Consider the following 144179-nt stretch of genomic DNA (forward strand, 5'->3'; position numbering starts at 1 on the left):
CTAGGTGACAGCACAGGGTGCATGTGAATGTGTTGCAGTTTGCACCTCCCTCCTTTCGCTTGTGTGCATTAGCAAAACTCACAATTACTTGATCATTAGAATAACAGAAATATTAAAAGAGCAAAGAAGACTGGGTCAGTCAGGCGCAGGACTAATTATTGGATTGGTAATGGATATTAATGTGTCTCCAACAATGAGCTGCTGCTTGTTTTAGACCTTAGTTCTATTGGCATGAAAATAATCAACTTGTTCTTTGTTCCAAAACCCTGCTTGATACCTACATCCACAATTTACCTCTGATAGAGTAGAGGGAGGAAATGGAAGCAATGAAAGCTATTTCATCGACCCTGCTGGGAAACCCCAGAGCTTCCTGAAGTGTTATCAAGTAAAAGCTGTGTTTTTCAGACTTATTTACCCACATTTATTGTGTTTTTTTTAAAAAATAAATAACTCAAGGTGGCGAACATACCTAATATTGCTTCCTCCTCCTATTTTCCCCATAACAACAACTCTGTGAGGTTGGTTGGACTAAGAGAAAGTGACTGGTCCAAATCACCCAACAGGGTTTCATGCCTAAGGCAGCATTAGAACTCAAGTAATTTAATAATAATTTTAATATTTAAATTTATATACCTCCTGGCACCTTAACCAAAGTAGCTCCTTCTGAATTTTTTCTCCTAACAAGACCTTCTGAGTTTTAAGAAGGGAGCCAGGATTTGCATTTAATAGTCTTTTTCCCTGTTTTTTTTTTTTCCTCATTGTGAGTCATATTTTTCATGTTACAGGATTAAAAGAAGGGTTTGCTATGCTGTACACTAGCTCTGGAATCCTCTGACTAAAGAGAGGATGATGATGATGATGATGATGATGATGATGATGATGATGATGATGATGATGATGATATGATGGTGATGACCACGTGGAAAATCTTTTTATCTTAGGATAAAATTGTGTCAGGAAAAACAATGGACTGTAAATTGAAAACAAATCTGGCCATCCAACAGAAGTGTGGTCAGATCAGTAATGATCTGGAAAACAGTGCAGAAATGTTCCGGAAGTACAAAATAAGATACTTAATGAGAAATTATTGCTGGACAAGATGATCACACCAAGCATGAACTGAATCATGTTCCATGGCTTTCAGTTTATTTTGGAGTCCAGTTCAAGTGCAGATAACAGTATCTGATGCCTCTTTTATATTTCTACCCGAGTCTTGTGGTCATCAACAGAAACCCAACTTAAATGTTGAAGTGGGCCAGGAGTGAGCCTTTTCAGTTCTGATCCAATTGCTGTGCAATGCACATTCATTCTCCAGACTTTACATTGTGCTGCATGTGATGTTTTAAGTCAGTTTTCTGGCTTTAGCTGCTCTTTTATTCATAGTTTTGTTATGTTTGGTATTATTTACTTTTGCAGCATAACACCCTGACAATAATTCCTATGCAGTGGCGAACACATTTTGGGAGGGGAAAATAATTACAGAATCTACTTCACAGAACATGTTGCGTATCCATAGCAAAGCAAAACATGTTCTGATCTTCTTAGATATAACTGTGGGTTTAATAATGGATCATGTCTGTTTTCAGACCAGTTCAAAATAAGTGTCATAGAATTCAGCTCTGTCTGACTGAAGGGGAAGCAGCCAAGTTATGAAAAGGGAAACAGAGAAAACTGTGCTCCTTAAGAGTTGATACTAGCTTGATGGCATATAGTCAATGAAACTGATGAAATGTGTGGGATCTTTCAAGATGCTCCTTTTTCTTGCAACCCCTCTCTGTGCTTGCAGCCTGATAGATGGGCTACACATTTGCTGCTTTTATAGCAATAGCACTTAGACTTATATACCGCTTCACAGTGTTTTACAGCCCTCTCTAAGCAGTTTACAGAGTCAGCATATTGCTGCCAACAATCTCGGTCCTCATTTTACTGATCTCGGAAGGATGGAAGGCTGAGTCAACGCTGAGCTCTGTCAGGATCAAACTCCTGGAGTGAGCAGTGAATTAGATTGCAGTGCTGCATTCTAACCATGGTGCCATCATGGCGTAGAATGCTACACCAAATTTCAAAACCAGAATAATAGATCATAGGCATGGAGCACTTCTGTGCCAGCAAAGAGCCTTGATGGTACAGTGGTTTAATGCACCCTGTTATTAACACAGCTGCCTGAAATTTCTGCTGGTTCGAATCTCTCCAAGGCTCAAGGTTGACTCAGCCTTCCATCCTTTCTAAGGTAGGTGAAATGAGGACCCAGTTTGTGGGGGCAATAAGCTGACTTTGTATAAAAAATATACAAAAGAATGAAGGCTATTGCTTAACGCATTGTAAGCCGCCCTGAGTCTCCGGAGAAGGGCGGCATATAAATCAAATTAAAAAAAAAAAAAGTAGCTTAACCCATTTACAGTATATAAGCACCTAACCCCACACTAAATATTAAGAAAAGGGGTGCTGGCATGGGATGCTTGGTGGGATGAATAATGCCAAAGAGAACCATCAGCTGCTTAACTTGTCCCATATTAAATTAACTTGTCCCATATTAAATTAACTTGTCCCATATTAAATTTACAAAGATAGGCACCAGTCAGAAATGGCCTCATTTCTGTGTCAGAATAGAGATTAGCAGCAATAAGGGCAGCACAGTTTATGCTGGCATACTTTTCTGCCAGCTCATCGACTGGAGGATAGCAATTTAATATTGTCACCTGGCTGTGCCCTAAAACACTTCTTCCTCCGTGATGCTCTTGTAATTTTGCAATCTGGATCAGCTTGAGCTGGTTGCCATGGTTCTAACTTGACAACAATGAGAGCAGACTCAGGAGTTGGCCCAGTATATCAACTGCAAGCCCATCTTCACCTTGGGATATGCAAAGCCAGGCAGATTCTTAAAGGCTTTACAGAGATTTGCTAGGGTTTGCTTCCAGTCTCCTGTATGTACAGTGGGATAAGTTCAATCGTTATGAGATCTGCAATCTCTGCATCTCTCAGGATACATATAGCTGTAGATTAATGGTTTTTTTAAAAAAAAGAAATCTGGCAAGGATAGGAAAAACGAAGATGTGATTGTATCGGCGTGATTTCTAACCTGCTAATTTAAAAACAGCAAGATTTTCTTTCTGCAAGATTTGGTGGGACCCAATATTTACCCAGGGAGTTTTGAAAAGCTTTCTGAAAAAAGCTCTCAACCCTAACTTTCATATCCATGGCTCCAATGCCACAAATAGTTGACAGGAAAACCTTCTTTCCATTTGCAGTTGTTGGAAAGATGGACTTTAAACTCAAAGCACTTGTTGTGTTGATCGACACGGAACGAAGGAGGGACACAAATTCCATCTATAATAGGCATAACCCGAGAGGCTTTTTGCAGAGTTCTTTGTGAGCCACAGAGCAGAGGAGTCATTGTTGTTTGGAGTTTCCTTATGAGAACCTGTTCTGTGGTTACGCCTTCATTTTTAATTCCAGCACAACAGCTTATAATTATTAGGAAGCACATTCTGTAAGGAACTGAGTTATCTGTTAAAAGGATTTTTTTTTTGGGGGGTGTCAGTACCAGATGATCAGAAGTTTTTCAGCCACGTTATAATTCTTCAAGAAAGACTTGACAAACTGACTGCATAGTGAAGTAGTATGGGAATAGTATGACAGCACAAGAAATTTGTTCAAGAGAATGTTCTACCATTAGCATTGTTCAAATAACTAAGAAGAAAATTGTAGATTTTAAAGAAGAGTTTTCGATCAAGAAAATACTCACTTGGACTGTACCCTGTTTCATTGGTTTTGGATCCTGGTTTCATCAACCAGGGTTTCTTGCTGGAACGAAATTCTTCAGGATTCTTTTCAACTTCCATTGATTTTCTTGCCTTACATTGGAAAAGAAGGTGTCATTGTTGAAACACAGATGCCAAGAAACTTTTGCAGATCAAAAATATGATGGTTTCCAAGATGGGCTGTTCTGGAAGAAAAGGAACAGTTGTTGCTTTGATCAGTGCTGTGGTAGTGATTTCTGGCTGCATCGTTCTCTTAGTGTGGCTCGCAGTCAGAAAACAATTTCTAGAAGGTATGAACGCCAAGCCAAGTCAAGCGATTTTGAGCTGGGAGCCGGTGTTTTCCGCGAGCGTGCGATTGCAGGTTTAGGATTTCATATGATTATTCATATTTGGATTATGTTGATAATTGACAGCTGTGCTAGAGCTAGTTTGGCTTATTTTAAACATAACCTGACTTTTACTTTAATTCTTTATGTTCTTTATTACTGTACGCCCAGTGTTTTTTTTATTATTGCAAACTGCCAGAGTCAATGGTTGATTCAGCAGGTTACAAAGAGCATTTTAAAAATTACATTTTTATAACATGTCAGCCCTCCAAAAACAATGTGAGGGAACCATTCCAAATCTTTTCCTGACAAAATCTTGGCACATAAGAATCAGTTGTGCTAATAAAGACCAATGAAATACATACGTGTAATACTTTTACATTCTTAATTCTGTTACAAATTATATGGAGATATGGATACCGATAAAATAACTGTACAATATTAACTTTGGCATGGTATATCATTTGTTTTCAAGAACTCAGTTGGGGTGTTGGGGATTTCCTCTCCCCCCCCCATCCATTTAATCTCTTACATGTTTCATTTATTTTTTTCTAGTGCTGATACTACAGATTTATGCTTTTATTTTGAATCCCATCATTTTAATTAACTGTTGAATTGTTTTAATTTGCATCTTCTTTAGAGCCTATGCGTTAAGTTTCTTATTTCACAGAATATTTTGGCTAGCAGAGGACTATAAGAAAGAATTCTGTAGGATACGAATGCTCGCCCATTGTGTATTGGAGTGCGATGTTATAATGAAAGATACCATTTAACTTTAGATCTGCAGTAAAATATTCCTACAAGGTGATGGTTTAAAAGTATGTCCCATTGAGAGAAAAAAAAGGCTTATTTCAGTTTAATGCAGTGGTGAAATGTAAAATTTGTTACTATCAGTTCTGTGGGTGTGGCTTGGTTGGGGGGGGTTAATGTGACTGGGTGGGCGTGGCCAACTTTTTTTTTTTTTACTTTTAAAAGCATTTTTTCTACAACCTCTTCAGCAGAAGAGGTTGCAGAAAAAAATGCTTTTAAAAGCCTCTGACGATCAGGCAACTCAGCTGGGATCGTCAGAGGCTTTTAAAAGCATTTTTTTCTACATCTTCGGCTGAAGAGATTGTAGAAAAAATACTTTTAAAAGCATCTGACAATCCCAGCTGAGCCGCGCGATCATCAGAGGCTTTTTTTTTTACTTTTAAAAGCATTTTGGCTGAAGAGGTTGTAGAAAAAATGCTTTTAAAAGTAAAAAAACCAGCCTCTGATGATCGCGTGGCTCATCTGGGCATGGGTGTGTGTGTGCAGAGATTTTTGCTACTGGTTCTCCAAACCACCCGCCACCATTGCTACCAGATTGGGCGATCTGGTCTGAACCGGGAGCATTTCACCCCTCGTTTAATGGTATAGCCTCATAGAATCTCTCCTAGAGCTGAATTCATGAAGAAAATGACCTGAAACTATAGAAAGTGCCTGTTGGTAGAATATACAGACAAACTCAGCTACCAACCATGGAGAAAGATACACAATATGAAAGTGATTCCAGATGGAAGGGTCCCTTCAGAAGATACCTGAACAATTTCATCATTTTTTCCTTAAAATATTTTTATCTGGAAACAAAAATAAGGAGAAAAGAATGACATAATCATCTGTATCCAATAAGCTTTTGCAAATAAAGCAAAGTGATTGCACGCAAACATCTTACTAACCTACAATGCTCCATCTGAGTTCCTGAGTTTCTTTCTCAGTCAATCCAGTTTGCATAGCACTTTGGGATACATAGCACTTTGGCTCTGAATCTTTGCAATCTGAGTACAGAAAAAACTATGGTAAATCCAAGTTTTATGAAGCCAACATTAGAATTCAAACATAGGTCCACTTAAGCCAGGTAATATTCTCATTATTAGCCCAGTTTTATAATTTCTTCATGCATTTGAAATACACAAGACTAAATGTAGGCTTGTTTCCAGAAATATACCTTACACAGGAAGAAAAAGTTATTCTTTCCTTCACTGAAGATAATTAAACGTGTTCCTATAACAAAGTTAAGAAACTAGAGGTAGTCCTCAACTCACAACTGAGCCCAAAATTTCTATTGCTAAGTGAAACTGTTGTTAAGTGAGTTTTACCCCATTTTACAACCTTGCTCGCCATAGTTATTAAGCGAATCACTGCAGTTGTTAAAGTAGTAACACTACTGTTAAGATGTTAAGTACATCTGGCTTCCCTATTGATTTTGCTTGTCAGAAGTTTATAAAAAGTGATCACATGACCTCAGGACACTGCAACCGTCATAAATATGAGCCACTTGCTAAGAGTCCAAATTTTGATCACGAGACCATGGGGTTGCTACAAATGGTCATAAGTGTGAAAAACAGTCATAAGTCACCATCTTCAGTGCCGTTGTAACTTTGAATGGTCACTAAATGAAAAGTTGTAAGTCAAGGACTACTTATATGTGTTACTAGGTCCCAAATATTGACGATACCCCAGAGGTGGTAATGTTCCTTAAATGTTCCTTATCTTCGTCTAGATATTAGTGTGAATTGAGCATATTTATTTTTTGTACAATGTCCTGATTGAATCTTTCAGACATGGTGCCAAGGCCCTCCTTTTATTCAGGAGGAGACGTATTAGATTATTTGCTTAATCTGAAGAAAATAGACAGAAAAGATGGATTGCTGGTCACCTGGTATCATGCTGCAAATAGTAAGAATGACATGGAAGAGGCCTTAAAAGGTAAGATTGTTTTTTCTTTCTAATTTGGACACATGTAGCAAACAACGAAGGGATGTGGTGGCTCAGTGGCTAAGATGCTGAGCTTGTCGATCAGAAGGTCAGCAGTTCGGTGGTTCAAATCCCTAGCGCCGCGTAATGGTGTGAGCTCCCATTACTTGTCCCAGCTTCTGCCAACCTAGCAGTTCGAAAGCATATAAAAATGCAAGTAGAAAAATAGAGACCACCTTGGTCGGAAGATATCAGTGTTCCGTGCGCCTTTGGCATTTAGTCATGCCGGTCACATAACCATGGAGACATCTTCGGACAGCGCTGGCTTTTCGGCTTAGAACGGAGATGAGCACCGCCCCCTAGAGCCGGAAACGACCAGCACGCATGTGCGGGGGAACCTTTACCTTTACCTTAGCAAACATGATGACCAAAAGTAATTCCCACTAAACCCAGTGAGATCTCTTCCTAAATACATACTACAGTATATCAGAGGTAGGTTTCAGCAGGTTCTGACCAGTTCTGGAGAACCGGTAGTGGAAATTTTGAGTAGTTCGGAGAACCGGTAGTAAAAATTCTGACTAGCCCAGCCCCCATCTATTCTCTGCCTCCTGAGTCCCAGCTGATCGGGAGGAAATGGGGATTTTGCAGTAACCTTCCCCTGGAGCGGGGTGAGAATGGAGATTTTATAGTATCCTTTCCTGCCATGCCCACCAAGCCATGTCATGCCCACCAAGCCACACCCACAGAACCGGTAGTAAAAAATTTTGAAACCCACCACTGCAGTATATGTATATAAATTTGCAGCCTAGATGTACCAGAGTAAAAGAGAGCATCAGACTTTCTATTTTGGGACTAAAAACATTCTGAACCCTGAACTTGTTTTCAAAACAAGCATCATCACACAAAAAAGTCTCGCTACAGAAAAATATATCTTGTGACCAGAATAAATCCTGCAAATTTTGCTCATATTTTTTTTTTTCATTTTACATTATAATTGGCCAGGTTTTGTTCATGGCTGTTTTCACTGCATTTAAAGTGACTGCTATGCCAACAGTGCTGCCAGAGCTGAGCAGACAAGATGCCACAATTAGAAACTCCCTGATGCTCCTCAAATTTCTTTCTCTGATGTGCTGTCTATCTATTTCCCAGTCACTCCACTGCACATTTCTCCCCAAACACAATGATCTTTCCAACCTTCCATTAGTTCTATACACCAGTGGTGAGTAAAACTGGCAGGAGGCTCCACCCACTGACCTGGACGTCATCAGAAGTGATATGCGCTGGGGTGGGTTCTACTTACCTTTACTACCGGTTCGCAACAGGGCCACTCGCGTGCACTTGCTTTGCTTGCGTGCACAGAAGTGTTCTGATGACATCGGAGTCGGTCAGTGGAGCCTCCCTCCGGTTTTACTACCGGTTCTATAGAACCGGTCCGAACCGGGAGCAGCCCACCATTGATATGCCCATGCGCAGAAGCTTCTGTGCATGCGCAAAAGAGCGTGCGCGCACGGGCACAATGTGAACCAGTAGTAAAGGTAAGTAGAACCCACCCCTGCTACACACCTAACATTTTCTTAGCAATTCCATCTTTTCCCATAGCTATTCCAGTTCTTGTTTTTGTTCCCTTTATCCTTAACTACTTTTTCCCAGCTACTCCCAATGTAGCATTTCCTTCTGCCTAGCAACCAACCTGCCATTTGGTGTCTCCTCTCTAATCTGTTCTTGGTTGGGTTCTAACAGAAGTGAGGAGGCACTTATGTACACAGTAACTGTACTGGAATACATTCCAAGTTGCAGTGTCGCATTTAAAGTGCTAGGAGCTGGAAACCTAGGTTCTAGTCCTCTCTTAGGTAAACAGATAGGTAACCTTGGGTGAATTTAACTTTTTTTAGCTTTAATCAGTGTCGGGTTCTGTGTCAAGTACCAAGCCAACAGATAAACAAACCTTCTTAGTGCATCATTCATTGATAAATTTCATTGCAAGAATTGATGAGGGTGATGCAAAAATAAGTACTGTAGAGGCTCAATCATTGGATTAAATGCTAAGAAAAACAATAGCAGCAACAACTTATTGTAAATCAAAGGATAGACTGAGCTGGCAGTCTTCCTTGTCCCACTCTTCCTGTCCAATTTTGTTTCCCCCCTAAAAGTGAAGTGGTACATGGTCAGTTATTTCTGCATAATAATTTTTTTTGCAAAATTGCTCCAGGGATGAGGAGAAGGCTAGCAAGTGATGTCACGTACACTTAAAACATCTCCAAAAATTACAGCACTTTTTATAGGAGAGAAGGTAGATGTACAATTAGGATTGTGATGTTGCTAAACTTGTCCCATTGCTCTGCAGTTAGATATTTGTCTTTGTCCTTCCTGATTTACAGAGCTGCTGAATGTAGCTCAAACTATCACTTCTATACTGAATCCTTGCTTTTCAATTTATATTAATGAATCAAAATGAAGAAGCCCACGGAAAATGTAAAGAGACATTGTCCCGAAGCCTCTATTACTCTTAGCATGAAAGAGCAATAACATATTAGCTATAATTGCTTCTGATTGTAGTGGAAATAGTTTATAAAAGAACTGGGAGTGCCTCACTCACCATTAAATAACATGCCTGTGTGAACAGGTTAGCAGCACTAAGTAAGCAAGTTGTTGTAACTGGTTCTACTTGCTTCCTGAAAAACAAATGCCATTTCTTTTCTCTATTTGAAAAAAGAATCCAACACTTTGAATTCTTAGACCCTGGCAGTCTTCGGTAACACAAATAAAGTTTATTTAATAGGCAAAATGCTTGCAATATTTTGTAAATTTATTTCAATGAGAAACAAACCATTTAAAAAAAACTTTCTGGTCTAATTTTAGTTTTATAGATAAAAACTGAACATTAAATCACCAAGAAGTGGATTATAAATTATAAATTCTGCTAAACTTTAACACATGAACCACATCATTCTTTGTGATTAGTCAAGGCCTTGAAATCTTGAAGTAATGATGAAAAAAGATGGCTTATACTGGAATGATAATGATAAGTGGTTTTAGTTGTACTTTACAAATATCTAGCATGCCAAACACTGCATTTTGTATGGAATTGCCTGAAATGATTTACCACCTTGTCATAGTTATATGAGGAGAATGGACAGGAGGGTAGAATCCTATGCCTTGTTTATCAAATTTATGTAGAAGCCTTTTGAAGCACATCAAACATTTATTTGGGTAGGAGGAAAATCACATATTTCATGAAGAATGGACGAATTTATGGGGGACAGGAACAATTGAAATTTCCTATTCGTATAATAGACATGGTACAAATTGTTATTCAGATGATGATTACTTAACAAGATTACAGAGATGCCCAATTAGAGGAATCAAAAATGCAAGCAAAAAATTAACATAATTTTACCTACTTAGGAAATTACTGGAGTTTAAAACTGCACTATGTACTTTTTAGAATGGATTTAGAATGAAAAAAATTCTCAAAGCATGTGTCTGCTATATAATTTTTAAACAGTCATGCCTCCATAATTTGGCTACCCCTCCCCCAAATCTTTGGGTAGCAGATGGGAAAGTGTTAGAAATTCTGTTTTATATAAAGCACCACAGAGCAATACACAGAGACTGTGTCAGGTTTCGATGTCGTCTCAAACCCTCTTCTCCTTCTAATGTCAACACTAGAGTAAATGCAGGTTGAAGTGCTGACAGACTGCACAAAAAGTACAGTCACCATGTGCTTTACCTATATTACTGTAACAGGAAAACAGGAAACTTTACTTAGAACAAAAGAACATAGAGTATATATACCATTGATCCAAACTTGTAAATACTGCCATCTATTGGCTGAATACTACTGTAATTGTTGCATAGAAATACATGAATTCCAACAAAAAGTTATATAAGACTAGCCAAACATGTCTCCCAGAAGGACTATAATTCCAAATATTTCTAATCATTGACTACTTTGGTTGAAGATGGTATTTATTATTAGTTCACCTAGGAGCACTGAAAAATTACATATTGGTTTTAAAAAGTAGGAAGTTATCCAATCTGGGGAATAAGGAGCTGTAATAAATGATAATATTATTGGAAGAGATCATGATAATTTGTTTAAAAATAGTGACCAGATCTCAGAATGGTGGGTTGTGTAGCAAAAGCAGCCAAGAGGCATGCCTATCTTCACAGCTTGTTCATTCTATGCATCCAAAAATCTGCCAGTCACTTTACTTTAGAAAATTATGCCATCTTATTGCCTCGTGTGCTGAATTTTTTAATTTTAAAAATAGCCAAAAATAAAAGTTGAAAGAGAAGCACAGACTTTATACAGTATCTATGGACACGTAAGAAGTCACCTTACATTGAATTGGTCATTGACCTATCTAACTCATTAATGGATAGATGTTCTCAATAGTTTTTCCAGCCTTGTGTGGTGATGCTAATAACTGAACATGAGATTTGATATGCCAAAATCTGCTTGCAATTTCTCAAAAGCCCCTCACAAAAAAAAGTTTACTGTCTCTCTCTCACTCGCTCAATGTTTGAGAATATCCTTTGAATTTCTCTTGGTAATGTATCGGAGCTTGTTTATTGTTGGAAGTGGCTGAGAATTAGCCCACATTTCCAATATGAAAAAGACTATTGCAAAATTGTTGTTATTGTGATATCGCTTGGATTTCAATTGGGTATGGAAGCCAGGAACGCTACAGATTGTTGGAGAGATGATGGTAGAATGTGATGACTTATTGGACAAAATTGTAACTTAAGTAAGTATAAAATTAGCAGACATCATTTATGAGAATTTGAGTTTGTTTTCCTCCCTTGAAAATTTTTTTTCAAAGCAAATACTCTTTCAGGGAATCCTATAAAAGTTCTGAGCTGCATGTTAACAAAAATTATAGATGATTTTCTGCACAGCACTACTTTAATCCTTGTTCCCATTCCTTCCCAGCTCCTCAAATTTAAAATACGTCCTTGATAATTTTTATGCATATAAATTGCTCCACTCCACAGGCCGCCCTTCATTTTTCAATGTTCTCTCTTTCTCCTTCTCTCTGAGAACAGCTGATGTCATGGCGCTAGAATCTGATGTCACCCTTGAAGGATACAATACACCCAATGAGACAGAGAAACCGATTATGGCCCACCCCCCTGTCATCTACAGTGACAATACACTTCAGGATTGGCTGACGACAGTGCTCAGGTTATCTGATAAAGGTATAACACTGCAATTAAAAAAGAGACATCCATTGTAATGAATGGGGAAGAGAAATAAATATTTCTCAAGAATTTCTTGTTCTTGCCAATAGTGATCAAGCTGGATTTCAAAAACATCAAGACAGTGGGCCCATCTCTGGATATCTTACTAAAAACATCTTCTGAGTTGAATATTGACAGACCTGTTTGGCTAAATGCAGATATTCTGAAAGGCCCAAATGTTCCTATTGATATTGCAGTTAATGCAAGCCAGTGAGTAAAATGAACTACTTCTCTTATATTTATATAAAATGTTGCAATATTTTCAGGATCAGACTCAATAAAATTAGTGAGAGTTAAAGGTTTAAATATACTTCCTTTTATTTACAATAGGCATTCTATATTCACTGAATATTCACAGATAGAAGCAAGGAAAAGGGTGTAGGTGGCTCCTTATATATACAATGGGTGGAGCTATAAATGGGAGTGGTGAATTATGAATACATTAAGAAGTGAAGAATAAGTTAACCCCTGATACCCCATTCATATACTATTTACACATTAGAGAATAAGGCATTTACATCTGACAAATCCCCCTCTAAATGCCGATTCGTTATACGACACCAATTACATTCTGATTCAGGACAATACAAGACATACAATTTAGATGTTAAATATTTGTGTTGCTTAGAAGGTAAAGGCTTTGTCAATATGTCAGCTAATTGTTCTGAAGTATCACAATGCACTGCTTTAATAAATCCATCCTGAGATAATTGCCTCACATGTTTAAATTTTATATCTATATGCCTGGACCTTTGTCCAATGGCATCAGATCTAGATATTTCAATGGCCGCTTTATTGTCTTCATGCATAACAAAAGGCAAAGCAGGTTTTTTCCAAACATCTGAAATTAAATCATTAAACCATACAAGGTTATTTGCAGCTTTGGATAAACAAACATATTCCGCTTCTGTCGTTGAAGTGGCTACTAGTTCTTGTTTACCAGTATACCAGTAAACTGGACAGTCATTTAAGAGAAAAATATAACCAGATGTACTTTTTCTGCATGATGTGTCTCCAGCCCAGTCCGCATCTGCATAACATGCAAGCTTTGGTTCTTTATTATCACTAGGTTCTAATACTAAGCAAAAATCTAGTGTACTTTTCAGATATCTTAAAATTCTTTTAACAGCTTCCCAGTGATACATTGTTGGTTTGCTGACGTGTCTGGATAATAAATTGAGTGGTAAGGCGATATCTGGTCTAGTCCAATTAGATATATAAAGAAGTGAACCTATGATTGATCTATAAAACGTGTTATCCTTGAATTCAGGGGAAGATTCATCAGTATTTCTAAGAAAATCAGTTTGCATAGGAGTATCACAGGGTTTGGCATTGTTTAAATTGCATTTATTTAAAAGTTCTATAATCTTATCTCTCTGAGTAAGTTTGAATCCCCTTCTAGTCTTATTAATTTGAACACCAAGATATTTGTTCACTTTACCTAGAGATTTCAACGAGAAATGTTCATTTAACTTATTTACAAAAGTTTCTCTTCTCTCTTTGTGTTTTCCTATATATAAAATGTCATCTACATAAATCAACACAAATTCAATGTGATCATCACCCTTTTTTACAAAGAAACAGTTATCAGCAGTGGTAGCGTTGAAATCCATGGTCTTAAGTACTTTTACTAAACAATCATACCATCTTTTACCAGATTGTTTTAATCCGTATAAACTCTTGTTCAACAGCCAAATTTCATTTTTGTTGGTGTATTGACTGTGAGGTGCTCTTACGTATATTTCCTTATCTAGTTTTGCGTGTAGATACGCAGTCTGTATGTCATATTGAAATACATCAAGATTGAGTGCTGATGCTACCACTAGAGCTGTTTTGACACTCTCTGTTCTTACAGTGGGGGAATACGTGTCAGTATAGTCCTCCGGATATTTCTGTGCATAACCTTGTGCAACTAATCTAGCTTTATATAGAGTATTGCCTCCTTCTAAGTTCTTAATTTTATATATCCACCTGGTACCAATAATTGTTTTATCTTTAGGTGCAATTGCAGGTGTAAATACATTTAATCCTTGTAAACTTTCCATCTCTTTTTTCATAGCTAATTCCCATTTTTCTTTTTCTTCACGAGGGAGTTTTAACACTTCCTCATAAGTATTAGGTGTTATTGGCTCACCATCCATATGCATTATGTAATCTTTGTATTTATTTGGCATTTGATTTCTGTTGTTTCTAATGACTCTTTCAGGTTTGCTATTGTTATCATGCAAATATCTTGCTTCTTTTTTTGTTAGTGTGTCTGTCTTTATTTTGTGTTGGCTATTTGTCCAAGTTTTGGTTTTGCTTTTATATTTGTTGATATCCTGTTTTTCTATGGTCCCTTTCTCATGAGATTTTGTATCTTTACATTTATTTGGAAATATTTCATTAAGATGTAATTTAGACCAGTTGGCCTGTTCATGGAACACAGCTGTTCTGGAAACTATAAATTTGTTATTATTATCAATGAATCTGTACCCTTTGGTGCCAGTTTCATATCCCATAAATCTGAGTCTTCTGGATACGTTTTCTCCCTTTCTTCTCAACTGCTTAGGTATGTGTACGTCTGCAGTGACTCCAAATATGTGCATGTGTGCTAATTTTGGTTTCCTATTATACATTACTTCATATGGTGTCTTATTTACAATACTGGACCATGTTCTATTTTGTGTGTAATTTGAATAATGTAAGGCTTCTGACCAAAATTGTTTGCTTAAGCCAGCATCCTCCAATGTGCATCTAATCATGGTTTGTAATGTGGAATTCTTTCTCTCTGCAATCCCGTTCTGAAACGCAGAAAATGGACTAGACGTGTAATGTAGCATTCCTCTATCCTTTAACCATTGGGAGAATTCTTTAGACATGAATTCACATCCCCTATCTGTCATAATTTGTTTTATTCTGATATTGTGTTGTGTTTCTATGCGTTTGTAAAATTCCTTAAATTTTTGAAAGGTTTCATCTTTGTGTTTTAATGTATAAACAAACCCATAACGGCTATAATCGTCTACTATTGTCAGGAAGTAACGTTTTCTATAGGTGATTGATGGAGTTAATGGGCCAACTAAGTCCATGTGTACTAAGTCAAAAATTTTGTTAGTTGATCTAGTAGATTTTCTTGGCCTGGGACTAGTTTTTAGTTTTGTAGATTTACATACTGAGCATTCCAAATAGTTTTCACAATTTTTTATTTTGACACCTTCTGCGTGTTCAGTCATTTTTTGTACTACAGGAAAACTGGCATGTCCTAACTTCCTATGTAAGATGTGAGCACACTCATCATGAATTGGTTTACCTATTTTTGGTTTTTTTTCATTGTGTGCATCTGCGTGATCATGAGATATTTTACATTCATCATTGTCACTGTTACTAATATTTTCATCATCTGCTTCAATACAATCTTCCATATTTGAATCAATGTTATGCAACCATTTTTCCTTCGTTATCAGATAAGGTAGGCCTCCTTTAATCATCACAGTGCCTATATTTATTTTATTCTTCTCCAAAGTCGCTTTTCCCTTTGAGAAAACTATATTAATGTCAGAATCTCTACTTAGTTTTATGGCACTTAGTATGTTATGAGGTATTTCAGGTATTAACAATACCCCCTCTATTTTTCCTAGACCAGGCAAGGTTACATTTCCTCTGCCTAATACTTGAACCTTTTCTTGGTTAGCTACCTTTATTACAAATTTATCTTCTGTAAATGAAGACAATATATTTTTGTTATTAGTGGTGTGATTAGTTGCTCCAGAATCAATAAGCCAATTATTGTTCTCATTTTGCTGTATTTTAGTGTTGTCTTGTTTATTTAATCCATTCAGTGAACCAGATTTTCTATCCTTTGAATTATCTCTGCCCCCTCTATTCTCTTTGTAATTTGGTGGGCTTCTATATCTATGTCTATCTATGGAAGACTGTCTATAATTGTATTTGTTCCTATATTCTGACCTATGTCTTTCCTTTGAAATTTTGGGACAATCTCTTCTATTGTGTTCCCTGGATCCACAATTGTGACATTTGAATGTTTCATTATATTTTTCTTGGAAAGCTACTTTCCTATAAGGTTTGTGTTCTGTGTGATTGCTAGAACGATTTCTTCTTGAATTGTCTTCTGCTATCAATTTATTGGATAGACTTTCTATGGATAAATATCCTAGATTGATAGTGTCTAAATGTGACATAAAACTGTCCCATGATGAATCAAGTGAGTTGATAATAACACTTTTCATTGTTTGGTCTGAAATCACCTCCCCCCTCAAATGCAGCTCAGCTCTTATTTTGTTTAAAGATATTAAATGCTCACTTATGGAAACCCCTGGTTTCACTCTAGATGAAAAGAAATCCTTAGACATTCTTGTGGTGGTAGCCACACTATCGCTGTGAAACAAATTAAACATGCATTGAATAATTTCTGAAACAGTCAGATTAGGTTTGATGCTATGATACATTGCAGGAGACACACTAGATATTATTAAGAAAAATGCTCTATGGTGTAAACAATCTATTTTTAAAGTCCAAGGTCTTTTTGGGGGACTAGTGATAAAAAATAGTAAATTTTCCTTCATAAAGACAACCTGGAGCTGTTGATACCATTCTTGCAAATTAATGCCATCAACCCTTAGTTTTGGGAAGTCACTGGGTAAATTTCCGACATTATTTTGTCCATTACTTACGACCTGAGGTAGTCCGTGGTCTCGCAAGTGTAGAAAATTGCAAAACGGCATGGGGATGCTCGCAACGAGTCTGCGTGGTTCTCTCGCCAGTTCATGTCTTCCCGGACCGTCTGCGTAGTTTTGCGCATGCGCGTTGTCCATTTCTTCTTTGGAGTCGTCGTGGAAGGTTCTCTCCATTGCGGCTCGCTCGCTCTGCTCTGCTTCAGACGAGTCGGTCTCTGGTTCGACCTTGGGAGTTCTGACGACGGCGGCTGCTTTTCTTTTTCTTTTGGGGGCGTTGGCACTTGCTTCGGTCTGTGGTGTAGGGCGGAATCGACAAGGCTCTCTGGGTTCGGGCGTCGTCGCTTTCGAAGTCAGGATGGGAGCGGGCAGGTCTTGAGGTATCGGCTTGCTCGCTCGCTTCTTCGGTGGCTCTTTGGTAATTTTTAGTTTTGGCCCAAATGCAGCAAAAAGTGTTTTCATTGCTGATTTTATTTGGGATTTTGTTGAGTCATCTTCACTTTCTGATTCTGATTCTTCTGAGGAATTCGAATCTTCTTTTTCATTTTCGTTGTCTGATAACGTTTTTCGCGCCAGAAATTTTGAATTGAGCATTTTGATTGGCTCTGCTTCGCTCACCTTGGAGGCCTGTTGAAACCAAGATGGCTGCCATTCAAAATTTCGCGCGGGATCACTGTTTTTCTTCTTCGTAATGACTTTCTCTGCAGTCATATCACTCACTATTTCTGGGTCTTTAGACTTCTCATTAGTGATGTTTTTCTCTCTCGCTGCTCCGCTGTTCTTCAGCATTTCTTGGAGGTTCGCGATGAGGCTTTCATCATTCTTCTGGCTTTTTAATAGTTTTAATATCTCTGACCTGAGTTCGTTATTCTCTATTTCGATTTCCTCCTGGTCATCATTTTCGTCTATTATTTCTTCGTCTTCAGAGGTGTATTCTTCGGATTCTCTCGAAATTGCGTTTGTGGATTCGTTGATTATTTCTTGTTCTGTTTCCATTTCTTTGCTGTAGACCCTGGTGTTGGGCCTATCTTTCTTAGACATTTTTAAGTTTTTATTGAGTCAATTAACCATCCTCTGCTACCAGCTTGTTGCAATATTTTCAGGATCAGACTCAATAAAATTAGTGAGAGTTAAAGGTTTAAATATACTTCCTTTTATTTACAATAGGCATTCTATATTCACTGAATATTCACAGATAGAAGCAAGGAAAAGGGTGTAGGTGGCTCCTTATATATACAATGGGTGGAGCTATAAATGGGAGTGGTGAATTATGAATACATTAAGAAGTGAAGAATAAGTTAACCCCTGATACCCCATTCATATACTATTTACACATTAGAGAATAAGGCATTTACATCTGACATAAAAGTATGTATTACACTACTTATTTCCAAGGACCATAGAAAGCCACTTTAAGCCAAGAGAAACTATTGGTTCATTGACTTCAATTCTGTCTACAGTAGCCTTTTTTTACTCTGGTGCCTTTAGAATCTTTAGCCAGAGTTAAGAGGCATAACCCAAATATTTGATAGCATGTTTTTAAAAAAAGTTGGCTAATATAGGTTTGAATGGCAGTAATCTATGATGATAAACCATGACTGAATCTATGATTTTTCATCCCTGACCTATGACACCTCCTTTCCTGATGCTATATATTAAAGAAAATATTCTTTTATAAGAGGCGTTAACTTTTATTGTTGTAGCCTTTAGCTAAGATAAGAAGCAGATTACTGTGTTTATATCTGATGAGTAACAAGATAACAAACCTAATCTGTAATGAAGTTTTACTAAGGATCTGAGATAGCAGATTAGCAGATTTGATTGGAAGTTTACATGTGCCGGCATGTACCAGACACTTTGGCTGCCACGGTCAGAAAGTCATGTGAGATTCCCACAAAGCACATGCCACTTCTGTCTTCCCCAAATGAAATTGTGGATTTATCATGCGAGTAAGGTGCCCTTGCATACTGATAAACTTCCTATAGTGCTTTCTAGATTTTGGCTAGGAAAATGTCAATTCAAGTCCACACCTTGCCAATAGAAACTCACTTGGAACCAGACTGAGTCTCTGATATCAAATGTTATTTCTAAATCAAATTGCCCAAGGGACATACATAAAATCATACCTAGTCCAGTATGGAAAAGACTAATAATGGCTTTCTTTTTTTAATGCGTATGGAACTCAGGGGTGGGTTGTACTTACCTTTACTACCGGTTTGCAACGGGGCCACGCGCGCGGGGTCTTCTGCGCATGCACAGAAGCTTCTGTGCATGCAGAGAAGCATTCTGATGACATCGAGGTTGGTGGGCGGAGCCTCCCTCCGGTTTTACTACCGGTTCTATGGAACCGGTCCGAACCGGGGGCAACCCACCACTGATGGAACTGCAACTACATGATTGTTACTGATTGCTTCTTAGATTCCTGACTCTCATTCAGGAGAAGTTTCCAAATTGCACTCTTTCTCCGGGATGGACAACCCTCTATTTATCTCACTTTCCAAACAAAACCTACACGCAGAGTATGGTAGAGGAAATGCATTCCCTTGTGGGAAACCTGCCTCAGCAAATCACCTTCCCTGTAAGAGCTGTCATGGTAAAACCAGGCTGGACTCATCTGAATTGGCTTCTGAGTCAATCCAAAAGGTGAGAGTTTGATAGCATGGCTGTATCTTGATGTATTCAAACCAGCCTCCCTCACTCATGTCTGTGCTTTATGAGTAATGAAAGAATGGTTCCAAGAACTCTTAGCCAAATGACCAGATTGGGTGAGAGTTATGGAATTGGTGATCCCATCACATCTGGTTTGAAAGGGCTCATTCAGAATTGAGTGAGTATCTCTGGATACTTGGAGAAGAATAAAGAATAAATCAGAATTGGCAGAACAAACCATTATTGCTTTCTCATCTGCAAGACTGACTATAGTTTGTTCAACAAATCATAATTAAATCAAAGTCTGTGTGTGTGTGTGTATGAGAGAAAGAGAGAGAGAAGGAGGGAGGGAGGGAGAGAGAGAGAAAGAAAGAAAGAGAGGGCAGCAAGTATGTAAGTTCTGCCTTTGGTATCACAGTCTGAAAATATTTGTCAAGGCCCAAATATCTTCTGTTTCTAGATACAGTCTGACTTTGTGGCAAGGGAAGAATGATCCGGTTACTGTGGAAGATCTCCTGTTTATTCGAAACAACAGCAAACCTGAACAAATCTATTATGACCTTTATGAACCTATTTTGTCTCAATTCAAAAAATTGGCATGTGAGTACAACAATTGTACTTCTTTGAATAGCAAGCTTCAATGTTTCCAACAAGATAAGAGCATCTAATTAGACAGCATGAATTTATTTGCATTTCAGATAATTGAACAGTATTACTCATTTTCCCTTTTCCAGGCAGTTGATAAAAAAAGCTTTGCACTAATATATATATTCCAGGAATCGAATAAGAGAAGTGTTTAAAAATATTATTTTTTAACTTTAAGTAATAAGTGATGAAATCAGAATATTTGGGATGACTTCAGTGGGCTAATGATTCAGTCACAAAACTGTACATTAGAGAAATCATACTTTAACAGGTACGGTTAATTTATTTTGATTTATTTTGATGTGGTTGATTTATTTTTCTTTCTTTCTTTTCTTTTTCTTTTTTACTATAACTTCAAAGTCTCTCAACTAGAGTCAAATGCAAAAAGAGGATGGAGAAACTAAGTGAAAAATTTTGGGAAGAAGAATGGAGCCAGTTAATGTACTGCCAATTTACAATATAGAGAATGTTTGACAATTTAAAATGGACTTTTTGGATTTTGGAAGATACTGGAAGACAATTTTATTACATGGATTCAATTGATATATACTTCACAAATGGTACAAATAAATATGAAGGGGGATTGATCAAGCCTTGCCAAATACAAAAAGGATTGAGGCAGAAAAGCTCACTTTATTATTCATTCTGGGTCTTGATGTTTCAAATAGAGCCAAAAGACAAGATGACAGAATTATTAGAGTGAAAGTTTTAAAAAAAGGAGTTTATAAATTAAGGAGTTTATAAATTAAGGATGATTTGACTTTAATTTTGGGGAACCACCTAAAAGGGACAGATGTATTAATGAAAAAATCTTGGAATTTGGTGCATTGACTGGATTTAAAATTGAGGAAAAAAATAAAGTTGTTGACAAAGAACATAAAGATGGAAGAGCAAAAAGAATTAACTATAAAAACTAGATTTCGGATTGGAGAAAAAGGGAAATATTTTGGTATTACTATTACTACATGACTTGTAAGTTATTTCAAAATAAAATATGGAATGAAATTAAATAGGATTTATTAATGTGAGAAAAATGACATATATCACTGTTGGAAGAACTTCTTTGTTAGCTAGAATGTTATTCTTATTTCAGATAATACCTGTTTTGAGAACTGATGTACCATTTGAACAGTGCAAAAGACATATCCAGGTTTAGAAGGCAGGAGAACCCCGCCCCCCAAATTAAATATAAGATTCTCCAACATGCAAAGGAATCAGGAGGATTGAATTACCTGATTTTAAATGGTACTTTCCTGTCTGCAGTTTGGTTTGGATGAAGGAATGACTGGTGTTAAGAAATAAAGAGACTTTTAGATTTAGAAGATCATGGTCTGAGGTTTAGATGGCATTGTTACTTATGGTATGATAAAGTAAATGTAGATTTTAAAAATCATTATATTAGGAATATAATACTAGGAATATGAAATAGATACAAACCTGGGCTACGCCAGAAAATACCTTTGTAGGCCTCAACTCAAGAAGTGTTTTATAGACAAGAAACACCAGGCACAGATAAATGGTTAACATATAAAGACTTCCTAGCACAGGAGAATGGTGAGCTTAAGTTGAAACCAAGAGAACAATTGACTGCAGAGAGGTTTAGTTTTCAATGGTTCTCATATGCAAATTAAGGAAAAGATGTAATATAGATAAAAAAAAACATACCAGGAATAGAATATGATACAATGAAATTTGAAAATTTGAATTACATACAAAGGATGAACATGTGATTGCTAAAATGTATGACTTTTGTTGAGATTTGAAAAAAGGGGAAGAGCAAATTAAAAGAATGTATCTTAAAAATGACCCAAGAATTTTGGTGATAATATTCAGATGGATCAATGGAATAGAATGTGGTTAAAAGCAATAGCAATAGCCTTTAGACTTATATACCACTTTATAGTGTTTTACAGCCCGCTCTAAGCGGTTTACAGTGTCGGCCTATTGCCCCCAACAATCTGGGTCCTCATTTTACCCACCTTGGAAAGATGGAAAGCTGAGTCAACCTTGAGTCTGGTGAGATCTGAACTGTCAAATTTCAGGCAACCGACAGTCAGCAGAAGTAGCCTGCAATACTGCACTCTAACCACTGCGCCAGCGAGGCCTAAAAATCACATTGTCTTACAATTTGGATAACACTTTTAAAAAATGGTATACTGTTGGTGTATGACATCAGAGAAATTGCCTAAGATGTATAAAAGTACATCTAATCATAATTGGAAATATGAAAAACATGAAGGGATATTTTATCATATATGATGGACTTGTGAAAAAGCAAAAAAAAAATGTTTTATATACGTATGATAATGCAGGGAGTTCTAAAAATTAAATTTCAGATAAAAGAACTTTTCTGATTAGGATTTATGGACAGTCAACTAAAAAAATCTCATGAACAATTAGTTTTATATATAACTGCAGTGAGGCTATTATAGGCATAAAGATAGAAAACTATGGAAACATCAGTAGGGGAGGAATAGATTGTGAAGATAGCTGAGTTTGCAGAAATTGCTAAATTGATTTGTTTTGATTAAGTAGGGAATTAGAACCACTTTTATAAAAAAAAATTGGAAACCCTTTATGGATTTTTGGCTGAAAATGAATAAAAATCTAGTGGTGATTTGGGGATTTACTGATTAAAAAGTATTAAAAAGATTTGTGTTTCTAACTGCTGCAAAGATCATCGAAGTTGCTATTTTAAATGCCTTTTTCTTTCTTTTGTTTTCCTTCACTTTTTCCATTACCCTTTCTTTTCTTTTCTTTTCTTTTCTTTTTTCTACTTTGTCTTTTATGTTTGTGCAATTTTAAAAATCGTTGTAAGATATTCTTTCAATAAAGGTATTTTTTAAAAAAGGAAAAAAAAACACAAGGAATGGGAAGTTGTATAGATGTGCATTTTATTTACCAAAGATTAGAAGACTATACCACTGCTTTAAACCTGGTTGGCAGAATTACACAGAAGACACAATGAAAGGTAATACAGCAGCTTTGCCATCTGGGTAACATAGTGCAAAGTCTATCAATAGACCGCAGTTTATTTTTTGACTATGAGTTTTACATGAGCATCCTGCTAGTTTCCATTTGTAAGTAGGATAACACTACATGTAAAGAGGACATAATGGACCTAAGCAGTCCTGGTGAATGTTTAAACTTCCCATTAAGTGTTCTTATGACCATGAGGAATTTTAGGAGAGTTCATTTTTCACCTCATCAACATCAGAAGGGAAAGCCCATCTGTCTTTTGTTTAGAAAGTCATTCATTTCCCTACTGACTCTTGAAATAGCCAGATCTGTTTGAAATTACACAGGCTGATGTAATCTGATAGTTAAGAGAAGAGCCTCAAAACTCCACTTCAAGACATCACTTAACTATAAGCTTATTATACAGCCATAAGCCAAGGAGTCATAAGACCAGTACTCATTTACAAGATGGAGAAAACACCAGCACTATTTCTGAGTCTCCCCTAATGTCACTTATGCAAACACTGTAATGGGTTTTATAAAAAGTATTAACAGTGCATCTTGGAAAAGGGGAGGATAATTTTGTGCATGCTGATTCAGAGGTTCCAAGATTATTGAACCAAACTGTATGAAGGCTGAGTCATCCAACTGACCAGCAAGGTGAAGATAAAGTTCAGATTCTAAAGCCTCAGAGACCGTTTCTTGTTTTCAACCTCTTGTAATATCAGAGCAAGTGAGCTAATGGCAAGCAAAGGGATTTGGGAGCATTTCGAAAGCTTGGGCATTCTCAAACATGAACTGGATTTTCAGAGCCCACTCCTATCCAATTTGCCTTTTATTTGAGGTAACTTTAGAGAGTCACAAGAAACCCATCCTGTAAGCAGTTGGGTTGTGTATTTATATATGTAAATATGAGTTGTTACAGAAGGCAGCAGTTCACCCAACCTGAGCGGATTCACCCAATTGTATTGGTTGTTGGTAGGTTTCTCAGTACAGGAATAAGTGCTGCTATTAAACTTTACAGTCATATGTGGCATGAGCCTCTTTGGGGGAGATGGGCAATCCAGAAATATGAAATATAAATAAACAAACAAAAATAAATAATACACTTCCTCTAAAGAGACAAACACTATCTTGTTTGTGCTGCTTTGAAGGGGATATCATAAGTCTTCCATCTTTGAAAGTTTAAGAGAATGGAAGACCAGAAGCAGAATAGCAATAGCAATAGTGCTTGTATATATCACTCCACAGTGCTTTACAGCACTCTGAGCATTTTACAATGTCAGTATATTGCCCCCAATAAAGTGGGCTCCCATTTTAGTGACCTCAGAAGGATTGAAGGCTGAGTCAACCCTGAACCATTCAGGATCAAACTCCTGACCATGGGCAGAGTTTGCCTACAATGCTGCATTCTAACCACAGTGTCACCTTAAAGGATGGTCCTAGCCCTTTGGAATAATTGTATACACAAGATAGCCCCTGATTTGTTAGCATTTCTGAATGTGGTGACGCATTGAGCGGCTTTTCAAGCTTGAACTATCTGGAGCATAAAGTTATTTTAAGGTTAGTATTTAAACTATGAGTTGGTTTATGTTTTTTAGACAGTAATATAATGTGAGAGACAGAGCTTGTTAAGTGATAGAAATGAATAAATAAAAATTGTAAATAATTACCAGATTTTAGTTAAATGTAATAAAAGCCAGCCAATTATCTGCCCAAATTATCTATAATAATTATATTACTTTACAGCTCCAAAGATGTGAAAAAAGCAGAGAAAATAGTGTCTGTCCTTGCACGCAGCCCTAACAGTAACAATTTTTCTTGTCTATCACTCAACTCTCAATGGCTCCATGGATGCTCCAGATTAATTAGCCATTTTATTAATTACCCAGTTCATTAATCAAATAACTGCATAAATTAAATGTAAAATAAACTGTTGCAAAATTCCATTGTTTTAGGGCAGACAATTCCCCCCCTCCTTTTTACACACCCACAAACCCAGCCCCACAGAGTAGGGTTGTAAAACACTATTTCTAAGAGGTGCTTTGAAGCACACAGAAGCATGAATGTAACACCTCTTTGTAACACCTTCATCACATCAAGCAAATTTTTTCATACTTTCCATTAGGGCAACTCCACACTTCCCTGTGGCTGTCTGCAATGATTCTTCTCGCTGTATTTCAAAATGCTTCCATATCTTCTTTCTTTACATCCACTTTGCATTAATTATCTTGGAAGATTAATTTATCCTGCAGTGCTTTTTCATACATGGCTTCTATTTCCATTTTAGTTTCTTTCACATCTTTTTTTCTTTCATACTCACTTTTTCCCACAGAACTACCCTGAGTTCCTGGAACTATCCGGTTATAATTTCTCTGACATTCAGAACTTATTGTACTCTTAAGCACTGATTCTTTTACTGTTTCATTATAGATAAGGAATCAAGTATGCCTTTTGATTAATTCCTTCTTCAGGTGTATATATGAAAAGAATGTACTTAGGCTTAAGCCATGTTTTAGAAATGGAAATTCAAATAGTCACATTCTTCACATTCTTCAATCTTCAAATAACTGAATTGTTTCTTCTCAACAAGTTCCTCTTCATTCCACCTAACAGAATGATGTTGTTCCTGTTAATTCAGAATGTTGCATTTTTTCCAACATTCATCCTTAATTCTTCCATTATGTTCTCTGTGGGGCAAAACATAACTTTCACCAATTTGTGGATTCCTACTTTCATACATGCTCCCAGCCACCTAGATGATACAATTTCATACATACATTTAAGTCCTTTCTTTTAAAATTAAACCTTCATTTCTTTACATGTATTTACTTTGTAAGATTAGGCTAGTATCATTCACATCTATACTTATTTTCCTTTCACTTACTTTCAGACACTAAGCCCCTTTCCCCACTTTCCTTTTCTCATGCCATTATTCCTCTTATGTTTGAAATTGCAGTCTTCCATATGCCATGGTCATTGTGGCTTTGTTTAATCCAGTAAGGCACAAAAGCACGAAGCAACCCACTTCTTTTCCCCACCATGCTCATATTATTCTATGCAAGATAGAATCTCTAATTTATACAATTACTTGCAAGACAACATATTATTGTCCATATCCCACTAATTAGCCAGTGCATGCAGTTTACAAACACGGACATGGGATGCATTTATTTATTAAAGTATGTTTTGAATCACTTTAAAGTTACCTTAAATTAGGGGTGCCAAACTCATGTCGTCATGGTGGCATCATGTGACATATCGAGACTTCCCCCCTTTCGCTAAACTGGGCGTGGGCATGGACAGCATGTGACACATCCGGCCCATGGGCCGGGAGTTTGACAGCCCTGCTTTAGATCCCTTTCTCTGTTGTTGGCTGACTTAATTATATAGAGAAAGAAAATTAGGAGTAGGTTTAGCCATTTAGCCTCCTGACTTATATGGACACTGATCTTTGGTTTTTATCTCGACTGATACTTATTACAACTTAACCTGAATCTAGTCTTCAATAGTTTTTCTCCATCAATGTATGCTTTCAGACTGACTCTTTAAAATGTTTCTTTGAAACTCTGAAGATAAAAACTTGATACATGGAATTCATAGCATAGCAAAAAAAAATGTTGGCAAAGGAGCCAGAATTCACTCTTAATACTCATCCATTCTGTTGTTCACAAATAACACCAAACGGTAATTTAGCAAACCATAGTAGTGGGATTTGCACATGATTTTGAGCCTTAATACTAAGTAAAAACAACCTACATGGTTACCTTAATTTAATACTAGTGCTAAGTCAATAGGTTATATGAACATCATAGATCCAGCCCAATAGATCTTCCACTGTAGTAATAGGTATGTCCTCATCAAAATTATTAGCTACCTTTATTGATATACCACTGTTAATGGGACCAGAATCCAAGAATATATGCATGAATATAAGCCAGGGATGAGGAATTCTTAAGAGGTTGTTGGACTTTGACAGGCTAAAAAGTCAAGGTCCATTGTCCAGGGATGAAATTCAAAATTTTTCCCTACCAGTTTTGTTTAATCCAGTAAGGCACAAAAGCACGAAGCAACCCACTTCTTTTCCCCACCATGCTCATATTATTCTATGCAAGATAGAATCTCTAATTTATGGCTTAGTGGGCGTGGCAGGGGAAGGATATTGCAAAATCTCCATTCCCACACCACTCTGGGGCCAGCCAGAGGTGGTATTTGCCGGTTCTCCGAACTACTCAAAATTTCCGCTACCGGTTCTCTAAAACCTGTTAGAACCTGCTGGATTTCATCCCTGCCATTGTCCCTTTCTGATCAATCTGTATTTATTCCGGTATTTCTTAATCTGGGAACTTTAAGTGGTTGGAGAATTCTGGGAGTTGAAATCCATGCATCTTAAAATTGGCTGGGAAATTCTGAAAGTTGAAGTCCACACATCTTAAAGTTCCCAAGATTGAAAAACACTGATTTATACTAAGAAAGGGAACATATGAATACTTGCTACATTTTCAAACAAAAACAGGAGATATAAGATTCTTCTTTCTTTCACATAACTTTTATTGTCATTGATTTCAATAACCTTCCACAGCTGTAGAAGCCCTTAAAAATTTACACAAAATTTGTGCAAAACCTTAGGGGAAAAGAACCATCTACCAAAATAGATAATCAGGCATTCTCTAATCAAAGAAGAAAATTTCTTCCAAAATACCAAAGATAAATCTGAGAGACATTTTCATACAGGAATAATTCCTTGATGACAAAATAATCAAACGTTTGATAAAACATACCGGAATTTCCTAACATTCAGGAGAAACTATGCACAAATAATGTTTAAATTTTTCATTTACATGTGACATTTCGGTAATTTGCTGTGTATGTACAAAGTGCTTTGAAGTTTTATACATATTTCATCATATAACCCACCACCATCCCCAATGTTATGTTGTAGATTCTCCTGTTAAAAAAATTCTTCCTATGATTTTTCACACTTTCGAATCTGATTCCCTTGATTAAAAGGCACTTTAAAATACATTTCACATTTATAGCTTGCTTAAGATGAATTTAATACAAAATTGCAATCTGTGCTTTAATTCCTAGTGTCCTGAACAAGGCAAAAATGGTGACAGAAGACTCTCACCAAAAAGTATCAAGTTTGAAGTTCTATTCTTCATCAGATTTTTCTGACCATCATAAATTTAGGACTTTTAACAGAAGCCAATGCGGAGGCAAGTAAAGTCTTGCAAAATCCTGGAAGAATCTTCCTATTTTGCTCATTTATACCCTGATTACTAAAACTTGCTTGACCTGGATAGAAAATTCTAATTCACCTCAGAAGCCACCATAAATGGGTTTTCTCCTAAGACTGGCTATATAAATTGATGCATCTGAACAGGTCTGTTTTCAATTCTTCTCTGTTCTTCATATACCCAAAGGAGTAATTTCTGATAGTATTTACAACAAAGTTGATCATGGGTCAGTTTTTTAAAAAGACGGAGGAAGGATTGTGCAGCTAAGGGTTCTGAACGGGTATTTTGTCTTTGTTCTTCTGGAGGAATTGCTCACAGTCTTGAAATGTGCGATAGAAATTTGAAGACAGACCAGCGACATTCGTTGTGATATAGGAGAGCAGACCCAATGTAGCCTGATGATAGTATGACACCTAGAAACAAACAAAGTTTATCAGCCGATTCTTTGGAAACCCTGGGACCGAATAAATTCTATTAATTTCCTCTTTCAACATAAGCATCAAATGGAAATTGCAAATGTATAGCTTAGCTCAAGGGTGAGCCATTATATTGGCAATGTGGTAATCAAGAAAACAACTCATGTAAACATCCTGGTGAAACACAGGATGTTTAATCTACTTTAGCTATATATCCTAAATGAACTCTTGCAGTTAAGGATTTCATAGTGGATGCTATGTCATAATGAGGCTGAAATATTTTTGACTGGATGCAATATCAACATGAGACCAATGAATAAATCATGGCATGTTTAAAACAATCATAATTTGTTGTTGGCTTCTCCAACCCTTAATAGTGTCACTACAGCTTACTAATAGTCATTATTGTTGGTTAAAAATATTTGTAAAGCCGCATGTTGCTCATCTATAACTTGCAATGACATATACCCATACAAACGATTTATCGACATCAGGGGTGGGATTCTACCAGTTCGCATCTATTCGCTAGAACCTGTTGTTAACTTTCTAAGCAGTTCAGAGAACTGGTTGTTGGAAGAAATATTTTGTTTCCCCCCCCCACTTTACAGGGTTAATTCTGCAAGGAAGGCATTCTGCTGTTGTTTCTAGTCTAATCTTTATTGCCCTGCTTACAGAAACTGCCTCTCAGTTAACCCTCTTATTAAAAGGTAAAGGTTCCCCTCGCACATATGTGCTAGTCGTTCCTGACTCTAGACGGTGGCGCTCATCTCTGTTTCAAAGCCGAAAAGCCAGTGCTGTCCAAAGATGTCTCCGTGGTCATGTGGCCGGCATGATTAAACGCCAAAGGAGCACGGAACGCTATTACCTTCCTACCAAAGGTGGTCCCTATTTTTCTACTTGCATTTTTTTACATGCTTTCAAACTGCTAGGTTAGCAGAAGCTGGGACAAGTAATGGGAGCTCACCCCATTAGGTGGCACTAGGGATTCGAACCGCTGAACTGCCGACCTTTCGATCGACAAGCTCAGTGTCTTAGCCACTGAGCCACCATGGCCCTTATTACATCTAGCTAAAGGTTCTTGGCAGTACGCCCAGACTTACCGACTCAGGAGTTTGTTTGTTTTTTTCCCCTTTGCTGGTACTTTACTGGGGCTTGACTTTCTTAAAAGGGAAGGGTTGTTTTAAGCTTTTTACACTGCTGTTGGGAGAAAATACTCCCCTGTTGGAGTTCTTCCATCTGGGATGCAACGATCAGCACTTTGAAGAAATAATTTAATAACGAAGCAGAGCTGCCAGAAAGAAGCTTTTAATCACAAGGAACCAAGATGAGTGACATTCAGCAAGGCTTCGTGGCTAGCTAGAAAGATTGACATTCAAATGTGAGTTTACATACCCTTTCTAAAACTGGTTTTTGGTGACGTTTAATCCTGTGTTTATTGATGGGATAATTTTCCCTATTCAGCTTTGTTTGGAAGGAAAAAGGTTAATCAATCTTCCTGAAAAGAAGCAGGACTCATAAATCTGGTTAGTTCCTGTGTCTATTTGTTCTGGTAATAGGTTTAACAAGCAATAGTTACTATGTTTGCTCCTTTGCTACATTCTAGCGCTAATTGCTTTCTTTGTTGTTAGACTTATCTCAAGTATTTACACTTGAGCTTGCCTGGGGTGTGACCTCTGGCAATGAGCTTGTGTTTTAAAAGGATTTAAATGGTTGTGATTTAATTATTTGTATTGTGTTTGAATTTTTTCCTTCCTCATGGTTTCTTTTTCTATCTGGGGAGGGGGTCTTCCTTCCCTGTTTTAGTGGTTCTGGCACTGTCCTTTTGGGGTGTACTTTCAAGAGGCAGGATGCAAGCGTGGCACTGATTTTTTTTTACTGCCTTTTTGGGGGGCATGTGATCTTTCCTTAAATCTGGATGGTTTCCTTAGATATCTTATGAGGTGAGTGAGGCCAGCTGGTATCTTTAAGTGGTGGAAATGGATCTAAGGATTGTTTTTCCTGGGTGTGCTCTTTTTGGAGAGCTGAAATGACCTCTCTGCTAAAGGGTTTCACTTTATGAGCAAGAGCTGGCCGCTGATAGTTATAACTGCATTTTAACTATTTTAATTCCTCAAAGTGCTCTGGCACCCTGCCTGATTTGTAACTCCACCTTGCAGGTATTTCTAATCTAATGATTGGTATTTAAGGACAGCTTTTTGCAAGCAAAGAAGCGATTTGCATTTTTGTACAGGTAATCCTTGATTTACAACTGTTCGGAGAAAGGCGGCATACAAGTTGAACAAATAAACAAATAAATAAATAAATTTAGTGACCATTCAAAGTTACAATGGCACTGAAAAAAGTGACATGACTGTTTTTCACACTTACGACCATTGTAGCATCCCTATAGTCACAAGAGGCCAGGAGACGTGAAACGCCTCTCGATGTGAGTGACGTCGAGTTGGCCACACCCACCCAGTCACATGACCACCCAGCCATGGCTACCCAATTAGTCATTAGGGCAGAGAACCAGTTGTTAAATTATTTGAATCCCACCACTGATTGACATTATGTATTTTCTACATAGCTTACAGAGAAAAACATTAACTAGTGGCATGCAAATTACTTTTAAGAACAATAGATCCTAACAGTGTCCACATTAAGAATTCATCCCATTAAGAGTGCTCAGAAAGTGTCATGGAATCTGAAGAGATATTTTCCTTATTAATACAAATACAGAAGGATAATATCCAGCCAATCTTATACTGTGTAGCAGAAGAATAAAAATAAAAAGCGGTAAAATTCATGAATAGACAGGAAATCCCAAGGTAGTTCATTATTTAAGGGAGTTCACTCTGTGAAGAATATGCTAGGGAATTGAACTGAAATCCTTACACAAGTTGCGATCCAGAGCCAAGACATGAGTTCAGAGATTTGTTGGCTCAGAGCCTCCATCCACTCCTCCCTATATGTTACAACCATGCTATAAATAACAAAAAGTTATGATTTCCAAACAACAGTTTGGAGGCTAGCAGAAACTGTAGTTGGTGTGAATTTGATGCTGTAGAATGCCAGAATTAGACCAACTGGGAGTGTGAAAGGAAACTCTTTTGCAACTATGAACAATTTCAGGATGCTACTGTTGTCTGCTTCTAAGGCAAATGCTTACCTTGGTAAGTTCAGCTGTTTCCTGCCAAAAACAGAAGCCAGAACATAAAGTCTCCCCTCGGGTATACGCTGGCATTACAGGGTATGTTGGCAATGTGACTGATCTGAATGCTAAAACATAGGGATCTCTGGAAGGAAAAGAAAAAAAGAAAAGAAAATGTGACCAGAGCAAGCAAGGACAATCAATGTATCCTTATTCCACTTATCAAGTACTCTGGAACCTTTTCACTTAAAAAAAAAAAAAGGGTTTCCAGCAGATGTTAAAACTTCAGCTTAGAATTAGCATAATTTCTATAGATATGCAGGCACAAAACTTTGATTTGGAGAATTCAGGACACTTCAACTGAATTTCAGAATTGAATCAACTTTTCCAAAAAACATTTGACAGTATTTGAGCAGAATCAAATTTGGATGGAATTTTTCACATGAGCAGCTGTCTCTGTTTTCCTACGCCTAAAAATGAAAGGAACCGTTCAAACTGCAGTGTCCATGAATTAAACAGATTTTCCATTGGTTTTTAAAAATTTAAATCAGCCTGGAGCTGATCAATAGACTTTGATGTATACAATATTGAAGCCAAAGGTAACCCCAACTTTCCCAATCTCGTGCCCCCAGATGAATTTGGAACAACACCCAATTGCAAATTCTGAAAGCTTTAGTCCAAATTCATTTAAAAGAATGTCATAAAAACAGGACTTGTGAGAAATGCCTAGCTGACATACCCAGGGCTGCAAGGTTTTCTTTGTGATACCAGGACAACAAAGTCCAGAGGCTTGTTTTCCTCACTGATAGTATGGCTAATTACATGATAAATCATGTCTTCTTTGTCAACTTGCTGGACAAGTTTACAGCTCCTGCAAAAAAAAAAATGCAAACATGAAATGTAAATGTACATGTTAACTGCAGCTACAACATTTCTACTTTTCATTCCTTTGAAGGTTGAAAAATATAGATGTTAATTAAGCTGTAACCATCACCAGGGAGAAAGCTACAATTTTTATTCTTGCCTTATAATGACTAAAAAGACTCACTCAAAAGGGAAAAGTTGCCCATCTCTGTTTTAGAATTACTGGTACAATAATCATCAACTTAGATCTGCATCCTGAATTATCCCATTAAACATTAAGCACAAAACATTAAATCAGAAATTAATTAAACGTGTTCACACAACATGCCCACTTACAATAAACCAATGTTTCAGCTAAACAAACTTGACAAGTTGTATAAATGCAACCAGTAGTTTCGTAATTGGCTTAATGTAGTGTGTTGTATGAACATAGTCAATCAGACGTGACCTGTTTTAGGATTCTGCCAAATGCAAAAAACAAATAGAACTACTGTGGAATTCTTTTTTTTAGCCAAGTGTGATTGGACAGACACAAGGAATTTGTCCCCGGTGCATAAGCTCTCAGTGTGCATAAAAGCAACAAGGGATAAATTATGATCATAATCATAAAATATAATCATCATAAAACATAAGATACAGCATTCAGTGACAGTCATAGGATATTAAATAAGCAATCAACATAAATCAAAACAGGGTACTAAATAAAAGCAATCAACATAAATCAGGAGATACAAACAAGAAAGCCATTGTCATAAAAAGCTAAGGAAATAGGTAATATAACAGATCAGAGGGATAATAAGTAATATCTGGGATTATGAGAAACTCAAGATTTTTGCTGCTAATTGTTATTGCTATGCATCTGTGCTGAAATTTCCAAAATTAAAAAAAATGAAGTCACAAGCTCCAATAAAAAAAAAAGAAAAAAGATTTTCCAAAGTACTTACGCACAATGTCTATCCCACTGGGGTCTGTTCCGTAGATCGGACAGCAACAAGAAAGCATGCAGTACATTAAAGCAGATGGTCATCTCAATTCGGACAGAGAGAAACCTGTCCTCCTCCAGAATGAACATCTTGAACTTAAAAAGATCAAATTCAACAGGTTACCACAGAGTTTATTGTGAGTGTGAAAACATGCAATTGTTTTATTATCCATGAAATGGATAAAATATAAGTGACAAAACAAAAGCATCATCTGAATTCAATGAGGACCAGCATTACTTCTCAAATAAGGTCCCCTCTAAGGAATTCATCTCATCAGTATGAGATTCATTATTTATTTATTTATTTATTTAGATTTGATTTTTATACCGCCCTTCTCCAACAGGACTCAGGGCCGTGAACAGCCGAGATAAAACATAACATATAAAATTTAAAAAACAGTTTAAAAGACATTAAATAACTTCAGCCCTCAATTTAAAACAACCCAGTTAAAACCAATTCAAATTGAAAGGATGTGATCAAGCCAGCCCGGCTAGATGAAATAAATGAGTTTTCAGGGCCCGACGAAAAGTCCGGAGGTCTGGTATCGTGCATATCTCTGGGGGTAGTTCGTTCCAGAGGGCAGGTGCCACCACAGAGAAGGCTCTCCCCCTGGGGGTCGCCAGCTGACATTGTCTGGCCGACGGCACCCTAAGGAGGCCCTCTCTGTGCGAGCGAACTGGCCGGTGGGAGGCTATTGGCGGCAGAAGGTGGTCTCGTAGATACCTCGGCCCTAAGCCATGGAGCGCTTTAAAGGTGGTCACCAACACCTTGAAGCGCACCTGGAAGACCACTGGAAGCCAGTGCAACTCGCGGAGAGGTGTCACATGGGAGGGCCCCGTCGCTCCCATAATCCCCCGCGCGGCCGCATTCTGGACCAACTGGAGCCTCTTAGAGGAAGAGCATTTGAGAAATATTAGAATATCCTCAACAGCTATATATTGCCATGATGATTAATTAATAGCAATAGCACTAACATTTAAGAGACTTATACACTGCTTCATAGTGCTTTATGGCACTCTCTAAGCGGTTTACACTGTCAGCATATTGTCCCCAATGATCTGGATCCTTCATTTTACCAATCTCAGAAGGATGGATGGCTGAGTCAAACCTTGAGCTGGTCAGGATCGAATTCCTGGCTATGGGCAGAATTAGCCTGTAATACTGCATTCTAACCACTGTGTCACTACAGCACAGCCTTAAAGAACTACTTTAAACAGTCAGCCTTAAAGCACTACTGTCCAACCAGTTACTATCAGGGCACTTCCATAGCATCACCCCCATCCACCAGCATTTGTCCTTTTCCCTCTATCACTATTTAAATCAGAATATACAGACACAGGGATTTGCATCATTGCCTGAGTCCAGTCCTGAAGTAGAATGCAGTCAGAAATGTTACCAGTTACTGCTAGAAATGCGTAGCTAACTTTTCTCTACCTTATTAAAAATTAACGATTTCTATTGTTAAGGACATCACTTCTACTCAACATGAATTTGATTTTTATTAATGGAAAGAGGACTGGCTATAAATACCCTGATGCATCTTACACATGCAAGGATCACTCCGGACCTTTTAGAGACAAAGATGTTCTTGTCTCTTTGGAAAAGTAAGTTCATTTGGGGCCTTTCCTTATAGCTGTGCTGAAGTGCGATCCACCCATCTGCCACTTGGCAGAGAAGCGTTATACAACTAAGATGGGGAATAATCCAGGGGTGGGTTCTAAAGTTTTTTAATACTGATTCTGTGGGTGCGGCTTATTTTGTGGGCGTGGCTTGATGGTCATGTGACAATTCTTTAGGATTTAGCAGAGGTACTGGTCTACCAGGCTTTTAACTGCTTGCAGAGCTGTACCGGCCTACTCATTTGTTTTTGGAGGCACCGGTCTACCCATTTGTTTTTGGAGGCCCTGGTCTACTCATTTGTTTTTGGAGGCACCGATCTACCCATTTGTTTTTGGAGGCACCGGTCTACTCATTTGTTTTTGGAGGCACCGGTCTACTCATTTGTTTTTGGAGGCACTGGTCTACTCATTTGTTTTTGGAGGCACCGGTCTACCCATTTGTTTTTGGAGGCACCGGTCTACTCATTTGTTTTGGGAGGCACCGGTCTACTCATTTATTTTTGGAGGCACCGGTCTACTCATTTGTTTTTGGAGGCACAGATCTACCCATTTGTTTTTGGAGGCACTGGTCTACTCATTTGTTTTTGGAGGCACAGGTCTACCACCACACTGCCTTTTAATACTGATCAGCCATAGGGCAGCCCTTTGAAGCCCTGTGGCAAGAGTTTAAACAGTTTTTTTCCTTCTAGATGATCAGATGGGACTCAGAAGGCAGCAATAGATTTGGGGTGGGGCCAAATAAAAGGTAAGAATAATGCAGGGGGGACAGGGGACGGGGGGGAGAACCGGTTCGGTGATGTCATATCGTCACCGCTACCGGCTCGGCATAACCGGACTGAACCGGGAGGAACCCATCACTGGAATAATCTCAAAGGAGTGGCCAATAGTCTTTAAAATCTAAAGATTTTTTAGTTTCTCTTCTGCCATTCAGCAATCCCTATGCATTAGCTACATGAAGTGGTAACCACAACAATGAAAAGGAAAGACGATGATTTTACTGATGAAAATAATCCTACGTTCTGATTAATTATCAGGAGATATTAAAGCAAAGCCAATTTCCAGTCTATATAGTGGGAGATGAGAATGAAAAATCAGCCCGAAATACCCAAAACAATACACAGAAAAATTACAATATTAGAATGTTTCATAAGGTTACCCAGGAGAATCAATAATGTTAACACTCTACTACTTTTAACTAAATAAAGATCACAGTATACCAGTTAACTCAATTTAGCAATCAAATTTTTTAGAAGTCATGATCTCCCACAGTGGTTTTGTCATCTGGGCAATTGTCAACTAGGGTGAGAAGGAGACAAGGAACTCACTACTATATAGGTGTTTTGAGTTTAATTCCCATCAGTTCTAGCCAATACAGTCCCTAGCAAGAGTGGGTGGAAATGGTGGTTCGAACAATCTAGAGCTTCGGTCGGTCCGCAACCTTTGTGATTTGGCGGCCCAGCTGGAGGGGGAGAAGGGAACTGGAGTGTACAATCCATGACCTATTCAGAATTGGGCTGCATGGGTGGCTGGCCAGTGCACATGCACGCAGCTTGACTTGCACAAGCTGGCCTGCCGCTTACACAAATTGAGCTGCATGTGTGTGCGCATGCACACCGACCAGCCACTTGCACAGCCAAATTCCAAACAGGTCCGGTAGTGGGCCGCAGCCCAGAGGTTGGGGACCCCTGATCTAGAGGGATCAGATTGCCTTTTCTCAAAGATGGACAATTGTTCCTCAGCCTGATATCTCCAATCCCCGGTGCCATTGTAACTTTGAACAGTCACTAAATGAATTGTTGTAAGTCAAAGACTAACCATACAATCAAAATGGAGAATTCAGTTGGTTGTAATTTCAAGGCACTTGGAAGACACCCAGTTGGGGAAAAGTGATCCATGATGATATTCCGTGCAGGGGAATTGCTACCTGGAGAGACTCTGAGAACCTGAAGACTTGATCATAAATTGTGCCACTGGGGCTGAACAGAGCTGCTTGAAGATGGGTTAGTTACCTTGTCTCTTTCAGATGCAAGTGCCCAGTTGCCTTTCATTACCAATGTCTTCAGTGCAGAAACGTTGTTATAACTCAAATAAACCTGCATTGGGTATATATTTAAAAAATACAATGAACGTCAAGTCTTCTTCTGGCATATATATATATATATATATATATATATATATATATATATATATATATATATATATATATATATAGAGAGAGAGAGAGAGAGAGAGAGAGAGAGAGAGAGAGAGCAATACTATCACCTTCTCCGATGTTTTCCCCTCATCAGTGCTTTGACCTGTATGAAATCAGTGGACCATGGGCTTAACTGTGCAGCTTAATGAAAGCACTAAATACCTGTCAAGTGCTCTAGAAATAAGATAGGACTGCATTTTTTAGAACAGTTGAAGCCGGGAGTGGGGTTGGGGGAGGATTGTGGTTCTAAAAATCCCAGAAAACATCAGTGAAATTTGCCAGTGTTCTAAGTTTCTAAAACCAGGGTGTAAAACTAAAATTATCTCTGCAATGATAAACCAGCGGGAAATAAGTAAACTCTTTACTTCTGAATGTTTGGTTTTTCAGACATATGAACAAAGTTGTGGCTGAAGAGATGCTCCGGTCAGTTTGCATTCTGGATACTAGGTAGTGCCATTTCCAAGATAGCAGATAAGACACACTATCTTGGTTGATAAATGGTTGTATGGAGCTCATACTGCTAGACTTGAAACATTTTGTCGAGAACAGGCACCATAGTGCAAGACTTATCTTGAGACCCCCTACAAAAACTTGCTGTCTAAAGTGTGTTTTGAAATGTGTCATCCCATCAGCTCCAAGTCCCATCAGCTTCTGCCTACAAAAGAGGCTAAGCAGCAAAATACTCATAAGAATTTGAAGTTGAGGCTACAAAGGGAGAAGAAGAGATGTTTGGATCTCTGTGGTGTTTGAAAGGAATGAAAGGGAATCCCCAAGTCTAAAACTTTTAAAAACAAAGTAAACAAAATCAATTGGCAGGTCAGAGAGGCAGATGGAAGCTTACCTTGTTACTCTGGTCCCAAGGCACAGATAAAGGTACTTCAGTATACTTGCAGCAAACAACATATCGTCTGTAGAAAGCAAATATAACATATTAATCTAACATGAGTATGACAAAATGTATTAAAAACAGTTTCTCTTACACATGGAAAATAACGAACATTCTTTGAATATCACTTTCTCCAAAAGAATATGTAAGTAATGACATATTTCCTATAGAATAGAATAGAATAGAATAGAATAGAATAGAATAGAATAGAATAGAATAGAATAGAATAGAATAGAATAGAATTCTTTATTGGCCAAGTATAATTGGACACACAAGGAATTTGTCTTTGGTGCATATGCTCTCAGTATACATAAAAAGACAAGATACATTCATCAAGAATCATAAGGTACAACACTTAATGATAGTTATAGGGTACAAATAAGCAATCAAATCATACTAGGAAACAATCAATATAAATCGTAAGGATACAAGCAACAAAGTTACAGTCATGCAGTCATAAGTGGGAGATGGGTGATAGGTACGATGAGAAAATTAATGGTAGTAGTTATGCAAACTTAGTGAATAGTTTGACGGTGTTGAGGGAATTATTTGTTAAGCAGAGAAGTTCGGGGGAAAATTGTTCTTGTATCTAGTTGTTTTGGTGTGCAGTGCTCTATAGCGTCAGTTTTGAGGGTAGGAGTTGAAACAATTTGTTCAGGACGCGAGGGGTCTGTAAATATTTCACAGCCCTCTTTTTCACTCATGCAGTATACAGGTCCTCAATGGAAGACAGGTTGGTAGTAATTATTTTTTCTGCAGTTCTAATTATCCTCTGAAGGAACATAAGGCAAGTTGATCAAGCCACACTGGTATAATGTTAAAGAAACCAAGCTAGAAACTGCGAGACCATGAGTTCTAGTTTTGCCTTGGGGGCAAAGGTAACCTTGGGCCAGTCACTTTCTCTCAGCCCTAGGAAGGAGGCAACTGCAAACCACTTTTGAAGACTTTGCCAAGAAAACTGAAGAACTTGTCTAGGTAGTCTACAGGAGTCAAGACCGACTCAAAGGAACACAAACACAAATATATCGATCAACACACATATTTACTGGTTTTTATTGAATTTTTGTTAATTTTAACTTGGATTTTTGCTTTAATGGTTTGTTTGCTTTGTTTTAATTGTTGTGAGCCACCCTGAGTCCATTGGAGATAGGGTGGCATACAAGTTCCATTAATAAATAAATAAAATAAATACGTTAAGACCTCATATGGCAAAAAGATACCCACTTTTAACTCTAACACAGAGCTTCAATGCTGAAGGGAAATAGTGTGTTGTCTAATTAAATATACTCCTTCACTGTGGTGGAATGCATATGGTCTATAAAGTTTTGGTAGATTCTTCAAGGCAGTTAAGATATAGGCTCTTGGTAGATCCAAGAGTCACTTTGGTTCAGTCTTACTCTAGCCCAGGGGTCTCCAACCTTGGTAACTTTAAGACTTGTGGACTTCAGCTCTCAGAATTCTGGGAGTTGAAGTCCACAAGTCTTAAAGTTGCCAAGGTTGGAGACCCCTACTCTAGCCTATTGCCATGTATTCTATTGCCTTTTCTCATGAATTAGCAAAAGACCCACACTTGCACGAGGGATTTTAGGTCCTGTCATCTCTCCCCAGTCTGCTGCATATTTTGGCACTGAAAATACATCACTGTAGAATCCTGTCCAAGAAGCAATATTGCGGTTTATATGCTGGTTTCCAAAGAAAGTTGAGACCAGTTTAAAGACTTTACTAATTTTGTCCATTGGGAGAGCAATCCTGGAGATTTTCCAGCCTTCTCGGCCACTTCTGAGCCACTGCGCTCATAGATATATGCAAATACATGAGAGGCCAGGTGCCAAACAAATGTGAGGCTGGGAGAAAAAGTTGAATTAGTAAATGATAACTACTAATTAAATAAAACAAGGCACCTATTTGTAGAATTCATGGCTGTCCCTTCTGTATACATGTACACAAACTATTATCTTATAGAGAAATGCATAAGTAGAGATAAGTACAGACATATTCACGGAGAGAAAGAGAAACCGGAAATCTAGGCTCAGCAAGAATAAACATATGAACGCTTATTTTATAGAAACTCCCCTAGTATTTAGTTACTCTTATTCTCAGTTAAGAATACATAAGCTGCTTCTATGCTGCAAATAAATCTATTTACACAAGTTTCAACATAATGTATGTTTGGGAATGTGGAGTGGCAAACGGATAAGAGATCTTGAGCATATCAAGCTATGTTTTCTTTTTGTTTGCAGAAAGAAAATAAATAAATAAATAAATCCCTTTATACAGGTAGTCCTTGACGTATGACTTACAATTGAACCCAAAATTTCTGTTGCTAAGTGAAACATTTGTTAAGTGAGTTTTGCCCCATTTTACGACTTTTCTGGACACATTGGTTAAGCGAGCCACTGCAGTTGTTAAGTTTGTGACATGGATGTTAAGTGAATCTCCCTTTCCCAGTGACTTTGTATGTCAGAAGGTTGCAAAAGGTGATCACATGACCTAGGGACACAGCAAGAATCATAAATAAGAACCAATTGCAGAGCATCTGAATTTTGATCACATGATCATGGGACTGCTACAAAAATGTGAAAAATGGTCATTAGTCACTTCTTTCAGTGCTGTTGTAACTTTGAGCGGGCACTAAAGAAACTGTTGTAAATCAAAGACTACCTTTATCGGGCTGCAAACAAAAGGATGCTTACTCGGTAACCAGTCCCACTTCTAGATGTTTAGAAGTCCTGTTCAGTACCCTTTCTGCAGGTATGTTTGTCCTACCAAATGTTTGAGGATCCTAGTTTTCTACAATCTTCCCTACAGTAATTCTACCCCAAAGGTAGGTTCTCACCTGGAAACTCACACTTTCTATGCATGGAGGATGGCAAGAGAAATGCACAAGCTAAATTGCAAAGACAGCAGCTCCTGTTTTTTCTTTTAGCCACTGACTGCACCTCACAATCTCCATCTTCTTCCTAATACCTTCCTTCAAATTCTTAGCCAATGTACGGTGACTCCTCCCTCTCCAACATTTACAGATTTGGATGAAATGTTTCATTTTCCTTTCAGATAAATAAAAGCCCTCATTTGGGGTTACTTCTAGAAAACATTTACTCCATGCAAATGTTAATGAGAGTCCATTTTGGGAATCAGAAGCAAAAGGAAACAGGCTGCCTGCTATATGACTCAGTCCAAGAGCCCAGCAAAAACCTTGGACTCCAGGAACACAAAGTTGCACAGTCACAATAGCCTCCTATGAACTGCTCAACTATCGAGCCTTTACAATCTCTCATTCTCAGGGTCTTAGATAAAGAAATGTGGATAAGGAGAGATCTGGCAGATAACAGGTATCTATCACCTTCAAAAAGAGCAATGGTAAACAACCAAGTTCAACTTTGCCAAGCACAACAACTAGACACTTTTTAAACAAAAGATCTTAAGAAGAGGGGAAGAGATAGGACAAAGCTCACAGGCAACCTGAACAAAGAGAGAGATTGAGGTATGCGTGCAAGTTGCAAGCATCTCTCCCGGGATACTGGTTCTTAAGAAATAATTATGTATTACTTTCTGTTCCAATAGAGAAAGCATTATTTAAAGATAAAAAGACCTCAAAGTTATAGAACATATGCTTATATATATGTGTGTGTGGCTCATAGCAACTACAGGTATGGATGACACAGGCCCTAATACACTATCACACATTCAGCAAACCGTACTGTGTCTCCCCCAAGGGCTTTCAACTTTAAAGCACTATTGTTCTCACCCCCACATGGTAGCTATGGCAGTGGCCCCCAACCTTTTGGGCACCAGGGACTGGTTCTGTGGAGAGAGGCTTTTCCGCAGACTGGATGGAGCATGGTTTCGCATGCTGCCTGGATCCTGCAGATGGGGCTTTCTTGTTTGTGTGGCCCGGTTTCTGGCATGTCACGGCCCAGTGCCAGTTCATGGACTGGGGATTGGAGATCCCTGGGCTACAGGACAAACACTAGGAGAACCTTCATAAAGATCATATACTGTATCTAAGTCCATTTACTGAATACTTCTTAAGGCTTCTTATGGTGATTTATTTTATCAGGGGAATCACTTTTGGGAATTGAAGCAGGGGTGAAATGCTACCAGTTTGGGCCGGTTCACCCGAACTGGTAGGAAAAAATGCTACCAGTTTGCCGGAACGGGTAGTAAAAAAAATGCTAAAAAAAGTTTTTAAAAAGTTCCAACAATCGCATGGCACAGATGATTTTCAGAACTTTTTTTTAAAAAAAATTTAAGCATTTTTTTACTACCAGTTCTGGTAAACTAAAAAAAGTAAAAACAAAAGTTTCAACGATCAGCTTTGTGACAATTAGCTGTGCCACGCGATTTATATTCGCTAGAAAGCAGGAAATCCTGCTTTCTAGCGAATCTAAATCGCATGGCACAGCTGTTCCCCCCTCACTGTTCTATTTACCTTTGCAGACTCAGAAAAGGCTTAACCCCTGCGCTGCGTGTGTGCGTATTTGGTGTGCATGCACGCACGGAGCAAACCAGTAGCAGACTTCAGAGCATTTCACCCCTGAATTGAAGTTTACTGTTTATTGTTGAAAAACCCTGCTTTAGAGTATGGTGGTTTGCCTCTGTGAAATAGGTTTTGGGGACTAGCCATTTAGTTGGCCAGTGCCCCCAAGACTGTGATGTGACAGTGAAGACATTGAACTTAGGAGACCCCAAGTTCTAGGTCATCTTCCATCATGGAAGCCCACTGAGTGACTTTGGACCAGTTACTCTTTCGCAGTCCAACATATTACATGGAGTTTTTTCTTGTGGAAGAAAAGGTGAGGAGGAAAGGCTATGTATGACCATTTATATTCCTGAAGGAAATCAGAATTTACCTCCATAAGGAATAAATAAATCTCATGAGAATGCCCATGATATTATCTCATGATTCCATCTGTAGATCCTTAGCAACCCCCAAAGACGGCAGATCCTCTGATTTCCTTCATTTAAATGTTGCCTATCTCGACCTCTGACTCCTCCTAACAAATATATATTTCAGTCTAAGTGAAATATTAACAGCCTCCTTCCTTATCTAGACACTCCGGATATTCAGGCAAACAATTAAGATAAAGGCTTCTTTAGATTATTTTTACGGTTCAGCTGTAGCAGTTTCCAGATAGGCTGAATATACCTGGAATTCACAAGCTGGCGAGTGACAGAGACAAATGATTAAGCCAGAGAGATGTCAAAAGAGAGAGAATTCTCAAGCTGAAGAATGCTGTGAACCCTTAAGTTAGAGCATCCTATTTAATATAGCGGTGCCTCTTATGTTCTCCCTGTGTACTGTATATGTTCTCCAGCCTGCCTTTTCTCTAGCCTGATCCCATGAAGATGCACTAATCAGGTATTAATGCCTCAAGAACAGTGGCCTCTAGGATAATGCAGGCTGTCTCCATCCATGTTCCCGGATAAATTATATATGAGAGATAACAAACAGTAAGGCTATAAATACACAATGAGAGCTCTGTGACATAACAAGAGGCACATGGGAGAGGATTGTGAAGTAACCATAAAGCAGAACTGGAAGCAAGCAGAAATAAAAAGCCTAGGAAGAGGAATCCGTTTTATAAGTTATGTTACAGCAGAATAAATATCTTAAACAGAGAGAGATAAGCAAAGAGGAGAAAAACGCTGATTATCTGTGTTCTTCAGGCTTCTTTAGTTTCCTGCCTTTTGCTATCAGAATAATATAGGTTAGAGAAAATCCAATACACATATATACTGAAACCTTTGCCTGCAATTCTCTTCCTGCTTTTCTGACCGTTCTGGTTCAGTGGAATTTTTTTGTACTGGAACATAGTACTGTAATTAGCAATAGCACTTAGACTTATATACCGCTTCGCAGTGCTTTACAACCCTCTCTAAGCGGTTTACAGAGTCAGCCTATTGCCCCCAACAATCTGGATCCTCATTTTACCCACTTCGGAAGGATGGAAGGCTGAGTCCACCCTGAGCCTGGTGAGATTCGAACTGCCAAATTGCTGGCAGCTGGCAGTCAGCAGAAGTAGCATGCAGTAGTGCATTGTAACCACTGCATCACCATGGTGCAGTGTTCAATACAGTTTCTCAGGTGTTTTACATATAAATATGTTTACATGACTATTTAAAGAAAACATGGACCTTATTCCTTATAAAAACATATTGGCAAGCACGCAAGCTGTGTTGACAAAAAAGCTGCAACAGCACAAAATCTGAAGCATGCTTTGAGATGGGCAACAGACTGGCCCCTTCCAAGGAAGTAGGGAAGAAAAACCATAGCAAATCCTCAATTTAGCAGATGATCGGGTGAGAACTGGTATGCTAAATCTTGCAGATGCTTTTTCTGCTCACCATTAAAACTCTGAAGCCACAGTAGCAGCACAGAAGCCAACTCACTAACAAGTGGAAACAGCACTATGCTAAGAATACCAATGTAAGTGCGGAAGACAGAGCTCCACTGCATGCCCAGAAGAAATGATACTAATACATACAACAAAGCAAAAACTAACTGGATTATTTTGGAAGTAATGAACAAACATTAATTGCAGGCAGCATCCAAGTGAGCCTGGATAGCTCAACAGACAGAGCTCTGTAATTTAACACCAGCTATCTGCAATTAAAGTAAGATCGAATCTCGCCAGGCTCAAGGTTGACTCAGCCTTCCATCCTTTCTAAGGTAGGTAAATTGAGGACCCAGTTTGTGGGGGCAATAAGCTGACTTTGTATAAATATACAAAAGTATGAAGGCTATTGCTTAACGCATTGTAAACTGCCCTGAGTCTCCAGAGAAGGGCGGCATATAAATCATTTTTTTTTTTAAAAAAGTGAAATTCCAGCTAATGCAGAAAAGCAAAAACACAAAAATCTCTGTCTCCTGTGGAATGCTCACAAAGCCAGGCTGCTACTTACTCATTAAAGCAGCCCCCAATTCTTTTCAGGAGAATGGGTGATCTTGTAAAAAAAAACAACTTGCCCTTGTTTTAAAGAATCCATTCAGATGACCCTTAAAGCAGCAACCCCTTTTTGTCAGGTTCAGCCAAAGTCTGGGGAAAAAAACCCAGACTTCCTGTTTCCTTTAATGAAGAGCAGCCAAGACCTGTGTTTGAACTAGGTCTCAAGCACTTCTTCCAAATCATTTGCGAAGTGTGCACAGCTTTAACATTCAGCCTCCACTTCCCTGGGGGTTGGTGGGTGGAGATGGGGGTTTAACACACTGGCAAGTCTGAGTATGAAACCTATAGATTGGAAGATTTAGTTACACATAAACCATTTCATCCTCCTAAATATGCACATACTGTAATTCTATCCTACGAATGTGCAACAGGAAAAAAAAAAAACACCATACGTGCAGTAATTAAAATTCTACACTCCCCCTTTCACTTAACAGGCGTAGAGCTGTAGGGAAGGAAAAGAGTGCTGAAAGAGTAAGAAAACGTTTTACCAACCTGTCTAGTCTAATTTTTTGCCTTGCGCTAGCTTCTTTAAACCGTCTTTCTCCATCCTGTTAAAGGGAAATAAAATGAACGCATTACATTATGCACGCTTCCTCGTCAGGTCTCCCGATGGTAAACTTTTTGCCTCTGTAATCAAGTCCGTCCAGCTTGCTGCTGGTTGTCTCCGCTTCCTTTTCTTCTCTTTCACCTTCCCCAGCATTATGGATTTCGCAAGGAAGCTGGATCTGTGCACAACATGCCCTCTTCACTTGACCCTTTTGTTTAATTAAAGCCTCACTATGTTCTTGTCTATTCAAAACTACAGCAGTAGCCAAGTGAGAGAACCTAGAGAGGCTTTGTGGATGGCTATTATCCGTCACTCACTGTGATTGGCACTGTTTTACTAAGAACCCAATTCAGTAAATATTGGCGGGATCTGCAATCAAATGTTAAAGGGAGAAGGTTCGTATTCAGGGTCTGTGGTTCCCTCTTTTAAAATACTTCAATCTATTTCCCTTTCAATCTGTGGGGTCCTTGGTGCTCTCTGAGCTTGGTAGCTTTTTTGCAGACCTTCCATTACCAAACTAGGTAACATCATCAGAGCCCTGAAAACCACCAAGCTCAGAGAGCACTAAGGGACCCCACAGTTCAGCCCTAAGCTACAATTATTCTCTTCTATTGGTCCCTTTCAGTCTGTTTATGTATTTTATGAGTAAATTCTTCCCAATTGGTCTTCCCAATTTTGCAAATACCTTGCAACACTGCTCCCAAGGGAACACAGCAAATACAGCCATCCTACTGGAGGCAGACTAGAAGCATCTTTGCCTTGGGGAAAGACACTTCTTGAAGGATGATAAGTACAATCAACAGAAGAAGACTCCAAGGGAAAAAACACAGCCATACATTAAAAAAAAAAATCCTACTAGCTAATTAAGGCTGCTTCTATATGGGACACTTATTGTGGTGAGGTACAAACAGAATTGCTATATTTTCCTCATTAGTTTGGTTAGATTCGTCTCACTGTGTCCCACCAACTCTATACCAGTGGTGGGTTCCTCCCGATTCGGCCGAGCCAGTAGCGGTGACGATATGATGTCACCGAACCGGTTCTCTTTGTTCTGGAGCTGGGCCCTCCTGCCCCCCATTATTCTTACCATTTATTTGGCCCCGCCCCCAATCTATTCGCTGCCTCCCGAGTCCCAGCTGATCAGCTAGAAGGAAAAAAACTGTTTAAACTCTTGCCCTGGGGCTTCAAAGGGCCGCCCTACAGCTGATCAGTGTTAAAAGGCAGTGTGGTGGTAAATCAGAGCACTTGAAAAACAAATGGATAGACCGGTGCCTCCAAAAACAAATGAGTAGACCGGTGCCTCCAAAAACAAATGGGTAGACCGGTTCCTCCAAAAACAAATGAGTAGACCGGTGCCTCCAAAAACAAATGGGTAGACCAGTACAGCTCTGCAAGCAGTTAAAAGCCTGGTAGATCAGTACCTCTGCTAAATCCTAAAGAATTGTCACATGACCATCAAGCCACACCCACAAAATAAGCCACGCCCACAGAACCGGTAGTAAAAAATTTTAGAACCCACCCCTGCTCTATACGTATATTGACTGTTGTTCAAAGCAAAATAATAAAGGAAAAACAAAGGAAATCCAATGACATATAGGCTGTGCTTGTGTAGCATATCGATTCAGCTTAATTTAGCTATGGGTTCCTGAATTAACTCAGCTGCCTGGATTTGCACACCAAGTGAGCAAAAGTACCAGCCAACCACATTTAGGACTAACATACTGAAACAACAGCATGTTTTAAATCTAAAGTTAGAAATGTAAGACGACCTAGGAATTTTCTAAGTCTACAATGCAACTGAAAATTTAGCTTAGTAGTACTTGAAACTTCTTAGGGCACAAGCTACTCTTAGTCTTCAAGTGCCATGGCAAGCACTACATTTCACCAAGCAGAACCAAAATAAGTGGGACAAAAATAATTAAATATAGTTAATTACTTCATATATATAGGTAGTTCTAGACTTATGACCACAATTGAGCTCAACACTTCTATTGCTAAGTGAGACATTTGTTGAGTTTTGCCCTATTTACAACCTTTCTTGCCACAGTTGTTAAGTGAATCACTGCAGTTGTTAGGTTAGTGACATGGTCGTTAAGCTTCCCCATTGATTTGGCTTGTCAGAAGGTTGCAAAAGCTGATCACATGACCCCGGGACACTGCAACCGTCATAAATATGAGACAGTTGCCACACATCCAAATTCACTATGGGAATGCTAAAGGCGTCATAAGTGTGAAAAATGGTCATAAGTCACTTTTTTTCAGTGCCATTGTAACTTTGAGTAGTCAGTAAATGAACTGTTGTAAGTTGAAGACTACCTGTATTGAATAGTTTTCCTTGCTATCGTATTAAAAGTGACAGTTCAATGGCAACTTTTATTTTAAGAGAATTCTGTGGCTCCACCCAAAACTTGGGGTAGAGCAGGGGTGTCAAACTCGATTTCATTTAGGGCCACATCAGGGTTGTGGTTGACCTTGGGGGGGCGTGGGGACATGGCCAGCTCGATGTCACTCACTGTGATGCACGTGGCCCTCCCGAGCTCTGTTTTCACTGGCAAAGAGCTACAGGAGGCTGTCGTGGCCGAAAACAGAGCCCGGGAGGCCTGCATGTGGCCCTCCCGAGCTCCGTTTTTGCTGGCGAGGCACTGTGGGCCGGTCCTTCACTGTTTCCAGGGTGGGCCCACGGGCCGGATCTAAACACCCTGTGGGCTGTGGGTTTGACACTTGTGGGGTAGTGAGTGTAAGGTTTCAAATGTGCATTCCTACTTTAAGTCACAATTCTCATTCATTTTTCTCCAGGTGAATCATGTTTTTTAAGGCGGTTCCCAAACAGGAAATTGGATTTGCACTGCAAATATCCTTCAGTCATTCACCATTCTGGGCTACCAGTGTAATTTCAAAGCCGTGCGACACCATTTTCATTTTCTTACCCCTGGTTCTGGCTTCAGCATTGGAAGTATACGTGGCTGATTATCTTTATTCAAGACCACAAAAATCATGAAAGCACTATTTATATGTCTTCGGCTGACTTCCATTTCATGTAGATAGGCCTCGACGCACACACCAACCTCCATGCTGTAATTAAGAACATTTTCAAATGAGCAAACAAGTAGAGGAATGCACAAAATCTGCTGAGATCACACTGTGTGCGATATTATGACTCTTTGGAATGAACTCTAGCCCATTTTGATTAACTATTTCTTTGAATTAATTTCAAAACGTTTTCTAAAAAAGACACAATGTGTTATTGTATCTTTAATGTGCTTAGATCTACCTTTCTATTTTAATGATGTTGACAAATTTTAGAAGTTATCCATGAAATAATGGCTTGCGGCTTTCCAGACATTGGCAAAATACAATCAGTGGTGAAATCCAATTTTTTGGAGTGGCTTGGTGGGCGTGGTATGGATTGGTGGGCATGGCAGGGGAAGGATACTGCAAAATCCCCATTCCCTCCCCACTCCTGGGGGAAGGATATTGCAAAATCTCCATTCCCACACACTCTGGGGCCAGCCAGAGGTGGTATTTGCCAGTTCTCTGAACTACTCAAAATATCCACTACCGGTTCTCCAAACTGCTCAAAATTTCCGCTACCGGTTCTCCAGAACCTGTCAGAACCTGCTGGATTTCACCCTTGAATACAATGTTCTATATTGGGATTGTTTGGACTTGTAGCTAATATAAGAATAAGCGAGGGGAATAAATGACCCATTTCTTACTATCCTCTTTCAACTTTCCTCTTCAATGCATTTTCATTTATTAGAGTAGATCTTGAAATGGTTTAATTTATACAACTCCATAAAATTTCTCCTGACTTCTGGACCAAGTCCACTTAGCTCTAGAATGATGGCAGGAAGACATACCTGTTCTTAAATGTATTGTTAACAATGGCTTTGAACTGAAGGCGATCCCCAATCTGGGATGGTTCCCTGAACTGGAACATTTCAATGGTCTTCAGGGTGGGATAGGCATTGCACAATCGGCTGGAAGAACATAGAAAAATAAAATCGGGTTTGATCACATTAAAAATACCATCCATTTACTTGTAATGCATGTGCTGCCAAACAAGCTATCTAAACACTGTTTGCGAGTCAGCAACAGATCAGATGAAAGTTATGAAATAACCCAAGTTTACTGTGATATTACAACTGTCAATCCATGCCCAAGCTGGATTTATCAACTGGGCTGTTGAGAGAAAAGCTATCTGCCAGTTGAAAAGGGCCTCCGGATGCCTCAGCAATGAGAGAGAGAGATAATGTGGGAAAGCAGCAAAGGACAGATTGAATTCCCCTTTTCCTTCTTTTCCACATAATGATCATCCAAATTCTCAGAATTAATAGAGACACATCGCCACCTAAAGGAAAACAGCTAGTTCGTCACTAATAAAAACGAAAGACAATCTAGCCGTTTCAAAGCTTCAGGAAAAAGGGAGTGAAGAAGAATGCATGCTAAGAGACGAGTCAGTATGGAAGGGAGTGAATTTCTATAGCAGCTGGGCTAAGGTAGCTTCTGTTTTCCTTCACAAGGAGGACAGAATTTAGCTTTGGAAGTAGAAAAAATCAGCATCTCTTGAGAAGGAATGTTTCCTGCTGTCCCAATGAAATTCCAATGTGTCTCTAGCAGGATCGCACTTAAAAGTATCTCTGCCTTGATCTGATAATAACTAAGGAAAATTTATTAGCCAAATCATAAAGGTGCATCACCATTATCCTTGGAAATTAACCTCTTGACTTCATCAGCTTTACAGAAATTGCAGAAAGAGAGGAGAGCACAACTGCAATTCCAGCTGCAAACAAATGGAGGGTATGTGAAAACCACTCAAATAAATTCAAGTTACACTAGGATTGGGGCATATTAGTACTGTTATCACAATAGTTAAAAGTAAACCAAGTGCAGTGGGAAATGCTGAACAATTACACCAGATCAACTGCAGGTAAACCCAAGGTAACACATACTTGCAAATGTGACCTTAAATGTGGATTTATTTGAATGGTATAAGGAATTATAATTCCAAACCTTACAAAGGATCATATCATCCATTTTTCAAACACGCACAGAGGCTGCTTTTGCCTTGCCTCCTACCCTTTTTCCAATGATTGGACAATAAATTTCCTTCAAGACTATAAGTTTTTTGGGTTTTTTTTTACAAATTATACAGAATATATACTTCCTCCCAATTCTTGTTTTTATCCAATGGGGGGGAGAGGGGGAGAGAACTATTACTGCTGAAGCAAGAATGGAAGATGTACAGGATCAGGAAACTGAGATAAAGAATGTATAAAATAATGATAATAAATAGGCCAATCAAAAATTGATTTAGGTCCAATACTTTCCCCTCATTTTCATGCCTCCTGACAAATCTAGAAATGGAGAAAAATTATTCTAATACTACCTATTGATTTTAGGAAATCTTTACAATATTAAGTCACAGTCCAAAAATCCAATGATACCATTTATTATCTCAACAATCAGACTGTGGTGGACACAGAATTTTTCCAAATAAAAGTTATGTGTCATAATCCTGAAATCTGTCCCAGATTTCTCTGATGGCGTATGGACCTCTCTGTGATCACAATAGCCTAATCTCATCCAGATTATAGTCCATCTGCCTTCTTAAACCCTGCGCCAATTCTCTCATTTCTGCTTACACATTTACTCAGCCTGACAGTCAGCGAGATATCAAGCCTAGCAAACTGACACAGATCATTTATCAAATGTTTCCACATTTCTATCATTGGGATAAGTGCTATCAACCTTCAGTGGACTTCAATATGCAGTGCTTGTATCTAAATCAGAGGTCTTCAACTCCCAGAATTCTGGGTGTTGAAGTCCACAAGTCTTAAAGCTGCCAAGTTTGAAGACCTCTGATCTAAGGTAAAAGGAAAATTATGAATGTTTAAGATTGGAATGCTTAATTTCTATAGGTTGCTCCCAATTTTCATAAAGCACGAAGGAAACCAGTAGTTGGATAACCTCAATATTGTTCTACTCTCAAAAAAAACCCCAATATTCTTTCTCCTGACAAAATCTGATAGCTGTGGCTAGGGGGACCTTTGCACAGGTTCGCCTGGTGCACCAATTGCAACCCTACTTGAATCGGGAGGTTCTCCTCACGGTCACTGATGCCCTTGTCACCTGACAGTTAGATTATTGCAACATGCTCTACATGGGGCTACCCTTGAAAAGTGTTCGGAGATTACAGTTGGTCCAGAACGCAGCTGCGTGAGCTGTTGTGGGTGCACCTAGGTACACCCACATTACACCAATTCTCCGCGAGCTGTACTGGCTCCCTATTGGTCTCCGGTCACAATTCAAGTTGTTGGTTATTACCTTTAAAGCCCTACATGGCTCAGGGCCAGGGTATCTTCGAGACCGCCTTCTACCGCATAACTCCCAACGACTGGTAAGATCCCACAGAGGTGGTCTCCTCCGGGTCCCGTCAGCTAAACAATGCCAGCTGGCGGGCCTGCGGGGGAGGGCCTTCTCTGTGGCTGCCCCAGCTCTCCCCAGTTACCTCCTGAGGTCCAGACCATCCCCACCCTATAGGCCTTCCGAAAAGCAGTGAAGACCTGGCTTTTCTGGCAGGCCTGGGGCCGTTGATCTCGCTCTTGCGATCTGGCGAGATCCGGCCATGAATGGTGTGAATGAGTTTTAATGTTTTTAATTCTTAAATGTTTTTTATAATGATTTTAAATGCATTGTGAGCCTCCCTGAGTCTTCGGAGAGGGGCGGCATACAAATTGAATTAATAAATAAATAAATAATAAATAAATATTAATGACTCCAGTTGCCCTTCTTTGTCTTGTATTAGAAAAACCTACAGTGCATGTAGACAGGCTTATTCTACAACTTTCCTATGAAAAGGTTTATTGATCAGAAAACAATGACCACGACAACCCCTAGTTCACTGCTGAGTTTTGCAGATAGTCTTCACTTGGCAACCAGTTGTCCCAGATTACCATGGATCAAAAAAAGGTACTTACGGCTCAGATTCAAAGTTCTGACATTGCGGTCATGTGATCACATTTTGGGGGCTCAACAACCAGCCTGTATTTACAGCTGTTTGCAAAGTCCTATAGTCATGTGACTGTGATTTATGTCTTTTCTTACTGAAAACTGGAGTCTATTTCCAGTTACTAGCAAGAAATGCCTATTGTGAACAATGGGTTTGCTCAACAAGGGAATTCACTTAACAACTGTGGTGTTCACTTTACAACTGCTGCATTCCCTTAATGACTGTAGCAAAAAAAAAAAAAAAGTCATAAAATTGGGACTGATCACGTGATGACCCGCTTAACAACTGGTATGTCTTACAACTGTAATTTCAGACTCAATTATGGTCTCAGGTTGAAGACTACCTATATATGTATTTGGGTTTCTAATGTTAAAAATAGCAAGTTCCAGGAGGCAATGTGTCCCATACTTCCTGTATAATAATTTTGAAAGTGTGCCATATGAAAATATCTTTATTATCAATGTATGATGGAATGGGAATCCCCCAGTGACGAAAAGCAGGCAGGAAATTCATCCATTTAACTATAACTCAGTCCTAAATACATAAAAAGCCAGAATTAAGATTTTAAGCAACTACCTTCATTCCATTTTCCCCTCAACAAGATGCGAGCACCTACCTTGCAGCTATTGTGGCCACGTTTTCCATCCATGCCATGATCTGTCCACCAAACGTGTTTCCCTGATGGTTAGCATGTGGAGGTAAAATGAGTTCCACACTTTCCACTCTGGTCTTTTCAGCAGGTATGGTCACGTTGCAGTCTCTACTCTCAGGATCTATTAGGGGAAAAAGATACATTCCATCAGAGGCATATCTGCACAGGAGCAACCTTTTCAGAGTTAAACTACCAGGTAGGCACTTAAAGGAATGCCCAGGTCTCTTCCTTCATCTTCCATCTCCAATTTGTGTAAACTTTACCTGGTGGAGAGGAAGACACAAACTGCTGTCAATCTGTTGTCATGCATAGCAAGGGGTCAGTAGCATCTAACGCTGCAGGATCCAATCTGGATCGGTCACCGGGACCAGAGGTTTTGTCTTCCGAGGTTTCGGACTTTTGTTGGAGCCCATCTTCAGGGGACTTCTCTCTAGCCTAGAGAGAAGACTAGGCTAGAAAGAAGTTTTTTTTTATTTTTTTTATTTTTTTTTTAATATTTATTTATATGCCGCCCTTCTCCAGAGACTCAGGGCGGCTTACAATGCGCTAAGCAAAAAAGAAGTTCCCTGAAGATGAACTCCAGCATGAGTCCAAAAACTCGGAAGACAAAAACCTCTGGTCCCAGTGATAATCCTGCAGCATTATTCTGAGAAAAGTATATTTGCCTTCATTGCCTTTGCATCTATAGCATCCAATTTAGAGATTGTGTACTTTCTATTTACTTAAGGGTTCATTGAAGCAAACAATTGGACTAATGGTACCTACATTTTTGCATGTGACTATATGTAAGTGTATCTGCCTACTCTCAGGTTTAAATTACAATCTGGATTCAACTTGTCAAATTTTGAGGCTTCATGTTGCTTCAAGCTGCACATCTCCGAACTAAATGAAGCAAGCAAGAAGCAAGGAAGTACCCAAAATATAAAAGGGAGCTGTGACTATTTCCTCTTCCTTTCCTTCTTCCTTTCCAAGCAGTCTCTCTCTTGCATGTCAACAGTTTGATCAATTTCTCTTTTGGACTAAAATTATCTCTGCTTCTTATTGCTGTTTAGTGCTTTATGATTATGCTTGTGCCATTAATTCCACCCCTTGCAGCACAACAGGTGGAATTAATGGAACCAATAACTTCTTGTACTGGTGAATTAACATTACTGGCAATTAAAATCAGCTCTGCAGCTCAGCTGATCCAAGGCATCTAGCAGAGCTGGTGGGATCATTGCTGGTGGGATCATTGCTCACTTTCCTGAAATAGCTTGTCAACATCAGTGAATGAATTCCAGGCCAGAGATGAACATCCTGTCTATTATAACTGTGACCCTTTGTGGATTCAATAACTATAGGCAGAGGTAACTTTTTAGTAGCACTTTCTACTATCACAACCACATGGATGAGCTGTATGGAATTCTTAACTACCATGTTTACTAGGAGTTGCCACCAGAAGTACTGTTTTTTGATATAAACAAGATGCAATAAGGTCAAAAGATTATCTCTACAATGCAATTCAACCATTCTTTTCTTTCTAGCAACAAACATACAATCATAGTTTCATGTCATTTACTACTATAGGAAAACTGAGTGTACATCGTGTACATATCATTTAAAAAACAGCTGGTAGGAAGATCCATTGGCCTTACAAGCATGCATTTTGTAAAAAAAATACATGTTTTCAAATGCCCTTTCTTATAAACCCAAAGTTTCAAACACCAAATGATGTTTAGTTATTTAAGAAAAATTCCCTTCATATCATGCTGGGGTTCCTAGGCCCGTTGGCAGAACTATGCCTCCAGGGCCTTGCAAAAGGGTGTCAAAATGAGGGCCAATCTCATCTGCAGGGGTGATGCTCCAAAGGGAAGGAGCCACTTTAGACAAGGTCCTTCTTCTTGGTCCTGGAACTGTTTTAGGAAAGGGACTTGTAGCATTCCCTGCCTTCCTGCTCTGGTGAAGCAAGTAGATCTGACTGGGAAAAGATGATCCTTCAAATAACCTGGTCCCAAGCACATAGCTTTGAAGGCGACAACCACCACTTTGAACTGGACTCAAAAGCAAATGAGTCAACGCAGCTCCTGCAGGAGAGGTGACACATGTGCAAATTTAGGCTTCCACAAAACCATGTAGACCACCACACTTTGAACCAATTAAAGCTTCTGGATACTTTTCAAGGGCATCTAACAGTAATGCTGTTTTCAAAGGATGAGTGCCTTTGAGTCAGTATTGGCTCCTGACAAATGCCTGGACTAATTCCTGCAGTTTTCGTGGCAAGGTTTTCAGAAGTGGCTTGCCATTGCCTGCTTCCTAGGGCTGAGAGAGAGAGAGGGAGGGAGGGAGGGAGGGAGGGAGGGAGGGAGGGAGAAAGAGAGAGGGAGAGAGAGAGGGAAAGAGGGGAGGAGAGAGAGAGAGAGAGAGAGAGAGAGAGAGAGAGAGAGAGAGAGAGAGAGAGAGAGAGAGAGAGAGAGAGAGAGAGATCAACTGGTCCAAAGTCACCCAGCTAGCTTTGTGCCCAAGGCAGGATTAGAACTCTGTGTCTCCCAGTTTCTAGCCGATGCCTTGACCACTACACCAAATTGGCTGAATATAATTACCACCAGTACAAACTAGGAACACTAGTTTAATATATTGAAATGAACTTACATAAACCCTGAATTCCCCATGCATCTATGGGTGATCTCCAATTATCAGTGAATGCCATGCTTCCCAAATGGCCAACAATGGTAAGCTCATCTTTCTGCATTCTGAATGGTTGAGTTCTATTTCCTGAACCGGAGGACACCTTGCCAATTTAAATATTGACCGGACTGACACCCCGCATAGTGATTTATTCATAGCAATGAAGTGTTTTAAAACAATAGAGATAATGTAAAATGAAGTGAAATGAAATGAAGCCAAGGTAACCCATGCCACGCAGCTGAAGCCCTAGAAAGAACTCTAGAAGATACTCTACCAGCCTGCGCAGGGCTCTTAGAAATCAGTTCTTTTATTGTATCCGCGTGTGCCAGTCTCATACGGCGACGTTCAGCAGCAATACTGAATTCAGTGTTCTCCTCTTCTGTTTGAGGTTCCATGGGCTTTAACTTTATCTAAGAGAAAGGGAAGAGAATACATAACATGCCTCTCACTCTAGACCATTTGTTTGTCTAAACTTAAGTATCGCAGCTCAAATCTGTCCTTACATCCAGATAGTCTAATAACTGCCTTACAGATTAGCTGAGTTTAGAACTTTAGAGCTTACACAGATAGCCTCTCAATGTACTTCCCACATTCTTTGGTTCAGTAGTGGGTTCCTCTTACCTTCACTACTGGTTCAGAACGGGAGTGCTTGCTTTGCTCAGGCAGGGCGCTTCTGTGCATGTGCAGAACCTTCTGTGCATGCGCAGAGCATCCGTCATGACATCCAGGTGGGTGGGCGGAGCCTCCCACCGCCACCACTACTGGTTCGCTTGAACCGGGGTGAACTGGTAGAAATCCACCACTGCTTTGGTTGTTCACTTGGATGGGTTCGGTCGTTTGATTTCTCCCCATCTGCAAAAGCTGAATAAGACTAGAAGACTCCAAGGTCCCTTCCAACTCTGTTATTCCTGTTTTTCTGTTAAGATTCAGGGAATTCTAGAACTGGCCAGTGATCAGCGATCTGGATTTAAAATGGAATACGTGACTTGTAGCATGCATGGATATGTACCTAACACTGGTCAGCAGTACCCAGTAAAATCAATGATATAATTTTCTGGGATCAGACAGCTCCTAATGTATGAGCCCAGAAATATAGACAACTCTTAGTGTATGAGCCTACAGCTGACAGGTATTATCTGAGCATTCACAATTGTTCTAAATGGAAATATTCAACCTAGAAATAAGAACAAATTTCTTGACTGTGAGAACAATCAATCAACAGAATGGTTTGCCTTCAGAAGTTGTAGGTGCTTCAACACTGGAGCTTTTTAGTAAGAGACTGGACAGCCATTTGTCTGGTATACTATAAGGACTTCTGCTTGAGCAGGGAGTTTCACTAGAAGACCTCCAAGATCCCTTCCAACTCTGTAGTTCTGTATTCTATAAGCCACCTTTCTATCTTTGAATATGGATCAATGCACATCCTAATAAATATTCTACTCTCTTGAATGGAGTAGAAGATTGGAAATAATGTTCCAGAATCACTTCTGTGAGATGAAGGGGTTTCTTAGCAGGTAAATACCTGGAAAAATTAAATCCTCTTCCTGTACAATTGCTTCTTGTTACAAAAAGGATATGCCTTGCCCTGAGCACAATATTAAAACTTGCTGCTAACATAAATATGTAGTTTGGCTTGGGTATGCCCAGATATATTACTTAATGCAACTTCAAAAAGAATTATTGATTTGGCTGCATATGAAAGTACACATTAATAATGATAGGATGACAGAAACACATCCAAGCAATTTGTGGACAGAAAAATCTGCCCCTGTAGAAGAGATATGGCTTACTTAAATCCTGAGAAGTCTACTTTGTATGTCTCCCCATGGTCTGCCAGTGTGTTTTAAATTCACAAATCAACTTTATAACAGTGATGATGCTTGAATTATAAAAAGGTCCTGGTTATATTAAGTTATTAGATATAACTTCCTGGTTTAATCTATAACTCTAGGGTTTGCTGACAGCCTCCCCTGAAATAGTAAACAGGTTTATTTCAGCTTAAGTTTTTTTTCCAAGATCCAAGAACTTTCTTTAGCCTGTAAATATCTTTCTGGAAACATGGTGCCCAGAATCTTATGATGTATTCCAGGTGTAGTCTCACCAGTGCCAAGTAGAAAGGAATTTAATGACTTCACATTTCTTTGATATTCTAATGCAGGGGTGTCAAACTCGCAGCCTGCGGACCAGATACATCACACACTGGCCACGCCCACATCCAGTTTAGCGAAGGGGGAAAAAGTTGCGATACATCACGTGATGACGCCGCGATGACACAAGTTTGACACCCCTGCTGTAATGCATTTGATTTTTTACTTCACTATGTTAGCCCTTCTAGTAGCTGTTTCACAGTGCTTGTTCAACTTTCAATGACCACACCTCTCTGAAGAGAGGCCAATAAAGAAATTGTACAATTATCTATTGGGTAGGAAATTGGACGAGGAACAAGTAAAAGAGGCAATGATAGCATGGGCGAAAAACTTTGGTTATGCGATAGAATTGGATAAATGGCAGAAATTGTGGGATAGGAACTACAAATTAACGATGTCAATCGCATTTGTATAAGATGTTTTACAGATGGCATTTACCTCCGGTGAGGTTGGTAAAGATGTTTAAAGATAAATCAGCTAAATGTTGGCAGTGTCACCAACTACCTGGATCTTACTATCATATGTGGTAGACATGTGAAGAAGCAAAGAAGTATTGGAAAAAAATTAAGACATGGTTGGAAGAGATGATACAACAACGTATTGAGTTGAAACCAGAAATATTTCTGTTAGAACTTTTACCGGAAATCTATAATAAAGAGAATGTATATTTAATTATTCATGTATTAACTGCAACTAGAATTGTATTTGCACAACATTGGAAAAGTGGAGAGATTCCAACTGAAGAGAAGCTGATAAGGAAAATATTAGAATGTGAAGAAATGAATAGATTAACGTTAGCAATTGAAGAGAAAGAGCAAACTGAATATTATATGGTATGGGAAGTATTTTATCAATGGTTGGAGAATAAAAATGGAGTTTGGCAATGAAGGAGACCAAAAATAAGTAGAAAATGTATTTAGAAAGAGTTATAAATAAGATGAAAATTGTTAGTATATGTATGAAGAGAATAATGATATTTGATGTTAACAGGGTATTACTATTGAAAGATGCTAAGAAGGAAATGGGGAATTTTTACAATACTTAATGTAAATGTTATAAGTACCGATAAAGAAGAATATTTGTAGCTCAGGGTTGAAATGAGCAGTTCTTGGTGCTCTCTGAGCTTGGTTGTTTTCTTACAGATGTTTCATTAGCCTAACTAGGTAACATCATCAATGCTAAATTGCTGATGCTAATACTGATGAGATTTCCTAGTTTGGGTAATGAAACGTCTGTAAGAAAACAACCAAACTCAAAGAGTGCCCAGCACCCCCGCCAAATTTCATAGGTTGCCTATCAATCCTATCATTCAGATAATTTAAAAAAAAATGTTGAACAATACTGGCTCCAAGACAGGAACTCTACCTCTGTAGAGTTACTCTCCAAGTCAATGCAGACTGCAAAATAATTCATGCTGTTTAGTTTAGTTCTGCGAGGAATTTTGCTTTGATTTACTTATTAAAAAAATGGGAAAAATCAAAAGAAAAAAAGAAGCAATGCAGCAACAGCAATATATGTATACACATGCGCGCACAAACACTCACACACAGTCCTCAGTTAGCTATACACTACACAGGAGAGAATTTCAAGAAGTCATTTGTATGTAGCTGTAATAGTTTCATTGTATCCTTATACATACTTATTTTCAAACAATTTTCTTCATAGCCAGACTTCCTGCTTCATAAAGATGCAAGGAGTTGCAATCCTGGCATGATTTATAAATACTGTGCAATCAACTTTCATTTGGTATCACCCCATCAATCAAACCACATTGCCAATATGTTTGTCACTCTGCACCAACCTACACATTCTGAAAATAAATGAGCAATAGCATCCTATTTCAGTATTGCAGAAGTCTTTTCAGAAAAGTATAAACAAAAAAAGCACCGAGCTTACCTCAGCTGATCTCAAAAAAGTCAGGAGGATTAGTACTAATTAATAAATGGATGGGAGACCACAGAGAGATGTACTAGGCTGAAAACCAAAAGGCATCCTGGGTCAAGTCACTGACAAAGCATTCTGGTATACAGCCAAGATTTGGGCCCATGGAGTCACTATAACCAAATCATAACTTGATTCCAGGGTGTGTTTAATTTTTTTTAACTTGATGAGCTTATAAACCACATAGGAGTTAAAATATCTTGATGCCCCCCTGCATTACCCAGCAGTGATGTGGCAAATAAATCAGGATTTTAAGAAGGCCCTGAAGACCTGATTCTTCACTCAGGAACAGAGCCAGAAAGTCTGATGATTTTGCTGTCTGATTGAGTTGTGGCCTCTGGTGCAATGTTTTGTATTATTAGATTTTATCACTTTACCATTTTCCTTTGTCAATGTTGTTAATTATTTTAAACCTTGAGAGCCACCCAGAGAAGTGGGCAGTTGTATGAATGGAGTAAATAAATGACATGAAAACAAATATTTTGCATCTCGTCCGAAAGAATAAACATGAAGGTTATTTCTTGTAAATAAATGTTAAGGATTACAATGCAATTAACTTCTCTGTACTTTCTTCCAAAGAAGAGAGGGAGGGAGGGAGGGAGGGAGAGCGGTGAGAGAAATTAAGTACTTCTTTGTTTTTACACGTACCTTAGAATTTAGTTTGCCATGAGCAACAAATGTTGCATATGCCTTGCACACACTCCATTGCTGACCACTGCAGAGATCCTCACAGCTGACCTGCACCCCAACCTGAAAACCATCACCAGGAGAAAGGATGAAAACACTCTATGAGAAAGGCCGATTCTTAAAAAAAAAAAAAAGCCCAATATCTATTACCTTTCACCAATCAATCAATTAAAAAAATATTATAGTTCCCTTCCTCAAAGGAATACTTTGTACCACCTGAAGGAACTGCACTGCTCACTATCTTTGTGTTTTGTTCCAGTGTTTGGGCAATTCATACTTTGGATATTTAGAAGACAGTAAGCAGTGCAATAATTGTGTTCTATCTGCTACTGTTTTCTAAGCAAATGAATTACTGTACAAAAGTTTGTTCCCTGAGGCAGCAAAAGAACACAAAACAAAACCTGACATCCCTTAGATCAAACTGTTCCTTTCACTTACAAAGGAAGCCAAATTGCAAATAAAAGGAGTGGAAATGGCCCCCTTGAGCCTGCATAGAAACTTGTGTATTATTACAAAAAAAGCAATCAAAATCAAAAGGAAAAATTAACATTAAGAGAGAGTTATGCAAGTTCTGTACACGGCATAGCACAATGCTTGGCATTCAGGAAAGTGCTGCTTTTTGGTTGTACACACCTTCAATGAATATTCACAAAGTTCTAGTCCATACAGAGGATAACATCACAAATCAGGCTGTATTCCATTGAGGACACTGAATTTTTACAGAGCACAAGTAAGAAGAAACATTCTGGCAGTTCCAGGGTTCCTGATGTTTCCACCATTAAGTAGTGGATTTTCCACTATTAAGTAATGAATACTTGCACTGGCAGGGAATTGCATAAGATGATCTCCAAGTCTTATCACAGAAAAATTCTGCAGAGGGGCTTCTACTTGTATTATCCAAACACAGATTGTTTGCATAGCAATCTCTATTTGCCCTCAAGCAAATACAGTCAGTTCTTGACTTACAACCATTCTTTAGTGACTGTTACAAGGGCACTGGAAAAAGTGACTTACAACTGTTACTCACATTTAAATAGCTCATGGCATTCCTCACAGTCATGTGATCAAAATTTGGGTGTTTGACAACTGGCTTGAATTTACGACAGCTGCAGTATTCTGGGGTCAAGTCAATGCCATTTACAACCTTCGCAGCTGGCTTCCAACAAGCAAAATCAATGGGGGAAATCTGGATTCACTCAACAATCACATGACTTAACGACTGCAATGGTTCACTTAATAACCATAGCAAAAAAAAGTCCTAGAATTGGGTGTGACACACTTAACAACCACCTTGCTTATTTGTGGTTATAAATCAAGGACTACCTAAGTCTCCATCAAGTTTCTCTGTTAAATGAGAGTAAGAAAAGGCACTGGAGGTTGAGCCCACATGTTCAGCCTTGTCTCTGTGTATGTTTGAGTGTCCTATTCAACTTGAAATAAACAAACAGAAAAAACTTCCTGTCAAAGTGCGGACACTGTTCTTAAGACCCTCACATCTTCCCCCAACCCACCTGAGCAAACAGGATGTTGTTATTTATTATGTTACCGTTTCTTGAGTATTCCACAAAATACTCACATAGCAATGTTGCTGTTAAATCGCAGGACTTACAGGAGCAAATCAAAAGCCCAATTAGATGAGTTAGATACAATTTTTATTAGATGCAATGCTGTTGTGTGAATCTCAACGGCTATAGGATGTGCGATACACAAATTGTATTTCAACTACACTGTTGAAATACACTGCTACGCCCGAAGCAGAAATTGATAAATCTGATCTGCTTTCTGGCAAAACTCTTTTTCCACTGACAGGATGCTTGATATGGGAATATAAACATTTGTATAACGCTTTGTGATTCTAAAGATGCCCATGAATCTACCAGATACAGTGCAGTCTTAACTTTTTCTACAACTTCTGTCCCAATGTTGTATTTCCTTCCCAATAAACATTTCCATAATCCTTTAAATTCAAGTTTTTTGGCAATAGGTTGAAGCATGATGATTATATTATTTTAGGTATTGCACCCCATTTGTGATTTTTTTTTTGCAACTGTGCTGAGGTATACAAATTTCATTCTCCTGTTTGTTAGTAGTGCTAACTTGTTAATGCTAGCTTTTTGTTTCATATGAAATTGATTTTACAAGTGTTTTTATAGATAACAAGTGTCTCAATCATTTTGTCTTATATTGGGGGGGAAGAGTAATTAATAAAATAAAATAAAATTCAGTCAATGACATGCAAGCAAACAAAGCTCATCCTTTGGACTGCAATGAGTTTCACTCTGAACCAATGTATGGGTCAATCATCTGATAGAAGAGTGTCCTAGGAACACGTGGAATTCAAATATACTTCCATAAGAAAATGTAGACATAGTGTAGCCAATATCTCATTTCCGCAGAAGAGAGAAAAGCCACTGAACACCTGCAACTTAATGCCATCACATTGATGAGCACCTTGGGGTTGCAAAAATGGAACAGTGTGGTCAGTTGTCTACATCTGGTTTGAAGATGCAACCTGTGTATAATCAACTCTAAGTGGACAATTCAGAAGCATATAGGGAAGAGTTTGGACACTTATTGGGGAAAAAATGCAAACTGTATCTGAAACATAGCTTCCAAAAGTCAAGGCAAACAGTCCCACAAAACAGTGTTGAAGCATACATACCTCCATGCTAGAAATAAATGCTCGGTTCACTTTAGCTTTGATGTTGACAACTTGCCCCACCCTAGGAATAGAGGGAGGAAAAAATGAAAGGTAAGATAAAATTTTCCAAAATGCCACTGATAGAAAACATCTTGCAGTTCTAATATGTAATTGATCTGAGTGGGAAGTACTATTTTACAAACATGCTGGTAATCTAAACACTTTGAAATAATAGAAAATACTTCTAGCTCGGGTTTTAGATTTTGGCAGTTTCCAAGCTTGTTTCAATTTAGTTTCTGAACGTTTTGTTACCACACTAGGTAACATCATCAACAGGATTGTCTTGTCCTATTTTCCTTAGCTTATAAATGTCTTGTGTTGTTCGTTTGGAGCTATATTTAAATTCTGAGCAGCTGTTTGGTTCTTTTGTTGATTGTCACTTCCAATGGCTGTCTAAAACCCACACACTTAAAAGTAATTCTTGCAGACATCTATCTGGACAGAAGGATTAAGATACTGTTCTGGACAGACAGGAGACTTGTGGATAAATATTATTTTATTTTTCCTTCCTCCCAAACAGAAGAATTTGGAAGCCAACAGTTCTAGGGCTTTTGGATTCACTGGTTAGGACATAGAGATAAGATTTCACATGTAGCTAAATATACACTTAGTCATGTCTGATACTCGGAAAATGAAAAGGAACATGCAGTCACTCATAGATGTTTATGTTTCATTCAACTTTCCTAACCAGAATTGGCTTTCTCTCAACTTTCAGTTGCCTAGTGTAGAATCAAATGGTGAAGACATAAGCACCTTCATGAGAAGGATTCTTCAAATAATATTGGGACCTGCTTTAACATTTCATGCCAAAACATTTTGTTGCAGGAGTTAAGGTGTTAGACAGGAATCGATGAGGCCACAAAGATTCACCAGGTGACTTTGGGTCAATCATGCTTGTATGGTGATGGGATGGAGGGAAACAGGAGAAGAGCATGCTACCTTGAGCTAAATTAAAGGATGGGATATAAATCTAGCCAATAAATAGTAAAAATAAATAAATCCTGAATAAATTCATAACATTCACTAAACTCACCACAACAATTAATACTGGAGAGTAAAGACTGCAAGCTCCTTCTTAAGAGTTCCCTAATCATCGAAGAACATAAAACCCTTCTTAGCATGTCCTCAAGGGAAGGTTAAGTACAGGCAGCCCTCGACTTACAACCATTTGTTTAGTGACTATTTGAAGTTACACCAGCACTGAAAAAGGGACTTAGGACCGATTTTCACATTTACAACTGTTGCAGCATCCCCGTGGTCATGTAATCAAAATTTGGATGCTTGGCAACTGACATGTATTTATGATGGTTGCAATGTCATGGGGTCATGTGATCACCATTTGTAACCTTCCCAGATGGGGAAGGTTCCAACCAGCAAAGTCAGTGAGGGAAGCCAGATTCACTTCATGACTTCATGATTCACTTAACAACAAAAGTAATTTGTTTAACAATTATGGCCAAAAAGGTTATAAAATGAGGCACAACTCACTTAACAACTGCCTCACTTAGCAATGGGAATGTTGGGCTCAAATATGATTGTAAGTTGAGGGCTACCTGTACAGCTTTAAGAAGAATGAAACATAAATGGAGCATATATGGAAGATACAAAAATTTTTAGATAATAAATGCAAATGAAGAATGATCTACTGACGAATCGAAAAGGACAATTCAAAACACTTAATGTATTCTATGAACCAAAGGACAGAATGAAAGTTGAATTAATGGGATATAGACCAATGCACTTTAATCCAGATATTAGCCCTCACTATTTAAGAGTTGTTTCAGATTTTGCAGAACCCTTTATACTTTAAAAACAGGACTCAATGAACAATGAAGTTACGTATGGTTTAAAAAGACTAAACAAATCTAAACTGATCTGGATTACAATTCTCCTAGTAAGTGACTTCTTTCTGTGCTTCTAAGAAACTTAGTCCAAAATGGTCGCCAAACAGCAGCTCACTCATCCAGATTCTACCCAGAGTAAACCCAAAATTTGTTATTTTTTATGGCTTAATTTGTTATACAACCCAAGCCAACCATAGTTTGTATAAAAAAGCATGGTTAGTGTGGGATGTTATTGTAATTATAGTTCACTTTAGCAGAACTTACATATTGGAAAATGCACAAAAAAACCCCAGCCATTATCTTTCCTTCTGTGCTCCTTCCTATTTCTCAGAAAAATTATGATACATGCACACATTTTTAAATATTGCTATAAAATACATCAAATTCAGAGTGAAGAGAAACTATTTCTAGATTCTTTTCAGAGAATCTGAATTGTAGGACATAATAACTGAGTTATGTTTCCATCAACTGACATCAGGGAATGCACTGATATGACAAACAGGTAGAAAATGTAATACTCCATAATTGCACTTCAGCTGAGCAATGTACTTTGGATGATTTGATCATTAAAAAACATCCCAAAGAAGACTCTTCTCTAAAGCATAAAATGAACAATCATCGTGGGCCAACTGAGTCACCTTTTTGATGTTTTAGTTGTACCCTAGAAAAAGGAAACCACTTCCATTTTAAAGCATTAAGAAGGAAGTCAAACACATCTCTAAAATGAGCTCATTTGGCAATTGTGTGATTTCTAGGAGCTAAAATAATAGGTGAATAAACAACCCTTAATTTTTAAATACAGATACTTGATTTAAGACTGTATTAGAGCCGGTTCATTAGAGTCACGATGATCATAAAAGTGGTTATCCACATGATTGACACAATTTTCTGATCATTTTTGTGGTGGTTCGCTATGAGCTGGTTTTGCCAAAAACTGAAATCAATCTTGATTTTTGGGAAAACATTCAAAAAATATGGTTACATGACAGGGGTGGGTTCTAAATTTTTTTACTACCAGTTCTGTGGGCGCGTGGTTTATTTTGTGGGCATGGCTTAATGGTCATGTGACAATTATTTAGGATTTAGCAGAGGTACTGGTCTATCGGGCTTTTAACTGTTTGCAGAGCTGTACCGATCTACCCATTTATTTTTGCAGGCACTGATCTACCAATTTATTTTTGCAGGCACTGATCTACTCATGTATTTTTCCAGGCACTGGTCTACTCATTTGTTTTCTTTTAACACTGATCAGCTGTAGGGTGGCCCTTTGAAGCCCTGCTGCAAGTGTTTAAACAGGTTTTTTCCCTCTAGCCATCAGCTGGAACTCAGGAGGCAGCAATAGATTGGGGATGGGGCCAAATAAAAGGTAAGAATCAAGTGGGTGTGGGGGGGCCGGGGGGGCAGAACCGCTTCGGTGATGTCATATCGTCAACGCTACCGGCTCGGTGGAACCGGGCCGAACCGGGAGGAACCCACCACTGTTGCATGATTATAAGATTCTGCAAACAGCCATAAATGTGGACTAGTTCCAAGAGACCAACATGTGGCCACATGATCGCCAGAGGCCCCTGGACAACGGAATTGGATCATAAGCACCACCTGGAGGTTCTAAACTCAAATGGTCACTAAGTGATAGTTGATGATGGTGATAGTTTCACAATCACCTATGTGCCCCCAAATAGTCAGTTTCTTTTGGAGTCTAGACTACTCAAGGAACATCGAGAAGGTGCAGAAAATGAGTAGGGACATTTAGCTATTTCAGGGCAGCAGTGGGTTAGAAGACCAGTAGCCTATTCTACTGTACAAATGTGTACTGCAAAGTTTCATACCAGACTTCATTCTTTCCACATGACTCCCAAGGAGAATCTATAAGCATCTGTCTGACATAAAAATGGGAGGTGAAAAAAACGAAAGTGTGAAAAAGAAGCCACATATCACAATAAAAAGATACTCTCCATAAAACAGTTTCAGTAGGATCCAAGGGATGTAATATTTCATCAAGGAATAACAGAATTCCATCCAAGTTCTGAGAACGTTACTGGGGATATGCTCTGAAGGTCCCACACATCAGATAAATTTCCTGAATGACACCCTATCATCCATTGTCCAGTGTCTCTTCCTTTAAAATTCTGCCCAACAATTACTTCTTTGGTGTTTTTCGTTCTTCAGATGCCATAACTTGTTTCATTTTAATGCCAGGTCATGAGTCAATAAGAATTTATTGATGGGAACTTCATATTTTAAATTCAGAATAGTTTTTCCCCTCCAATTTACACTATTCAAAAATATTTTCAAGCATTTGATGCTTTTAATATTTATTTTCTGCTATGCAAACAGGGATTCATGTGCATTATGCTTTATGGCTATCTATTTTTGGATGTTACTCAAGAGAGCTGTGGCATAGGATAACTAATAAAAGGAAAGGAAAATAATGTATCAATTAAAAGAAATAACCCACTCCTACAAGAACATTGTGCCAGACTGCTCTTAAAGCTGTATTAAATTATTTCTGTAAAGAAAATAGATGAGGAAGATATTAAAAATAGCAGACGAAATGGCACTAATGCCCATTTCAATTTTGCTTATGTTCAATGTATCTATTCAAATACCTACATCTTTTCATTGGTAAAGAACTGGCTTTACAGGTAGTCCTTGACTAACAACAGTCGCTTAGTGACTGTTCAAAGTTACAACAGCACAGAAAAATATGACTTATGACCATTTTCAGAACGTTGTTGGTACAAGCGCTGGGTTTTCCAATAACATGAGTAAATAATTCCATGCTAGATAAGTAAACAGTCTGACCCAAGAACAAATAGCTTCCTATGTCTTCTTTAGGCTAGAATAAATACAATTGCTTAATTGAAGGGAAGATGGGCATGTTAAAATGCATAATTACTCTCGGTATCATCAAAATGTGTTGGAATTCCATATTTGGGTGTTGGCTCCTTCTTAATAAGCAAAACCCCAAAGCTGTATCGTATGTTACAATATCATCCTTTTCTAGAGGTCTGGTGCACAACAGCAAAGGCAGCATGTTTTCAATGGCTGAAAGCATTTTCCTGGAGAAATAACTTAAAACTATTCCAAAATGGACCCCTGCAGTTGAAACAACCCTGTGGTTCTCCTGTTCTTCAGAGAAGCCTACATGAATGCCTTTCAACATTAAGAAAAGCCAAAGACCATCATTATTTGCACAGTATTCTCAGTTAAGAATATAAAACGCCACCACAGTTGAAATGCTGTCCCGCCCTCCTGCTTAACTAATAGGTCACATGCACATTTTTTCCCCTTAATATTGTTCATTGGCTCCATGACTGAGAATTGGCAAAGTTATTCAGACTATAAAAAGCTAATTAATGTGATACAGATTTCGTCTACTTCTTCATTTGCTGAAAGCACCAGGAAACATCTATTTAAAAGCCAGTTGAACAGCAAAAGGCAAGGAAGTGAGGCAGTTACCTAATTGTGTGCTCAAAATAGATATCATCCACTGAAGCTGTGACGCAAGGGCAGCCTGCATGACTCTCAGCTGAAAAGACAAACAAACCACATTAGTTATGTACATCATTGCACCAAAGAGAGCTTTTCCCCCTCCTTCACTGCAATTAGGTTTAGAATGGAAACAAGAAATCCTAGTTGCTAGAGCACAATCTACCCCATGGTACAAATTCTATTGTGCAAGAATTATGGGGTCCAATACACGAGGCTTCTCCAGAAAAGAGGATTTACAGGACAGGGAAAAATTCCAGGCACGTGAATACGCTGTTGCCCAGAAAGCTTATTGATGAAAGGCCACTGAATCTGAAAAGACGGTTCAGCTTTTTTTTTTTTTTTTTGGCAATGCCAACTCCAAAAGATTGCTAAGCTTTCCAACACTCCCTTTACTAAAAGGTTACCCACCTCTTCTAATATAGGGATTATTTCTAGAGTTTTATGGGCAGTTCTAGCTTGCAAGCCTCAATTTCATTTCACAGGTAGTTGTTTAAGAATTGTATAAGAAACTACACAAGAACAGCCTCTATCAACAGATGTATTAGATCACATTTAATTTAATGTGAGAACAGTCAAAAGCCATAACTATTTTAACTGCCATGTTAAGGTTTAACTGAGGAAACTGTAAGGGACAATTTTAATTACAATGCTTATTTTACTTGGTGGGAGTAAAGAGGAGCTTCCACATATATAGCTTATCTTCTGCTCTTCAGAAGATTGTTAAATATGGCAGAAAGTAGGAGCCTAGTCTCACTACCTCTTCCTGACATTATTCACCTGACAAAATTTAGAAGCCAGGCCAAAGATGCAAGCTTGCTTTTATTCTCTGCTGTAATCCAAATGCCAGTTGCCAGTTTCAGAATTCTTGTTGTTAAAAGATTTTAATGGCAAGTAAATGGCTGAGATTCGTATCTTTGGTTATAATCCATTACCAGCTAATCGTATCAGCTAGATTCTAACCCTTTGGAGACAGGAGGTGTGCCCAGGCTCTGATTAGAGATGAAAATTCGCAAAAATATTTGGGTTATGGAAAATTGCAATTAATGGGAAAATGTTACAAAAAGTCTATTCTGACCAGATTTAATTTGAAAGGGAAATAATTAATAGAAACAACTATGAAAATGTTTCTTTAGATGAAATTGAAAGCAGAGAACGTTTTATTAGGAAGCTTGGAGGCTTACTGTGTCAGTTACATACACTATATGTGTGTGTTTAATCACCGCTTAGAAAGGGCCCCAAAATCAACATGATTAAATAGTAAAATGAAAGAAACTCAAGAGTCCAACACTGCTCACATGCTTTCTTCCCAGGGGTTTCTCTGAATCCTTATCCTATACAACTTTCTTATACTATATTATATAAGACTGCTAATAACTGTAATGAAAAAAGAGGGAAGCTTAAAAGACAGCTAGTAGGGTTAACAGTTTCACTGGGTACACTGACTACACTAATGTGCCGTAATAAAACATAAGATAATTTTGTTAGTTATTTTTATTTCCTTTTTTCTCCTACCATTATTTTTATAAATAACTCAAGGTGTTGAATACCTTCCTTCTCCTATTTCTCCTACAACAACAGCCTTGTGAGGTAGGTTGGGCTGAGAGAGAATGATTAGGCCCAAAGTCACCAAGCCAGCTTTTCAACTCCTTAAATATTTGAAGAGTTTATATTTTAGTAAATACACAGTAGCCTTTTAAAAGCCAGATTAAATGTGTTGCCATCAACTACTGTATGGTAGATTTTTTAAAAAAAATCCAATTTCTCAGAGATTTTGTCCCTGTAATGGTATTGATCCTGAAACAATAAAATACAATATTTTATTGTCTTGTGAACTATATCTGAACCATTGTTCTGGATAGAACATCTCAGTAATCATAACAAAAATTGAGATAGATGTACTATTTATTATAAATTCATTCAATAATTTCTTTAAAGATTGTGTGAAATCGATTAACTACCAATATTCTATTTATCTCTCTTTTTAAAAGAAGTCTCTTTACAAGTTTTCAGATCCAGACAGCAATGAGGAAATTAGTTATTCTTAACTTCTACCTCAGACACTCTAAAAGAAAGTGTTTTCCTAAAATAATGTTAGCATTTTTAAATATAAACAAAAAGCCCTTGCTGGGGAACAAATTAGTATGGCTTCCTGCCCAGGGAATTTCTAAAACTGATGTCAAATTGCCTAGCATGAAAATTATGAGAAATGAAGTATTTACAGAAGGCTTTTTAACTAAAAAAACCTTTGCAACCAGTTTTATTCATCTTATTCAAATGTGAACAGAAGTGAGACAGCTAAATAAATATAAGTTATTTCAAATGGTGCTATCTAAGCTGTTTGAACAGGCAAAAAAATGACAATTATGATTTCCTATATATAAGGGTAACACTGTATCTTGAAGAGTGATATAACAATCAAACAAAAGACTGAGATCTTGTCATGGTCACTCACTATGGAGCAGGTAGCAAAAGAAATAAAACAAGGGTTGAACACTTGTTGGGTGACATTTAAGTAGCTATTCTTTCTCCTCTCAGCAAATCTCCCAGGGCTGATGTTGAGGGAAACGACTAGATAGACAATACAGGTAGTCCTCAACGTACGACCACAATTGAGCCTAAAATGTATGTTGCTAAGTGAGATATTTGTTAAGTGAGTTTTGCCCCATTTTATGACTTTTCTTGTCACATTTGTTAAGTGATTCACTGCAGTAATTAAATTAGTAACCCGGTTGTTAAGTCAATCTGGTTTCCCCATTGACTTTGCTTCTCAGAAGGTTGCAAGAGGTGAACACTTGACCCTGGGACACTGCAATCGTCATAAATATGAATCAGTTATCAAGCATCCGAATGTAAATCATGTGACCATGGGGATGCTGCAAGTCAAAAGCCTGAAAAATGGTAATTGATCACTTTTTTCAGTGCCGTTATAACTTCGAAGTCACTAAGTGAACTGTTGTAAGTTGAGGACTACCTGTGTGTTATATGAAGAATATATTTGACATTGAAACTGGATAAATCTTAATATTTTTCATTAATCAGTGGTGCATTGTATTTAAAAGATGTCCCACTAAAGTGTCAGTACATTTTTTTGTTGAGCAGCAAAGATGATTAAAAGAGTAAAATGACAGAGGTATTTATAATGATGATACGGATGAAATTAATACATTTTGATTAAAGTCAAAGTGCTATTGCCATTCAGGAAATCATATGGCAATAAATTCAGGCAAAGAAATATACTAATGCCTAATTAATTTATGGAAGTCACTGCTAGTGGTCTGGTGATGACCACTACTTTAAGGTACTTTTTAAAAAAATAATAAACAGCTTCAAGAAAGAGAACAGCTAAAGGAAACCTCTCCAGCCAAAAACAATTTGCCTTTAAAAAATAGATACCAGGAAAGCTAAGTGTTGCAGCCTTCATATCCTAGCTACAAGGTTGCCTCCAAATCAATCTGTTGTTAAAAAATAGGGTAGATCCTGTTATTTTTTTACATATTAATCTGAAAGGAATCTTATGGTTAAGACAACCTTTCTATGCAGCTTAAATTGTGGCATGATAATATTCAAGCATTCGCTTGATTTAAAAAGTTGAGCTGTATTAGCAGAACTTGAATTCATTGTTGTCTATCTCTTTGATTAATTGCCTTACAAATGAAGAAGAAGGGAAGTTTCATAAAGCTATACGAGTAGACAAGAGTTAAGGTCCTTTGCAGGAAATATGTGATCCTGAAGAGTTCATCCAATTATAATTTCTGGGCAAGCTGGTTAGGTCTGTGGGAGTAACTTAAAAGTAAAAGGTCTGCAAAAGCAAATACTTGCACGCTACAATCAGTGGCCACCTTTCTTCAGTTGTTTCTGTGGGGCCCACTAGGTCTGGCAGGGTAGCCTACTCTGGTTCCTGTCTATTAAGAAGTGCCACTTGGCAGGACCAAGGAAGTGGGCCTTCTCTGTTGAAGCGCCCATTCTTTTTTAAACAACATGCACCGTGAGATTTGTTTAACCCTAGTTCTGCAACTATTTCATAAGTTCGTGAAGACTAGATGTTCCTCCAGATATGAAGCCTGTAGATTGGGTAAGTCTATTGTTGATGTTTTCTTTGGCACGAGGTGATGAGGTGACTGCCTGGAGGCGTCACTGTGTTATTATTGTTTATTTTGTTAGACATCATTTTTGTTTTGTTGGTTTTTACTTCTGTTCCCCATCCAGAGTTAAGATGGCAAAAATGGATGGCTATATAAAATTGATAGAATAAACACTCCCTCCAAGTATTTTGGACCACCAGTCCTTTCAGACCCATCCAGTAATACCAAAATACATATACATATTATACATAATATTCCAATATTATTTGGAGGAAACCAGATTCCTATTTCTCCACCCATTGGGCTGTTATCTGCTTCTAACCTGGTGACGGTCAGCAAGCAAATTAATGAGAGGATAGAGAACAGTGGTAGATGGGCCATCTTCTCTAGCCACTCCCCCCAAATCTTGTCAATGTTCCTATATTCATTGGCCACATGTAGGCTTAACCATAACTTTGCTTTCAGAATACAGAATAACAGAGTTGGGAGGGACTTTGGAGGTCTCCTAGTCCAACCCACTGCTCAAGCAGGAGACCCTGCACCCAGTGGTGAAATTCAATTTTTTTTTTACTACTAGTTCTGTGGGCGTGGTGTGGCTTTGTGGGTGTGGCTTTGTGGGCATGGCAGGGGAAGGATACTGCATTTCCACCCCACTCCAGGAGAAGGATACTGCAAAATCTCCATTCCTACCCCACTCCAGGAGAAGGATAGTGCAAAATCTCCATTCCTACCCCACTCCAGGGGAAGGATACTGCAAAATCTCCATTCCCTCCCCACTCTGGGACCAGCCAGAGGTGGTATCTGCGGGTTCTCCGAACTACTCAAAATTTCTGCTACTGGTTCTCCAGAACCTGTCAGAACCTGCTGGATTTCACCCGCCTGCACCATTTCAGCCAAATGGTTGTCCAATCTCTTCTTAAAAGCCTCCAATGCTGGAACACTCAGGACTTCTAGAGGCAAATCATTCCATTGATTAATTGTTCTCACTGTCAGGAAATAGTTTCTTAGTTCTAGGTTGGATCTCTCTTTTGATAAGTTTCCATCTGCACAGATGCTTTGGAGAATAGGTTGACCCCCTCTTCTTTGTCCCTGCCCCTCAAATACAGGTAATCCTCAACTTACAACAGTTTGTTTAGTGACTGTTCAAAGTTACCATGGCGCTGAGAAAAGTGATTTATGACCATTTTTCACACTTACGACCATTGCAGCATCCCCATGGTCATGTGATTAAAACTCAGATGCTTGGCAACTGACTCATATTTATGACAGTTGCAGTGTCCCGGGGTCATCTTTTGTAACCTTCTGACAAGCAAAATCAATGGGGAAGCCAGTAACAACCTTGTTACTAACTTAACAACTGCCGTGATTCACTTAACAAGTGTGGGAAGAGAGGTCATAAAATAGGGAAAAATTCACTTAACAGATGTCTTATTTAGCAACATAAATTTTGGGCTCAATAGCGATCATAAGTCAAGGACTACCTGGTATTGGAAGATTGCTATCATATCACACCCCTTGTCCTTCTCTTGGTTAGACTAGACAAACTTGAAACTCTCCCAATGCCCAAGTTAACGATTTTTGAAATCCACCCTCAGGGCCCCAATTATCATGCATGCCATCCCTTGCAAAGCACACCTGGAAGGGAATGGGGCAACCAGGGGTGAAATCCAGCAGGTTCTGACAGGTTCTGGAGAACTGGTAGTGGAAATTTTGAGCAGTTCTGAGAACCAGCAAATACCACCTCTGGCTGGCCCCAGAGTGGGGTGGGAATGGAGATTTTGCAATATCCTTCCCCTGGGAGTGGGAGGGAATGGGGATTTTGCAGTATCCTTCCCCTGCCACGCCCACCAAGCCACACCACTCCCACCAAGCCATGCCCACAGAACCGGTAGTAAAAAAAAGAGCTGAGGTGGCGCAGTGGTTAGTGTGCAGTACTGCAGCTACTTCAGCTGACTGCTAGTTCAGCAGATCAGGGGATCAAATCTCACCAGCTCAAGGTTGATTCAGCCTTCCATCCTTCCGAGGTGGGAAAAATGAGGACCCAGATTGTTGGGGGCAATATGCTATTTAGTATACTGTTGATTGTTGTAAGCCGCCCAGAGTCCTCGGAGAGTGGGTGGCATAGAAATATGATTAATAAAATAAATAAAAAATTTGGATTTCACTACTGGGGACAACTCTCACCACAGCCAACTTGCAGCAAGGCCAACTCTCCGCAAGGCAACTCGTGGCAGGACAATTTAACAATTCTCATTTAATTGTTTCAAATAAATAAAAATCATTTTAATTTTTGCCATGCAACTTTTATCCTGCCCCTCTCCTTTTGCATCCTTTCTTTAATGATTCTGTTCCACCATATCTTTCAATATTAGTGTTAACTCTTGTCCCGCGGCGAATTGGTGTGTGCAGCGAGTTGGCCGTGGCAGGTTTGTCATGGCGAGCTGGCTGTGGTGAATTGTCATAGAGCCCGCCTGGAAACACCCACTCCTGCCGGGCGACGGCTCCCCACTTCGAAGAGCCTCTTCCCTAATCCACCCGGTCTACCTTAAGAGCGCTGCGCTCGGCCCACCCGCGGGCTCGCCCGTTTGATCCAGCCCAGGGCGGGTTGCCAAGAAACGCGTTCCCGCCCCTCCGTCTGCCAGAGGCCGGGAGAGCAAGCGCGGCTTACCCGAAAGACAGGCGACCGTGTCGATCCACTTCAGCAGCTGCCCGATGCTGAGCTCCCCGTGGTGGTTGCTATGGCACGGCTGCACGATCTGACTCATCTGCACCTCGGTGGGGTTCCGGTAGCTGTCCATGGCGGGCTGCGGAGGCGCCGACTCTGCCGCCGCCGTCGTCGCCGCCGCCGTGCGACCCTGAAGGAGGGGAGGGGGGGAGGGGGGGAGACAGAGCCGGTCAGGAGAAAGAGAACAAAGCGAGTCACCTCCTGAGGGGGAAAAAAAAAATATCAAACGCAACCGGAGCCTCGCAGCCGCTGGAGCCCCGCTCGGTCCCGTTCGCGATTCCCGGTGATCTCCGGGTCGGCGAATTAGAAGCGCAGCGCTCACACCCCGAAATACGCCGTCGTATTCCCGGCTCGGCACAATCCGAAAGTTCAGACTTCGGGAATTGCCTTCTCCCAAATCTGGCCGGACTAAATAATTCGGCCAAGCCAAAGAGAAAGGCCGGCAATTCTGGAAGTTAGATCGCAATCCGAGGCGAGAATCCTCTCCACCGTTTCGTCCATTAGGAGTGCCTCTCTTCCACCCCCAACCCCGGCTTGACTTTTGCTATGGGAAACCCGACCAAACCCTCCCTCCTTTCTCGAGTTAACTAAAGACGGCAGGTAAAAATTACCCCCGTCCGTTCACGAATTGCAGGCGAAGGAAAAGACTGCAGCCATTCGCTTGAATGGCAAAAAGCCAACCGCCCCGCACTGGATCCCCTTCCGGAGAGTGAATTTGCCAAGCGACAGGGCAACCTGAGCTTTCGCGGAAGTTGGGCTGTGTGCGTGCAAAGAATATAGTAAGAGTGGAAAAAGTGAGCAACGACCGACGCTTCCCATCCAACGTTTTCCTCCTGCCTTAAGAATTCTCCTACGGAAGAGAGAAGCTCTGGTGCAATCCTTAATCAGAGACAATACTGGTCAAACGAGTCCCGGATTAATCCCGAGAGTTTTAGGAAGGCTACTCCTTATGCCCCTCCCACGACGAAACCCATTCTTTCGATTATACTGTACTTGGAACTGTGTTCACTTGTTTCTCACTTGGGCTCTTTGGTGTTCTCTGAGCTTGGTTTTCATGCAGACGGGTTTTTTAGCCATCTAGGTAGATATGCTCATCAGTGCATGTTGATGGTATTACCTAGTTGGGTAAGGAAATGTCTGCAAAAGAAACAGCGAAGCCCAGAGAGCACCAAGGACCCCACAGTTCAACCCTGAGCCACAAATGTTCTCTTCTTCATGTAGTTCTCAACTTGCAACAGTTCATTTAATGACTGTTTGAAGTTATAACAGCATGAAAAAAGTGACATGACCATTTTTCACGCTTATGACAGTTGCAGCATCCACATGTGGTCAAAATTCAGATGCTTGGCAACTAGCTCATATTCATGACAGTTGTGTCCTGGGCTCACGGGAGCACTTTTTGTGACCTCCTAATAAGCAAAATCAATGGAGAAGCCAGATTCACTTAACAACCGGGTTACTAACTTAACAACTGCGTTAAGTGATTTACTTAACAACTGTGGCAAGAAAAGTCGTAAAATGGGGCAAAATTCACTTAAATGTTTCACTTAGCAACATAAGCTTTGGCTTCAATTGTGGTCGTAAGTTGAGGACTACGTGTATTGGTTTCTTTTCAAATGCCTACATTTTTATGCTGGGCGCTGACAATGTTTTGTTAGATCCTAATGGAGATCAATGCCATCTAAGCAGTACTGTGTTATTAAAAATGAATGACGATACTCCCTTCGCCATGAAGTACATGTTGATGGTGTTTGTGATTCATCCCATATCTAATGTTTCTTCATGGTCATAAGACCGATGTGGAAAACATGATGGATGAGAATGGGAAATTCTTCCTCCTCACTTTTTATTGGTTAATGATGTTTGATACAGACCATACTGTTTCGGGTGTATGAACAGTTCTCTCCCAGAAGACAAGTTTAGCAATAGCACAACAATATTAAGAGCTTTTCTCACACTCCAGGGCACAACACATTTTCTATTTTGTGTCACAGAACTGTGCCACCTGTGACCAACAGCCTTGAGAATAAATTTCGAGAGTTGTTAACAGGTTGTAATGTAACAGGAGTGGGCCAAATTAAGAACCTGGCAGTCCCTCAGCACATTTATCTTTGTAGTAGTAGCAAGAGCTTTAAAAACATAGAGTTATAAAGATATTCCCTGGCCTTACATTCTCCAACACAATGCAAGGAATAAATTGAAGTATACACATAATAAAGTAGCAATAATGTCTTAAATGCATTTAATTTGGGGGATGTAGAATTTTCTGATTTTACTACTCCAGTCAATATTTTCAGGGTTTTTTTAATGGGTCCCCAAAGTTTCATAAGCCCTAGGCCATGCATATGTTGTGCCTAATGGATAACACAGGCACGAGTCAGAGGGAGAAATGCTAAGGCTATGCAAACTAACAAAAAATGTGCAAAATATGCCTTTAAAATCTCTTCACAAAGTGTGGCTCTAAAATACACACACAGTCTGGGGTTTTTGGTAACCTGGACAAGTTTCCACAGCCAAATAAGGCCTAAGAGGCCTAACACAATGTGACTTAATAAAGAAAACTGTTGCCTCCCTGGTGTAAATTGCATAGTTGGAATTAATTCTAGATGTAGGATTATTTAAATTTATACCAAAATTAAATACACGTAGTCTTCAACATACAACCATAGTAAAGGTAGCCCTCAATTTACTAACATAGTTGAGCCCAAAATGTCTGTTGCTAAATAAGACAATTAAGTGAGTCTTGCCCCATTTTCTGACCTTTCTTGCCACAGGTTGTTCAATGGATCACTGCAGTTAAATTAGTAACATGATTGTTCAGTGAATCTGGCTTTCCCATTGACTTTGCAGGTCACAAAAAGTGATCACATGAACCCAGGTCACACATATGAGTCAGTTGCCAAGCATCTTAATTTTGATCATGTCAGGATTCCAAGTAACTCCATAGAAAGCCGAACTCCAAGGCAGACAAGTTCCTTGAAGAACAATTTTATTGAAGGTATCATATTGGCACAAGCTGGTGAAAACTGACTCTGAAAGTTCCTGCAGTTTTCACCTGATTAAAATGTGAAAGTTCTCCCCTTCCCCAAACAATCAGTCACATTGTCCAATCAAGGTGCTGGCTGGTTGCCTGGATACAGTGCTCCTCCTCTACTGTGCTCCTCCAGCCACCTGTTGGAATGTCCTTGGTTCCCACAGGAAAGTATTTTGTTTTGGCTACAAACCCCCATCTAACTATGTCCCCCCTCCCTATACCTTCTTCACATTCTGGCAACCCTGAAGCCTCCAAAATGGCCCCAGTCAGGTTCGCTTCAGATTGACAAATGTGTTCATGGAGATCCTGCAATGGTCATAAGTGTGAACAACGGTCATAAGTCACTTTTCTCAGTGCCACTGTAACTTTGAACAGTCATTAAATGACCTTTTGTAAGTCGAGGATTACCTGCAGAATCTGTCCTTCACTAGTGGATCTCTATGGGTGCACCTTTGCCAAAAACTGGTTGGCTTTCATCAAAACCATGGTAAAATGCAGTCACTTAATATGGAATGCTACAAATGGCTGTAAATCCAGCCAGGTTCCCAAAGTTTGGTCATGTGACCATGGAGAGGGCCCAGCTATCAGCACTTTGAATCTGGTCAAGTCGCTAAGCAACTGGCTGTAAATTGAGGACTTCCTGTAAAAGGAGATTTTGTTTTGGTCCTGCCTCCATCCAGTTTTTGTTTTAGTACAATCCCTAATTTGCCCTTCAGAGGGCAAGTTCCCCCCTTGGTTCGAGAATGTGACACCTCCTTTTTCATAAAGGGCTCACAATCACACAGTCAAATTAGCTGGGCACATAGCTTGGCACTTCCCCCCCAAAAAAAACCAAAATTACAGGTCGAGCTATTTTAACTTCTAGTATCTACTCATATCTCTTACTTAGCTAGTGATAACTAATATTCAGAATACTAAATACCACACTAAACTGGTAAACCCACTACTTTTCAGAAAGGACAGCCTAGTAATTTTTTAATATTATTTTTTTAATATTCTAACTACAGATTTAGTCCTTGACAGTTTATTTAGTGACCATCACTGAAAAAAGGACTTATGACCATTTTTCACATCACCACTGCAACATCCCCATTGTCTCATGATCAAAATTCAGACACTTGACAACTGACTTGTATTTATGGTGGTTATAGTGTCCCAGGGTCATGTAATCACTTTTCGTGACCTTCTGACAAGTCAATGGGTAAACCAGATTCCATTATCAAACGTGTCACTCACTTAACAACTGCAGGGATTCATTTAACAATTGTGGCAAGAAAGGTCGTAAAATGGGGCAAAATTCAGTTAACAATTATCTCACTTAGCAGAAGAAATTTTGGGCTCAATTGTCGTTAAGTCAAGGACTACCTGTATACCCACTAGTTCAGCAAGCACAACGATTTCCAAACTGGGCAGCATTAAAGAATACTGTAAGAACACTGAGTAGCTAAATGTCTATGGATATTCTCAGTCATCCAGGTCATGGTTGTCCCAAAGGTGTTTTTTTCAAGAGGCAACTGGACTTTCTGGTTTTTCTTTGAAGATGTTTCGCTTCTCATCCAAGAAGCTTCTTCAGCTCTGACTGGATGGTGGAGAATGGAATCCAGTCAGAGCTGAAGAAGCTTGTTGGATGAGAAGTGAAATGCCTTCAAAGAAAAACCAGAAAGTCCAGTTGCCTCTTGAAAAAAGCACCTTTGGGACTGAGCAGCTAACAGATTGGTCTAGATTGGAATTAGACCAAAGAACACGGCTAGGATATCTGTTGTGTAATCCTATTCAAGGGGGCAATAACATTCTACAAGGAGTGTGCTCTCTAAAGGAGGAGATGTCACCTTTGCTCTAACTATTTCAAAATGAGATAGCTTTAAAACAGTCCCATTCTTTCTCTGAAAGTTTGTTGACCAGGTGCGATATGGCCAGACTGTTTTTACTAGCGTTGTGAAAATAACTTATGAAAATAATTTGTTAAAAAGTGGGGAAGGGAGAAAACTAATACACTACACTTTGTTACATTCCTATTGTTCAGAACCAACAAAGGAAGAAAAAAGTAGTATTTTCTTGATTAAAGTGATTTAATATGTTACTTTTTCTCACTATCAGAGTTCAGAAAAAGGGTGTGTCTTTTGACGCAAACATTGGCTTCTGATATATATTAACAAGTTAGGTATGCGTATCCGACTAAGCCCATAATATAGCTTCTTTCATTTGGGCATACCATATTGTATATTAACCCATTAATTGAATCCAGCTAATTCAGCAAACTGTGATAAATGAATCCAACCAGTTGCCTCCTGTTAAATGTTCCAAAATAATAATTTAAAAAGTACTGTTGCAGTATTCTGTGTGATGATGTTGGATACAATCAACAATATTAGGCTTTCTAATTTTTTTTTTTAAAGTAGATTTTAAAAAACGAAGTTGGATCCCATGCCCTTTCTAAACAAAAACAATCCAATTCCTGTTGAAACAGACAGACACCCTTTTCATTTAGGCTAGGACATGAAAAGCAAGCAATTATTTGCTTAGTTGAAAACACAAAAGCTGTGATTTGCAGAGAGGTTTAGATACTCAAAAACCACTGATATTCAGTGACCCTCCTAAGCCACAGACACACAAAACAGGCCTGTTCCGGCTTAGAATAATTCCATGCCATGGCCCAACTCACAACATTTCTACATGACCTTGACTTTTGGAAGTAGATTGACAAAATGTGAATGAGCCCCATCAAATTAGGACCAGCACTATGCTATTTGAGAAGTACCTTTATTTTTCACTTTGCTTTTGCCTAACTGAATACAACGCTGGATCTCGGTTCATGAAAATAAATGCTCCTTAATATTTATTTTCTAGAAATCGCCTGAAGGCAACCCTTTAAAGATGGCTATGACTTTCGAAAGAACTATTACAGATTATTGGGAGTTGAGGTATACTAACAATAAAATCTTTAGTCAATTCAAAGCCTAGGGTTAGAGGATTCATCATCTCCAAATCTAATTTTAAATATTTGAATAATCTGGATATCTACCTATCAATGATCATAATGGCGGCATATAAATTTAATAAATAGCATAATAGAAGGTTAGCACAAATCATGCTTATTTCTATGTTGCTACTGAACTGCCTTAAGAGGTCCATGTGATAAAAAAAATGCAATGAGTTTAAGGCATCTGATATATTAAACATATTTATTAAAACTATATGCAAAACACCTACTTGAGCAAAATTAGGAATGAGTCATTTACTGTTCAGAATAGATCAGACTGCTCCTCTAAAATCTTAACTTCTTTTCTCCTTCTGTATAAATCACCATACTCCTTGAACAACTAATAAAAAATTATTTTTTTAAAGGACAATTTCTTCCCGGAAATTAAGACAAACTCTACGTATTTCTTGTCAGAAATAAGGCTCCATAAAATCGACAGGATTTAGTCCTATAAAAAGACTGCAGCCAGAATGGTTTAAAATTTGGCCACTAATCTCTTAGTAAACAGCCCTGTGAAAATGAAGTCACTTAACCACAGAGGATATGAGTTGTCATTTAAATTATTTTGGGTTCAAACACCGTGGAAATGTCTGCCTCTCAAGATGGCAATGAGCTACATACAATACAAAAACTTCACCTCCTCCTAGGCCAGGTATTAACCCACAGAAAAATAACAGCTTACCTATTTTCACCTTTTACTCCATGATATCACATCCATGAGATGCTTAATCTTAAAAACCACACTATTCTGGCCAACTGAAATAGTCACAAGTGCTCTACCCTCGGACTACCAGGAGGAGCCTTCAGAAGAGCATCAAGAGAGAGTGAAGGATTTTCTGTCTTCTTTGACAAGGACACCCGTCCTCCTGCTCTCTTTAACGACCCACAAAGGTCCCACAGCCATCAACTGCAGCATCAGGAGCAAAGCACCGTAAAGCTGCTGCCTGGGGTTTTGCCACACAGATTCCCATAAGAGCAGTGAATCAGAGCAAATTTCTGCTATGCTCAGTTCAAAGGAAAGGAGTAGCTAAGCGTCCCTGCCATCACAAATTGCGATCATCAAAGGCATTGTTGTTTCTACAATGGAAAACATGGAGAGCCTTTTAAAATACAGGAAGAGATCAGGACCAATGCTGAAATCTCAACTCCTTGGTTCTGCTTCTAAATGGTTCAGAATCAGACGGTTTCCTCAACTTGCTATCCTCAGGCTGTGCTTTTTGAAAAGGGACTCCGAATGCCAGAGGCAAAAATGTTAGCAGCACATTAAAAGAAAGAGAGTCCGTGTTTATTTTCTGATCAGGCTCTCCTGAGTCCAAATGTCTCCTGGTTTCTTGCTGAATTCAATTTACCGCTGGAAAAACAGGATTCTCCAAACTACAGGTAGTCCTCAACGTACGACCACAATTGAGCCCAAAATTTATGTTGCTGAGTGAGAAATTTGTTAAGTGAGTTTTGCCCCATTTTACGACTTTTCTTGCCACATTTATTAAGTGAATCACTGCAGTTGTAAAATTAGTAACCCAGTTGTTAAGTCAATTTGGTTTCCCCATTGACTTTGCTTCTCAGAAGGTTGCAAGAGGTGAACACTTGACCCCAAAACACTGCAACCGTCATAAATGCGAGTCGGTTGTCAAGCATCTGAATGTAAATCACGTGACCATGGAGATGCTGCAAACAGTTATAAGTCTGAAAAATGGTCATAATTCACTTTTTTCAGTGCCGTTGTCACTTCGAATGGTCACTAAGTGAACTGTAGTAATTTTGAGGATTACCTGTAGTAGGTATTACAGTAGTCCTCAATTTATGACCATAATTGAGCCAGGAATTATGGTTGTGGCAGTCATTAAACGGCTCACAACATGATCATATCCAATTTTTTTTGCAGTGGTGTTAAGCAAACATGATGGTCATTAAACAAAACCATCATACCCAGCAGGCATTTGTTACTGCTGGAAATCAGAAGTAAATACCAGTTTCTGGCAAATTTATGTGGCAAAAATCACGTGAACACTGGACAATGCTAACAAGCCATGAATGTGAGCCAGTTGCCTAGCATCCTAAATGCGATCACTTGTCCGGGTGGGTGAGATTGACTGTCAGAATTTGAACATTGAGTATTAAGTAGCTCTGGCCAAGTCCATCATAACTTGAAATGGTTGCTAACTGTTGGTAGGTTGAGGATTACCTATGTAATTGAAAAATAAGCCAAGATAGCTAAGGTAACAATGGGGGAGCAACTTGGGAAAATGTCTGGAAAGCAATTCTATGCCAACTTAGGTAATCAACCATTACCCAACACTATTGTAGACAACAATAAAATGTGATCATAAAGTCAATTGTAATGCCATTCCGCAAATACAGGTAGTCCTCGACTTACAACAGTTCATTTAGTGACCGTTCGAAGTTACATTGGTCCTGAAAAAGTGACTTACAATAATTTTTCACACTTACGACTGTTGCAGCATCCCCATGGTCATGTGATCAAAATTTGGATGCTTGACCACTGACTCACATTTATGACGGTTGCAGTTTCCTGGGATCACGTGATCCACTTTTGTGACCTTCTGACAGGCAAAGACAATGGGGAAACCAGATTCACTTAACAACCCTGTTACTAACTTAACATCTACAGTGATTCACTTAGCAACTGTGGCAAGAAAGGTCGTAAAATGGGGGCAAAACTCACTTAACAACTGTCTCTCTTACCAACAGAAATTTTGGGCTCAGTTGTGGTTGTAAGTCGAGGACTACCTGTAGCAGTATGCATGTCTTTCATTCTGCTACAGATCCAATCCAACAGTTGTGGATGATAGGGTAGCAATAGGAACAGCACTTAGACTTATATACCACTTCATATGGTTTTTCAGCCCTCTCTAAGAGGTTTACAGTGTCAGCCTATTGCCCCCAACAATCTGGGTCCGCATTTTACTGACCTTGGAAGGATGGAAGGTTGAGTCAACCTTGAGCCCTGTCAACATCAAACTCCAGACCTTGGGCGGAGTTAACCTGCAATACTGCATTCTAACCACTGTGCCACTTGCATTCTTCCATTTGCTCTTTTCTAAAGTTTTCGCAACCCACAGTCTCCTGAGTTCCAGCCTGGTGCTTTAATTATTAGGCCATTTTTTTACCTAACATCCATCTCCCTGCTCCCTACTTTACTTCTAACCATTATGTTGTGATTTGTTTCATACTGATCTTCTTTCTGCATCTCAGCAATACCAGTATACAGCATACGTGTTGAAATTATTCATTTGCAAGAATTTCCTAGGTCAAAGTTTGGCAGTGCAGTGCCCAGAGACATCAACATCTGCAAAAAACAAACAAACTCCATATAAAATTTAGTCCCGCCTGGACTACTGCAACGCTCTCTACATGGGGCTCCCCCTGGGGTGCACCCGGAGGCTCCAGCTGGTCCAGAACGCGGCCGCGCGGGGGATTATGGGGGCGACGAGGCGCTCCCATGTAACACCTCTCCTGCGCGAGCTGCACTGGCTCCCGGTGGTCTTCCGGGTGCGCTTCAAGGTGTTGGTGACCACCTTTAAAGCGCTCCATGGCTTAGGGCCGGGGTACTTACGAGACCGCCTTCTGCCACCGATAGCCTCCCACCGGCCAGTACGCTCGCACAGAGTGGGCCTCCTCAGGGTGCCGTCCGCCAGACAATGTCAGCTGGCGACCCCCAGGGGGAGAGCCTTCTCTGTGGCGGCGCCCACCCTCTGGAACAACCTCTCCCCAGAGATACGTACAATAACAGACCTCCGGATTTTTCGTCGGGCCCTGAAAACCCATTTATTTCAACTAGCTGGGCTGGCTTGAGTTAATTTTAAATTGATTTTAAATTTGGTTGTTTTAATTTACGGCCAAAATATTTAATTATTTTAAACTGCTTTTAAATTTTGTATGTATTGTTTTTTACTTTGGCTGTTCACCGCCCTGAGTCCTATTTTGGAGAAGGGCGGTATAGAAATTTAAACAAACAAACAAACAAACAAACAAACAAATAAATACATACATACATACATACATAAATAAATAAATGAATAAAATTTAACATAGATATTTTAAAAAGTTGTAGATTTCAGCAGACCTTTTTATGAAAGTATGGGGCTTTCAAACTTCAGATCACATGAAAGCTTGGCAATCTCATAAAGGACACCTGTAAGACACCTCAGGATTGCAACCAATACAGCCTCATGAGATCTAGCAACCTTGCAGAATCTCAGCAATTTTTAAAAAGTGTTCTTTTATATTTTAGTGCCAGAAAAAGCCACTAAGCACTTTAACCAAGAATCCTCTGTGAGTTGATGGCAAAGTCCGCAAGCTGACGTCGGTGGCTTTTTAAATTACTCCCTTAAGATGTTTATTATTGCTATTATTCAGAGCATCCTGAAACAAAATGTAAAAATAATGAGTACAATTATTGTACGTTCAACTACATTAATAAGAACAAGTACAGATAAAATGCTAATGGAAATGATCAGAATTTTATCAAAGTTCAGCTAATATTTCTTGGATAGGGTTGTAGGAAGAGATATTTTTGAGAGTCAAATTTATCAGATGGCACGAGCACATCTGGATCTCAGGGTTCCCTGTGCTTCTATTTTTGAGTCAAAATACCAAAGAAGTACCTAATCCCATATTGCAACTACCGAAAATATTCCTAAAAGTTCATGTTGGGCTCTGTGCAGGGAGGGAGATTTGAGTGACAAATAGATAGACTGTTTGATGGGTCTTATGCAGCTTCTGGATACCAGTTCCAAAACAGAAATGCCCACCACCTACCAATAAAAATGGAAGAGATACACAATGCTAATTTTCCTACCCAGGAATGAATTCTAACAGAGGTTTTGATCAGTGCTTGGAAGAGAGGCTTTTGTTTACTTGCCCTTCAGGAAACGAAAGCTAATGATACTAATAAATGACTATTCAATACATGAACAATGAGGCAGAGGAAAAGTGACAAGCTGTTAACGAGACACGCTGTATAATTAAGGTGAAGCTGGTGGTGGAGGCTGATTTTTTTTTTCCCCTTTTCAGAAAAGAAGGAATTTGGAGCTACAGGAAAATGTCTTCCTTCTAACAATGAGGCTATAAAATGAAGAACATTTACTGTAATGAAGACAAACTTGACATCACCTTTGTTGTCATATTAAATTGCCGGTCTCAATGTATTCAACTACATAAAAAAGGGAATTAAGGGACAGGTTCTAATTGCTTCGGCTTCCTACAAGAAATTTCTTTTTCTTCAGTTCTAACAGTGATTATGTCGGACAAGATCTCTGCCATTAATCAGTTATCTTCTCTTGAAGTTAACAAATCCTGCTTGGAGAATGGTTATGGTGTTAACATTGGGGGCTTGGGGGTGATTAGAAGGCATGATAAACCTCCAAGTCGTTCTATTGAAATTTGCTCTAGCCAAGCAGGAGTCAAACTGGGTTTTTTTTTTTTCTTTCCAATTTTTTCCCCCAAATAGTCACCTCTGCAAAGAAGACATTAACAACCAGCCTAGAGGATGCTGAAGAAGACACTGCAAGGGAGAACTTTGTCCTCGTACTAGGAATCAGACATCTGATTTTTTTTCCCCATCACTTGGTTTCAATCACATGCAGGATCAGGACAACAGACGCCCAATGTGCAGGAATGCAATTTAATATTCATGGTGCAGCATTCATAAGGAGTCGTAGCACGTCTATGTCACCACACAGGCCGGATATTTATGTATGGTCCTCTAAGACATGTCGAGGAGGGGTGGGCTTCTATGCTCATGGCTACTTTCAATTCTTCCCTGCCTAGGAGAGAGACAGCATGCAGATGCTGGCATTTGGGGAAAAGAAAATGAAATTGAGAATACGAAGAGCAATGCTGGAAAAACCAGGTTCTCTAGATTAGAAAATCAGGCATGCTTAACTCACACTATATATAAAAAAAATGCCAGAGGTCCAATCCAGACACACAACTTGAAGAAAAGGATAAAGAAGTATGACCATATAGGAAAAAGAGACCAATGTGCAGATTATTAAACTGTTACCTGTGAATATCAACAAGCACGTGTATATTGGGGCTTTAGGTAGCTATTGTAACACAATTTGTGTTTTTAAGGAATAGTTTATACCAGGAAACATGGATGTAATTTATCTTTAAGTTTCTTAGGATGACCTTGAAACAATCACCATTGTTTTGGCAAAATTACCTTCACAGAATTATAGGCAAGGTTAAAGTTAGAGAACTAGTTTGGTGTAAAGTCTAGAAATCAGGAGACCATGAATTCTAGTCCTGTATTAGGCATAAAAATCAGATGAGTGACCTTGGACCACTCCCACGGCCCTAAGAAGAAAGCAGTGAAAACTATTTCTGAAAATCTTACCAAGACAACTGGGGATTTGTCCAGGCAACTTCCAAGGAGACTATAAACGTTGAATACTGTAACTTATTCTATGCTGAGGGAGGGAATACCTTTAAAAGCTTTAATGAGAGATACCAGGCAGAAGGATTGAATGAAACCTGCATTAAGAAAGCTTTCAAAAGTAAAATGGATCTAGCTTGATCTGAGCATCTGTATGTGGTATGTGCCTGCTCACAGAAAACACACACACACACACACATACACACACACACACACAGAATGCTTAGACTATTCTGTCAGCAAGCTGCTCACATACAAAGCAGACTGTTCAACAAGTCCCCGAAATGGAAATGCTAGCTTTTGTGCAATTACTTATGTATGTTCCTTGAAGCACAACTGCTGTTTATTTTGCAATCTGTGCCAAAATTTGCCAGCCGGCAGCTACGAAAGGAGAAAAAGGAAAGCCTTCAAGCAGCTGTGAGCCCTGTTTTCCTTTCCTGTCTGCCTTTTCTCAGCATTGTAAAAACCTTCTCTCGGTCTTCTGAAAGAGAGCCAGGAGGTTTCTCCTGTGATAGAGATGTAGGAGTGGGAGGATAAAGCCTATCATTAACTTAGTTAGTTTTTGAAAACAGATGTGCTTTAATTTTTCATGGTCCAGCTTTCTATACTCAATACTGACTCTGTGCTTATGTGTTCTATCCCTTCCCCAGATGTTCTATCCCAGGTAACTTGGGTTATCCTGCAGGATGCTTTAGCTCTTTCAGTCTTATTTATCCTACCAAAAGCAACCATGAGGTCCTTGGTTCTTTCTGAGGTTGGTTGGTCTCTTGCAGATGTTTCATTACCCAAACTACTAGCACTGATGACGTTACCTAGTTTGGCTAATGAAACGTCTGAGAGAAAACAACTAAGTTCAGAGAGCACCAACAACTGCCCATTTCAACCCTGAATTACAAATATTCTCCTTTATTGGGAAGCAACCATTCACTTCACAGCCTAAACACATTCTAAACTCATCTAACTCTTAGCCGAGCCTTGGTGCAACCTGGTTCAGAGAGAAAGATCCCAGGATTACCTGCAAGGGCCAAACATTTAGGATGCTCTCCTTCAGAACGTATAATCTACCAGCATTACCAGGACTCCTAGAGCTGCTGTATCACAGTCCTTTTTTACTATATCATTCCTTATAATAATATGAATAATATTCAGCTTTCAGGCAGTACAGTAATGCATCCAAGAATCATTATTTTCTGATGTTTAGAATTGTGCCAGCATTGCCTAGTTCACGTTTTAAAAAAATACTCCTGATTTTTAAAAGGAATTTGGCACTTTAGGAAGTGTGGAACGACAACACAATGTAGGACTCCTCTTGTGCATTGCAGACACGATGGCAATAAATAAAGACCAGGGAGGACTTTCATCCCTGTAACCACCAGATTTCCTAATCTTCCTTGATTCATTAGATCTAGATGTTTGCAAAGAAAAGTGATTAACACTGAACTCAAATGGCCTTTCTAAATTCACAACCAGATTTAGAGTGGAAATTGGGTGAGTGAGTTCTATCAATTTCCCAGGAAAAGGAGAAAATCTTCAGCAGTTCCTCAAAAGCAGGAGTCTGCTCAAGAGTGACAGTAACCCTACTACTGAAAAGCCCAACAGATATACCAGGTCCCTTCTAGTGGGTTTTACCAGAAAAGCTGCAGATCACCAAAGAGAAGATTGTATGGTGAAAAACTAGACCAGGGGAATCCAAACTTGGTGACTTTAAGACTTATGGACTTCAACTCCCAGAATTCCCCAGCCAGCACAAACCGCAAGTCTTAAAGTTGCCATGTTTGGAGACCCCTGGACTAGAGAATTATACATAGACATATACCAACTGCAAGAATATCACTTTCCCTGTGAAAGTTTCTTCTCTGGTAGAATTTCTTGAGACATTTTTTTCATTATAGGAAATTTAAAAAGCAGGAGAACTTTCCTGCCCAGTATAGTTTCAGGTCCTCCAATTGCCTGTAGAAATCTATGAGAAGAAACTTTAGTGCAAACATACCAGCCTATCTTAAAGATGACAGGAGTATTAGACACTCTAGGCTATGTCATAAATGTAAGCTTACTATCTTTGGTCTCCCAAGTGATTCTTACTAACAAGCCATGAAAAATCAATTTAATAGAGCAGAGGTCCCCAACACCCAGGCCACGGGCCACGGCCATTCAGAACTGGGCCGTGCAAACAGCAGGCAAGCTCATGAGGCTTATTTGACTGGATCAATCAATCTTTTCTTGTCATTCTCACATTACATGAATCCCCTTTAAATGCAGTTAGGGATGTTGTAAGAACCTGGCCAATGATAAATACCTACAAAAATCCCTGACATATGAAAACTGGAACTAAGAAGTTCATTAAAACAAATTATTTTAGTTGCGATGAATGTTAAATGAGCTTTAGATCCAAACAGCTCCTAATGAAAAAAGCATCCAGTGGCAATTTCATCGCTGAAACTGATTTCGGCACATCTCTCAAATTTGCCCAGGCCATAGGTTTAAACAATCTATGTTTTGTTTGATTTAATTAGAAAATGGAAAGTACTGCTAACTTAATTAAATAACCTCAAAAGAATTACTGGTATTGGGATATTACAGCATTGATTTAGCCAATTAAAATAAGGCAGTGAAATGAATTTGTTTAATTAGTCAACAATCCTCTTTAATAGCTACAGTTGCTCTTCAGAGGAGGCAGTAGGCCATCCAAGTTTACAGATGAGGTCCAATGTACTAAAATGTGAAAAAACATGGCTTGGTGGGTGCTATAATGCATTAACAATTAATATGAAGGCCCAGAATAGTAAATGAGACAAAATAAAACCTGCCATTAAAAACACCAACGTGGAACTAATTACATTACCTGAGCTGCTAATGTAACAAAATACATCTACATTATCTCCAAAAGTAATGAAAAGGTAGAGCTCTTCCTGTACAAACAGCCATTATTCTGGAAAAGAAACTAAAAGGACCAGTAAAACACTATCTTATGACTTCCATGGTTTTATAACCAGAAGAAACTAATAAACAGTCTGAAACTACATTGCTTAAATAATGCTGCTTCGGGTACCGAAACTGCAGAGAGGACATCTCCATTATTAATTTATATTCCGGAAGTATAAAGTTGAAGAATATTTTCCAAGAAATTGATTATTGAAACTAATTAACTGTCTGTCCTCATTAAAACCTTCAATCTCAGCCAGCTGTCAAACTGTTGAAAGCTGATGCAGCCTTTAGGGGCACCATAGCAACAAGGCCCATTACCTAGGCAATAGCGCTCTTATTCTAGCAACCTTTGACTGACCTAGTTCTAGCCCTCCCCATTAAAAATTTAGCATAATAATTTGCACATTAGTCTACTCCAAACAGACATATTAGTTTTTTTGTTGTGATTAGAGAGGTAATCTAATCCCAAATTCCTACAATGAGGAACAATTTTTTTAAAAAAAAGTTGAATGTGAGGTCAACTTTAGGAGAATTTTGTGATCATGCTTGCTATCTATCTTGTTACTATGTACATGTCCGATGAGCAGCCAAAAATTTAAAGTTCTTTAAAAACAAACTTCCTATTGGGGTTCTCCAGATTTCTTAGCAAAATTCTGTCAACTTCTACTTTCCTCCCAAGGTACCCTACCAAGGCTACCAAAGAGCCTTGGTAGCACAGTGGACTAATGCACTGTTATTAACATCTGCTGCTTGCAATTACTGCAAGTTCAAATCCCACCAGGCTCAAGGTTGACTCAGCCTTCCATCCTTTCAAAGGTAGGTAAAATGAGGACCCAGATTGTGGGGGCAATAAACTGACTTTGTATAAATATACAAAAGTATGAAGGCTATTGCTTAACGCATTGTAAGCTGCCCTGAGTTTCCGGAGAAGGGTGGCATATAAATTAAAGCAAAAAAAAAAAAAGTTGGCAGGTCATGTAAAATTAAATGAATTTGATTATACCAAATACTCTCTGATAAACAGAAACCATCCTTTATAAGATGTAACTTGAGTTTACAGATTGTACTAAGCTGCCGATGACTTTACTGTAGTTGTTGAATAAGCCACAAGGGTCTGGGTTCATACAACACACTAAGTCAGAATCAAATAATTTATTATTTATTGTGATGTGTGACATCATATCTGAATGCGTTTAGCAAATCTGTGTCACCTGGTATCTGTTGGGACTGCTGTTTCTAGAATTATCAGAGTGCATGTGTTCTGGAATTCAGAGTCCAGAATAGATGCAGGTCAGACATATATAACTGCTTTATCTAGTTTGATATTTAAGCTTTATGTTATTCCTATTGGTTAGAAGCCCAGATGAGGGAGATGGAGAACAAAGGAATAAATCATATCCATCAAGAATAACAAAGAATGTATTTAAATGCTTCGAGGAACAGACTTGCAGAAATAGGAAAAAAAAAAAATGGCAAATATTGCCTAACAAAATAATTCCTCACCCACAACAGTATTCCTCACCCACAACAGACTACACTACAGTATTGGTAGCTATGAAGTATCCTGAAAGTCAGTATGGCCCCTAAATGACATAAGACTGAAACTGAGGTCACTGCACAGATGGGAGACTACCAAAATTTCCCCAGAATTGCAGGCAAGACTGGAAGTTGAAAAAACCTCATGACAAGAAGAGGCAAACTACTTCCATACTGCTCCCAAGGAAACATCATGGATGCATGCAACCGTTTGAAGTTTTGATGGTGCTGGAAAAGGAGATTTACGACTGGTCCCTGAAGCTGCAGCATCCCCATGATCATGTAATCGCAATTGGGGTGTTTGACAACTGATGCAAACTTATGACGGACACAGTGTCCCGCAGTTTCATAATCACCATTTGCTACCTTTACAGTTGGTATTCAATAAGCAAAATCAATGGAGAAGGCAGAGGAAGTCACAAGTTGCAGTCATGTGATGTCATACTTAATCACCACCAGTGATTCATGTAGTGGCAATGTGAAACACCATTGTACTTTGAGGAGTTTAGTGACATATTCTGATTTCTCCTTCACAGTAACAAAAGTCTAGAGTCAATGAGTCAATGAGTTTAGAACTAACCTGCTTGATGGGTTGTTTTTTTTAACTTTTCTTTGCTGCATAATGGAGAAGAGGAGGGAACTTCCCATTGCTTCAAACCTGGGAAAGTCTTTCGCTTCCATCCCAGAATCATGTACCATCCAGTTAATGCCAAGTCTTTTCTCATGACCACAGAAGCAGGACCATGAAGTCTTAGTGCCAGGTTTTAATAAAAAGCCTAGTATTGGCCTTTAAGGTGGGAGCTTCTGCACAAAACCTAGCATTGAGTACTGTGGAAACCGGCAACCTTTCAAGTATCTTTGATGTCATTTTTAAGAAACTCCTGACAGCTTGTAAGAGATTAGAGTATCGTCCTGCTTGGTATGTATGCTTTTTATGTTAACAATAAAGCTTAAAATGCCTTTATTTACTAGTGTGCTTATTGTCTCTGGATCAGGGGTGAAATCCAGCAGGTTCTGGAGAACCGGTAGCGGAAATTTTGAGTAGTTCAGAGAACCAGCAAATACCAACTCTGGATGGCCCCAGAATGGGGTGGGAATGGAGATTTTGCAATATCCTTCCCCCAGGAGTGGGGAGGGAATGGAGATTTTGCAGTATCCTTTCCCTGCCATGCCCACCAAGCCACACCACGCCCACCAAGCCACGCCCACAGAGCCGGTAGTAAAAAAAAATGGGATTTCACCACTGCTCTGGATCCAAAAGAACCAATATCCTGGGCACCTGATCACTGCCCTGATACTTGGCAAAACAATTCACCAACAACCGTAGTCAGACCTTCCCCTCTAAATTGGGCATGGTCACATGATGTTTTTCTTTATAACACTTTATAATTACATGATGTTAAAGTTTCCAGTTCGAATTGCAGTTGGTAAGTGAGTACTACCTATAATCACCAGGAACTTGTCAGAATTTGAGGGTGTCTTCACCTTGATCATTACTCTGAAGAAAAGGGTAGCTACCATACTGGGCCAAACAAGAAATGAACAAAAATATCTTATAACTCTATTCATCCAGATTCTCCATCTCAAGTGGCAGTCATTTGCAGACTCTTTAGGAAATTCATTAGCAGCATGGGCAATCTAAAACATTCCAGATGGCAGACATGAATTCATTTCCCGCTCTCTAAAATATGTGGATCCTCTACTCCAGAGAGGAGTCTGGCAATCTGTTTTGGAGAACAAATTCCATCAGTCATAGCTACTATCACAAATGGTAAAGACTGTGAGAACTGTAGCCCAAAAAAACTAGAAGGGACTGGTTTGGCTATCTTAATTCTACAGATACGAGGGATCATCGTTTTCTTTCCACATTGTCGCTTGTTCTGGAGTGACATCTTGTCAGAGTTATGTATAAAACATTAAAATGGCAACTATACTGGAGTAAAGACTCCACTTCCTCCTCTCACCACAACCACCAAAATCAATAGATGAGAAAAGTTATACAGGCTGATATAAGAGATCAAAGCTTTCACAAATTGCCATACATATTTTGTCCTGTTTTAACAATGTGTATTCAACCAAGTTATCTTGAAGGTTATATCTCCTTCAGATGTTACTTTAGGATATTAAGCAACCTTCCCATATGGCTCCCTAAACACTTCTGGTTTTAAAATGCTTCCCCAAATAGCTATAAAGGATCAAGCCACTGTGGGATGCAGCAGGATCTGTTCACAGGGGTGGGAGAAAAAGTCCTAGACCTCCAATCTCTTTTGCTTGAGATTACTGAATGTTGCATCCATTCTTTTGGAAAAGAAGAATGCAGCAATCTCAAAAAAAAGGGGGATACTGAGGAAAAATTCAGTTCACCAGCATTTGCACTTTAAATGGAAAGAACCTATAAATTAAGTAGGTCAAGTCCTAGGACAAGAATTTTGGTCAGTAAATGTACATAGCAAGCTATCTTACATAAACAGTGTTATGGCAGACTTTAACCCCACATTGATTGGGACACAAACTCAGATAAGCATGATCCTACCAGGAAATTCCAGGTTTGTCTTGACGACAAATTTATTTTTCAGAGGATGGAACTATCAACAGGGAAGACATAAGTGAGGAAGTAGAAGTAGCAGGCACACTGAGTAAAAGTGACTTTGTAACACTGAAGTTTTGGATTTTACACTGACACTGTGGTTAGTCAAACACCTATCTTTAGACTTCAAAAATGTGGGCTTTAATGAAATCAGAGCAATGACAAATAAGATCCTGGAGAGGAATCCTAGCAGAACTGCAAATGAAAAGAAAAATGAAGGACAACAAAAGAAACCAAAGTGGCAAAAAGATGTGAGAATAAGCAAAAGAATACAAACAGGAAATAGACAGTTGAGAGAGGATGCAGAAGGCTGTTGGACAGATGACTCCAGATTATAGGCTGATTGATCTGAATCATCTTTTCAGACTGGTCCAGTGCTATGATTTCCATCACCCTTTCTGACAGAACAAAAATAAAAAGAATGGGGAGGTTTAAAATAGCTCAAGCAACACTATTTGCCACCACCTGGGAGACTTTTGCTTTTCTAGCTTGGATCTTAACCTAGATTCTTCTATGCTTCTAATATATTCCCAATTTATACTTACTGGGAATATTTAAAAACAGAAAAATGAGCAGCAATTCTGATATTCTCACGGGGGATTATTGGTGCATAATTAAGCAATATCCATAGTAACAAGTAAATCTGTATTAACCTGACCTACTTTTTTAAAAAAATCCATCAGCTTTTGGGACAATGGCATTCAAACTGATCGAGTCTCCCCAATTCTGCATAAGAAGGGCAGAGTGCGGAAATATTAGGAGGCAACACAACACAAGACCTTAAGGACCCACTGATACACACATTATAGATTTGGTAGTTTTGTACTTACATTTACAGAGATAAAATGTTGACCTATGACAAGAGGAAATCCCACAGAGAGGACAAAGAAAGACTGTCATATATATCATTTTAGATGATCAGAAAGGATATGATGTACAAATAAATGTTGCAGACTCGCAACCGTTTGCACTTTTCTGCATTTGTTGCTTCATAGGTAAGAGCACCGCACATTCAAAAGGTTTAACTATTCTGATAAAAATGTAATTACCAATAACATATCCAATAAATCTACCAAAACCCATCAGCACATCTTAAATACATATCTCCATTTGACTTCAGCCATTTTCTTCCTCTTCCCCACAGAACACAGCGCCCTTAATAACCTAGGAAACACACGGCAATAATGTTCTTGAGAAACTAAACATAAAAGTCATTCTGCTTAAAAAACAGTTCAAAGTCCCAATTGTGTAAATGAGGAGTAGCATGATGCAGGGACAGGAGTTTCCTTGCATTGGTGTTTAAAGAGTTTGGGCAATGACAAGATATAGGCTAGAGTTCATTGTCTGGCTAACGTTTGAGGAACATCTCTACTTAAGCTCCTGCATATCTACAGGAGGAGGTACTGAAAGGTCTTAGTTGCTCGGAAACTAACTTTGCCAAATAGCTGCTCTCTTCTTGTGCTGTCATTCATTTTTCAACCGTTACTATGGAAGTGTAGGAAGTTAGCACCCACCCCTCCTAGGAAAATGAGATATTTTAGCAAATATTAAAAGGGCAGAATATTTTCCATAAAAGGGAGGCAGAAACTCAGCTCCCCCATCTTTGTCAATGGACCATTAAGGCCTGGGCCAGTCTATTTTACCTAACAAAGATCTACCTCCTTCAGGCAGAGCCATAGTAGGAATTGCCCAAAGCCCTTTCATTACATCATTACTCAGCAAGAATCAACCAAGCCTGGGACTCAAAAGACAACCTACATAGTTACCCCTGCATGGCCCCATGGGAGTCTGACAACCAATCAGAACACAAGCTCAAATTCAAAGCCCAACAGAGGGAATAAAACCCAGGCACTCTCAGCATCTCTTCCCTTTTTGCCCAGGATCTCAAGCCATGTGATCCTGTTCACCAATAAACATTCTTTCCAAGCAACTTCCATGAATCCAATGTTTTTTTCTCCACTTGGAACTGAACCCAGGTGGACATTTCTTCCAACAGAAGGATAATTAAGCTATCCCATTTTTTAAATTCTATATTTCTATTACCATTGGCTGCAGCAGGTCAAAGCAGTAATATCACAATCAGCGTGCAGAATTAAGATGAAGGAGTTTTGTAGGAGTGTGTATGCATATTTGGGGAGAGTTTAACTTTTTGGATGCATTGAATCTATTTAATGCTTTAATTCTTTGTGTTTTATTCATAAAATCAATGGGAAAGTGTTGTGGTGTTTTTCCACCAAAAACAGTGGCACAGTCTTTGAAGGCAGCAAAAAAAAATTGGTCTGAGACTTGAGGTCTGTCCCCCTCTGGTGTGTGTAAATAGCATCACAGCCTCCCCTTAAGCACCTACAAGATTTGGGGAGGGGGAGGGAATCTTCTTGCATATTAATTAGCACTCATTTTAAAACTAAGGTATATTCCGTCTGCACAAATCCAGAACAGAAAAGAATGCCACAATATGTCTTATATGTACTGGAAAGCTGCTAATGCAGTACACAAGGATGAGATTTTTGTTTATCCATTTAAAAAGTTTTGCAAATGCTTTGAATTTGATCTCAATTTTGTGAAAAAGTTCTACAACTCATAGAACTAATAGTCTAACCTGGATGTCTCATATCTCCCCTGTATTTAAAAAAAATCCTACCAATGTAGTATATCAAGTTGTAATTGGAATCAGTATAAGTAGTCCTTGGTTAACAACAGCAATTGGGACTTAGCATCTTGTTGCTAAGTAATGTGGTTGTAAAATACAACATCACAAACTTGAGTCGCTTAGCAATGGCAGTTCTAGCACTTCTGGTAACCATCATTAAGCAAATCCTGTGCTGTCATTGAGAACAATATCACATGCTCACCATTTGTGAACTCCTGCCAACTTCCCCATGGACTTGGCTTGTGAGAAGCCAGCAGTGAAGGTCACAAATAGCAATCACATGACTACAGGACAGTGCAACATTGTAATTGTGAGCCAAGCGCCCAAATCACAACACATAATCGTGCGATTGCCTTAACAGTCAGAACTACAAAAATCGATCGTAAGTAGCACTTGTTTAGCACTGTCACAAATCTGAATGGTTGCTGAACAGTCATTAAATGAGGACCACCTGTATGCAGATATACAACAAATGAGAGAAGGAAAATGGAACATACATAGCAGTTACAAAACATTAAATTCTTCTTTAAATCAGAAGGACATGCTATTCCCAGCCACATTGAAAGTGCACTTCTTGCAAGAAATCCATTAATTTATCTTCCTTGTACAGAAGCTATTCATACGTTTTGTTATTATTCACAATTCCACATCTGCATATCTTACGGCAAGTACCTAAACAATGCACTTTGAATGTCAAGTACTATTCTTTGGTGATTATCAAGGAATGAGAAGCAAATCACGGCTTTAAAGATCCACTCTACAGATCATGTCTCAGATCCACCATCTATCAATCTGTTGCAAATAAGGATGGATCCTGAAAAATGTGTGTGTGTGTGTGTGTGTGTGTGTGTGTTTCTCTTGTGGGACAGTCAAAGGAATTGGAAACTGTTGCAGTACTCCGTTCTGCCAAGTTTTCCGACTGCATCAAAGTTGAGGCCATGCCAAGAAACAAGAAAAAAAAACCCTTTCAAACTCAAGTTGGTTGGCATTTTAGGTTTACAGAAGCTACTTCTAAAAAAGAAAAGTGGCATTGCAAGCCACAAATAAATCTGTTTTATGTCCTGTCCAAAGGACCTCTCTATCAGGAAAGAATTGTTTAGCTCCACTAGGTAATACATTCTTCTAGCATAGTAATCACGACGGTAAATTCATCAAAATCTAGCAGAACTGTGGCTTCATAGCCTCATTTTCTATTGCTCTCCCCCATTCCCAGCTTCCCCCAGGCTCACCATCAGCAGAGCAAGCTGAATACTGTATATTGCAAAGAGCTTTTCTTACATAAGAGAGACGCACTTCCAGCGAAGGATCAAACCAAGCAATGGCTTTTACCCAAGAAGGAACGACAAGCCATCTGCTTCCAGTACTTTGGAAGTACTCAGCCTCCAATTCACTCTCTCTGCCCCCCACCCCCCACCCCCCACCCCTCCACAGGCTTCTCTAGAGCTTTCCAGCTTCCAAGTAGAACTACAACAAACCTGCTTTTCAGATCTCTGGGGAGCGATATACACACTCACACACACGCGACTTCCCGTTTAAAAAAAAAAAATTCATTAGAGCTTTCTCTTAAAGTGGAACTTCCTATAAACTTCTCCCTAGCAATTTGACAAAACCCCTTTTTACTAGAACTTATTTCCTTCTTAGGAAAGAGACATTTCTTTGCAATTTTCAGAGATGTTGACCATTAGTGGTTAGTAAGCAGAAGATCCCACCTCTTCCCTGTTTATGTACTAGTCCCTTTCTTAAATCTAATTTTTGTTAATGTTTTAATTTGTAATATTTTTAGTATTCTGTTATATTTTAATTTTGTAAATTAAATTGTCTGCCTAAAGTTGCTCAACAATGAGATGGGTGGCAGATAAATTTAATAAATAAATAAATAAACCATGATTTCTGGTCTTTATACTGCACTTTTTAAACTCATAGATAGAAAATAAAATGAAAAACCTTGGTTTGGGAACTCCTGGGCATACTGCAATTGCTGTTTCATTTTTTATCTTTTTGGCCCTTAATCATGTCCTGTCAAGGCATTGTCAACTCTTAATGACCACATAGTTGTTTTCCATGATTTGGCTCTTAGTAAATTTCCCAAACTTGGGATCAATCTTGTAAAGCCTGTACAGAGGAAGAAGAATTTGATTATGGTTGGAAAAAGTAGACCATCTGCTTCCTTTTTTCCCACCGGGTATCCACGGAAGTGGTTTAGAGTAAAATGCAGTGAAGGGGAAGATTTCTTTTCATTTTGATTGGGGAGAAAACCTAACCCGCATCTTGTTCCTGATAGACTAGTATGGCACCTGCAATCACAGAAAAATAATAATCTATAATTGTACATAGGGAAGTTCATTTGTTTGCACTTGGTCCTTTTGATCCAAATTGTAAGATAACTAAGGCATGCAGAATAAAAGGCCCTGCAAATAGCCAGGGCTTGCTCCAAGCACATGCAATAAATGAGCAACAAAGGAGGGAGTAGAGGCCGCAGCTGTTGCACTTGCAGAATGATTGTGAGTTCATGACTGCCGAGCTACATGAACAAGGATTCACTTGTCTCCACTTTGTGGAGCCATTGTATAGCGTATTTTCTACATTGATTGGCAGAGGCTCTCTAGGGTAGCCAACAGGCTGGAGAAGGGGCGGGTAAAAGCTGTCAACCGATCAATGGGGTGCATAGTTGGCCTTGCAAAAAAAAATAAGGTGGGGGGGGGGAGAAGGCAAAATCAGTGATGGCAGAAGAGAACTGGGTTTATCATGCAAGCAGAGCAGACAAGTCAACATTGTCTACAAAGAAATAAAGGTTACGATATGAAGAACTGGTTTCATGGACTTCAGTGATGCTGATGAATACAGGAGGAGGTGCCCATAACTACTTTCAAGCCAGGTAACGCAAAGCAATTATGAAGTAATCTGGCAATATCTAACTGACTTTGGCTGATCTCAAACAAGCTCAGCAAGGTTGGACATGATTAATACTTGATGGAAGACCACCGGAAATGCCAAAATTTTAGGTTAAAGTAGGAGATTGGGACATTGTCGGGGAAGCAAGCAATGGAATGCTTCCATATTGTGAGCAAGATAACAACATGGATCTTTAACAAAAGTTTAGCATGACTTTTAAGACGATTGTACTTTAATGACTGAATAGACTTGCCTCAAACCATTCTAAACCAGCTTTTATTTTTAATTGAGCTCAAGTTAAAGTGCAGTAGGTGAACTGTAACTCAGCAAGTATTTACTGCTGATACCTACTTTGAAGAAACTAAAGTCTATTCTCCATGTTTTCCTAACCATGGCACAAACATGTTCCAGTAACTAGTTTTTTTTTTTGCCAAGTGTTCACGACACGCCTTCATGTTATGCCCAGTCTAGGCTAAAGCCGCTTGAAGGTATCCATAGCTCTTTGTGTTTTAATGTTTTCCTTCTTCTCCCAACACTTTTGGCTGTAGTTATAACCTGGTTTCGGTGATGATATGGTTGTTGAGGCCGTTTTTCAGGGAATCCACTCAACTCCTATATTAAGATGTTGTGGCCCTGCTATTCCCCAAATCTCTGAGCATTGCCCTCTGCAGTCATTTTTGCTTGGATTGCAGAAAAGGCTGGAGATCTGGTTTCCTCAGAGTCATCTGCTGACAAAATGCCAGACCATAGTCCTGGTCAGGTCTAATGCAGGACTCTTATGAAACACAGATTTAGTATTTTTTTGAAATTGCACCAAGATTGTTTTTTAAACATTGGAGTTAGTTCTACATTGCACAGCAGGTCGATTCAAACCATGAAGACATCCAGGGACAGCAACGTATTGTTAATTCTGGCACTACTGAGCAGATTGTAAGTTTTCCGCTGCTATTGCTGATAAAGGATGTCAAGCGGCTATACTATTTTAGTGCTACAACAGCCAAAATAGAGTAAGTACTATTGGCCACGAAGTCAAACTGGATTCCTTGATTACTCATGCCAGCACTGCATTCCCTTGCGTATTACTGTTACTTCTCGTTTCTGTTGAGTGATGCAATAGTATTTTCAATTTCGTGACTCTAATTATAATGCAAACTAGTGATCCCCAGTGCATCAAAACTTGTCTTTTAATAGCACAGCAAGACTATAGATACATTTTCAACTGCACAGAAATACAACAAGCACACATTTTTTCTAGCCTTATGGATAAGTCAGTATTTCACAATAAGTCTTGCTGGTGAACAAGCCATCCTGTGAATATGTGCTTTACTTCTGCTTTCTATTTTAAATACATTGTCACTAAATTGCATCAATGTCTGGATTTTTTAATGGAAGATTTACAGGCTTCAATTTAAAAACAATAGCCCAATGGAAGAGAATCTGAGCTTTCAGCCACTCTTACGCATGAAAAATTGAATATCACTACATTAAGTACAAACACTTTTTATTATTATTTCTTGGAAATTAGAAGCAACATCAAATGCTTCTTAAAGTATGTTCAACCCTGGCAGTGGACTCTGCATTGACATGGCCTCCCGGAGCAATCTTGAAATGAAGAAGAGATGTTTTTGTACCAAGTCACACTTTAGTTCAAGCCAGATGTAGATATTGGAGGCAATAATTCCTGGATAACATTCTAAAGCCAACAGGCTCATTTGCCTTTGAAATCTGGGTACTTTTGAGGATTTTTATTACAGCATATTTCAGTTACAGAAAAGGTTAAAAGGGGATTGAATAAAGCAATCATACCTTTTTGTTATGATTCATGGGAGAGTAAGGCCTCGGCTTCTAAAGCTTTGTGTTTATTATCCATATGCCTACATTTCTTTAGAACTGTTCTTTCTTTTCTATACTTGGATGTTTGCTCTCAACCCTGGAGACTTCCTGCTGGGTGTTGCCTGACTGCACATATTTGGCATGAATTTCAAGAGTGAATGTAAATAGGGGGTTACATAACCAGGAATCTGGATCCAAAAGACAATTCTGACCAGATTAGAACAATCTGCAAAGAATTACATTAGTTCCTGTTCTTAACAAAAGCTAAGTAAAAAAAAAATCAAATTTACAAAGATGATAAATATGAACTGATTGCAGTTCATTTTGTTGTACTTGTGATAACAATACCTAAGGAACTTGGGTTCTTCATGCAGCTAAGAAAAACTCAGAAAAAATATATACTGTTGTATGATCTCAGTTGACCTAATAAGGTTATTGTCCTACAATGCATTTAGGAACTTTTTTTCCTAACTGGTCTCTTTTCTTTTTTATAGTTTAAAGCAAACTTCTTCAACCTGGATGACTTCTGTGTGTGGAGTCCAATTTCCAGTATTCTCCACCATAACTGAGAACCACAATTCTGAGACCTGAAAGTCCATACATCAACCGTATGGTTTAGCAAACTGGAGCAGATTGAAATGGAAGATAGTGAATTGCACGATTTAACAATTCTGGATAACAAGGATTTTATATCATTGGAAGCTGGAATTTTATTCTCTAGAAATATATCACCTCTAATTAATAAATGACCTAATTTGATTGCTGCTTTTTTTTACCAAGTCATTTCCAAAGTTATCTCCAGCTTTACTTCCATAAAACCTTTTTCTTTATGGCTTAATTTTGTCTCTCACCTATTTTTCCAACTTAATTTCCAGCAGCAGCCATCAGAAGCATAGAAATGCATAGGGAGATTTGTTTCTAGAGGGTTTTTCCCCACTGGTCCCATCCAAATCAAGCCCATTTTCAAGCCGGCTCTTTCTTTTGCCAATTTCTTCCCCTCACATCCTATGTTCTTTTGTTTTCAGAAAATGAAAGGATGGACAGACTCCTGACTGCCATTGTGCAATTGCTTTCCAACATTCTGTAGTGTTGGAAGAAATAAAAAGGTAAAATTTAACTCTCTTCCCTTCTCAGTATGAGATATCTTGCTCACACAAAAGGATCATCTACAGCAGAGGTCTCAAAATTTAGCAACTTTAAGGTGCTGGCTGTGGAATTCTGGGAGTTAAAATCCACAAGTCTTAAAGTTACAACGTACTACCTGTCAATGATTACTTCAGCTTCGACCGCAATAATACATGAGCACACAATAGATACAAACTAGTGAAATCCAAATTTTTTTACTACCAGTTCTGTGGGTGTGGCTTGGTGGGTGTGGCAGGGGAAGGACACTACAAAATCCTCATTCCCTCCCCCTCCAGGGGGAAGGATATTGCAAAATCTCCATTCCCACTCCACTCTGGGGCCAGCCAGAGGTGACATTTGCCGGTTCTCTGAACTGCTCAAAATTTCCGCTACCGGTTCTTCAGAACCTGTCAGAACCTGCTGGATTTCACCTCTGATACAAACTCAAGGTAAACCGCTCTAAACTCAGTTGCAGAAAATACAACTTCAGCAACAGAGTGGTCAGTGCCTGGAATGCACTACCTGACTCTGTTGTTACCATAACTTTAACCTTAAACTGTCTACTGTTGACCTCACCCCATTCCTAAGAGGTCTGTAAGGGGCATGCATAAGTGCACCAGTGTGCCTTCCGTCCCTGTCCTACTGTCCCCATTTATTCGTTCCCATTTCCTTATTAATTTCCATGTTTATACTTATTCCTGTTATCTCTTACATGTTTGACAAACTAACGAAATATAAATAAATAAATAAATAAATAAATAAATAAATAAATAAATAAAGTCACCCCATTTGGAGACCCCTGACCTACAGGATTGCAACACTATTGGGACAGTAGTCAGGATAGCAGATGAAAAGGGTATCCAAGTGAAAATGGAGTAAGGAAAACACTCCACCCTGGTGCCTCCATTAATCCTCAATCAGAAGCATAGGGAAGGAAGAGCCATTTCTCATTTCCTGGGATTATGAGGTGCATTACACAAATCTACTCAGTGACTTTTGGGCCAGGAGATAGGATTTTAAAAAAATGCTAATTACATCACATTGCCTTTTCTGTTAGATTGGCTATCTCAGAGTATAGCTTGAAAGCGGGAAAGAGCTTTTGACAAGATGTAATGTAATCAAGGTGGGTTACAAGTGGCAGTTATCTTCCCAAGAATAGGTGTATGCATATTAGAAAAATTCTTGCAACATAGGGAACAGGGCTTTTCTTTGCAGGAGAAGGTAGCAGGAGAGCGAACAAGCTGAGAGGACATCATGGGAAAGAAGGGTCCTCAATCCAAGAAAATTCCTCTATCCAAGAAAAAAGGAAAATTAAAAGTGAAATTCATAATCATAAATATTCAAACCTTTGAAAAGCTGGCTGAGATGATTTGCTCTAATTGGCTTAATACTGAAACCTAGCTATGGTGGTATATAAAATCTTGCTTTATAGCTTGGGATTGTACATGAATCCATTTCTATTAACAAACTATGTATAAAGAAAGCCATGGGTGAGTTTTCTTTATTCTAAGAAATTTATATGAATTTACATTCATATAAATTATCTACCATTACTACCAAGCTATCTTTATATGAAGACAATGGCGAGATAGAATCTGCTACTGACACCAAAGCAGTCATAAGACAAATTTATAAATCTAAGTAGGATTTGAAAGCCAAAATATCCAAGCTAGTTTTCCCTGAAATGCTTTATCTTCCATGTACTAGAAGGCATTTAGTGCCACTAGGTACTAGAAACATTTTGGAACAATTTACATATAAATACATGGGTGAGCTCCATTTGACACGATCTGGAAATGGAGCATAAAATCAGATTGTACAAATGATCACTGTCAATTCTCTTTACATGGACGGCATAAATGCATGTTTTGATCACGACAAAGAGACAAAATCTCTAGATCCCTAAATAAGGGATGAGCAGTTTTTAGGCTCAGAAAATTCATGTTGCTTTTTTATCTGAACCCTGAGATCCATTATTCAGAGCCTTGAGAAAAAAATACATACTAAGCAATAATGAATTCTGAATTCAGAGATTTCATTTTCAAACAAACGTAAACAGAACTGATAACTCTTCATTCAAGAATCCACTCCTGGTTTTCCTAAGATTTCCTCAGATTAACAATAAGGGATGTAGGTAGAATTTTGAGAAATAAATCATTAACATTACTAACATCAATAATACAGTATTATGTAAATAAACAGAATATAGATAATAAGAGAATTAAATGAGTACTAAAGAAATTAGGGAATTGGGTATGGCCATGCATGCGTATTCTTTGCTTGTGCCTACACTGAAGAATATATACAACATATATTTATGCTGAAATGATAAAATCAAGAAATTAGCCTCCGAAATCGAAACTAAGGATAGGCTAAAATGAACAGATCATAGGACTAGATGGTGTTTATCCAAAAAAAGTTGTAAAGGAACTTAAATGTAAAGTTGCTAGCAAAATAATTGTGTAAGATATTCCTAAAATTATTTAATTAAATGATAACCAATGTAATATCAGTTTCTAAATAACTGTATAAAACTAGAATTTGGTTAATGAAACCTTAAGAAGAATGAGTCTTGTTAGAGAGAAATGTTCAACACTAAAGATACCTCGGCATTCATTAATTAGGAATGAAGGGACAGATGAGATTATGAAATCAATAACTGGGTAAAGAACAGAAAGTAGAGAATAGGAATAAATCTATAGTTCTCTTAATAAAATTATCCAGTACATTCAACCCAGATTTGAATATTACCTGCTCTCACTCCATAAGAAATAGGTTGAGAAAGAGAAAGATGTTTTATGAAATAGTCTCCTCCCCTCCTGAAATCAAACTGGGGGCTAGCCAGGTTTATTTTTAAATTCAGCCAAGATGGAGTTATTCCAAATGGCTTTAAACTGAGGTGACCCTCTGTTGATTGATCTAGCTGATGATGGAAAAATAGTGGAAATTAATTGTTTTTATCAGTGTTGTCTTATATTTTAAAGGTCTTAAATTTCAAGGAGTGCTTGGATTTTGGTGATATAAAAATACAAGAAATAGATATACAATAATTAAACTTAAAGGGTTAAGAGGTTAGCGGTGGGACCTAAAAGGATTTCTGAAAAGCGTGCAAGACTTCCCTCACAAGATATGGCAGCATAAGTCAATCATCCCTCCTCTTTGAAGCATTAAAGCAGCCATGCTCTTTGGAGAACTCACACAGCTGCTTTGAAGGAGGTAGCTGGTTGTCTGCAATGCCTATGCATCCCGACAACACTAGTGAAGTGAAACAACTTAGCGGTCGTGCTGACACCCAAGAACAGCTACAGCATATGAAGGAGGAAAAGTGCTTCATTTACTGCCATATATAGACAGTCCTCAATTTACGACACTTGAGCCCAAATTTTTTATTGTTAAGTGAGACATATGTTCAGTGAGTTTTGCTCCATTTTACGACTTTTCTTGCCACATATGTTAAGTTAATCACTGCAGTTGTTAAATTAGTAACACAGTTGTTAAGTGAATCTGGTTCCCCCATTGACTTTGCTTGTCAGAAGGTCACAAAAGTGGATCACATGACCCGGGGACACTGCAACCGCCATAAAGGTGAGTCAGTTTTCAAGCATCCAAATGTAAATCACATGATCATGGGAATGCTGCAAGGGTCATAAATGTGAAAAATGGTCATAAGTCACTTTTTCCAGTGCCGTTCTAACTTCAAATGGTCACTAAGTGAACTGTTGTAAGTTGAGGACTACCTGTAATTTCCAAACATCTCTTTCAAGTATTAAAAATACAGTAGATAGCAGGGGTGAAATGTAAAATTTGTTACTACCGGTTCTGTCGGCATGGCTTGGTGGTGGGGGGTAATGTAACTGGGTGGGCGTGGCCAACTTTTTTTAAAAAACTTTTCAAAGCATTTTTTCTGCAAATGCAAAAAAATGCTTTTAAAAGCCGCTGCCGATCAGGCAACACAGCTGGGATCATCAGAGGCTTTTCAAAGCATTTTTTAAACCACCTCTTCCTCTGAAGAGGTTGCAGAAAAAAATGCTTTAAAAGCCTCTTTGACGATCCCAGCTGAGTTGTCTGATCATCAGATATTTTTTTTAAAAGCCTATCTGATGATCAAGCAACTCAGCTGGGATCATCAGAGAAACTTTTAAAGCATTTTTTTCTGCAACCTCTTCAGCGGAAGAGGTGGTTAAAAAAATGCTTTGAAAAGCCTCTGATGATCCCAGCTGAGCCGTGCGATCATCAGAGACTTTTTTTTTTTTTACTTTTAAAAGCATTTTTTCGGTGGAAGAAGTTGTAGAAAAAATGCTTTTAAAAGTAAAAAAAAAAAAAAAAGAAGCCTCTGATGATCGTGCGGCTCAGCTGAGCATGGTGGAGGCGGGGGCACAGGGATTTTTGCTACTGGTTCTCCGAACCACTTGCCGCCATCACTACCGGATGAGGCAATCCGGTCCGAACCGGGAGCATTTCACCCCTTGTAGATAGGTTATAAACTTCAAAACGCAAGCATAAATGTTCGTTTCCTGAAAAATTAACTACTCTGGATTCTCCCACTTTTCCTTAATATAGTGGTTAGATTATTTTAACCTGATTGTATTACGCTAAAGAGAAATATTACCTCCTTGGGAGGATTTTTTTTTTTTACAGCTACCTATTCTTTTACTGTAGCATGTAATTTTAAGAATCAAATGTAAAAGTTCATCAACAACCAGAGCACCTACCCAATTAGAATTTCAGCATGGCTATACGGCCCAGAGAAAGAGGGAGAGCTACACACTTTTCGTTGTTGTCTAATCAATACTGAACCCAAAACCTGTTAAGCAAACACTGGCTTTGCCACTGAAGATGAAGCACTTGAAGCAACTTCATCAGAGTGTTTATGGCATGCCATCCATCTGGCTCAGATTCTATCTGGAATACATATCCAGCACTTCTCTCCAGAGATGGCATTTTCCAGAAGATTTTATAGTGTTGTTTTTCTTCAACCACAAACACAGCCCAACTTCTGCAGGCTTGTTTACAATATATATTCTTTTACGGCTGAGGAAAGAAAACAACCTCTATAATCATACAAGGCAATCAACCCTCATTATTTACTCTTAATGATTTTACAGTAGTTTTACACTAGTCCCTGAGAAATTTTAGTCCTCCCAAAGAGAACAGGTTGCTTGTAACCATTTGTTAATTGCACGTATGAATGTCAATTAATTCACTTAGCTAATTATCCACTCTATGAGCATCATGGCCCAAAGAACTGTAAAAAGACAGGCATATGGTAATAGATTTAGAAGAGAATACAGCTTGTTGTTGTGTATTCATTCAGCAACTTAGAGGAACACTGGAAGAAACCCATTAACAACATGGAACTCATCATGACACAATTGATTTTAGCACTTTGCTCTTTAGAAGTCAGTATATATGGAACTGTAAATCTCATGTATACTAAAGTGATTGACTAAAATTTGGCGAAAGACAGACTGTCTCTGTACAATAATGTATAAACTACAGATTGGCAGTTCCAAACACCATTTAATCATTGCTTTTCTGCTATTAGCAAGACTGAGAACAGCAAATATTTTTCCTTGGCATTTGGAGCACAGCATTTTGTGTGCATAGGATTCTGCCATGTTCTGTCCACATTATGACTGGCAAAGAGTTATACATTTTAGACTTCTAATTGTAAGTTTTACCAACTTTTTAAAAAAAGACAAAGCATATGCTTAATGCAGTAATGCAAAACAATGCCTGCTTGCCTGCTATATTTACAGAGAGAGAGAGAATGGAAATGACACATCCATGTTGTTTTCTTGACAACAAGATAGAAATGCAACATTCTGTTGTAGATCCCATGTTGTATTAATATAATGAAAACAACCAAGTTGTCTCTTGAGTTGTTTTTGTTTTAATAAGCACTCTTTCCCCAAGGGCTTATTAGTGATCATTTGATTATTTGTGGCACATAAGTTTATCTGGCTAGTTCATATTTAAATAAACTGAAAAAAATATGATCCTTCCCTTCCCCTCATCAATATATATACATGCACATAACTTGAGCTACAAATTCTTTACTGATACAAATAAATTTATTTCATTGAGGGCTGTCAACATTTATGTACTTATTGGCGAGAACGCATTGTAGGGATATTATTTCAGACCTAGGCTACACACTCAACAGAAGAAGCAATAGCAACAGCACTTAGATGTATGTACATACCATCCCATAGTGCTTTGCAGCACTCTCTGGGCCGTTTACAATGTCAGCATATTGCCTCCAACAATCTGGATCTTCATTTTACTTATCTTGAAAGGATGGAAGACTAAGTCAACCTTGAGCCCTGTCAGAATCAAACTCCAGGCTGTGGACAGAGTTCACCTTGTAATACTGCATTCTAACACTGCCCCATCAGCAAAAAGCCTTGATGAGAGAGATGATTATTTAAAACTGCCTCCCATCAATCTGTACAATGTACCAACTGATTACTTTTAATGTTTCTCCCAAACCAAAGAATGAGTGGAAAAAAGTTCTAGCTAAGTCATCTTTTTACTATATAGTGAAACCTCAAAAGCCTGACATAAAATTTGAAGTAGTTTCAACTATTCACTCACTTTAAAACTCCAGTACCTCACTCAGCCTCTAGGTATTCTGTACCTCTATAAGTACTACATTTATTTCAAGATAGAGCTGTTTTATCATCTCTGACTATTTCTTTTAATCACTTAGGACATCTTCCATACTGGCTGAGGAATTCTGGGAAATGAAGTCCACAAGCCTTAATGTTGCCAAGTTGGACAACTCTGCACTAGTGGTACCCATTAATCAGGTAATAGAAAGTTTCTCTTCATTACAGTTATATCGGTACAAAGATAATTAAGGGTCCTTGGTGCTCTCTGAGCTTGAGAATCTCTAATGAGGAAACAAACATAGGGTTGGAGATGGTGCTTTCTCCGTTATGGCACTTGCCCTCTGGAACAGTATCTTCCAGAGATTTGTGACCCCTGCCTTGTTAGCTTTTAAAAATATGGCTTTTCCCCGAGGCTTTGAGTTGTGGTGTTTTTTTGCCTAATTTTGACTTGGCCGGGAAAAAGTTTGATTGCTGTTCTTCTGAATGACACTATCGTTGGGATTTTACTGTCACTTTTTATTGTTTTGTGTATGTTCAGCCACTCAGAATTGTTCAAGTTGGGCAGTCTAGAAATGTTATAAATAAATAAATGAAAACATATCATACATTTTAAGGCTCAAAGGGCTAGCTATCTAAGGACACTCTATAAGCTCAAGATTTGAATTCCATGCTACATTATTAGCATAACGTCATTTCACACATTTATAAGAGAGGTTGGAAGATGGGTTTGTGCAGGTTCTTGGAAGCTGGACATAAACTTTAATTTTCTTTTACAGATGAAGAGGAACTGAAACATCACAATTGATCCCAGGATGCAAGAAGTCTAATTTACAGAAGGATGGACAGACAAACTCTAGCGCTGCTCTACTACAGACAGCATTCTATAACCTGGAACTCTGTACTTCCAACTGCAAAGTGGATAATAAAAGCTGTCTTGCATACATCTCTACTGGAAAAGCCTCATTATGAAATGGGAAAGAGGCACTAGCTGGCACATTAGCTTAATACATCAAAACCTTGTGGATTCTTATGCATTAGTCAGCGTAGCCAGTGGGGAGAACTTGAGTTTCTGGCAGAGAAATGGAAATCCTAACCACAGTATTAAACCTTTGTAGCTTTGCTACCAAACTATCTTTCTTCCTCCCTTCCATTCCCAGCTACAATTGTCCTATTCCAAATCACTTTTTTCTGAAATCCTTCAAAGCTCTCAAGGCAGGACAATAGGCTATGATAAAAAACAAACAAACCTGACCTTCTTCTAATTAGAGAGATTTGAAACTATCATTAGATGAAAGTATATTTCGATAGTAGTTAAGTGCAAGATCAGAAGTTATGGCAAGACTTGGCCGATAGAATCACCAAGAGTTGGTCATGACTGAATGGATAGCATCATCATCATCATCGATTGGGCCACATCACTCTCATCTATGTGTAAGCTTAATAGTCCAGGAGATACAAAAAAAACTTAGGAAATGCATATCTATAACTGAATAACAAAATAACAACATTTAAAGGGGGAGAGAAAATTTAAGGTTGATAATAGGCACATAGCCCAAATCCAGATTATAGGCTTCCCTACACACTCTGCACCCTTCTCTTCCCCCAAATAATCAAATACAATCGATAACAGTGAAGGTCCTTAGAAGGTCCCCTCTGCTTCTTTGCAAGTCTGGCTTTGTAGTATTTCATAAATGAATTCTTCTACTTCCCATGCCATAAGACTACCAAAACAGATAGGAAATAGCTACATCTATGGGGCTCTATGCAAGAACTCCTTGGGAATTCAGAAGTCAGTGTTAAGAAACCCTCGTATTGCAAATGGAAGGACCCCCATCTGGCTTATCATTTGGAGTTTCTTAGTTCTTCTACTCTTCTTTTTTAAATATCAGTTACACATATGGAGATTCTAAAGAGTTCAAAAACTTCCACCATCTTTTGAGTTTTTATAGAAATTATCCAACTTTAAATTCTGGATCTGTTGACCCTTCTATATAAGTATAACCTTTTTTTTCATTTCTGTTAAATAACTTAGAAGATTCTATACAATGGCTATGAATTGTCACGAGTTAAATCAGATCTTTTTTCTACAGACAACAGGAAAACCAACAAAAATGTACACAAACAGAAGAATATACTTTACATTGTCTCAAAAACTGACTCATTTTAGTGCAGATTATATATTGTATATTGTTAAAAGTGTGCAAGGTGGAATTATAAACCAAGAACAAATCATGATTAGTTCTTCGGCAAACTAGCTTCCAATTCAACCATAGTTGAAACAAAACAAGGACAGAGTCATCCAAGTTTGCTTAGGCAGACCTGCTAACAGAAGGTGCGAAAAAGAATTAACTAGTGTATTCAACCAACATGCCACTTATTCATAAATTATGAACTGAGACCAAAGAATTGTTAGTCAAACCCATTACAACTCCAGATCACCTGGAATTTCACATGTGTTCAACAAGCTTTTTCCCCGAAAATACTGAACAACTAACATTTTAAGAATGAATTGTAAGAACCAGCTTTCAGATAAGATGGATGATACAATTTTTAGGTAGTGAAGACTGTTCTGCATGACATATACATTCAGTAAACATCACCAACTTACAGGGACATGCTATCTGCGTTCTGAGAAAACGGATGCACCTGGAAAGAAGAGATGAACAATATATACTGGTGTATATACCCCTGTCTCTCAGCCTCAACAACTCTAAGATATGTGAACTTCAACTCCCCAAATTCCCCAGTCAGCATGTTGAAGTCAACACACCTTAAAATTGCTGAGGCTGGAAAACACTGGTGTATACTGAACATTTGTATGCAGGCAGCTTAGGTAAATGTTACAAAACAATAGCCTGCTGATAATCCAGCTGCAGTTTTTATAAACATGTAGTTCTGCCTGTTGGTTAAAGATCTGGCTACTTTGAAAGGCACTCAACATCACTGTTCCCCAGGTTTTCATCATATCTAAACCTAGTCTTAACATTTAAGAATCCCCCCCACATAAGCTACTCTGTTTCTCTAGCACAGATTCAATTTGAGATGTTGGAGGGCGGGGGGATGTAATGAAGTAAAGATCTTTAAAATCTTATCAAAATAATTACCACACTATTTTAGAAATGCAATGTTTCCCCTGCGGGTAAACAGCAGGGAGTTTCTCCTGCCAATAACAGCATTATTCAGTATATGCTAAATCAATCATATGATTGATCTGGTATATCCTCAGTTTGCAGCACAACCCATGTTTACAAGACCAAGAAGTGGGAAAAGACAATTTATACGATCAATGTTTCTTAACCAATAAAAACACTAATGCTTTATTATTTTTCTACTGATTTCTAAACACAACTTGTTTTCTGCTTTCAAGTGTGATTCTGCAGCAACTGAGTTTGTTCTCCTACCTAGTGTCTCTATAATACCTATTTCCAGTGGTGGGATTCAAATAATTTAACAGCCGGTTCTCTGTCGTAATGACCAGCTGGGTAAGCGTGGCTTGGTGGTCATGTGACTGTGTGGGTGTGGCCAACTCAATGTTACTCACATCGATGGGCGCTTCGCCTTAGCTGTTACAATGTAATAAGGGTTAACCAGAGAGAGGCAGTTTCTGTAAGCAGGGCAATAAAGATTAGGCTAGAAACAACACCAGAATGTTTCCTTCCTGCCTTCCTTACAGGATTAGTCCTGTAAAGTGGAAAAAAACAAAATAAAATTTCTTCCAACAACCGGTTCTCGGAACTGCTTAGAAAGTTAACAACTGGTTCTCCCGAATAGGTGCGAACTGGCTGAATCCCACCACTGCCTATTTCACATTTCCCCTTGGGAAGGAAGTTCTCTTCCTTCAAGCAAGTACCGTAGGTAGAAATGAAAAGTTACTTTAAAAGGATTATTTGCATGCATACATACATGAGATGTATACTGCACCATATAACCTCTACCAGTCCTCTCAAATGCAGGTAGTCCTCAACTTACAACAGTTCATTTAGCGACAGTTCAAAGTTATAACAGCATTGAAAAAAGTGACTTATGACTGCTTTTCACACTTACAGTGTGCAGCATTCCCTGGTCACGTAATCAAAATTAGGATGCTTGGCAACTGGTTCATATTTATGAAGGTTGCAGTGTCCTGGGGTCATGTGATTACCATTTGTAACCTTCTGATAAGCAAATTCAATGGGGAAGCAACGTTCACTTAATAACCATGTTACTAACTTAACAGCTTCAGTGATTCACTTAGCAACTGTGACAAGGTAGGTCGTAAAATTAAGGGGGGGAAATTCACTTAACAAATGTCTTGCTTAGCATCAGAAATTTTGGGCTTAATTGTGGTTGTAAGTTGAGGACCACCTGTAACTTAGAGCATCTTCAAGACCAACACATTTCTTATCCCCAAAGGTTTCATGGTCTATTACGCATTTGTCAGGTGCACAATTATCCAAGTAGGATTACATTTAACACAGGAAAAGAAGTAACATAACAATTAAAAAGCCGTTCTCCCAGTTTAAATTCACTCTTCTGGGGGGAAATATTGATCACTTGCTCAACCTGGTAAGAAAAACAGATGAAAAGGACAAGCAGTTCAGAAAGCTTAAACTTGTGCATGTGCTTCTGCCCTCTCCTGGAAACAACTGAATACTGTAGTGAACTAAATATGCACAAAGATTTCTGCTAAGCTACACTTGCCTTTTGTCAAACCGCAATTATACGCATCTCACTTGCACAATACAAGTTCCCTGATGCTGTTTCTCTCATCCGAATTTTCTTTCTGAATGCCTTTATTTCTGAAAATCCTTGTAGACTGCTATTCTGGTGACTGCGATTTCTTTATGTTTCCAGGGTACACTGTAACTCAAACCACTGGAAATTTTTTTTTTTTTGCACTATCCTTTCTCCCCACTGTGTCCATGTATACACACACACTCACACATACGCACACTCTCTTCCTCGGCATTCAGGTAGGAGGAGGATTAGTAGGCAGGATTTCCATGATTGATTCCTCTGCCAACTTCCATGCTATTTTTTTTTCTAATGGCATACCTACACAACCGAGCCACAGTGAATAACCTACACAATCACCCAACTGTGAATAACTATCCATCTCAGTGGGTTTCTCTGGAGCCTGAACTAACAACATAAAGCCACCTGTGTAGCTGTGGAGGTACCTTAGTAAAAAAATAAAAAGAGAAAACAATTGGAAATGACAGCATTGACTCCCACGATTACAATCCTAGAGATGGCTTGAAGTATAATACTCAGATAATATGCATAATCCTTCTAATTCTATCTTATTGCAAAAGTGTATACGCTGTTGGATAGCTCTAGGTTAAGTAACACATAGTATCCACTAAAGAGTGCTTATTGAGCAGCAATTAAATTTGGAGGAAAAAAATATCAGCCTAATCATACAACAGAATCCAGCACTTATTGTGCCAATGTTTACTCCAATTATTTACCCGTAAATAGTAAAATCATCTTTGAATCCATTTCATTATAAACAGCACTGTTTAACTAGAATAGGGCAGACAAAATTTAAGGAGTCAGGATCGATTAAAAACAAAGCTAGAACATAAGACATTCACCAATCTAACCAAATGCAATATAATTACTAGAAAGACCTTTGTGCTTAGCATTTGTTTCCTACGGTCAAGTGCTAGAATTGTTACACATGGTTCTCACACCACACTTTCTTCCAGTCCACAGGTTAACTAAGAAGCAGCGTTTTTATTGCTGCTCTTAAAACTTAGGAGTCACTCAAGGACCCATTTATCCAGGGGGCTCTGATTGACCCTGATCCTGCAAAAAGAATTCGATCTACTTTTTCTCATAGTGGAACAGATGAATCCAATTAAAATAGTTTATTTCGGTTTGCAGATGCTAGAAATGCAGAGACTTTTTAAAAAATCATTACAGAACACACGCCTTTTCAATGTAAGTCTAAAATGATAGTTTAAACTCAAGGTTTAACTTTTAAAACGAAATAATTCTACCTTATACATTATATTTGTTGGCACACCCGTAAAATTCTCAAGCTAGACCCTGATTATGCTGAAATGTCTGTATGGCAGAGTGCACTTTCAAAGTCCCCTTTAATGCTCTTAGACTGAGAATCACCACTCACCTTTATTTCAAAATATCTGTTCTTCATTTATATATATTTATAGCCCTGTAGATACAAATGAAAATAACAAGTACCCATTCTGAACAGGTAGTCCTCAATTTATGACCACAATTGAACCCAAAATTTCTGTTGTTAAGGAAGGAAGTTGTTAGGTTTTGCCCCATTTTTTTTGCCACCTTTGTTAAGTAAATCACTAGTTTTAAAGTTAGTAACATGGTTGTTAAGTGAATCTGGCTTCCCCATTGACTTTGCTTGTCAGAAGATCGCAAAAGGGGATGACCCAGGGATACTGCTATTGTCATAAATACTACATGCCAGTTGCCTGGTATCTGAATTTTGATCGTGTGACTATAGGGATGCTACAACAGTTGTGTGAAAAAGTCTTAAGTCACTTTTTCAGTGCTGTTGTAACTTCAAACAGTCACTAAATGAATGGTTGCAAGTCAAGGATTAATTATAAGATCACTGTCTTATTTATGGGTTTATATGTAGAGGCTAAAGGTGTCAGAAACTAGAAGACATTGGATTCTATTCCTGTCTTAGGCACAAAGCCAGGGAACCTGAGAACCGGTAGTAAAAAAATGCTAAAAAAGTGTAAAAAAAAGTTCCAACCATCGCGTGTCACTCAGCTAATCATTGGAACTTTTTTTTTTACATTTTTTACTACCGGTTCGGGCGAACCGGCCCAAACTGGTAGCATTTCACCTCTGATCTTGGAATTGGGATTGGAAGCCCCTTACCTCACAGCTCACTGGAACACTGTGAGGCATCACTCTCTTTCAGTCCAGTCTACAGGTAGTCCTCAACTTATGACCATAGTTGAGGCCAAAGTTTATTTTGTTAATTGAGAAATTTGTTAAGTGTGTTTTGCCCCATTTTACGACTTTACTTGCCACAATTGTTAAGTGAATCACTACGTTTGTTAAATTAGTAACATGACTGTTAAGTGAATCTGGTTTCTCCATTGACTTTGCTCCATGGCCTTGGGATAATGCAGCCATCATAAATGTGAGTCAGCTGTTAAGCATCTGAATGTAAATCACGCAACCATAGGGATGCTACAACGGTCATAAGGATGAAAAATGGTCATAAGTCACTTTTTTCAGTGCCATTGTAACTTTGAATGGTCATTAAATGAACTGTTGTAAGTCGAGGACTCCCTGTATTTCACAGGGATATTGTTGTGGGGATAAAAAGAAAGAGCAGCCTCAGGGATACCTGATGAGCATCGTAAAAGGGAAAAAAAACAAGAACAATTACTCAAGGGCACTCCAGATTTTGAAAACGTTTCGAAGCCAACAGCTCCAACAGTAGAGACAAAAATGGAAAATACAAGGCATCGTTCATCTCCATTCAACTGGAACTTTGGAAATCCTGGCTCAAGATGAGTCATAATCCAACATATCTAGAGGGCCAGTTAGATAACACTAATACAATGTATGAAGACATCATGTCCTGCAGTCATCTAGGAGAGTCAGGAAGGGGTCAGAATTCATCAGGAGAATCACAGCTACATATGCAAGTTGAGAGGACAATCATGGACATAACTGGGAAACAATCTGGATTCCGCTAAGAACGTAATAGCACTTAGCAATAGCACTTAGATTTATATACCGCTTCATAGTGCTTTTACAGCCCTCTCTAAGCGGTTTACAGAGTCAGCATATTGCCAACAATCTGGGTTCTCATTTTACCCACCTCGGAAGGATGGCTGAGTCAACCTTGAGCCTGGTGAGATTTGAACGGCTGAACTGCAGCCAGCAGTCAGCTGAAGTAGCCTGCAGTACTGCACTCTAACCACTGCGCCACCTCGGCTCTTAATCCTAATCCTAATTTATAAATCCTAATTTAATCCTAAATTAGATGAAGTCCCCGGGCTCTCTTATTCTAAAATCTTACGATACATTTCTCATGGAGCCAATAGGGTTGAAGAAGCAAAATAAGAAGAGTTTCAGAATTTAAAAAGAGTTTGACGTATTCTGGAAAGCGCTGAAGGAAGCAACATGGTTAATTGTACGGTCGGCAATTCTTTAGGCCAGCAGGGGCCACTCTGGCAGCTCCAGAACAACGCTAATGATTATTATTACCAAAGGCCTCAAGTAGTTCCTCGCACATCCCACATGGATGAGAGAGGGCTCCTTTGCAGGTAAATCAGATGCCGACTTCAGGGGAGTGTGCCAATTCTGGCTCTCTGATGAAACAGGCTGAATTCCTCACTACTAGGCCCCCATGATGTTGAGGGTGCAAGCTCAGAGCTGGCCAACAACCTTTGGAGTGATCAACCTTGATGCAACAGCAATGTTTCCTCCCTGGCGTTGCCCAAGGTCTCCCAGAAACTGGGATGCCTTGCCTTTACTATTCCCAAAGTCTTTTGTTGCCTGCTATCATCATCATCATCATTATCGCATCCGGCAACCTCTGGCCTATCTTGCATGAAATGACTGAGGTAAGCTAGGATCCCTTGTTAGGATCCACACCATTTCTGCAAGACAAAGAAAGCTTCCTAGAGAGAATAAAGACCTGCTTCACTGGAAGCGTCTAGCGCCCCCCCCCCCCCGCCCCAAATCTCCTGGGCTCTATAAACCAGTTGAGGGAAGGACAACGACTGCTCAGAAAGTCAAATTAATCGCGGCCCCACATGGGCTTGAAAAGGGGCTCCCGGGGACATCGCGGCAAGGATTAGTTTGTGCTATTATTATTATTATTTATTAAATTTCTTGAATTCCCCCCCCCAGCTCAATAGCGAGCCTTTCCCGCTCCCCACAAATTAAGAAATGAAATGCATTTTCTTTGGGGAGGCGAACCTGCGGGTCATGGGTGCAGGGCGGCGGGTAGGTCTCTAGGGGGCAGTGTTGCTCCGAGGGTTTTTTTTTTTTTTTTTTTTTTTTACGGCGAGTCCAGTTCACAGAGAATACTGTATTCCTGTATTCTCAGAAATATCCTCCGCTGCCGCTGCCACCCCGCCTTTCATCCCCAGCTTTGCATCCTCTTTCCTCCCCTCCCAAGTGCCAAATGTCAGCCTCAGGAGGAATTAGCCATTGCCAACCTCCAGGGAGGAGAAGAGAGCCGCTGTTACAAAGCAGAAAATGCCAGGGTTTTTCCACCGTCGAGCCTGTCCTCTTCCCAGGCGCTGCGGTGAAGAAAATCGGTGGCCACAGAGAGGGGTCACGGCATGCCCACGGTCCTTCCTTCGCCGTTCATTTTGATGCGAGATGGTGTGTGTCTACGTGTGGTGTTTGTGTGGCGCTCTCTCGCCTGGTCTGCAAGTTAAGATGCAAGGGGAAATACACACACATATATATTATACATAGCAGGCACAAAGCCACACACCTCTTCACGGTAACACCGTCCCCCCCCCCTCTCTCTATATATATAAAGATCAGAATCTCGGCCCCCAAATCTGCAGGAAGTCTTTTTTCTCTTAAGGTTTCTCGGCACCTTAGGCTTAATATTTAGCTCCAGTAGAAGATACAAATAGCAAGCGGCGGAGCGGCTCCTCAAGCGGGAACCCGTGTGCGTGTGGATGCGCGCGCCTACTGAACCTCTCCAGATGAATGAATGTTTCTCCTCCACGGAGGCGACCGTGTATAACTCAACGTTTGCAGCAGATTAAGGGAGGCGGAGAGGCCGGGCGAGCGGGGTGGGGGGGGGGGGCGACGTGTTCTGCGCTACAGTTTCCTCTTGCAACATGGGGGGGGGTGAAGAGAAGTATAGCCAACGACCCCCCCACACACAATCTCGTTAGTATTATTGACACCCGTGAAAGTGAAAAAATAAAGGTTTATAAAGGGCTTTGCTTGTAAGCACCGAGGCGGAGGGGGTGGACAGACGACTTTACAAAAGAGGAAGCAAACTATATTCACGGAGCCCTTTAATTAAAGCCATCTCTGCATTGGGAAGGCGGGGAGGGGGGGGTTGGAAGTATTCTTCCCAGCCACCCACCCACCCCCTTTCTCCACCCAAGCATGGTATGAAATCATCATTAAGGAGCGTGCGGGGAAGAGGGACAAGGTTTTGAGACGCTTAGTATAAAATTCTGCAGGCGCCGGGATAGTTTTGATACTATGGTTACTTGATCTGACCAAAACACGCAGCAAAGACCACTGACAACAACAATAGATCAAGCAGCAAAGGAAATTCCTTCCGGGATGGACAGAGTGGAGGGAGGAGAGCTGCATGGCTGGAACGCTGAGACGCTCGCCTCGGCCAATCAGCAGACGGCAGCCAGCAGTTTCAAAATGCCCCTGCTTTCCCCCCCCTCCCCACTCCTCGCCTTCCCCTCCCTTTTCCCTGCTCCACACAAGAATTGCTGAGACGTTTCTCTACACACGTCTCTGTAACCCTGCGTGTGCTGCGGCAGGAATAGCAGCCGCAGTCGCGAGATTTGCGGCTCCCCTCTCCAGAAAAGCGCAGCGCCCGCGTTCAAGTTGGAAGCAGACTTTCGTCTCTTCAGCCCACCCACCCACAGTTTTCCCCCGTGAAGCGGGAAAAAGCCCCCCCCCCACATATACCCTGTGTGTGAGTCCCTCCGAGCTAACTTGCCCTCCTGACTAGCGCGAAGGGTTAATTCTGTCAGAAAGTATGGCTATTCGTATTGGGGAAGTCTTAGCCGAGGAAGTATACCTTTGGATAAATCGGGCTCAAAAGCCAAGGATCCCAAAACGAGGCAACAAAAATAATGAGTGATAAAAGAAGGAGGGGTTTTTTTTGCCCGTTCTGCCGATCTTCAGACATTACATGACTAGACAAATTTTGAACATAATGTGCAAGGGTCCATTGCATTTAAAGGCACATTTATGTGTGGCACGGTGAGGCAACTGGTTCAACAATTCATTGAAAAATACAAGTATGAAGAGAAAAAAAAAATAACGAGCGAGAAGACATCTGGGGGAGCCTAACCATGCTTGTTCCTGGGAATATATTCTTTTGGTTTGGCTTTTATAAAATAGGTGACTAAGTTGTCATGACATATTGCCTGTCTCTCAAGATACTAAGATCACAATAGCTCTGCACTCCGGTTGTAAGCCAAGAGTTTGTTATTTTTAAAAGAAACCTCCCAATTTTCCTCTTTATGAATAACAAAAACTGTATTAATTATGCATATGTAGGAGCTGCAAGCAGATTGCTAGTTCCCTCCTCTCTAACTACTTGATTTTTTAAAAAGGGCAAAAGAGGCCATAGCATTTGCTGCACGCTGCCAAAAACTTCAAGGACCTTTCATTTTCTAAAGAGAAGGAAAACATTTATAGGATCTTTCACCCAGGCTGCAGCAAAAGAGAGTTTAGAACACAGCTAGAGGGGCATAGGAAAGAGAAAAGATATCTGGGGCTGCCTTGTGCTTACCATTAAATAACTGGGTTCCCACCCCCGCCCCAGGTTCATAAAATTGTCCCTGCAGCTGCTCTAGTAAACAGGAAACTACCAGTAGCTGGAGTGGGTAGCATTGCTGAGGCTTGCTTTCCTCCTTACTGATCTCTTAAAACAAATAATGCAAAACATAACACACATTAAGATTCTGATAGCTGTGAAGTCCAGAGTCAGTTTCTAATGAAATAAATAAATAAATCTAAGAGCCATTTCGTTTCTCATTGTTTGCACATTCCTTCAAAAAGGAAGCAAAAATGGGAATTGGCAGGGAGCAGGGATTTCAAAACTAGTAAATCAGGAAAGGTCTGGACTAGGCAGCACCACTGTTAAGATTTCAGCTGTCCTCCTCCAGTTTTTGTCAACCTAGAAGTTCTTCCAATGTTTGGATTTCCACCCACAGGTGCTTCAGTATGAGTCTGTGATGGTTAACAAATTCTGATGGTGAAAGTCTGCCCAGAATTGATGTCCCGCTCAGGTAGCAGAAGGCTATTTAATCCACACAACTGATCATCCTGTAGCACATCAAGAGGGGAATGTGGGTTGGAAAGCAGAACTTGTTCATTCAGAGGTGCGCTATAGACATAAATGTGGATCCACCCTTGAAATGCTTCAAGGAGGAGGAGTTTTGATCTCACCCGTCAAAAGACATGTTTCTTGTTTAAGCAGGGAAAGGATTGCAGATCTATAAATAAGGCATGGAGGTTGCCTTGCTTGGAAGAACCAGCTGTCTTCTCATAAAATCTTCTCACATCCATATAATCCAGAAATCAGATGGCAGCACCCAGGCACTTGCAAATCAGAGGTGCCAAGAAACAGAGACATTTACATGTTTGAGGAAACCCAAAAGTTGGATCACCTACATTTTAGGAAAAGAAAGAAAAATGACCATCTTAAGAACGAAGGACAATAGTTATGGGAAAATGTCATCAAGAAATGGTGGAGTATAAATTGAGGAAAGGAAAGGAAAATCCTGTAGAAGACATGTCTTTACCTTTTCCAGTCAGAAAATGAGAATGCAATTCCATTTACTGGTACAAACCCTATTTATTTAAGTTTGGTGCTAAAGTACTCTGCCACAATTGCAATACGACCCTGGAAGATAAGCCTAAAGCATTCCATTTGGCAAATAGCTGCATGTCAGTGCATTTGCTGCTACTTATCCTGAGCAAAAGAAGCGAGAAGCATTCAAATAAAGACACATCCTAAATTATCTGTATATCTGCACTCTCACTCCCTTTAGGGATACCAGCATCCCCCCCCAAAAAAACCCAAACCCAACCTGAAACAGGCTGAGCTGTTGGGCCTGCACTTACAATGTTAAGTGGCGTCAAGATCCTCGACAGATATCTGCATTAGTAATTATGCCCTGTGAGGTTGAAAAATTGCTAGGGTTTTTCCAGATAAGTCTTACAAAGCCAGTTTTACCACTTGGTTTGCAATTGTGAGTCAACTGGGATGCAGATCTGTATTCCCAGCTTTGCTCTCACAATTACGAATGCACACTGACTAGCCAAGAAGCCCACACTCCAGATACGGGATCTGGGCTCCATAACGCATAAGTCCAATGATCGCTAAATGGAAGAAAAGCCTGGTGGGCATTGGGATTTTTGCAAACCTACAGTTGTCAGGCGCAAAGGATCAGAAAATACATTACATTGCAGATCAAAATATGTATTGCTCAAGCCTATACACAATAATCTGGTCAACTAAAGTTCAGTACTAAATTGGCACCCCAGATAAGAGTCAATAGAATTCAAGAAGGGTTGGACTTAAACCATTTGTGGGAAAGTAACAATTCTAAGATGATGACATGCTCAACTCCACCTCCCTAGCTCTACCTGCTCTTCTACATCAGTGCACTCAAAGGATTAATTTCTGACTGTGCATATAATTAGGATGGGGGAGGGGGATTTACAGTTCAATTTTCCAAATTAGCATTATTTGTGTTCAGTTTTTACCTAATGAGATAGATGTGAGACCACCTTATTTACCGTATTTTAGAGTAGTCTTTCATAGAGAATTTCTGCCAGAAACTTATCAAGAATAAATAGTTTGAAAATAACCATACAATTCAGATAAAAATCCACCACAAAGCATTCTCTAGTCTGCTGGTGTGCTCTCACATTGCATAAAGCCATAAACCATGATTTAAAATTTAATTGGCTAAGTTCATGCAATATGAAAGTCAGGTAGATGCCATATTCTGGTTTAATGCAAGATATGAGTTTGCCTGTAACTTGCATAGCTACTCATAGTATTCCAACAGCAACAACAAACACTGACTTTTGACAAATTGTATAAGAAAAAAAAATGGCAACACAAACTTTTTAAATAGATAAAGCACAGCTTCTAGAGCTTTCCATTGCAACAAGAATTATAATGAAGTGTGACTTAAGAAAAAACTCACTCTCTTTCTGCAGTTTTCATGCCAAGAGTTCAGAAATGGCTTGCCATTGCCTCCTTCCTAGGACTGAAACAGAATGATTGGCCCAAGATTACCCAGATGGTTTCATGCCTAACGCGGAACTACAACTCACAGTCTCCTGGTTTCTAGCAGGGTGCTGTAACCACTCATCTCACTGAACCCCTAATTTTCATTACACATCTGCATTAATAACTGCTATTGGGGTATGAAAGGGAGGAACATTCCACAATGACATTTTCAGAGTCATAGATAATTTGGCATTTGGTCTGGCCTGAAGGTTGGTTGGCCCTTGATTATTATTTTTTTCCAGAATTTTTTAAAAATGGCTACTCTTCCAGGGTTTCATGCTCTGCCTTGAAGTGCTAATTAAACAAGTTGCTTATAACACAACCCATGAGCCACAGATCTTTTATAATGATGTTCTCAGGACATCAACTTGACAAGCCGGTTGACTAATCTCTGAACATAGCAACTAAAAAAGCAACCGCATGGACGAGACAAGTATGTTCAACGAGACATATACAGGGAGTGGTCCATATGGTTTAGGAGTCTTCACAGTTTACAGGCTTCTGCTTGCTTAATTCCTGGTCTGTATCAACTCTCAGCCAGCAATGATTTGCTGAAAACTCTTGATCAGAAGCTAGTTTTGAAAAGAGTCACACGGGAGACCATTTTAAGTGCTGTATACTTTGTTCATCCTTCCTCTATCAAAGTTGGTTGGCTAGCATTTCCAACTCAATTATTTGGGAATCTTAAGAGTCAGACAGTAGCAGCACCCCTCCAGAAGACAGATTTTACTCCAGGCCTGCTAACTTTTCATCCTTATCAGTTCAACTTCTAAACGTCTCTTTAGAACGTGAAGCAAATAGGCCACAGGAGTAGGTTTTTATAGGCCCTCTGAACAACAACGGGCGAACTCGGTTCAAGGGCTGTGGTGTGTTGCTTTCTAGCAGCGTTTTTCTCTCTCCTCCTGAAAAAATAGAGGGTCTCAAAAGACTTAGAGCCCAAGCCAACAACTGCCAATTGACTTTCAGCAAAGATGTTATTGTATTGTGGTCGCTTGTGTCTGCACTGCTAAAGGAGAGCTCAAAGCCAAATTGTGGCTCTGACTATTTTTTTTTAAAGACCCAAACTACCTGCAAATGGCAAACACAGCCAGTTGCCCCACAAAGAAATGTGCAAGATTCTTATTTGGAAAGTGGCTTTCAAAAGTGTTTTCTATATCATCTTTACAAAGGGATCCTCACCTCTTAATGGTGTATAAGAAATGGCTTTCCTTCCATATTACCACTAGGAGAGAACTCAGACTTGTACACAGGAAGGATACTCCTAGTTCTGGATATTTTATCCTGAATTGCTTCTACCGCTCATCTAGTCCTCTTGGGAGCAGTTCCCCCAAACGATAAATCACACGTCTCTACCAACCCACCCCCCACCAGCTTGCCTGCATGTTTTTGCCAGAGAAAGAGCCAGGTTGCTTAAATAAAGAGCAGCCCCTGATAATGCGGTAGAGCATTTGCAGGCATTAAGGAAATCAGGTAAAGATTTCAGTCTCTCCAGACACTGTCTGGAACAACTCCTTTGCAAGACTTCATTTAAATGCAATCGGCACTCAGTATTTCCCTCTGCCGCTGAGGTGTGGAAGTCTCCCAGAGAACAGGAGTTGCAGACATTGTAAATGGTCCAAGTAAAATCCTTAGGCAAAAACAATGGAAACCACGGTAGATGACAGACAAGCATGTGCATTTATAGCCTGATGCATTTTTACATGATGTATGTTTTGGGGGAGAAGACAAGATGCTAGCGTTTTAAAAAATTGTATACTGAGGTGCATTAGGCTCAGCTCTCTGATCAGCATTAGCATATGTGAGCCTAACAAAGGTGATAAGACCTCAGTTCCACAGCAGCCAGCTTCCAGAACTAGGGTATAATCTAATATAAAAATATAACAATGATGATCATAGTGTGAGTGCAGCTTTTGCCAATCAGGAGTGAAAGATGCAGGATTGCATGCTCTGGCTTCCCAATATGTTTGAATCCTGGTCTTTACTAAAAATTAAGCATTATAAAATGAGAACATTCAAACCGATTCAGCTAGGTCCAAATTAATTCCGACAGCCTTTCTTGGGCCCTAAACCTATCTTCCTGAAATGGAACCTTTTCGATATGTTGATTCTTAAACAGGTAGCCCTTAACTTCAACCATTTGTTTAGAGACCATTCAAAGTTACAACGGCACTGAAAAAAAAAACGATTTAGGACGTATGCTTTTCACATTTATGATCGTTGCAAGATCCCTGTGGTCCCATGATCAAAATTCAGATGCTTTGCATGTATTTATAATGGTTGGAGTGTCCCTGTGTCATGTGATCCTCTTTTGTGACCTTCTGACAAGCCAAGTCCAACAGGGAAGCCAGATTTATTTAACAACCATGTTACTAATTTAACAATTGCAATGATGCGCTTAATCACTATGGCAATAAAGGATATAAAATGGGGCAAACTTATTTAACAACTGTTTTGGTTAGCAACAGACGTTTTGGGCTCAATGGTGGTCGAAGGTCGAGGATTACCTGTATATCACGGGTTTCAAATTCACATCGTCACATGACATATCATGACTTTCCCCCCCTTCACTAAAATGGGGGTAGGCGTGGCCAGCACATGACGCATCCGGCCCACAGGCCATGAGTTTGACACCCCTACAATATGTATGGTGTTTGGCTTGATGGGGATTATAGAAATAAAAGCCCATCACATAGGGATCCCATATTGGACAAGGCTACCCTAATTTTTTGCATTTAAAAGTTATTACTTAAAAGCTAGATTGCACTCTGCACTATTCTACGCAGAGGTCCATTTTGTTAAATCTAGGGAAGAACTTCATTTCTAGCATCACTGTTCAGTGGTTCTTACCCAAATGAACAACAAATAGGTATAGAATGAGAACAAATGGAATGGAACAAAAATGCTCAGCTACTGCTGCTTGCCTTTAATTACTTAAACATTTAGATGCTACAACATGGTAAATAGGACGAGTGTTAGAAATCGCTAAAGAAATGGTAGAAGACAGGCAGAAAAGATGCTGTATTCATGGATAAAAAATCAATTTGCCAATATCATAATGCTCTTAACAAAGATAGATTGGGCATACTTTTAAATATATTGCATAGAACTGGAAAATGGTAAATAATAATGATCATGGTTTGGTCCAATGTAGTAAGATAAGGCTTTGCATATGGAGATTTTAAACAAGACTTATACAAATATGTAATATGTGTAGAGTTGACAGGGAAAATATTTTTACCCTTTTGTATAGGAAGTCCTCGACTTACAACAGTTCATTTAATGATGGTTCGAAGTTCCAACGTCACTGAAAAAAGTAACGTATCACCATTTTTCACACTTAACCATTATAGCATCCTCATAGTCAGGTGATCAAAATTCGGATGCTTGGCAACTGACTCATACTTAATGAGGGCTAATGTCCTGGGGTCATGTGATCACTTTTTGCAACATTCTGACAAAGTTAATGGGGAAGTCAGATTCACTTAACAACCATGTCACTAACTTAACCAGCAGTGATTCACTTAACAACTGTGGCAAGAAAGGTTGTAAAACGGGGCACTTAACAAATATCTCACTTAGCAACATAAATTTTGGGCTCAATTGTGATCATAAGTCGAGGACTACCTGTATAATATTACATTAACCTTCCCTTGGCCTGCTGTAGGCAAATTCAGGGAAGGCATTAAAAGAAGTAGGAGAAAACATTTGGAAGCAGTGAAAGTTCAGAAAACCCCACTCCTAAATTAAAGTCCTGAAACAGCCTATCATAGCACTCTCCAATTTTATTAAATTGCCAATTGCACTAGAGCCATTGCTTGAACTAACTTGGATTTGATTGGTTTGACTAGGTTCCACCAAGTAGATGTTGACTTTTAGTGCCCAAGTAAACAGATTTTCTCCTTGATGATCTATCCCTAACCTAATCCTTGAGGTCTTCCATCAGTGTACTCATTGCCACTGTAACTGAGTCCATCTATCTTCCTGATCATCCTCCTCTCTTTTCTTCTAGCTTTTGCTGCATCAGAGTCTTCTCCAGAGAACTAGGTCTTTGCATAATGTCTCCAGTTAAGACTTATCTGAGCTGAAATCCAATATATCTGGCAAACTCCCAGTTGTGGCACGCTGATAGATCTCTAGAGCATCCAGTGAATCTGATTGGCAGAAGGATTACAACACACAAACAAAAGAAAACACCTATTCCCCACAGTTGGTGCATAACTAATCCATAGACTCTCCCACCAGAAGATGTGGAGAAGGCCATTTGCTTAGATGTCTTCATAAGAGGATTAACCAAATTCATGGAGGATAAGATTTATCAGTAGCCGCAAGTAATGCTGGGTATATGGAAACTTCACATTGATAGAAAATGTTGCCCTAAATACTATTAGTAGGAGAGAGAGGCAGCTGTTAACCTCTTCTGCTTGCAGGTTCCCCAGGATTATTGGCAGGTTTGTTTGACTAGCTGTCAAATCCAGCAGCCTCTTCCTATGATCTTAAGACAAAGCTGGGGAGAAATTCAAAAAGATATTGCCATGAACCTAGACTAGCTTAACCAGAAACACAACACTAGTCAGCTTAAAAAAAAAAAAAACTAATCTTCCCTTAGGGTTTAAAATAACTGCAGGCTTAGACATAGTTTTTTTGGCTATTCATCCAAGTTGTATGCAATGCCTTTTCATACTGTGTAAAGAATTAATCTCCTCATTTACATGACTATCTCAGTCTTCTCTGTGGCAAGATTCAGACCAGTCCATGTATTCAATGAAATCTGCTTTACTCATTCCTTGAGATGCGTTAATGTCGGTTAAAGGCTTTTAGTTTACTAATTCTCAGTCTCCTGCATTTTTAATACTATCAAGCTTGCTTATAGTGATGTTTTTGTATTGCTTTCTGTTCAAAATGCAATATTGAGACACTTTCCCTGTCTTTTGCACATGAACTTTCTGAACTAGCTGCAGCTCCTTGTGACATGCAGCCTACTGAATTCTCATGGATCAAAAAATAGCACTATGAAGAGTGGCCAGAATAGGAGCCTCATGGTAGCAAACAGAGTGGTAACTAATGAGCCATCTTCCAAGAGTGAAAAGATGTGAAAAGGGACTGGTTTCTGTGTACAGATATCTGTACAGATATCACTTGACACGTGTAACTCCTATTGCTGTTGCTTACAGTCTACAATCTCTATTGTGACAATGGCTTTGAATTACAACTTCCTGACTGAAACATCTAGCCTAATGTTTGGATTTTTCTTCCCATCTTCCCTGGTGATGAGTTCTGAAAACACTACAGCTTTCACATTATTTTGAATTGTTTTGCCTTGTCTTATTATCCAACTATGGATCTGAATTTGTTTTCCTCTTTGGATAAACACAGCTAAAATTATTATTATTGTTACCACAGTATTTGTTTAAATTGGAGGTAACAGCTTTGACTGTTTGGCTTGCAAGCATAAAAGGTAAGGAGAGAGGAAGGAAACTTGGCACTACCCTGTTTCCCACAAAATAAGACATCCCCTGATAATAAGCCCAATCGGGCTTTTGAGCGCATGGCAATAAGGCCAAGCACTTATTTCAGGGTTCAAAAAATATAAGACAGGGTCTTATTTTCAGGGAAACACGGTAATAGTTTTCACCTAGTTGGAAATAATAGTTTCTCAATAACATATCTGTGAATTGAACCATCCGAAGTTTGCTCTATCGCTATATAAACAACAGGAAGAAGGATACCAGCTTCATAAATACATTTAAAATTTGTACTTTGCAGGAGCAAATCAATTAGACTTAAGTATGAGAAAGGCATAGATGGCCTTCACTGCGGATGCATAGATAAGATTTAAAATTCCTTTAGGAGTCTTAAGCTTGTAGGAAAGAAGAAAGGCACACCCACCAAAAGTTATTACTGAAAAATTACATTACTTGTCTAATGTATTTGATAATATTCCTATTCTCCTTTCAACAATTACAGGGAGTTGTCCTTTCACCACTACTCATTCAAGTCCATTTGACGTTATGACCGCACTGAATGAGGCTTATGATTGGTTCTCATAGTCATGCCATTACCACGTGATCATGATCACGCCACAGGCAACTAGCTCACAATTACAATTGTCACAGCATCCTGCAGTCACATGATCACTATTTGCGACTTTCACCACTGGCTTCTGATAAGCAAAGTCAGTGGAGAATTATTGGTCCAATTACCATTGTTAAGCAAGGACTGTCAGTGTCTCATGCTTCATAGTTTCATTCCGCAGTTGCTGCAAATTGTTGTGGTTGTTTATTCTGCTGTTCTTCAATAGTTGCTATATAAAGTGGTGCACTCACGCCATAGTTGTGATCTATGGCACCACTTTATAGACCATCATACTGTCCTTTATGGGAGACATTTTGTCTGATGATAGATGTAGCCTCTATTGAGAAAAAAATTCCCAAAAAAAAGTCAAACAAAGAGCCATGACTAAGATTTGTTGTATTGATCTAAGAACCAAACTGGAGCCTGCAAAAGAGTAAAATATTCCGATTGAACAGAACTTTTTATCCTTTAAACAAACTGTCCCTTCATTTGACGCCTTCCGTACTATGGTCTTGAACTGGTTTAGCAATTACTCCTAATAGGAGGGTTAGGAACTAGTGCAGAATTTGTCCCTGTGTGTGGCTTCCTTAAACTACAATTTCTACAGCTATGTTTTTTGAGAGAAGATGCAACAGTTAGTGTAGTGCTAAACCAGCATGTGTTTGTTAGAGATACCTTGTTGAAAACAAAAGGCTAAAAATTCACCTAATGTTAGCTCCCCTGTTATTAGATCTTAGTAATGATAGTATGGTAGATGGTCAGCTGCTAATAGTCAACAATGAGATTAGGGCAATGTTGCTAGATTCATGTACTGTTATTATTATAAGAGGAAAAATGCTGGCAACCGATCACAGAAGTGTACAGATATTTAATACAGCCTAGTATTAAGGTAATGGCAAACACTGGCAATTCTTCCTTTCCATAACAATGTAATGTAATTAGGAACACAATCTGGAAACTATTTGGAGACTTTATACATTATTCTACAGTAAGGGCAATATAGCATGATTAATCTATTAATATTATTACTTTTATATTTTATTAATACTCTTATTAATTTTTATTTTAGTAATACTATTATTGATATCAATGCTATTTAATAGTAAAATATTTTTTTATTGTTTTAATAGTATTCTATTAATCTACCAAGCTAGTGGGAATAGCTAACATTTAGGAAGATAAACTCAAGATTCAGAAGGCTCTTGACTTGAACACTGGACTCTATTCAAGAAAATGCAATTGAGTGGCGAGTAAAGTAAGACGCTACATTTAGGCAAGAAAAAACTAATGCACAGCTATAGAATAGGTGGCACCTGGCTCAACAGTAATAATTGTGAGAGGCATTTAGGTGTCCTAGTAGACAACCACTGAAGTATGAGCCAGCAGTGTGCTGCAGCTGCCAAAAAAGCCAATGCAATTCTAGGCCGCATCAATGGAGGGATAGTATCAATATCCTGTGAAGTGATGGTGTTGCTTTATATTGCACTAGTGCGATCACACTTAAAATACTGCATCCATTTTCTGGTCCCCACGACAGCGGTGAAAACTGGCTGGATCTATCATGCTCGCGCGAACTGGTAGTGCCAGTGGTGGGAGGCTCTGCCCACCTACTAGAATTTAATTTAATTTAATTTAATTTAATTTAATTTAATTTAATTTAATTTAATTTAATTTAATTTAATTTAATTTAATTTAATTTAATTTATTAAATTTATATGCCGCCCCTCTCCAAAGACTTAGGAACATCATTATGCCCCATTTTTGACCCTCTGCGCATGCGCAGAAGGCTCTGCACATGTGCAGAAGAGGCGCGCACGCTCACATTCTCGAACCGGTAGCGAAGGTAAGTGCATTTCACCGCTGCCCCACGATATAAAAAAAGCACTGAAATCCTAGAAAGAGTGCAGAGAAGCTCAGTGAAGATGATAAGGGGTCTGGTGGCTAAACTGTACAATGAATGGTTAAAGGAACTAGATAAATCTAGTCTAACAAAGAGACAGACCTATTCTCCAAAGTACATGAGGGCAGGGCAAGATGGATGGCAGGATGGAAGATTATTAAAGAGATACAATCTAGAACTATTGGGAGGCCACCAATAACCTCCCACCGACCAGTCCGCTCCCACAGAGAGGGTCTCCTCAGGGTGCCATCAGCCAAGTTATGTTGGCTGGCGACACCCAGGGGGAGGGCCTTCTCTGTGGGAGCCCCAGCCCTGTGGAATGAACTGCCCCCGGAAATACGCAAGATCTCCGACCTCTGGGTGTTTCGTTGCGCATTGAAGACCCTGTTGTTCCGCCAGGCCGGGCTATTAACTTAATAATTTTAAATTGGGGTATTTTAAATTTTTGGGGTTTTAAATCGGCCAAATCTATTTAATTATTTTAATTTTTAATTATTGTTGTGTCTTGTGTTTTTAAATTGGCTGTACACCGCCCTGAGTCCTTCGGGAGAAGGGCGGTATAGAAATAAAATTATTATTATTATTATTATTATTATTAGAACTAAGGAGAAATTTCATGTCAGTGAGAACAATTAATCAGTGGAACAACTTGCCTCTAGAAATTATGGGTGTTTCATCACTGGAGGTTTCCAAGAAGAGATTGGACAGCCATTTGTCCAGAATGGCATAACATCTCCTGCTCAAGCATGGGATTGTAGTAGAAGACTTCCAAGGTCCCTTCCAATCCTATTATTTTATGTTCTCTGTGCTAGGGCAAATAGTAGTACTTTATTTTAATGTTATTTTTATGTATTTGTAGGTAAACTGTGCGTGGGAAATAAGCTCTTTTGTATTAAATTGATGGCAGGCAAGCAACAAGACTTGTGTAGAGCATAAATGGCAACCTATCTCACTGTAGACCTGTGACATTTGAGGCCACACGCTATTCACACATATTGAAATATATACCGGAATGTATAGTAACAACCCATTGCACTCTACAGGGCCATTAGGCTTTCAAATAGCCTCCATCGATATTGATGGAAGTTATTTTAAACCTTGACATATATTGGAGACATATTGGGTCAACTGGAGATCAGAAAGAAGAGAGAAGCTTGAGGTTGAATGTGGAAGCCCCATAAGTTTAATTCAGCTAGCAGGGGGGAAATTCCCATGCCTTCATTTGCTGCCAAGTGGCTTTGCAGTGAATTATCTCTTAGCTGATATAGCAGCATTGAAAATATGGATGAACTGTAAATGCTGACAATATCAATTTGCTCTTCTTAGGAAGCTTAATTCATTTTTCCAAAGGCAGGTTTGTTTTCAGGCAATCACTCTAAGAAACGTGTGTACAGACACCCAAAAACTAATGTCCAGCTGTAATATTTAACACAACTGTTATCCAATTGTAATATTTAACATGGCAGAAGCAGTTAATTGTTAAATACACAATTCAAGAGTAATCATAAGGATATGACTAAATTATACTTAAATTTAAACATAATGAAACAAAATAAAGCTTAGTGTTTCACCTGGCCTAACCAACTTCTTGGGGGAGAGGTGTTGAAAGGCCAAGTGTGGCTGTCAGTCAGTGGTGAAATCCAATTTTTTTTACTACCGGTTCTGTGGGCGTGGCTGGGTGAGCATGGCTTGGTGGGTGTGGCAGGGGAAGGATACTATAAAATCTCCATTCCCACCGCACTCCAGGGGAAGGATGCTGCAAAATCCCCATTCCCTCCCTACTCCTGGGGGAAGGATATTGCAAAATCTCCATTCTCACCCCACTCTGGGGCCAGCCAGAGGTGGTATTTGCCAGTTCTCCGAACTACTCAAAATTTCTGCTACCAGTTCAGAGAACTGCTCAAAATTTCCGCTACCAGTTCTCCAGAACCTGTCAGAACCTGCTGGATTTCACCCCTGCTGTCAGTGCCTTCTATTTGCAACTGAACAGCTTTGCCTTAAAGCAGGGGTGTCAAACTCGCGACATCACGGTGACAGCACATGACGTATCGGGACTTTTTTCCCCTTTGCTAAATTTAACACCCCTGCCTTAAAGTAACAATTACTGTGTGAACTGAGGCTTTTAAAAAAAAAGTTGAAAGGGGAACTGCTCTGAATGATCACTATCTCTGAATCTAGCATTATGTCCTGCAAACTAGTGTCCTAAGGATACAAGTCAAAGAGATGTCTATCAGACACCAGGAAATTGTTTCATTTTTAACAAGGAGGGACCACTCCCGGAGACAGGAATGTGGTTACAACATCTGGTCTGTGCTCAATGATTCTAGGTAAATAGGATAAAGCAGAATGAATGGCACCTTATTAAAAATAAACATGGCTCTTTGGGAATAGACAACTGGATTGAGTACATAGGGAAAATAAATTGCATGCTATATTAATGTTACGTCATGTGACTTGCATGCTGCAGTTTAGCTTCCATATTATCTTTTACACAGGAATTGTAGTGCTTCCATTCAGTATATTGACCGTGCTTTATATTAATCCTTGTACCAGGATTATCGTTTAGTTCAAAGATGGGCTATTGAGACCCCTAGCTCAAAAGTGCTGCCCAGGTTTCATTTTGTGTCTCCAGAATGCCTTTTGAACATTGCCTAAACTTTTCTATTATTCTGAGGCAAGGAAAGGAAGAAAACCTGTAATATTAATCTTAAAAATAGGGCTAACCTGTTTTAAAAACAAAATTTTTAAAAACCAAACCAAACCAAACCAAACCCCCAGAGTAAATGGAAAACCCCAGTCCTATTCATGTACCAGACAAAACTTCATCCAACTTTCTATTGTTACCCTGCCTATTGAAAATAATATGGGCTGATCTCAGAAATACTGTCTGACTAGGAATTCTCAGAAGTGTACTCTAAGATTGGGAAACTGAAAAAAAAATATCCTGGAAGAAGACAATGACAAACCATTGCTGTACTCTTGCCAATAAAACTACATGGGAGTGCTTATGTATCATCAGAACGGGAGCTCAGCTGAAGGAAGTCATTATCTTAATCATCGGTAAGTCAACAGATCATTGTTCCTCATCCTTGGCACCATGAAGATATATCCACGTCAACTCTCAGAATTTTCCCACCAGCACGTTCTTCCAGCCATATCGACCTAACAATTTTAGTGTTGTAAATATAAAATGGAGATTATGTATATGTGTAATGTCGATAGAAGAGAATATTTGTCACTCAGGGTTGAATTGTGGGGCCTTGGTGATCTCTGAACCTGGTGGTTTTCTTGGAGACATTTCATCATCAAACATGGTCATGTCATCAGTGCACTGTATCCCATGTAATGTTTTGAGCTCCTGGTAGAAAGAGGGAATATAAATCTAACAAATAAACAACTGGGATATTGAGGAGTGCTGGGTTACTTTCCCTTTTACAAATCCTTTGCCATCAAACGCTGGAGGAAAAACTGGGAAGATCTGCAGAGTCTTGAACCAGCCTAGCAAAACTATGAGAAACTTCTTTAAATTATGACAACATTCTTTAATTTCACAACATTTAGACAGATTAACCATAGTTTCAATTGCGGAAATGTGACAATCCTAGAGCAGGCCAGGTCCAAAAATGCCAGGGGATTTCTAGAAACTTGGCACTCTGACAAATCAGCCATCCATAGACACATAGACATTAACAACATTCCTAGACTATGCAAAAGAGACAATCAACCATCCCAAAAGAGAAAAAGATTCCAGCACCTCTCCACCAGTACTCAGCACTCAGATCAGCATAGATTATCTTCAGGTTAACCTCAGATCAACAATAAAGGAAGCATTTACCCCAATCAAGAAACTGCCAAAGAGCCATCAGTAAACAACCCAACCAAAGAATCTCTAAGACCGCCCCACCCACACAGACAGGCAAGACACCTGAATATAAACTGACAGCAAACAGCACTCCTTTACTAGCACTGATGATGTAACCTAGTTACAGTAATGAAACATCTGCAAGAAAACAAGCAAGCTCAAAGAGCACCAAGGACCCTTATGAGAAACTTAATAGATCACACCGCTTTGCTATGTCACATCCCTTAGCAGTGTTTTTCAGGCTTGATAACTTTAAGTTATGTAGACTGGTCAGCCAATCCTGGTAAACCAGGAGACACAACTAGATGAGTTAAATGTAGTAGACTACATCAACAGAGGAGTGGGGTGGTAGCTCAGCGGTTAAATCACTGGGCTTGTTGACTGGAAAGCCTGCAGGCCAGGTTTGAGACCCAAGCACCAAGCGACAGGGTGAGCTCCCCTCCCCTCTCCAGCTCCTGCCAACCTAGCAGTTCAAAAGCTTGCAAATGCCCTTGGCAACAACTAGTGAAGCAAAATCCACGGGGATGCCTACATTTACAAAAACAGAATCTTACTAATGGGAAAGTTCAAAACTTCCCATAGTCACTTTTAATTGGTTAATTCATTAGGGCAGGTCCTTTCTAAGGTTCTTTCTCTGATCATTAAACCACTGGGGGCTCCTGCGTCTTTTGTTTAATTGTTTCATAGGTACAATCTCTTCCCCGCTTTTCCCACATTCCCTTAGAGGACTTCAACTCCCAGAATTCTCAGAGGGGAATGGTTGGCTGGGGAATTCTGGGAGATGAAGTCTACACGTCTTAGAATTGGCAAGATTGGGAAACACTGCCTTAGAAGTTTGTGCATGAGAGAGTATTGAAGTGTCAAAGTCTGAAACAAGTCAGATTACAAATATCCTGCAACACCAAAAATAAAAGTCAATCAATAATGAGGGAGGCTAAATATAGATTGAAGCCAAATAGTCATTTTTCAATATATTTCTGATTAATATTCTATTTCTCACTTGCAGACAAAATGAAACTTGGTGGACAGGAGGAGGCTGAAACACCCCCCCTCCATTTTTAAAATGCTATCTAAATTTGTTCTGTCTCTATTTTTTAAGTTTGCTACCATTTTTAAGCTACTGCCCTGCTAAAAAAGGTGGCAGTTTGGAGATGAGGAATATATGCTCCGGAAGAGATCCCTTTTTTTGGACAAATAGAAGCTCTACATGTGAATGAATTCCAGGAACAATAAAGGCAATTAATCTAGCAAATTACCACCGGGTTTCCCTTGTTCAGGGCTGGGAAATTATGGCCCTTTTATGAACTGTGGACTTCAATTCCCAGAATTCCTGAGCCAGCATGCTGGCTCAGGAATTCTGGGAGTTGAAGTCCATAGGTCATAAAGGGGCCATAGTTGCCCAGCCCTGCCCTTGTTCCTAGTTGCTAAGAGATTTTTGGCTGTGCATCTTTAACACATATTCAAGTGCTAGAGTGATGTCAGCATTAACATTGTACAAATACACAAGTCACCTGGCTGTATTTCTCTTTGATGTCAAATATCAGCAGGACCATCCTTACCTTTAGGACAAATGAGGCAATAGCATCAATCAGCAGACCCCGGGAGTGATAGTTTCTTTGTTTTTTTGCAGAAGAATAAAATAGTCTGGGCCTCTTAAATTAGCCTAAGATTCAGTTGTAGTCAAGATTTTTTTTCCCCACATTTCTTGGTATTGAAATAATATCCAACTGCCAACCCATCCAGAGTGAAAAATGGTAACATTTCCCTCTGGATAATGAGATGGGCAGTGTATAAGTTTAATTATTTTACATTATCATTTACATTATTTATATTTATATTAAATTAAATTTAAATAATCATTTAAAATACTGTTCTTCACTTAATAGAATAATATTCTATTATTCAATAGAATAACTTGAACCATCTCAGTAGCAAAATAAAGATGATTTTAAGTTATATAGTGACATTAGGAAATATCTTAGGAACAGCAAGGACCTAGGTTTTTGGATTTTATAGTCTAGCTATAGCCCTGTGACTTTTGTTTTTTTTTTATATAATATATATAATATAATATAATTTTTTATATATATAATTTCACTGAGTTTTTGAAAAGTAGAAAAGACAGCAGTTGGAAAGAAGTTACTATTTTTAAAAATCTATATATGTAAAAAAAATATTACTAAAAAGAGCGCAGAGAAGAGCAACAAAGACCATAAGTGGTCTGGAGGTTAAAATTGTATGATGAACAGCTAAGGGAACTAGGTATGTTTAGCCTAATGAATAGAAGATTCAAGGGAGGCATGATAGCAGTCTTCCAATAGTTGGGCTGTCACAGGGAAAAAAGGATTGATTTATTCTCCATAGCACTTGGAGGCAGGACAAGAAGCAAAGATGGAAGTTTGTCAGAGGAAATCCAACCTAGAAATGAGGCGGCCTCCTGTGGTTGTGACTGCTCCATCACTGGAGGTTTAAAAAACACCACCACCATTTGACTAGAATAGTATAAGCCTATAAGGACTCCTGCCTTGGATGGGGGTTGGACTAAAACGAGTCCACTACTGGGCCACGGAATGAAACTTGGCCACAACCTGCCAGGAAGGGGCCTTCACAAGTGAGCGAAGCCCCATTCACGCACACATGGGATCCAGGTAGTGCATGAAACTATGCCTCTCCCTCAGTTCATGAAAAAAACACACTCTCCATAGAACAGGTCCCTAACGCTCAAAAATTTGGTAACCCCTGGACTAGACCACCTCCAAGGTCTCTTCCAGCCTTTGGATCAGGGGTGAAATGCTCCCGGTTCAGACCGGATCGCCCGATCCGGTAGCGATGACAGCGGGTGGTTCGGAGAACCGGTAGCAAAAATCCCTGCCCCCCCACCATGCCCAGCTAAGCCATGCGATCATCAGAGGCTTTTTTTTTTTTTACTTTTAAAAGTATTTTTTCTACAACCTCTTCTGATGAAAAAATGCTTTTAAAAGTAAAAAAAAAAAGCCTCTGATGATTGCACGGCTCAGCTGGACTCATCAGAGGCTTTTCAAAGCATTTTTTTCTGCAACCTCTTGGCCGAAGAGGTGGTAAAAAAAATGCTTTGAAAAGCCTCTGACGATCCCAGCTGAGTTGCCTGATCGGCAGAGGCTTTTCAAAGCATTAGGAAAAAATGCTTTGAAGAGTTAAAAAAAAAAGTTGGCCACGCCCACCCAGTCACATTACCCTCCACCACCATGCCCACAGAACCGGTAGTAACAAATTTTACATTTCACCCCTGCTTAGGATCCTATTGAAAAAGACTAAATAATGCAAGCTAGAAGGGGGAAAAATGTATAAGAACATACAAAAATAAAATTTATCTACTTTTTACAATACAAAAATAGTAATACAATAGTTAAACAAATCATTGCAATCTAATTTTAAGTAACCAATTAAACCAAGTTTATTAGACATATATTTCCTATCTTGTCTCTAAAGCCTTGCTGGTTCTACTAACCAGTTATGATCCTGTTTAGATTTTCTCAGGGTCTCTCAGTGCACAAGTATTGTAGAATACTTGTGCTAATTTCACACAGTTGCTAATCTTTAATATGACCTGCTTAGCTTAGAGCGCTATATGAACCTAGCCTGGGTGCCACATATGTGATTGGCTATGTTGCAGCCAACAAATTGTGGTTTATTCAATAAATCATGTCTAGTGAAATGGTTCAGTTCCAGTCTCTGAATTTAAACTGATCAAGGCTTAGTGGGTTACCCCATTGAAGTTCTAACCTGCTTTTGGCTGATGACAAGATCCCACTCAAAACTTTTTGAACCTGTACATTGATTTAAACAGACTATCCTCTTGCATCTACCATGGGACTGAAGCCTCAGCCAGCGTCTTGAAATCACACAGGCGAGAAAGTAGCATACAGTTATGGGTCAGTAAGCTTCCCAAGGCTCTAATTTGTAAAGGTTGTTCGAGTTTGACATCATAATTCCAGTTCCTGCAGGCCCCTCACTGCTTCTCTCTTAAGCACATTTCCTGCTCTTCAAAGCATTTGTTTCTGCTGTGAAGTTTGCTTTAAGTGTGATAAGCACCAAACGGACAGCCCTGGGGCCTGCCATCCTCTAACAGAAGAAAAAAGGAAGCAATGGTTCATGGGAAGCCATGTTCATATGTGGCAGGAAATAAAATCTCAACCTCTTTTGCTTCATACTTGCTCATTTGCACTGAGTTTCACCTCTACAGAAGGATATTCTGTATTCTAAAACACCCAAATCAGAAAAACAATAATGGAAAATAAATACTTTTGGTCTGTTAGTTGCATAGGTCTGAGAAGTTTGAAATATTTGACCTTCATACTGAAGGCTGCTCCAAAGGACACTAAACACTGTATTTTCAGCGACTGAGAGGAAGTCCACACAGAATTTTTCCATTGTTTTTGACACTTTCACTGTCTACCAAGTCCCATCCTTGACACTTTCTCTGTCTACCACGTCCCAAACCTTCTGCTGTGTGTTCATTCCAATACAAAAGTAAAGTTGGCGAAATTACTATTTGAGTGTTTCTAATGCATTCCTCATTCTTCTCGCATAAACAAGGGATTTCTTTTCATGGCCCACAGACATAAGAGGTTTAGATACAACATTGGAATATAGTAATTTGTCAACTGGCTTTGTTTTAACCATGAGGCAAAATTGGGCAATATGATCCTGTGTGGTCTAGGCTTAAGTCGATGTTTAAAAATTGAACCTCAATGATTTGAATGCCTATAAAATTTAAGTCTTTGCCTCAAAGAAAAGGAGATAAGTCTGGAAATATTAATTGTTGTATATTGTGCACTGATGAATGTTACCTAGTTTGGGTAATGAAACATCTGGAAAAAAACAACCAAGCTCAGAGAGCACTAAGGACCTTTCATTTCAAGCCTGAGTTATAATTATTCTCCTTTATTGTTGTGTATTACCGTACTATTACTGAATTATTTTTTTATAAACTATTTTTCTATTTTCTTTTTGTTCTCTATTTTTTAATTATGTTTGGTTTTACTTTTTTTAATTAGCTTTATTTTGTTTCTTCCAAGCACATCATTTTGTCCTAATACTTTAAAGTCTATATTTATATTATGAAGGATTATTAATATTACTATTTAAAAAATGTAGCAGAAAAAAATTCTCACTTTCATGGCCTTTGCCTCAAAAGAGCAAAAAAAACATATTATTTTTTTATACCAAATAAGAGAAAATACTTGAAATGGGAATTGGGGCAGGGGAAATATTGACACCAATTATTCCTAAAGTAGAGAATAATTAGCTCAAGCAAGTCTCCATATCAATATTTTTATGGCTTTGTTTTTAAAACATGTACAATATATTACAAGTTTAATGGGCTACCCATCCCCTAATATTTTGGGATGGATGCTATGCTTTTCATAAATTTTTCCAGCATTTAAAGCCCATAGAAAAAACACTGAATAAGCAGCCTAACTAAGAGGAAGAGTATTAACTAAAAACAATTACAATAGATTACCTTAAATCTTATGCACCTATTTTGAAAAAAAAAATGCAGAACATTGTAACAGTGGAGATCAGTTATTAGTTTCTGAATTTCATTGGGGTGCCATTCTGGGAAACCTCAGGGCTACAAAAGTAGAGTTGGGAGCTACAATTCAAAGATGAAATTTCTTACAGAACCTTGAGAGCTGGTAAAAAAAAAAAAAAAGTTACATCCCAGAATGAAATAGGCAAATTGTGAGAAAGGAAAAAGAAGAAAACCATAAGCAGAGGAAGGTACATCTAGTACTAGGGAAAATAAAACATTTTCAGATTAGTCATAGGTTAAGTGGAATATTAATAATATATTCATTTTGCGGGTATTAATTTTTTTTAAAAAAGCAGGGTTTTTTTTATAAATAGCCATATTTAGCAAGCATTTTGTCCCCTGAAACAGCTAATTGAGGACATACCAAAATATAATTCTAGTACAGCAAGTGCCGACATCAAAAGAGGGACATTTAGGTTAAGTCTTTACATTGTATGTCTAGGGAGATTCTCGGTCATCCAGGTCATGATTGTCCCAAAGGTGCTTTTTCAAGAAGCCGCCACATGATTTTCTGGTTTTTCTTTGAAGCTGAAGAAGCTTCTTGGATGAGAAGCGAAACGTCTTCAAAGAAAAACCAGAAAGTCCAGTTACCTTTTTACATTTTACATAGAAGGTTGGATAACATTTCAAATTGTTTCCAGTTACTTGCTTGATATTTGCACCAGCTTCAAAACTAGAAGGAAAGTAACACTAAACATGGAAATAAAGCGATCATAACTCTTATCGCCTTGTCCAACCAGCCTTTGACTCAACAATAGTTTTTCAAAAGAGCAAATCTATCTTTCTATACATAAGGAAAAGAGCTTTCTGAACAAATGATGTTCAAGAAAGAGGAGTCTAACCCGGAAAAGACAAGCTAGGTACCAGAGTGGAACTGGAGTAAGAAAATGTCATGAGCAAGCAGAGACATAACTTTTGAAAGGCAAATTAAATTCAGCTCCCCACTGAGAGTCACAATTGTGCTGGTGTCCAGGAAATGAGAAGATAGAGATAACTTCTTAGACCAATAATTCAGGAGTATTTAATGAGCATAACAGACATAGAAAGATTATAGGTAGTCCTTGACTTACAACCATTCGTTTAGTGACCTTTTGAAGTTACAACAGCACTGGAAAAAGTGACTTATGACTGTTTTTCACCTGACCACTGCAGTTTCCCATGGTCATGTGATCAAAACTCAGACACTTGGCAACTGGCATGTATTTATGACGGTTGCAGTGTCCTGGGGTCATATGTTCAACTTTTGCGAACATCTGATGAACAAAGACAATGTGAAAGCTAGATTTATTTAACAGCCGTGTTACTACCTTAACAATGGCAGTGATTCATTTAACAGTGGCAAGAAAGGTCATAAAATGGGGCAAAACTCATTTAACAGCTGTCTTGTTTAGCAACACAAATTTTGGGCTCAACTGTGGTTGTAAGTTGAACACTACTTAAATGTTCAGCATAGAACAGGAAAAAAGAAAAAAAATGAGATCTTGACCAGAATTAATTAAATCAAATTAAGTAAAAATTGACTGAATAATAATACGGATAGTCCTTGACTTACAACAGTTCATTTAGTGACCGTTCAAAGTTAACAACGGCATTGAAAAAAAGTCACATGCAATTTTTCACATTGCAGCCATCCCGGTGATTATGTGATCAATTTTCAGATACTTGGCAAGTGACTCATAATTATGACAGATGCAGAGTCTCGGGGTCATGTGATCACCTTTTGAGACCTTCTGACAAGCAAAATCAAGGCGGAAGCCAGATTCACTTAACAACAGTGTCACTAACTTTATGTTCTGCCCCAGCTACGGATCCCAAAGAACACAGCACACACAAACTCTGAACAAAACTTAGTTTACTCAAATAACACAGTTTTAGCAAATGCCAGCTGTTAATAAGCGTTCTTAACAGCCTGCCAGAATTCCACAGATAAGATAGTCAGAGTCTTACTGGAGTTGGCAGAAAGCCCAGAAGCAAGGTTGCAGAGAAATCCCAACGTGATGATTAGCAAACTAAAGTTGTTTCCTGCAGCTTGTTACAAGCTGCATTCTTTCTTAAATAGGCTAAGGGCGTAGCCAATTAGCCCCAAGCCTTACTCTCAAGGAGCCCTCCTCCTGAGGAACCACTCCTGCCTTTTGGCAGCTCTCCGTGCCCGTGCATTGAGAAGAGGCTCCTCCTCTTCATCCTCTTCACTTAAAGGAGCCTCTGGAGGTTTTGAAGGCCCTGACTGAATCCCTGCCTCTGGCACCACATCTTCTTCAGCCTCCTCGCTGTCCGACTCAAGCGCTGGCTGCACAGGCTGCTTGCACCACACCAGCCTCCTCGTCGTCAGGATCAGCAATAATCCGTGCAGGCCGCTGGTGGGCCACAACACTTTACATCTGCAGTAATTTACTTAACAACTGTGGCAAGCAAAGTCATAAAATGGGGCAAAATTCACTTACAAATGTCTCACTTGAAACATAAATT

The 144179-nt window shown here is 39.0% G+C and overlaps 2 protein-coding genes across 2 annotated transcripts; one reads left to right on the forward strand and one right to left on the reverse strand.

Annotated features, from left to right (window-relative positions):
• The first annotated feature begins 6669 nt into the window (after positions 1-6669).
• FAM151A (family with sequence similarity 151 member A) lies at positions 6670-25433 on the forward strand. The gene is made up of 6 exons (XM_070941086.1): positions 6670-6814; positions 11852-12004; positions 12097-12256; positions 19138-19362; positions 19829-19968; positions 25405-25433. Exons 1-6 carry the CDS (start codon positions 6670-6672, stop codon positions 25431-25433), a joined length of 852 nt encoding a protein of 283 aa, XP_070797187.1.
• A 2196-nt stretch (positions 25434-27629) lies between these two features.
• On the reverse strand, positions 27630-99247 carry ACOT11 (acyl-CoA thioesterase 11). Its single transcript, XM_070939523.1, has 17 exons — positions 99144-99247; positions 75694-75880; positions 68911-68980; positions 67278-67328; positions 63566-63626; positions 60865-60966; positions 56403-56538; positions 53429-53585; positions 49661-49780; positions 48728-48872; positions 45746-45801; positions 38259-38325; positions 37233-37316; positions 33566-33699; positions 32497-32628; positions 31776-31902; positions 27630-28624 (listed from the first exon to the last, which is right to left on the reverse strand). Exons 2-17 carry the CDS (start codon positions 75821-75823, stop codon positions 28475-28477), a joined length of 1722 nt encoding a protein of 573 aa, XP_070795624.1. The 5' UTR covers positions 75824-75880; positions 99144-99247; the 3' UTR covers positions 27630-28474.
• Positions 99248-144179: the final 44932 nt, after the last annotated feature.

This window comes from Pituophis catenifer, unplaced genomic scaffold (genome assembly GCF_029215685.1).
Source record: "Pituophis catenifer annectens isolate HBS135680 unplaced genomic scaffold, rPitCat1.0.hap2 SCAF_3, whole genome shotgun sequence".
NCBI classification, from domain to species: Eukaryota; Metazoa; Chordata; class Lepidosauria; order Squamata; family Colubridae; genus Pituophis; species Pituophis catenifer.

Coding starts and splice junctions, on each gene's coding strand:
- FAM151A (XM_070941086.1), top strand. CDS start 6,670: ATGGTGCCAAGGCCCTCCTTTTATTCAGGAGGAGACGTATTAGATTAT. Junction 12,005..12,096: donor GCTCAGGTTATCTGATAAAG/GTATAACACTGC, acceptor TCTTGCCAATAG/TGATCAAGCTGGATTTCAAA. Junction 19,969..25,404: donor TCAATTCAAAAAATTGGCAT/GTGAGTACAACA, acceptor GTTTCATTATAG/ATAAGGAATCAAGTATGCCT.
- ACOT11 (XM_070939523.1), bottom strand. CDS start 75,823: ATGGACAGCTACCGGAACCCCACCGAGGTGCAGATGAGTCAGATCGTG. Junction 56,539..60,864: donor ATGGCAAACTAAATTCTAAG/GTACGTGTAAAA, acceptor CCTTTCTCTTAG/ATAAAGTTAAAGCCCATGGA. Junction 38,326..45,745: donor CAAAAAATTAGACTAGACAG/GTTGGTAAAACG, acceptor TGCTTTCTACAG/ACGATATGTTGTTTGCTGCA.